Source organism: Peromyscus eremicus, chromosome 16_21, assembly GCF_949786415.1.
Source record: "Peromyscus eremicus chromosome 16_21, PerEre_H2_v1, whole genome shotgun sequence".
NCBI classification, from domain to species: domain Eukaryota; kingdom Metazoa; phylum Chordata; class Mammalia; order Rodentia; family Cricetidae; genus Peromyscus; species Peromyscus eremicus.
This window is the reverse complement of record NC_081432.1, coordinates 22,562,210-22,705,455: the sequence shown is the minus strand read 5'-3', so window position 1 is coordinate 22,705,455 and position 143,246 is coordinate 22,562,210. Positions and strand designations below refer to the sequence as shown.

At 45.9% G+C, this 143,246-nt stretch overlaps 4 protein-coding genes, 1 non-coding gene and 2 pseudogenes across 5 annotated transcripts in view; 4 read left to right on the top strand and 3 right to left on the bottom strand.

Annotated features, from left to right (window-relative positions):
• Window positions 1–1,985, top strand: part of LOC131926614 (phenazine biosynthesis-like domain-containing protein 2) — a 14,321-nt gene extending 12,336 nt beyond the window's left edge. The window contains exons 8-9 of the mRNA XM_059282153.1: window positions 222–284; window positions 1,158–1,985. Of these exons, the coding sequence (XP_059138136.1) occupies window positions 222–284; window positions 1,158–1,270 (176 nt within the window). The 3' untranslated portion in view covers window positions 1,271–1,985. The remainder of the gene's footprint in view (window positions 1–221; window positions 285–1,157) is intronic.
• A 5,243-nt stretch (window positions 1,986–7,228) lies between these two features.
• LOC131926772 (phenazine biosynthesis-like domain-containing protein 1) lies at window positions 7,229–22,859 on the top strand. The gene is made up of 9 exons (XM_059282366.1): window positions 7,229–7,363; window positions 11,047–11,146; window positions 11,834–11,932; window positions 12,706–12,815; window positions 12,921–12,950; window positions 17,073–17,161; window positions 17,524–17,702; window positions 20,960–21,022; window positions 22,601–22,859. The coding sequence occupies exons 1-9, from the start codon at window positions 7,280–7,282 to the stop codon at window positions 22,711–22,713; spliced, it is 867 nt and encodes a 288-aa protein (XP_059138349.1). The 5' UTR covers window positions 7,229–7,279; the 3' UTR covers window positions 22,714–22,859.
• A 20,784-nt stretch (window positions 22,860–43,643) lies between these two features.
• On the top strand, window positions 43,644–44,093 carry Atoh7 (atonal bHLH transcription factor 7). Its single transcript, XM_059281535.1, has one exon. It carries the CDS (start codon window positions 43,644–43,646, stop codon window positions 44,091–44,093), a length of 450 nt encoding a protein of 149 aa, XP_059137518.1.
• A 12,395-nt stretch (window positions 44,094–56,488) lies between these two features.
• On the bottom strand, window positions 56,489–130,915 carry Mypn (myopalladin). The gene is made up of 19 exons (XM_059282250.1): window positions 130,008–130,915; window positions 108,434–108,609; window positions 106,148–106,199; window positions 101,953–102,049; window positions 100,661–100,732; window positions 91,072–91,213; window positions 89,359–89,382; window positions 87,230–87,346; window positions 84,993–85,365; window positions 77,906–78,487; window positions 76,876–77,014; window positions 73,347–73,568; window positions 71,048–71,197; window positions 67,977–68,059; window positions 66,139–66,265; window positions 64,687–64,894; window positions 61,819–61,984; window positions 60,234–60,367; window positions 56,489–57,638 (listed from the first exon to the last, which is right to left on the bottom strand). The coding sequence occupies exons 1-19, from the start codon at window positions 130,913–130,915 to the stop codon at window positions 57,469–57,471; spliced, it is 3,942 nt and encodes a 1,313-aa protein (XP_059138233.1). The 3' UTR covers window positions 56,489–57,468.
• On the top strand, window positions 99,298–99,752 carry LOC131893724 (U1 small nuclear ribonucleoprotein C-like; annotated as a pseudogene).
• LOC131893991 (U1 spliceosomal RNA) lies at window positions 107,116–107,279 on the bottom strand. Its single transcript, XR_009374786.1, has one exon. It is a non-coding gene; the product is annotated as a U1 spliceosomal RNA (small nuclear RNA).
• LOC131893998 (small nucleolar RNA U3) lies at window positions 127,992–128,189 on the bottom strand (annotated as a pseudogene).
• Window positions 130,916–143,246: the final 12,331 nt, after the last annotated feature.

The window sequence follows — 143,246 nt, the reverse complement described above, 5'->3', positions numbered from 1 at the left end:
GAAAACAAACAGAAAAATGACCTCGAAGTTGAATGCAGCTTCAGAGGGAGTAAGATTTGACAGGTACTTGGGAAGCAATTACCCACAAATCTTCTCTCTCCCTTTCCTCTCTCCACACTCTGCCGGGGCCACCTTCACAAAGGACTGGATGACTGGTTGTAATTGTTGATACATTTAGAGGAACGTCACTCCTGATCTCATCGCCTGTCACTTCTTTCCAGGGTCCACCCACACTATACTTGGCCCCTACTGGTCTGAGGAGCTGGGCAAGAAAGAAATGCGAGGTAGGCTGGCTTTCCCCATCCCTTCCTCTCCCTCTCTTTGGGTGCTTGGGTATTGAACTCGGGTCCTTCAATGCTCAGCAAACGGGATACTGTGGAACCATGGCTCCAGCTCTTGGCTTTTTGAGATGGAGTCCTGCTGTCGAAATCAGGATGACCAAGTGTGTGCCCCCGCCTCCTGAAGGCCCAGTCCCCCAGGGGTGACTTGAAAACTCAAGCACATAGAAAAGGAACTTGGCTGAAGGAAGCCACATTAACTCATCATCAGAGCAGGGCTCTGACCCCCCAGGATGAGCTCTTTCTGAAAGGAGGACTCAGTCTCAGGGACTTGATGTGGAGAACGGTGTTTGGTCTCTGTCCTGGGTGAGTCTAATGACTTACTAAGTCGGGAGCTCCTAGAAGGCTGAGGCTGCGCCTCCCTTGTGCACTGGGCCTTGCAGTTACTTTAACTTCCAACAAGGAAACAAACTTCCATCTGACTCTTCTGAGCTGAGAAGGGCAGGGTGGGGGGAACCTCCTCAGGTGGGCCAGGACCCCCTCTCTACATCTTCTGAGACACCGTTCCCCGCCTCCATCTCTCCGCACATCCTTGAGCATCCTAGAGGAAGCGTTAGGTGGGGCACAGCTGGGCAATGCAGGAAGTGGCAGAAGAGACCCAGGAAGGGAAGGGCTAGGCAGTGTGTGCACATCCGTTGTGCGTGGACCTCTGGGTCTGCAGGAGGATGGGGAGGAGGTGGGAGGTGCTGTGCACACATGGAGGAATTTATTCTGGAAACTGACCTGGGAGGAGTCCTGGGTTGGTAACAATAAATCCTTCACGGTGTGGTCAATCACAGCGAAGTGCTCTGCACTGACCCCACTCTGTGTTCTGTTTAGCCTTCCAGTGTTCCCGCCGAGGAGGGGAACTGGACATTGCCCTGCGACCTGACGACCGAGTTGACCTGAAGGGTGGCGCTGCGATTGTCTTAGAGGGCACGCTCACAGTCTAGAGACACCTGTGCTGGGCTGTGGCCGCGGCTGAACACGGTGTTTTCTCTACACCCAAAAAGCAAACAAACAACAAACGTCCAGAGCTTGCTGAAGCGAGCTCACAGACCAGCGCCCTCAATCCTCTTGTGAAGAACAGAGAGGAAGCCAGTTGATGGAGATGAGATAGCGCCTCCAGACTCCTTAGCCGATGATGGGCTCAGGCCTCTGCCTGTGTGTGTCTTCAGTAGCCCACAGCAGAGTGATGCTGTCACTTCTTTTGATTATGACTGCCAATCAAAGTGAGAGACCCATTGATAAGGATCCATTGATAAGGATCCAGATAAAATTTAGATTTAGGTGTGTGTATACCCTATAGATTTTACAACTATATGTATAATTTTAATTTAAAGACAAAGTCGTACTGTATAACCCTGGCTTGGAAGAACTTTTTATGTAGACCAGGCTACCCTCCGACTCACAGACATTTGCCTACCTCTGACTCTCGAGTGGATTAATGGTGTGCTCTATCATGCCCAGACTCATAACCTTTTTAGTAGACCCAATTGCTCTGTGGAAATGCAGACCAAACACTAAAGAGAATAGATTGTAAACTGTTAAGGAGGCCAGGCTATGGCTGTGGGGAATTTGCAGTCACATGACTGTGAAAACAGCAAAGAGAAACAGTTCATGTGGGAAGATTCAGAGGACTCTTAGTGTCTGTAAGTAACACTCAGGACAAAATCAGTGTATCTGATTAGATTATATGATGATAAAAATAAACACTGAGAACGGCATGGTCTTACCTTTGTCTCCTCTGTGTCTTGAGAGTGGCAATGCTGAAGTCTTCTCTTGTTTAATAAAGCATGACTTCACACATATTTGAATTTGGTCACATCTACAGTACTGGCTCCCCATGAGAGGCTCTGGAGTAGGATTTCCTCCTCAGGTTGGCACGATAATCATAAGCCTGGTGTGGTGCTCCATGCCTGTAACCTCAGCACTTGGGAGGGAGAGGCAGGAGGATCAGGAGTTCAAGGCTAGCTTCACAGGGCAAATTGTCAGTTAAACTGGGCCACCTGAAACCCTGTCTCAACAAATAAGTGTTTTGTAAAGCTGAATTCACTGATGTTGATTCTCAAACATTTCAAAAATTGCAAGGTAGTTGTGGGGCGTTTACCCACCAACCCCACAGTTCCCCAGAGTTTTCTTGAGTGCGAGCAGCAGGAAATATTAGATAGAAGGATTTATATTGTGGAGATAAACAGATAGAAAATAAAGGATAGCCTTGAGAGGGCCTGGAACCTATTCCAACGAGCCCTGACTGTCTCTGCCCTAGGGTATTTATAGAGACGCCAAGGAGTGGAGCAAAAGACCTCCTCCCCCAGCACAGCCAAGTGCAGACCATCTCAGACACCTGCACTCAGGCCCGTGGTCCAATCATCCTCTATGCGGACCTGCTGGGTAAAGCCACGAGGAACCTGAAAACGGGCTCCCACAGGTAGCCTGGTTTGGTGCAGCACGTCCATAGACCCAGCACTTGTGTTGAGGCAGGAGGATTGTTACTTGAAGGACAGCCTGGCATGCATAGTTAGAAGGACTCACAAACGGAGCAAAACAGACACACACACACACACACACACACACACACAGACACACACACAGACACACAGACACACACACACACAGACACAGACACAGACACACACACACAGACACACACACACACACACAGACACACACACACACATACACACACACACAGACACAGACACACACACACATACACACACACACATACACACACACACAGACACAGACACACACACAGACACAGACACACACACAGACACACACACACACAGACACAGACACACACACACAGACACACACACACACACACACACAGACACACACACACATTTGCAGACCAGAGTTTCTAACCCCAACCTCCCACCCCCTGTTTATCGTTCCGTTGTCACTGTGTTTTAAGTGATGCTGGGGCTAGGAGCAGAGTCCTGTGCGTGCCAGGCAAACACTACAAATTGTGTCACACACCCCCAGTTCTAGCATGTAAATCCTCAGCTCTTACTGGGGACCTAAAACTCAGAGAATAGACGTCAGATGACAACTTGGGGGAGTCAGTCTCACTTCCCACCTTTGTGGGGATTGAACTCTGGTCCAGGCTTATATGATAGGTGCCCACAGTTGTTGAGACATCTCACTGTTCCCTGAATTAACTTTTGTAAGTATTCACAGCCAAAGCCAGTGACTGTCCTACAGGCTCAGTTAATGGAGAAGCTGAGGCAGAGGGATTACTTAATACCGCCAGCTGGGGGACCAGCCTCCAGGCAGCACAGGGCTCAAAAGGAATCCACAGCGTCAATGTAACTAAGACTTTTCTATCTGAGGGGATTAAGAAAAAACCACTCACACACTCTCTTGATGGTTTCTGTCTTTATTCTCTGTTGTTCTTCTGTCCTTTCTCTGTTCTCTCATGTCTTCCTACAGCTTATACACCCCCAACACACTCTTTCAGACAATATGGGACTCACAAAGAGGTTACATTCCATTATTAAGTGAATGATTATAGAACCCATGACTATGTAAACCTTTTGAACTAACACTGTGTAATCAAAAGTCCTAAATCCGGGTGCCTTTCCTATCTCAGATTCCTCAGGGGTACCAAGAGAGTGACAGCTGAAGTCTGGGAACATGGAGACACCTGGGATGTCATAAATCTTCTAGTTCAAGCTCTAGTCAACATTCCTGAGATGCTGTATATCTCTTAGCCTCAGCTTCAGTTGGCACTCCCACGGCACTGTGGCACCACGACACTTTAAATCTCAAAATATACTTTCTCCCCTGTGTGTAACCCCTGATAAAAAGAAACCTGTAGCCCTTTTGGGTGGCCTACAGAGTCAAATTATTCTCTGGAGGCCTGACTAGTTGGGATTTTCTTCCCCATGGTGTATTTCAATAAAAGCTGCTTCTGTTTCTAGACTTTCGTGTTCCACTCCCTATTATCTGTGCAATATCAGGACCCAACATTTTTTTTTTTTTTAAGATTTATTTATTACATATACAGTGTTCTGCCTGCATGTATCCCTGCAGGCCAGAGGAGGGCACCAGATGTCATTACAGATGGTTGTGAGCCACCATGTGGTTGCTGGGAATTGAACTCGGGACCTCTGGAAGAGCAGTCAATGCTCTTAACCCCTGAGCCATCTCTCCAGCCCATGGACCCAACATTTTTATGCATAAAAAACAGTCAGTCAGCTGAACTTTGAGTCTTCAGGGTGCATACCCATATCAGCAAATTGAGGTCGGGAATGGGTACAAGGATTACATTCATTAGCTAGCAATAATCGGGCTGTTTTGTATTTAGGACCCTATCCAAATGAATCAGACAGCTCAGCTTATGTCCTTGTGAACTTTAGAATGTTTTTCTGGGGTTGTTTATCTAAAAAAAAAAAAACATTAGCAAGTCATCTGGTTTAATCTAAAGTTATTTTGAAGCTTTGTTTCAGCTTAATAGCGCACACTGAAAATCCATGACTACATCTTTTCAGTATTAAGAGAATTGGAGCCAGTCTGGATCCTTTCAATCTGAGCTGTGATCTCAAGCAGCTCCTAGGTGGAACTCATAGGCCTTAGCTATGAAATATATCCTTGTATCTATTTTTATTCATCACAACTCTGTGTAGGCTACCATTATAATTATCAATCAGGCAATACAGCTTAGGGAGGAATCATCTTGACAATCCACAGATAAAACTGCCCATTGGATCTGGATGTTTTCATGAGATAAACACATGACATTACAGGCATTCGGGGTCTCCCCACACCCATTCACACTATACCACATAACAGAGAAAAGATTGTAGCATCGAACATGTAAAGGCACAGCAGAAGCAAAAGACATTCCGGGGTCTGTAGTCTTGTAGCCTTACTTAAACCAGATTGACCCATCAGAGAGTTTCCTCCTGGTTGGCTGACACCTCGAACTTCAGTTGCCATCTCTTGCTCCTATGACATGGCCACCAGCAACTTTAGCCCTCTCACCTCTTAAAAACACTAGGGATTCAGTTTTGGGGAGTGGATGTACCTGTGTTATAAAATATATGCTTAGCATACCTGAGTCCCTGAGATTAAACTGTCACACACACACACACACACACACACACACACACACACACACACACACACGCACAGACACACCACTTTTTGTAATTTCAGAAAACTATTTAACTGACATCTCAAAAACTTGCAGCTGTAACTCTTGGTTACTGGAGTTCGTGTATTTTCTCTCAGGGACCATTTAGTGAGAGCTGATGGATGGAACCAATGAGGCTGAAGATCAGTGAACACCCAGACATAATTTTGTTTTACTCTGTTTTTTTCCCTTTGAGATGGAGATATCCCAGTCTGGCCTTGAACTCAAGGCAGGCCTCCTGTTGAAGTCTCCCGACTCCTGGTATCACAGGCCTGTGCCACTGAACCTGGCTCACAAGCTTCCCTAGTAAATCTGTGAAAACTCAATGGCTAGGTCTAGAGACACAAGCCTGTAATCCCAGCTAATCAGGAAACTGAGGCAGGAGGATTGCAAGCTGAAGTCCTGCCTAGGCTCCACAGACAGTTCAAGGCCAACATGGACAACATTGGCAAGATCCTGGCCCCACATAACAGGTAAACAAGCTGCGTGGCAGAGCAGTGAGCTGTCATGTGTGAGCCTGGGCTCCATCCCAGCCATGTAGAAGGGAACCACGTATCATTATAGACGCTTTGATCCTGTCTGTGCTGACTCACGCTATCTGATATAATCTACCACGAAATCTTCAAACAATCCCACAAACAAGCTGAAAAGCAGCGGCAAGACAGTGATGCTAACAGAGACACATCCTGGAGGATGACACTCGTTGGCAAATCCTCCTGTTTGTCTTCCATACTCGAAAGTTCAGTTACGACATGCACTGAGTATATCGCCACTTAAATTGTTCAGTAGATATCTGTTGTGTACCAGACACTCTTCCAGCAGCTAAGTAAATTCAAAAGGTGAAAAGGGAAGTCAGGCATGGTAGCACAGGACTTCATTGCCAGAACTAAGGAAGCAGAGGCAGGCAGATCTCTGAGTTCAAGGTCAGACTTAAGATCCAGGCCATAAAGGCTGCATAGTAAGACCCTGCATTAAGAAAAAAACAAAACAAACAAAAAACCAAGAAGAGGGTGACTTGATGCCGTTTCCTGATGATGAAAACCCAAAGTTTTCCATTTGGTGATGGCACACGCCTTTAATCCCAACATTTGGGAGGCAGAGGCAGGTGAATATCTGAATTCAAGGCCAGCCTGATCTAGAGAGTTCCAGGAAAGCTAGGGCTACAAAGGAAAAACCCAGTCTCAAAAAACAAAAAGAAAACAATAACAAACCCAAAACAAACAAACAAAAAACCCAACGTTTACTTTTTAACCTATCAGACTAACTTTCTTATACTGTGTAAGTTGGTAAACTCTTTTATTGTTTTGAGGTAGGGTCTCATGTCTCCCAGGTTGGCCTGGAACTCCCTGTGTAGCTGAGGATGGCTTTGAACCTTTCTGTTCCTCCTGCCCCCATTTCCTAGGATTATAGATGTGTGCTACCATGTCCTGTTTAAGGGCCACTGGGGATTCGATCCAGGGTTTTGAGCATGCTAAGGAACACTAGCAACTGAGCTGGATCTGCAGACTTCTCTCCTTCAGTGCTGGGATAGAACCCACGGCCTTGTGCACACCAAGCAAGTGCTCACTAGCCCAGCGCTAAGATACTCTCTGCAAAGATAATTCAATGCAAAGGCTGAAAAAGTTAGAGGATTGGTGTCTTTAAAGGGAATTATGTTGGACTAATTGTTTGACTTTGTTATCTGGGAACCATTAACTGCATGCATGTGTGCACCAGTGAAATATTAACTTTCTGGCTTTTTTTTTTTTTTAAACAACAGGAAGTGAAGCAGGCTCCCAGCAAGGCAGGGACCTCCCAGACAGAGCTGGCGAGGAAAATGAAGCTCCCGATTTTCATAGCGGATGCATTCACGGCAACAGCTTTCCGGGGCAATCCTGCTGCCGTCTGCCTCGTGGAAAATGTAAGTCGTCGGTTCTCAAGGGCGGTGCCTGGAATCCTAGATGTGTGCAGAACCCATGACTTGTGTAGAAGTTTGTTCGCCACTTTGGCTTGTGTTCTTTGTCACAGCGGTGACGGTCGTGTCTTCAGGTTATACTATATATTATAACCTAGACTGAGTCGGAACCACAGACAGTCCCACGCACAGGAACTGGAGCCGATAAAAGAGGCAGCAGCAGGGAGTGGGGTCTCATATGCCTGTCACTCTGGTGTTCCAAAGGATAAGGCAGGAAGATTACGGTGACTCTGAGGCCAGCCTGGGTTCTAGAGGAGGTCCTAGACCAGCTGGGGGCTATATGAAGCGACCCATCTTACAAAATCAAAAATAAATAGATAAGCAAATAATAATAAAAAAGTAGGGGGAGGCTTCCTTAGCCATCAGAGTTTAGTTTTATGCTAAATATGGATCTTATTTTAGGGACTCTCTCATGGGGGTTGGGAGAGGGTTTAAGGCAAGTTCAAGATTTATAACCCGTGCTGACCTTAAACCCCCTATGTAGCCCAGCTATCCTCAGACTCCATCTATCCTGGACTCCTCCGCGCTGAGGGGTCGCAGGCGTGTGCCACCATGCCCATCTTTAATCTTCATGCCCGTCTTTAATCTTCCCTACGCCTGGCTTACAACGGCCTGTAACTCCAGCTCCAGGGGATCTGACACTCTCTTCTGACCTCCAGGAACACTGTACAAACCTAGACTGTCTGTCTGTCTGTCTCTCTCCAAAGGCTCTACATTCAAGTGTACTGACAGACAGACACAAACACAAACACACACACATATACTCTTTCTCTCCAAATAATCATCAAAATATTAAAAAAAATTCTTTAGGATCAAGAAAATAAGACACTTGCAAGGAATTAAACAGGAACTAGAAGGAGTTGATCTCTAGTTCCTGGAAAAATGAGTTTGTCGAAAGTCTCCGTTTTATAAACAGCTCTTTTTCATGGGACTGATGGCTCAGCAGGTAGAGTTCCTTGGCGCCAAGCCCGAAGACCAGAGTTCAATCCCTGGTTGTCACATAGTGGAAGCAGAAAAATCTCCTCCTGCACGTAGACCTCTGAGCTCACAGGCATGCCGTGACACACATGTGCCTCCGCCAAACAAATGAATTCGTTGAGTTTATATTATTGATTTTGATTAGGATAATTGCTAGTAGGATAGTTAAATATTCCTTGGCCTTCTGGGTGAATGCTGTATTGTTTCCTGGGTCGTAGGAAGCAGGGACCTTCCTGTGATGATTTGTATTGACGGTCAACTTGACAAGCTCTGGGAGTGGCCTTGGAGACACATTTCTTGACATGTCTGGGAGGGAGGCCTCAGATAAGTTACTTGTATTGGAAAGACCCACCCTCACTGTGGGTAACACTGTGGGCAGTGGATAAAGTCCTGGGTGTATATTGCTTGCTATGAGCATGGCCGGTCAAAGAGCCGAATGCTCAGAGGCATGGGAATTGGCAAAGAAGTCCCTGGGTGAGGCTCAGGAGAGTGGTAAAGTATTCCCGTGGTCTATGTGCAAATGCTGACAGAACATCTAGATGCTTGGGGCTTCAGCTCCCTCCTCCTAGGTTTGGTCACAACCTCAGACTGTTCCCTACAGAGACATGGCGCTGACAGTAGCTAGCCCCTCCTCCTGGTGCCTGACATAATAAACCTGCCAAGCTACAGTGTCCAGTAGCAGGTGCCCTCCCATGGAGCCAGCCCAGCCCACCCCATCCCAGCTTTTCTGCATGTCTGTCTGTCATTTCTTCATCCCCTCATCTCCCCAAGCAGATTTCCAGGGCCAAGCTGTGGCCTGGAAGGACAGCACAGTGTCATGGGTGAGAATCCTTGACTGCACAAAAGGAGAAAGCTGGGGTGGGTGACGGGGGGAGCCATGAGGGCCTGATGAGCAGAGTCCGGTTCACTAGGGTTCAAGTCCCAGCACCTATGCTGAAAACACCTGTAATCCCAGTATTCCTACCATGATAGGGGAGCTGGAGACCAGAGGGTCACCTGGAAGCTTGTAGGTCACCCAGGGCAGCGGCCGAAGCCAGAGTGCCCCGCTTCGTGTTCTGATCTTCACCAGAAAATTGTCCTCTGGCCTCCATAGCCCTGCCTGCCCTCCCCACCCCCCACTTCTCTCTCACTAAATACATTCAGTAATTGGAAATTTAATAATTATTTATTAATCAAATGTATTAATTTGAAAATTATTGCCCATGCTTCCTGGCTGTGGATGAAGTGTGTTTGGCTGCGCCACACTTCTGCTGCAGTGAGTATAGTTCCGTGACTCCAAGTCAGAAATGTATCTTGGGCCGCAGTGGGGCTGGGGTGGGTGATGATGACAGGTTCTCTCTATGTAGCCATGTAATAGCCTTGATCTGGAAAGGATTTAAATATCCAGCTTTCACCAGATAATAAGAATTTACACAGTTCTCTAAATTTTCTTCCTCACCAGAACGTAACGTCGGTACAATTTTAACTTAATCTTTCTGTTTCCGCTTCCCGAGTAGCAGGACTATAGACATGCACTGCTGTCCTCAGCTTTATTTATTTAATGGTTTGAAAGGTCAGCAACATGGCTCAGCCACTGAGGGGGCTTGCTGCACAATCCTGACGACCTGAGTTCAATCCCTGGAGCCCAGTTAGAGACGGGCGGTGAGGGCCGATTCCAAAAGGTTGTCTTCTGCCCTCTGTGTGCATACTGTGGCACGCACGCCCCAGAATATTAAATTAATTGGTTGGCATAGGAGAAAAGGCTTTTCTTATCAGACACTCGCATGGGTCTCATTTGAAGTACTGTCACGTGTTGGCGCCAGAGAAGCATTTTGTAGGTACTAGTGGGTTTAACTGTATAAAATAATAATAATAATAATAGTGCTGGGGCAGGTGAGATTGTTCCTTGGCCAAAAGCACATGCTGCCAAGTCTGATGACCAGAGTTTGATCCTCAGGACCCACATGATGGAAGGGAAAAAAAAAAATCAGCTTCCACACATTTTCCTCTGACCTTCACAAGGGCACCGTGGTATTCGAAAGCACACATACCCAGGCCACTCCCACAATTGTAGTATCTTTTTAAAAATGTAAATGTAGAGAAAAACTGTAGGTGGGGGTGGTCACTCACACCTGAAATCTCAGCACTTCGGAGACTGAGGAAGGGGATTGTGAGTTTATAAAGCAAACAGCCAGGCCTGGTGTCCAGCCCCTACTCCCGGCTGAGGTAGAGGAATCACAAGATGCCCACCCGGGCATCTTAGAACTTGTCTACAAAGAAAAAGTAATTCATTCATTAATTAAAATGGCTGCGGCCATGGCCCAGTGATAGAGCGCTTGCCCTGCATGCGTGGAGCCTTAGGGTTGATTCCCTGCACTTGGAAAAAGTGGACAGAAAAGTGCCCAAGATCTTTAGCTGGACAACAAACGGACACAGAGAGGAACCTGGCCCGATGCTCTGGGTTTGCACGCCTGTAGCATTCATTGCACATTTGTGGTTCCCCTAGGTGCTGTGGGCCTGGGTATCTGAAAAACTGTAGTAACATGCCTCCAGTTCCTCGGCCCCTAACTTGAATTTCATGTCCACCGCTATGTTAACTAATGGTAGCTGGCGGTGTGTGGAAGTCTGGATTGTGTTTCCAAAGTCTCGATGACCTTTTGTTTCTAATTCAGACACTGGCCGAAGACGCCCATCAACGCATCGCAGGGGAAATGAACCTCTCCGAAACGGCTTTCATCAGGAAACTGCAACCAAGCGGCAACTTCACACAGAGTAAACGCACATTTTCCATACATTCCTGGGCGGCCGTGGAAGCCAAGGCTGAGCAGGGAGGTTTAAGGAGATGTTTGTGTGTTATCTGCCTGCGGATAGCTCACGTGGGTTTTAGTTCATCTAGGAGAAGGTGTGTTGAAGTTAAGTCTACGTTTATAGTTTAGGGTTTCCCCACCTCCTAAGGTCATGTACTGGAAAGTGAGTCCCCAGGGTAGCTAGCATATTGGTAGGTGGATCCTAATAGGAGATAATGGAGTAATGTCATCTCTATGAGGGCGGGTTGGTATCGGGAGCGGGCTTCTCAGACACGGGTATTTGGCGCCCTCATGTGCCTGTGCCTTGCCCTGGGCTAATGCAGTGACAGGATGCTCAGCAGGTACCAGCCCCTAGACCTTGAATCTCCAAACCATCGGGTCTATGACAGATATTTTCTCAAACAGTTGTCCAATATGTGGAGTTCTGTTATAGCAACCCAAATGGATGAAGAGGGTGTTGGTGGACCTTCTGGTTCTGCTGCAGACCTAGCCGCGGGGAGCCTGTGGATGTCTGTCCGGTCTGTGTTCGTCCCTTGACAACCGTTTGCTGTTAACCACACCAGGGAGGGATGTAGGAAAGAAGATGCTGAAGAGCTGAAGGCTCGCCTGTGTGGGTCTGACATGTGTCTCTTTGGCTTTCCCCCCTCTGAAGGTGCCCGCTTTGGACTCAGGTGGTTTACACCAGTGAGTGAGGTTCCTCTGTGTGGCCACGCCACCCTGGCCTCTGCGGCTGTGCTGTTTCACAAATTAAGTAATGGGAATTTTACTTTGTATATGCTTGTATGTATGCATGTGTATACCCTGAGCCGGGTAGTCCTGGCTATCCTGGAACTCACTCTGTAGACCAGGCTGGTCTCAAACAGAGATCCTCCTGCCTCTACCTCCCCAGTGCTGGGACTAAGGATGTGTGCCATGACACCTGGCTCCCGTACATATGTTTTTCTGAGACAAGTATTTATGTATCCCAGGCTTGCCCTGGGTTCTCTAAGTAGCTGTGGAACATCCTGTGCTCTTGATCTTCCTGTCTCCATATTTCCAGTCCTAGGATTCCATGTATACACCACCAGCACTCTAGAGGTAGAAGCAGGTATCGCTTTGTGAGTTCAAAACCAGCCTGGCATACATAGCAAGTTCCAGGCTAGTAGGGGTTCCGTAGTTAAGATCTTGTCTTGAGGGCTGGAGAGATGGCTCAGTGGTTAAGAGCACTGACTGCACTTCCAGAGGTCCTGAGTTCAATTCCCAGCAACCACATGGTGGCTCACAACCATCTGTAATGAGATCTGGCACCCTCTTCTGTATACATAATAAATAAATAAATAAATTTAAAAAAAAGATCTGGTCTTGAAAAATAAATTAAAATAGAAAATATTTTTAAAAAACATTTAAAGTAGGCTGGGATTGTAGCGTAGTACAGTGTTAGGTCATTTGCCTTGAATCTGTGTGGTACTGGATTCAATCCCTAGTACTGGGGTTAGGGAAGTCCCCTGTACCAAGTTTATTTTCCTGATTCCTGATTCTGTCCAGAGAACACAAACAACACCCTAACCTTTGTCACTATGAGTGGGGAACTAAAGGCCAGAAGAGCAGAGGACGGGATTGTCTTGGACTTTCCTCTCTACCCAACCCTCCCCCAGGTTAGCTCTTTCTTACTATATTTACATCGAATTTTATTATATACAATTACTTCCCCCAGCTCTCCTGTTCAGCAATGACTGTATGTATCTGTTTTCCTCTTCTAGGACTTCCATGAAGTAGAAGACTTGATAAAGGTTGGTGGGAAGAATCCAGTTAGAGCCTTGTGGTGTGGTCCTTTGTTCATGTTTGAACAGAAAGCAAGCTCTGGTGTAATTGTTTACCGCTCTGACTGGTGGTGTGAACCTGGGTGAGCTGGGTCTAAAAATGAGGTAGACTAAAGTGTCATGCAGTAGCCAACTTTATTCAGAGCATCAGACAAATTCATCGTCCGAGGGTTAAGAAGAGTCACCTGGGTAAAGTGTTCAATCACAAGGACAAGCCACACTTGGCACAAACATGTTTTTCCATAAAGGCATATAAAGCAATGGCAATAGCCAATTGTACTGAATAATCTGAAGTAAACTCACTTCTATCCACTGCAGCTGGGAGAGGCACAAAAGCCCATTCCAAGAGCAATTCAGTGTATTTGAAGAAACTCTTGTCTTGTTGTCTTGGAATTTTCTCACAAACACTGAGAATTGCCCTTGCACGATTCTATTCTTGGACTGTATTCTAACATAATGTGATCCCCACAGATGGGCCTCCTACCCATTATAAGCACGGCAGTGGGGTTCAGATTAGGATGTTAGTATTGTGTCTATTTGGTAAGATTGATCACTTTCACTGAATTGTAACCACTGTGTAGCCCAGGCTAGCCTTGAACTTGCATTTCTCTGTTCTGTCAAGTGCTTGCTGGCTGGTTCATGCCATCACACCTAACTCACTTAACGGTGAGCAATATAACCTCCATCGAGGGACAGGAGTGAGTAGAATGTTTAGGGTGGGGAGAGAGAGAGAGAGAGAGAGAGAGAGAGAGAGAGAGAGAGAGAGAGAGAGAGAAGAGAACCCTATAAGAGGCAGTGAAAAAGATAGCCGCATCCTCAGCCCCCTTGAACAATGAAAGGTTGGATTTCTGTTCATTCCAGCAGGAAGGAGAAGTCAACATGGATGATGGTGAGCCCATGCAAGTTCAAGTAGGAGAGATGGGAATTTTCTTTCTTTAAAAATTCCTTAACAAGTTCATAGCTGTAGATAACAAATTTTGGTCTTTTTTTTTTCTAACCCCGCTACCATTCCTCTCCTCCCTCTCCCAATGAAACACTTCCTCCCAACAGTTTCCCCACTTTCCACACCTCTGTGTGTGTGTGTGTGTGTGTCTTTGTGTATGTCTGTGTGTATGTCTGTGTGTGTTTCTATGTCTGTGTGTCTGTATGTATCTGTGTCTCTGTGTGTGTCTCTGTGTGTGTCTCTGTGGGTCTGTGTGTCTGTGTCTGTGTGTGTGTGGATGTGTCTGTGTGTCTCTGTGTCTCTCTGTGTGTGTTTCTGTGTGTGTCTCTGTGTGTCCGTGTCTGTGTGTGTCTGTGTCTGTGTCTGTGTGTGTCTATGTCTGTGTGTGTGTGTGTCCCACTGAGTTTAGAGTTGCTTGCATGAGCCCTGGCTGGTGGTGGTGTTATCTACTGGAATCTGGACAGTTTATTGGTGGTCACACCACTGACAGAATGACACCCTTTCTTCAGTTACCATTAACTGACAACAGTCAGGGGAGCTGTGGACCTCATGAGTTCCTCCCTCACCGATGATGAACTATTGACCAGCCTGATGTTTGCAGACAGCCACACCTGCTGTGATGTTTATGAGCTCATGAGTGCAGTGGCCACATTGTGTCCAGAAGACCTGTCAGCAGCACTCTTCCCCATCCCTTGACTTTTATGCTCTTCCCACCTCCTCATCATGTTCTCCGAACCTTGCGAATAGATAATAATAGATGTCTCAGTTAGGGCCAAACACTCAAAGGCCACTTAATCTCAGCTTTTGACCAGTGATGAGTCTCTACATTAACTACCACTTACTGAAAAACTAAGTTTCTCTGACAGAGGCTGGAGATGACACTAACCTAGAGATATAAACAAAATATTTAGAAGGCTGTGTGACTCATGTCCATTTACCAAAATCACGGTAGGAGGTCCCCTCTTAGGGTCCATGACCTTCCCAGCCGTGGACACTTCACAAGGTGCACAGTATGAGTTCCAGCCTGTGAAGCAGCCTCTAGTCTACCGAGAAAGTGGTTGATTACCCCCATAACAGCCATGCCGCTATCGCACTGGTACTGGATTTTCTACAGGAAAGACCAGTCCATGAAACCTGTGCAAAGAAGGCGGAGAGAAAGGTTGGAAAATGCTGGCAGTTGTCACTGTCATCGTTTGAGGGGTGGACAATGAGAGTGAGGAGGAGGCAAACAGAAAGTCTACCCAGTGAAGACAAGAGATATAGCCTGGTCTCTTGTGGGTCTATAGGGTGTGAGCCATCACTACCTCCATCATTATTACGAAGAAGATGGCCTTGAGAGACAGCCTGCTCTGTGGGTGGGGCCACGCGCTGAGTGTTTTACCCACACTATCTCACTTTATTCTCAATGTCACCCAGTGAGGTAAGTACTGCAGTTGTCCTGTGGAGGTCCTAGGACCCCAGATGCATAGGAGAAGAAGGAAGGGACCGTATCAGAGCAAGGGAGGTCATGAGAAAAACATGTTTGGGACTCTGCTGAGACGCCCTCCATGGGTGTATGACTAATTCTTTTCTCTCCTGCTGTTGTGGATCTGACTTTAACTGGGAGATGTGAACACGTAACTGTTTACCCTAGAAGGGCACACAGAACAGACCAAAGAAACAATTCCATGGAGTCTGGTTTGATGAGCAGATGACTTTGCTGTGATCCCTTCCAGCAGCGTGGGTGACTCAAAAGGAACTGAGTGACTAAAAGACCCCTTCCAGCATGGGGGACAGTTCACTGAAGCTGTATTCCTGGAGCTCCCCATACCATCAGAGTTCCATCAGAGAGTCTTCACTCTAGAACAACTGCTATTGCTTTTATAGCCTTAGGGACGAGCCTTGTGAGTCCTGTAATTTTCTGGATTTCCTGGACTTTGTAGGTTTCCTTAGCTTCTTGAGTCTGAGGAGCCTTCCTCCTCTCTCCAGGAGGGAATATTTCAATTGGGAGGAAACAGCTACACAACTGCAGACAGCATCCAAGGCAGAGAGGCCTTAGCCATGGGAACTGGAGCATCTCAGGGCGTAGAGGTGAAGCCATGCAGTAGTATCACTAGTCCAACCTGAGGCTGGGCCTGGTACCAAAAGGAGAGAACTAACACCTGCAACTTATCCTCTGACCTCCACACTTGAGACCACTCACATTCACACACACAAATAAATAGATAAATTTAAAAAAAGAGTCCCAGAAAGTCTCCTGTGTCACCTCCCCCCATCACCAGGGTTTACAGGTATGTGCATGTGCATGTGGCCATACCTGGCTTTTTATGTAGATGCTGGGGATCCGAACTCAGGAACTCAGGTCCTCAGGCATGAGCAGCAAGCATTCTCACTTGTCTCTCCAGACCTAGCCTCCTTTTCAGTAGAGTCTTTCATTGTTCTGGAGCTCACCAAGCCCCAGGGAGCCTCCTGTCTCTGTCTCTCCAACAGAGAGATAACAACTGTTGGTCACCATGCCTGGCCCAGCGCGGGTAGTGGCACACTTCTTTTTTTTTTTTTTTTTTTTTTTTTCCCCCGAGACAGGGTTTCTCTGTGTAGCTTTGCGCCTTTCCTGGAACTCACTTTGTAGCCCAGGCTGGCCTCTAACTCACAGAGATCCGCCTGGCTCTGCCTTCCGAGTGCTGGGATTAAAGGTGTGCGCCACCATCGCCCGGCAGTGGCACACTTCTTTAATCCTAGCATTTGAGAGGCAAAGGCAAGTGGATCTCTGTGAGTTCAAGGCCAGCCTGGTTTACAGAGCGAGTTCCAGAACAGCTAGGGCTACACAGAGAAGAAACCTTGTCTTGAAAAACCAAAACAAGCAAACCAACCAACCCCAGGGATGATGGGAATTGAACTCAGGTCCTCACGATTGCAAAGCGGGCGCTTTACCAACCGAGCCATCTCTCCAGCTTGACCATGAATGTCTCATCCTTTTGCCTGGTTTATGGTTGCTATGGCTCCAGGCACGCTGGACAAGCCATGGTGTGAGGTTGGAGGTCATAACACAACTTGCAGGAGTGTGTTCTCTCCTGCCATTTGGGTCTGGGTGACTGAATTCAGGTTATGAAGCTTGGCAGCAAGTACCTTTGCTCATCCAACCTCTGAGGCACTTTTGATCTCTTCCACAGACAGCCATAGGTGATACCCTGGTGCAGGATATCCAGTACTCTCCAGATACCCGAAAACTTCTGGTCCGGCTCAGCGATTCTTACAACAGGTAAATGCCATGTTTAACCATTTGCACGCCAGCACCTAGATTTCCAGCTCTGCTTTGCACGACTTGCCTTTCTTTTCTTTTGAGACAAATGTAGCTCTGGCTGCCCTGGAACTCACTCTGTAGACCAGGCTGGCCTCAAACTCACAGAGATCCACCTGCCTCTGCCTCCTGAGTGCTGGGATTAGAGGCATCTGCCATCATGCCTGGCCCAGCCACTTGCTTCCCCAGAGGCAGATGTCAAAGACAGGCTCCTCCCCCCTTCCCTCTGCTGAGCCATCTGCGCCCAGCCCAGCCTCTTTCCCATTCTGCGTAGGGGGTGGTCTGAAAATACTTGTTCCTAATCCATCCTGTTTGTGCTCAAGGTCCTTTCTAGAGACCCTGAAGGTGAACACAGAGCCTCTGCCTCGAATTGAACAGACAGGGAAGGTGAAGGGACTCATTCTCACTCTCAAAGGAGAGCCTGGGGGGCGGACACCCCAATATGACTTCTACTCCCGATACTTTGCGCCATGGGTTGGTTTGCCTGAAGACCCGGTAACAGGTACTCTTTCCCTAAAATGAGGGGTGCATTAACCAGGGAAGAAGAGGAATACAAATATCTAACTATACACTGTGGTGCTTGGTGTTGTCAGTGTGACAGAAGCACCTGGGAGATGGGTCTCTGATCACAACTCTTGAGGGATTATCTTGACTATGTTAATTCAAGTGGGAAGACCTAGCTTAATCCCGGACTGGGATTCCAGCCAGACAGGCTAAGCAATATTCATTGCTCCCTCTTGACTGTGGGTGTGATGTGAGCAGCTACTGCAAGCTCCTGCCGCCTCCACCGGGAAGCCATGAAGGGCTGTGCCTTGAACTGCGAGCTAAAATGAACTCTTTCCTCCTTAAGTTGCTTCTGTCACAGTATTTTATCCCGGCAACAGGGAGAGAAACGAAAACCAACAGCCTTCATGTGACGCTCCAGATGCCTTGCTTTGATTTTGTTTTCTGAAGTAAGGTTTCAGGTAATGGGGCTGGTCTCCATGTAACCTGGGCTGGTCATGAACCGAGGATGACTTTGTCCCTCTGCTGTCCTTGCCTCTACCTTCCAAGTGCTGGATGACAGCCATGCGCCGGGATTACAACCATGTGCCCTCATGCCCCGCTGGGTGGTTCTTCCATCTTGGTTTCTCTCCCTCCACCCCTTCACTGAAATCTTCCATGAAAAGATGCTGTAGAAAGGAGCCATTGCATGGGCTGGAGAGATGGCTCAGTGGTTAAGAGCACTGGCTGTTCTTCCAGAGGTCATGAGTTCGATTCCCAGCAACCACATGGTGGCTCACAGCCGTCTGTAATGAGATCTGGCGCCCTCTTCTGGCATGCAGGCAGAACACTGTATACATAATAAATAAATAAATAAATCTTTGAAAGAAAGAAAGAAAGAAAGAAAGAAAGAAAGAAAGAAAGAAAGAAAGAAAGAAAGGAGGCGTTGCAGCCCTGCCTTCCTGGTTCTTACCACCCGGACAGGTGACAACCCGTAAAAGTCCCGTCCCTCCTCTATGTGATGTGATGAACACCTCAGAGGGTTAGGTCAGCCCAGCACATGCCCAGGGGGACATACAGTGCCTGGCACATGGCAAATGCCCAACAAACATCAGCTATGTTCAGTCTCTGCCTCTTTTCCTTCCTCCTCCTCTTCCTTCACCTCTCCTAATACTGGAGATTAGACGCAGGGCCACTTTGCCTGCTAGGCAAGTGCTCTATCACAAAGCTACATCCACAGAGCTACATATTTCACTAGCAATGCACCTAGATCCCTGAGCCAACACTTGCAGACCTTGCCCCAGCTGGAAGCAAAAGAATGACATCAAAGATGGGCAGGAATGTCACACCCTGCACTTGTACCCTCTTTGAGAATCGTGATCTCTGCAGCCAAGGGCAGGGGTGCTTGATGAAGGGGACTGCTGGGGAAAATGGAGTTCAGGGCTGAAAGGGGCTGGGCAAAGGCTCGAAATGCTAGGGGTCTTCACGGAGTTCCCTGAGAGAAACAAAAGGCACGAACACAAAACTCAGCAAAGTATTGCATAAGATTGGGGAAAATGCCCACAGCATCCAGGAAGCCCGCTGAGTCTCTCCCACATATCTTAGTTAGGGTTTCTATTGCTGTGATGAAACACCATGACCAAAAGCAAGTTGGGGAGGAAAGGGTTTATTGGGCTTACACTTCCACATTGTAGTCCATCACTGAAAGATGCCAGGACAGGAACTCAAACAGGACAGGAACCTGGAGGCAGGAACTGATGCAGAGATCATGAAGGGGTGCTGCTTACTGGCTTGCTCATCATGGCTTGCTCAGCCTGCTTTTTTATAGAACCCAGGACCACCAGCCCAGGTATGATACCACCCACAATAGACTGGGCCCTCTCCTGTCAATCACTAATTAAGACAATTCCTTACAGCCAGATCTTACGGAGGCATTTTCTCCATTGAGGTTCTCTCCTTTCCAGTGACTCTAGCTTATGTCAAGTTGACATAAAAGTCGCCAGCACACCATGGGAGCAGGCATACACATAGCTGCTTTCCCAAGACTGACAAGCAGCACAATTTTGTGTGTATTGTTTTCTAGACAGTGATGGTCTTTGAACCAGCTAGGGTAAAGTGGGATTGAGGGGCCTGGTACATGGAGCTTTTAATGGTCAGTCTTGGGCAAAGCAGAATGTAAATTACCATACTTAGACATCCTATAATGCTCAGTAAGCTTGTTTTGTGGGTGAGAAGAGAGAACTTTTTCCCCCTCCTCCCTAAAGACTGTAAGTTGTAAGTTATAGATTTTTAATTTTCTTCTCCCTGCTCCCCTCCACTTTTTTTCAAGACAAGTTTCATGGAGGCCAGCCTGGCCTGAGACTCCCTATGTAGCTCATAAATCTTCAAAATAGGCTTCAAAAATCCCTGTGTAGGACCACAGGTCTGCACCACCATGCCTGGCATGGCTTTATGTTTTGTTTGTTTTCATATGTAGTCTCTGATCCACTTCTAGGGTACAATCACACAACTAACCAAGGAGATAAGCTTGGTCTATAGAAAGCTTGCCCGGCACACTGAACAATCACAAAACCCTGACTGAAAGGCATGTTCTTTTATCCACAAAGCCTTACAAGGTTGACCCTGTGTCTGAGTTCCTTTGCTTGCATATGTGCTCTAGAAGGAAGGAGGTATGTTCCCTGGAAATTATTGAGAGATTTATGTGATGGCCTCGAATTTCCTGTCCAGAGCTGACCGTCCAGAGCTGGAGGGATGACTGAGTGGTTAAGAGTGGAGACTGCTCTCTCAGAGGACCCGAGTTCAGTTCCCAGAGTTCATGTTAGGTGGCTCTCACCTGCCTCTAACTCCAACTCCAGCGGAAAGAGCTGACAATGAATGATAGAGCCAAATTAAAGCCCAAAGCCAGGTGTGGTGGCACACCCCTGTGATCCCAGCACTCAGGAGGTAGAGGCAAGAGGATCAGGAGTTCAAAAGCAGCCTCGGCTACATAGAGAATTCCAGCCAGCCCGAGCTCCATGGGACCTTGTATCAAAAAACAAGTTAGGGAATCCCTGGAGTCTAATCCTTCAAAAAACAGACATAGTTGATGGACAGTTTGGGAGAGCCGATTCATCACACACACACACACACACACACACCCATCTCCCTTACTGCACACTCTGCTGTTGCTCGGTTGACATTAGGATTAGATCATCTAACATTCAGTCAACTTAAGTGACTTTATCACTTAACACGATCAGCGACACACACTTGCGTTTCCTTCGTCTTACTTTTCAGGATCCGCGCACACCGTTCTCAGTAGTTACTGGTCCCAGCAGCTTAGGAAGAAAGAGATGCGAGGTAGGACAAATACTTCCCGCTCTCTCCTCCTCTTTGGATGCTTGGGTGTTGAACTCAGGGCTTTGCAAATGCTTGACCATAGAGTCATGGCCCCATCCCTCAACTATTTGGGACAGGGTCTTGCTATGTAGACCAGGCTGGCCTCCGATTGGCATATACCTCCTAAAGGCTGGGATTGTGCAATACTATGACCAGCTCAAATTTCTTATTTGACCCATTTTAGGCTTGTGTCGATTCTTAAAAACGTAGTAAGATCTGAGCTGATCGGTGGTGGCACACTCCTTTAATCCCAGAGGCAGAGACAGTCAGGCCAGCTTGGTCTATGGAGCAAGTTTCAGTACAGCCAGGGCTACACAGGGAAACACTGTCTAAAAAAAAAAAAAAAAGTAGATCTTATCACTCATGTGAAATATCCCTGAAACATCTCCCCTCCAGTGATTCCCCCCACTTTCCACCCCTGCCTCCCCAACACAGGTTTTTTTTTTTTTTTTTTTTTTTTGGTTTTTTCGAGACAGGGTTTCTCTGTGTAGCTTTTCGTCTTTCCTGGAACTCACTTGGTAGCCCAGGCTGGCCTCGAACTCACAGAGATCTGCCTGGCTCTGCCTCCCGAGTGCTGGGATTAAAGGTGTGCGCCACCACCACCCAGCAAAGAATATCATCTCATTAAAGAGATAGTTGGGGCCTGGAGAGATGGCTCAGAGGTTAAGAGCACTGACTGCTCTTCCAGAGGTCCTGAGTTCAATTCCCAGCAACCACATGGTGGCTCACAACCATCTGTAATGAGATCTGGTGCCCTCTTCTGGCCTGCAGTCATATATGCTGTATATGTAATAAATAAATCTTTAAAAAAAAAATTATCTTTAAAAAAAAAAAAAAAAAAAAAAAAGAGATAGTTATTCCACCTATGTCTTTTTTTTTTCTCCTTTTTTTTTTGTTTTGTTTTGTTTTATTTTTCGAGACAGGGTTTCTCTGTGTAGTTTTGGTGCCTTTCCTGGATCTCGCGTTGTAGACCAGGCTGGCCTCGAACTCACAGAGATCCGCCTGGCTCTGCCTCCCGAGTGCTGGGATTAAAGGCGTGCGCCACCACTGTCCGGCCAACACAGGTATTTCTAATACAGTAAGTGCTTAATAAATGCTTGATGAGTATAATTAGCTTGCTATGTAACTTTTGAGATTGGTGATCCCTTTTCTCTGTCCTGGGTGAGTGTAATGACTTCCTGAGCGCCTAGGAATCTGAGACCATGCCTCTTTTGTGGGCCTGGCACACGTGGTTGCTTTAATGTGTTATGAGAAAACAAACTCCCTCTGTTTAATTCAGAGCTGAAGGTGGGGTCTTCTCAGATGCCCACTTAAAAGGTCCAGGAAGGGAAGGGCTGGGCAGTGTTTGCACATCAGCTGTGCGTGGACCTCTGGGTCTGCAGGAGGATGGGGAGGAGGTGGGAGGTGCTGTGCACACATGGAGGAATTTATTCTGGAACTGGCCTGGGAGGAGTCCTGGGTTGGTAACAATAAATCCTTCACGGTGTGGTCAATCACAGCGAAGTGCTCTGCACTGACCCCACTCTGTGTTCTGTTTAGCCTTCCAGTGTTCCCGCCGAGGAGGGGAACTGGACATTGCCCTGCGACCTGATGGCCGAGTTGACCTGAAGGGTGGCGCTGCTATTGTCTTAGAGGGCACGCTCACAGTCTAGAGACACCTGTGCTGGGCTGTGGCCGCGGCTGAACACGGTGTTTTCTCTACACCCAAAAAGCAAACAAACAACAACAAACGCCCAGAGCTTGCTGAAGCGAGCTCACAGACCAGCGCCCTCAACCCTCTTGTGAAGAACAGAAAGGAAGCCAGATGGAGACGAGATAGCGCCTGTGTGTCTTCAGTGGCCCACAGCAGAGAGTGATGCTGTCACTTCTTTTGATTATGACTGCCAATCAAAGTGAGAGATCCATTGAGAAAAGCCAGATGAGGCCATTTCAATTTAGGCATGGGTACCTGATAGAGTATTTCACAACCATTCAGGAGAATTAATAGCTCTGTGGAAATGCAGTGTTGCTAAAATCCTTTCCCCGTGGGCAACAGAAACATCTCCTCCCTATTCCCTGAGCTTCCAAAGACAAACTGAGGTACAATGCCACCAAAGTCCCCTCAGGGCACCTGTGAGCCATTGGCCTTACTTACAGAGCATAGGTGAGGGGTTACTTACAGAAGTGTGGGTGCGCTCCCCTGAAATGTGGCACTTGGAAAGGCTTTTATCCAGCAATGATGATAACTTTCCTATAGCCACACAGATGGAGCCCCACATCCTTAGTCTTCGCTGGCCTGTACCCCTAGCCTCTTGCTGGGGCCCCGTGTGATTAGGGCAGCATCGCATACCACAGGTGGAAGGGAGAGGCTGGATCCTCAGGTATGGGTCCTGTGACCTCCCCACCACTCTATGAGGAGATGTAAACAGTTAAGGAGCCCAGCTGCGATGATCTTTTGCAAGTGGGCACAGCCGCACTCCTGAATATCTCAGTCGCTTGGAGCAGAATATCATCTCGAGCAATATGCAAGAAAACATCTCACGATGTAATAATACCAAGAAAGAAAAGTCGAGTAGACTGAAAACTGTCAGGGAGGTTGTCCTGTGATGGTGGGGCATTTGGATTTGTGTGGGCTGTGAAGACATGAAACAGTTCATGTTGGGGGACAGTGTAATTTCAGTGTAGCTAAAAAAAAAAAAAGATTTGGGGGCTAGCAAGATGGCTGAGTGGCTGAAGTACTTGCCGTCAAGGCTGACATCCTGAGTTCGATTCCTGGGACCCACATAGTAGAAAGAGAGAACCAGCTCCTGCGTGTTGTCCCCTGACTTACACACACACAGGTGCTATAGCCCGCACACACCCACATGTATGCACGCACGTACAAAATAAACAAATAAATGTAATAAAAATCAGTCTCTTTACTTTTGCACTCATGTATAATAACTAAAACCTAGGACAAAACTCAGAAAATGAATAGAAGAAAAAATGTATTAGGTGGGCTGGGGGCTTGATGGGTAAGACTTATGACTTGAATTTGGGTCCCTATAATCCACATAAAAGATGGATGTGGTGTCGATGGCTGTAATCCCAGTATACCTTTGTCCTGCTGGGAGAATTCAGCCGGGTGGTGGTGGCGCATGGCTTTAATCCCAGCACTCGGGAGACAGAGCCAGGCGGATCTCTGTGAGTTCAAGGCTAGCCTGGTCTACAGAGCGAGATCCAGGACAAGCACCAAAACAACATGGAGAAACCCTGTCTCGAAAAAAAAAAAAAAAAAAAAAAAAAAAAAAACCCAAAAAAAGATGGGAGAATCTACCCCACACCCCTATCCTTCCTTCCCCACTCCCTACCCCCTTCCCACCTACCTAGAAACTCACATCCAACTAGCTTGGCACATACAACACAGTGGCCAACACTTAGACTCAGCCTCAAGGTAGACAGTGAGAGCTAGGACTATGGGAATTTGCCACCATGCTGCCAGGCACAATGGTCCATGCCTGTGAACCCAGCACCAGGGAGGGAAGGCAGCAGGACTAGAATTTCAAGGCCAGTGGTGGCAGCTGTCCCGCCAATGAATTTGAAGCCAGCACGAGCTCCCTGAGACCCTGCTTCAGAAGCCCCAAACTACAACAAACCTGTTAGAATCTATAGAAAGGACTTGGGAGTCACAGCAATTGTAAATCATCCCTAGCAGAAAAGGAAGGGGGGAGGGGTTCCCTGAGCACGATCCCTCCATCAGCATCAGCACCAGCACCATATGGGAACTTGCTAGAAAAGCAAAATCACCGGCCCTCTTCTGGACCACCCGGGTCTGGAGCTCTGAGGACTGAGGTCAGTACTTTGAGTTTTAACAATCAGTCCCTCTAGGCGACGGGGTAGTGTGAGGCTCTCCCTGCGCTCAGGCTTCCAGATGTAGCGGCCTTTTCCATCACCCTCTTGACAATCACCTCTGCGGCTCAGTGGCATTTAAACACAACAGCTCGGAAGGTCTCCGACGATGCCACCGACGGACTCGCTGCTGAAAAGTGCACTTTGGCACGGGCTGGTTTGGTGTCAGCTTCCTGCTCCGTCCAGCAGAGAAAAATTAGCTGTGCTCAGGTGGGAGCTGTTCTCTAATGTGTTAGCAACAAACAGATTATTCAATCAGCCATGATTTATTCATGAAGAATTAATTATACCTGGTTGTGCACTTCTGATAGCTAAATAGAGCTTTAAAGGAGTTATTTTAACAGTTGTCATGGTGCTAATTGGAGACAGAAGGATCACTAATTAAACATGCAAACTAGATGCAGGACAAGTTGAGTTGCTGAGGCCACAAAAAACAAAACAAAACAAAACAACAAAAAAACACCACTAATTTTTAAAGGGGAACTGCTGTGGGATGGTCTGTATGTCAAATGTGTTGCTGATTGGTCAATAAATAAATCACTGATTGGCCAGTGGCCAGGCAGGAAGTATAGGCGGGACTAACAGAGAGGAGAATTGAGAGAACAGGAAGCTGGGTGAGGAGACACTGCCAGCCGCCATCATGACAAGCCGCATGTGAAGATCCCGGTAAGCCATGAGCCATGTGGCAAGGTATAGATTTATAGAAATGGATTAATTTAAGCTGTAAGAACAGTTAGCAAGAAGCCTGCCACGGCCATACAGTTTGTAACCAATATAAGTCTCTGTGTTTATTTGGTTGGGTCTGAGTGGCTGTGGGACTGGCAGGTGTCAGAGATTTGTCCTGACTGTGGGCCAGGCAGGAAAACTCTAGCTACAGGGAACCAAAACAAACTTTATTTTATGCGACATTAAGGAGTTCCCTTGGCCGTGTTAATTAATCACAGTCAGGCCTTCCAGCAGGGATTGGATCATGCACCAATGTATGTACATACAGGTCTTTGGCTAGGCTCTGTGAAGGGGGACTGTGTGGTTTATAGTCTTATTTGTTTATGCTTTCTTCTGTTTGTGATGACTTCCCTGGTTTCCAATTTGGGGCTATACATAAAATTGGTATGAACAGGGGGCTGGAGAGATGGCTCGGTGGTTAAGAGCATTCCTGTGCAATCATGAGGGATGGCATTCGGACCCCAGCACTCCCAGTAACGGGCTGGGAATCCCACGAATAGCTGTAACTCTGAGGAATCCAACATGCTCTCCTGGCCTCGGCCCGCACAGGTATGTGCAACCACACATGTACACACACACTCACAGACTCATGACTAAATAAAAACAAATCTTGAAGAGGTTGTATGCTTGTATTTGTTTTTTTCTAGACTCCCGCACTTTTTACTCTGGCCACTACCCCTTAGAACGTAATTACTGAGCAATGGCTTTAGCGTGTTTGATGTAGACACTGCCAGTGGCAGTCTAATGTAGGTGAAAGGGCTGGAGATGTAGCTCAGTTGGTAGAGGACCCCCTCAGCACGCATGCAGCCCTGTGTTACTGCCCCCCCCCCGCCGGTACCACTTTAAAAACTGATTCGATAGTGCACACCTGTTATCCCAGCTGTACTGATGAACTGAAGCAATGATTTGATACAGTAGTAGTGCCAGTTTAAATAGAATTTTGATGACTGAGGGGTTTTAATAAACATAATAAGAGATTATGATAGAGGTTAGTTTCGTGGAAGAATTAACATAGGTAAAGGTAGGATAAAAGGTTGCCCCTGCCTCTGACAGAGCAGAGGCCGCAGAGGAGAAAAAATAAAACAAGGAAGCGTCACACAGCTAGAACACAGGAGTTTCTATGGAGGAGTCACGTAGATTTTGGCTTAAGAAAAACAATTGAGGGAGGAGGGTCTTGGTCCTGCCAAAACTGAGGCTTTGCTGACTCCTTATAGGAGGCCTTACCCTTTTGGAGAAGGGGATGGGGGCCGGGCGGCGTGGGGGAGAGGCTAGGGGAGTGGGAAGAGGGGTGAGAGGGGGATCTGTGTATGTAAAATGAATAAAAAAAATTTTTTTAACTAAAAAAAAAAAAGAAAGAAAGAAAGAAAAGAAAAACAATTGAGTCCCAGTAGCCCAGCTAGCTTAAACTCTTTTAATTATGTTGGGAGATGTGTTCACAGGTTTCAGAGTGCATCATAGCAGAAACAAAGCTTTAAAAATAACTTAAGGTAGCCGGGTGTGGTGGCACACACCTTTAATCCCAGCACTCTGGAGGCAGAGGCAGATGGATCTCTGTGAGTTTGAGGCCAGCCTGGTCTACAAAGTGAAATCCAGAACAGCCAGAGCTGTTACACAGAGAAACTCTGTCTCAAACAAACAAACAAAAACAAAACAAAACAAAACAAAAAAGCTTAAGGTTAGATTAAGATGTTTTTGTTAAATAGCTTTGAGGTGAAAAATCCAAGGAAACCATCTAAAGTTTTAAAAAGGCACATAGTTGTATGAGGGACTCGTTAGGGTCAGGGAACAAGAACAAAACAGCCTAATTATTATTAGCAGATGTACCTTTCTTGCTAGGATTGGTTGGTGATCAAAGGTGATGATTAATTCTTTGTACCCATTTCTGCCCTCAATGTCCTGATGTAAAAAACTGTTGATGAGTGGGTATGCACCCTGAGGAGTTAAAGTGGAACTAACTGATCATTTTTCATATATAAGAGCTTAAGTTTGTGATTCTTCTAAGATTTCTTATAAGATTGCCCTTTGAGATAAGTAATAAAGTGATTGGTCCTGGTGCTGGAGAGATGGCTCAGCGGTTAAGAGCACTGGCTGCTCTTCCAGAGGACCTGGGTTCGGTTCCCAGCAACCACATGGCAGCTCACAGCTGTTTGTAACTCCAGTTCCAGGGTACCCAACATTCTCATGCAGACAAAACACCAATGCACAAAAATAAAATAATAATAATAAAATTATAAAAAGAAGCGATTAGTCCTTTCTTTGTAACTGTAAAATGCAGCCTGCCAGCAAAAGAACTGACTGAGAAAAATACCTTGCTTGCTTACACTCTGTTAATCTATAGTAAGTTGCTTGGGTATGAATATGTGTGGGTTCTTGGGCTAACTTGTTTTTCGCCTGTAATATGTTTAATGTTTATGTAAATGTAAAATGTTTAATCATGTAAGGGATATGGAAACATGCTGTTTCTTACCTGTATTCATTATAATCATTCACTTGAAAAATAGAATGTAACCACATTGTAATTTTATATTGCTTGAAAGATGTTGCTGGAGTATATAAGTTGTAAGGGAAAGAACAAAGTTAGTTAGAAAGAAATCATCAAGAGAGACAGAAGGGATACATCTAGACAGAGGTAAGAAAAGAAATAAGGAACTGAGATGGAAGATGATAGAGACCCTGAGAGAGAGAGAGAGAGAGAGAGAGAGAGAGAGAGAGAGAGAGAGAGAGAGAGAGAGAGAGTGAGTTTTCTCTCGCTGGCCCCAGAGAGTTAAGTTTAGCTCCCCCTGGACAGCCTCAGAGAATTAGTCCAGGTCTGCCAGCTCCATAGGCTCCCCATCGAGTGTTTTATCACAGCAACAGAAAGTAACTAACCCCGTCCCCCAACATGCCAAACGTCACACTTAGGAACTCGGTGCACTGTAGTATGTCCATTGTCTAGTGAACGCCTATGACTGACTGGGCACTTCCATCGGTTACTGCTGCCACCTTCACGTGAGTGTGTTATGGAATATTATTTTAAGGTGTGTTACTTTTGTTTATGTTGCATTTGTTTAACTCTGTGAAGCTGTGTTACTGTGCCTGTCTAAAACACCTGATGGTCTATTAAAGAACTGAACGGTCAATAGCAAGGCAGGAGAGAGGAAATAGGTGGGTTTGGCAGGCAGAGAGAATATATAGAAGGAGAAACCTGGGAGGAAAAAAGAAGTAGCCAGAGAAGGAGAAGGACCCAGGGGCCAGCTACCCAGCTACACAGCTACACAGCATGCCACGGAGTAAGAGTAAGATTTACAGAAGTAAGAGAACGGAAAAAGCCCAGAGGCAAAAAGTAGACAGGATAATTTGTTAAGGAAAGTGAAAAGTTTTTGGACCCTGATAAGCCTCTCTGCTGACACAGCAATCCAAATCAGACCAAATCAGATCAAATTAGAAAAAGTCCCGGTTTAATGGGTAAAGCGTTCCTGGGTGATTCTTCACCCCCACCCCCAGAGAGGAAAAAGGGACAAGAGACCGAAAAACCACCTGTCTGTTTTCTGGGGGGCAGTTTAAATACCCTGTGGGAGTGGTCTTGAGCATCTCTAGGGAGCCATGTTTGGTGGGACTTTCTGAGGGGCAAGGTCTGGGCAGAGAGGTGGGGCTTCCACTAGAACATTAGGCTGGCAAGAAACAAGCCAAGCTAAGGCTGGGCATTCATAATTAAGAATAAGACTCTGTGTATGATTTATTTGGGAGCTGGGTGGCGCCCCCCCCACCTCCTCCCAAAGATCAAAAACAACCAACAACATGAGTGTAGAACTACACATTGCTATTCTGGGGGAAAATCCAAATTCAAGATCTGAAGTACATATTATACCAGATTTATATAACTTTCACACCACCATAAGTCAAGAAAGTATCAAGTGGAACCATAGTACATTGGGGCCATTGGTATAGAGATTCTGAAAAACTTCCCCACAGACAGGAAACAAAGCAAGACTGAAAGACAGCTAGCAAACATTAAATCCGGTGGTCCCATGGCCAGCATCTGGTCTATGTGGATACAGGGGCATGATGTGAGCTCGAACGGACTTGGGCTACTCCACTTCTATGGCTTTGCCGTGTGCAGACCATGTGGCCACTCTCCTGGGCTGCCCCACTCACTGGTGGCAGCTTTCCTGGGTAGTCCTCTCACATTACTGACATAGCCCATTTCTGGCTTCTTGTGACCCTCTGAGGGGCTGTCTGCAGGGACCCTGACCTGTCACATAAGAAGGCTTGCCAGGCTTTCGTTAGAAATCTTGGTAGGAGCCTCCATATCCCATAACTCTGGCATCCTCTGAACCTGCAAGACTAGCATCATGTGAACAGTGATGAGGTCTACTGCTACCTGAGCTCCTTATAGGAGAGTGTAGCAACCTCTAAGTGCTTATAGGAGAGTGTAGCAACCTCTAAGTGTTGGGGACTGAGCACAGTCAAATCCCAGGGAAGCAACTCCCTGGGCGGCCCTCCCTGTGTGAGCAGGGCTCTGGTGGGTCTCTCTTCTCAAGGGAAGTTCTTTAACTTGTTACATTTTATTTGTAAATGTGTGAGCCAGTGCCTCTGTGTGTATGTGTGTGTGTGTGTGCGCGCGCAGTACTTAGAATGATAATAGCTCCCATAGGCTCATATATTTGAATACTTGGGCCCTAGTTGGTAGAACTGTTTAGTGAAGCAATTTCAGAGTCTGTCTGATAATCAAAAGGGATTTATTCTGGGTTGACTCACAATAAGCACAAGGGAGTTGGTCGCAGGATCCAGGAGGGGCGGGGCGCAGTCCAACGCGCCATTCTCTGGAAAACTCTGCCTTGATCTGCAGCATCCAGCATCCAAGACCATGAAGTAGCCAAGAGAGCGATCATGTATGCATGCCAGGTCTTAAGGGGTCCCCCTCGGCCACATCCTGTCGAGGGGGCAGGTACCTAGCAGTTACCTGCTGCCTGCCAGGGACAGTGCTTCGGGGGTAAAGCACAGACAGCCACGCTTACAACTGTTTGGGGAAAGATTAGAAGGCTTTGCCTTGTTGGAGAAAGTATGTCCCTGGGGGTGGGTCTTGAGCCATCTTGATGGCCCCTTATTTTGTTTTTAAAGGAGCAAAGATGTCTTTGAACCATCGTCACCAAACACATGGATCATTATTAAAGAGAATTAAAAATATTCAGCCCACTGAGCCAGGAGAAACTTACAAGGGACATGTCAATGTCATCTTCCAAGGACTTTGTAGGCTCTCACCCATGCTATGCAGACGAGATGGGCCACACGCTTTATTTTGTAGCTGTGCATGGTTTGGAGGGCAACAGTGTTCCTTAACTTTCAGTCTTCTGGAACGGTGCCTAGGACTCGATGTGTCCTGATGCTGCTTAACACTCTGGGGAGGCCAGAGTGGCCGTGGCTAGAGATGTGTGGTCTGTGACTTTGGGCAGTAGCCAGCCGAGGTTATTGTAATCCCGTTGGGCCAGGTTATTTTAAGGTACAATAGACAGTTTGTGAATCTCACCAGCCAACTGGAGGCTCTTCCCAGCTAAAGTCATGATTTCAGCATAAAAGAAAAGAAGGGCTAAGTTAAAAGCCAGCACCTGCTCTTCTAAAATTGCTTTTCTGCAGGTACCAGCCCCAGAGAGTCGGCAGATGGTTTTGTGTTTCACAGCCTGACCTCAGTAGCCCTTCATCAATCTTGAGCTGGTTGACTCTCTCAGGCTTCCCAGGGTACCCAAGATATCTTTGATGTAGTTACTACCTGAAGACCAATTAATTAGCCCACACCGATGCTGTTCCATTTTCCTAACAAAGCTAGGAAGCATTGGCTCAGCCTGCCTGGGGTGGCTTCATACAAGTCCATTAATTACTGTCAAACCAGACTTGGGCACTCCTAGAAGATGGAGGAGAAAGCATCCTTCTGCACCATGGAGAACTGGTGATCTCGAAGGCCTGCAGCTAGCTCTCCTGTGCTGAATGCTAGGCCATAGAGCTCCCCATATTTAAAAACTTCCGTGCAAAGCATTGGACTTACCAGCCAGCCATGCTTCCCATCTCATCCCAACCATGGCTGCCAGGTTCTCATGAAGGAAACAGCTACCTATCGCTCTTTATATACATTTTTTCTTTTAGATTTATTTTATATGTATGAATGTGTACCACACGAGTGCCTGGGAGTTATAGATAGTTGTGAGCCATCATGTGGGTGCTCGGAACTGAACCCAGGTTCTCTGGGTGCAAGAGCAACGCGTACTCAACCACTAAGCCCTCTCTCCAGCCCCCAACTCTTTGTTTTTTTAAATGTGGGAGTTTCACTTTTGGAGTCAAAGGGATTCCACTGCATTTAAAAAAAAAAAAAAAAAACATTTATTTATTTATTTGTGTGTGTGTGTGTGTGTGTGTGTGTGTGTGTTCATGCACACGTGGAAAGAGGTTAGAGGGCATTGCAGGGGTTGGCTCTCTCTATCATGTGGGACCTGGGGATCCTCAAGTCTTTGCTTGGTGGCAGGGTGACGGGTACCTTTATCCACAGAGTCATCTTGTCAGCCTGTGCTACTCTTTTGTGACATGGAGTGATTGATTAGTTGACTTTTACCTCAGGTTACCCTCTGGAAGCTAGTGTGGGGAACTCACCTATCTCAAGAGAGTCTCCCTATGTGAGGCTCTTTTGCCCTTCCCTTGATTCCCTCTCTCTCCCCCTCTCTCCCTCCCTTTCTCTTTCTCTCCCCTCCTGTGTGTGTGTGTGTGTGTGTGTGTGTGTGTGTGTGTGTGTGTGTGTGTGAGACAAGGTTTCTCTGTGTAGCCCAGGCTGTCCTGAAACTTGCTCTGCAGATCTGCAGACCAGAGATCCTCCTGCCTCTGCCTCCCGAGTGCTGGGATTAAAGGCGTGCGCCGCCGCCTGGCTTCCTTCATGAAGTTGTTTACCAAGTTGGAATTTGAGATAAATAACCTGAATCTGTGTTTCTGGGCCATGTTCATTCAGATTTGACTCCAGAATAAACTATCCCTTATTACCGGTAAAGTTAAAGCTGTGCTCTTGTGCATGTTGGCATCTTTAAAAAATTGACCTTTTCAGGCTGGAAAGATGATGGCTCAGCAGTTAGGAGCATGGACTGTACTTCCAGAGGACCTGGGTTCAATTCCCAGTGCCCACATGGCAGCTTGGAACTGTCTGGAACTCCAGCTCCAGGGGACTTGACACCCTCACACAGACTTGCATGCAGGCAAAATATCAATGCATATAAAATAAAAATAAATCATTAAAAGTTGACTTTTGGTACCATGACAGATGCTCTCTTGGTAGTGTATGCTTCACTTTTTAGTTTTATTTCAAACATGCCCCCCTCCCAGCCACATGTCCATCATGCATTGTCAACAGTTATCAATCCACAAACCAACTTTGTTTCCTGTATGCCCAAAGAGAAACGTTCTGTCTCCTTGCAGGGCCTCACCCTGCCAACCCACTTCCCGAGGCCTGTGCGGTGGACTCTTCCTGGCTGTCCTCTCCCACTCCACTCTTGAGGACCGGAGCTTGAGAACACTTGAGTGTCACATTCTATTTTGCTTGATGGGAGAAATCCAAGGCGTCCTGGTGTCTAGCAGGACAAAAGCACAGCTGTGCCAGGCTGCCCACAAAGTAGGGCATCTCTGGAGACTACCTCCCAGTCCGCTCTCAAATTCTGGGAGAGTTTTAATCATGTCACCAGCCAGCGTCACTTGAACGTCTCAGGAACAATTGTAGGCGCTGGGCTGCGGTGGGGAAGGGTGACAGCCTTCATTTGCATAAGCATGTATCCTAATTAGAATGTCAAAAGTTGGTGGCACAGAGGTGTTGTGGCGCTCTGACTTCCGATCATTTTAATTTCATTCAATTTCCCCTCAGCACAACGGTCGCCCAAATTGGGCCCTCCTTCTTTCCAAAGACAAAACAGGCCACTGGTAACGGGAGAGGCTAAATTCTGAGGGCAGTTCCTTAGCAAAAATTGCAACTTTGTTTCTACGTAAACTGACAGTAGCTCAAATACTTAGATTCACAGCTGATATTAGAAGCAATCACCGGGCTCTGAATCCAGAAGCTTGCTCCGCACTGTGCAGGTGAGGGGTGGGGAGCATCTAATCCTCTTCAGGTTGTCCCATGTGGAAAAAAAAAAGCATCTTGGAATGGTCCCTGTGTTTTTACCATCTGAGCATAAGGATTGGTGGGAATAACTGTTCAGATAGACTCATCCATGTGTAGCGTTTTAAATTGTGTGTGGTGTCTATGGCTATAAGATTGGAAGTACAAAGGGGCTGAGAAGAAACAGAACTCTGGGTCTCAGGCATAGAACCGGCGTGACCCATTAGAGATGTCTTCGGCATGCATCAGTGATTTCTGAGTCTGCTTTCTGGGGTCCCAGTTTAATCAGGCATTCTCGGTTTTTCCGCTCTCATTCCCTTCCTGCAGCAGAAGGCCACCTTGTTAATTAGTTGAGGGTAGGAGCGTCTCTAATCTCCTGGGGATGGCTTCAGGCCCCAGAATTAGATAAGAGGGTGACTCCGGCACCGGGGGACATGGCTGGCCTCTCTCCTGCAACATATGGGAAACCTGCCAAGGCTCAAGTTCCAGCAGCTACCATTAGCGGAGAGGCCTTCCCTGCTGGGAACACACCCTGCAAAGCCAAGGACCGGACAGCGTTGCAGGAGAAGCCCCGGCAGTTCTTAGACTAGATAGCATCTGGCAAGCTGTGCCAATTGTAAATCAATGGCCCTCCCTGGGTGGGTTTAATTTTATGGTTATTTGCACAAACTTACTTCTCCTAATGGGCAGGGAGGACCTCAGAGCATCCTCTCATTGTTCTGGGTGGGGTGTGATGTCTTGGGAGTCCCTGGACTAGCTGAAGTTGAGTCTGTTTGTTAGGGATTAGTGTTGGAGCCTGGCTGCGAGGCTGGAGAGGATCGATGGGCTTGCTGGCCACCATCCAAGTCCCGGGTTCAGTCTGAGACCTTGTCTCAAAGGAATAGGGAGAGAGTGACAGAACAGGACACTCAAGTGTCTTCCTCTGGCCTCTGTAGTGTGCATACAGGCACACATAATTGCGTATACCACACGTATACTCTCACACACATACACACTAAAACAAAATCAAATAACATGGAAACAGTGATGGGGTGCCCACCTCCCTGAGCCACCGAGAAATAGGGTAATTTATTGAAAAGACTTAATATAGTGTCTGGATCATTCATCAACTTTTGTTTTGTGTTTTGTTTTGGTTTGTTTTTCAAGACAGAGTTTCTCTGTGTAGCTTTGTGCCTTTCCTGGAGCTCACTCTGTAGCCCAGGCTGGCCTTGAACTCACAGAGATCCTCCTGGCTCTGCCTCCCGAGTACTGGGATTAAAGGTGTGCACCACCACCACCGCCCCGGCCATTCATGAACTTTTAATAAATCTCAAGTATTAGAAATGACAAAATGCCGGGCGGTAATGGCACATGCCTTTAATCCCAGCACCTGAGGAGGCAGAGGCAGGTGGATCTCTGACTTCGAGGCCAGTTTGGTCTACAGTAAGAGTTCCAAGACAGCCAGGGCTACACAGAGAAACTCTGTTTCAAAAAACAAACAAACGAACAAAAAAAGATAATTAAAACAATCCAGCAAGGGCTGGGGTGATAGCTCTGCCACTAGGGTGCTTGCCCAGCGGTCTGAATAGTCTAGAGAACGGCCTGAGATTGCTGTACATTTGGTTTCAAATGAGTGAGTTTCTGTGCAACCAAACGTAAAAGAACAAATAGCAAGTAGCAAATAGGCAGAGATGGTTAGAGTGGCCTAATTGAGAGAGAGCAAGCACATAAAGGTGACATCATCCAATTGGGGGTTTACAACGTCCAGCAGAAACCCACATACCCACAGCACCCAGGGGGTGAAAGCAAGGAGGATCGGGAGTTCAAGGTCACCCTGGGCTCCAAGTGAGCTTGAGGCCAGCCTCAGATACATGAGCCCTAGTCTCAAAAAACTTTCCCCCCAGCTCTATATGAACAGGGCAGGCAAGTTTAAATACACACACACACACACACACACACACACACACACACACACACACACACACGGACGACTTGAATGAGCAGCAGTGGTTTTTAAAACATTAAATTTTAGCAGCCTTTGAGCTGGCTCAGTGAGTTAAGGCACTGGACATCAAGCCTGGCGACCCGAGTTTGATTCCCTGGTTCCACACGGCGGAAGGGAAGAATCACCCTTCTTCAAGGGAAGAGCTGTCTCTGACCTCACAGGCGCACCATGGCGTACACGCCCAGACACATACAAATAAATAAATGTAATTTTTTAAACTTGGATTTTGGGGATTGGGGAGACGGCTCAGCAGTTAACAGCACCTCCTGCTTCTGCAGAGTACCAGGCACCCACATGGCGGCTCACAACCTCCCCCAACTCCAGTTCCAGGGGATCCAGTGTCCTTATCTGGGCCAGGTCAGGTACCAGCCATGCATGGGGTACACATGCATACGAACACTCACGCATATAAACATAAAAGTAAAACCTTTTTAAAAAATTGTTCAAGCCGGGCAGTGGTGGCGCATGCCTTTAATCCCAGCACTCGGGAGGCAGAGCCAGGCGGATCTCTGTGAGTTCGAGGCCAGCCTGGGCTACCAAGTGAGTTCCAGGAAAAGGCACAAAGCTACACAGAGAAACCTTGTCTCGAAAAACCAAAAAAAAAAAAAAAAAAAAAAAAAAAAAAAAAAAAAAAAAAAAATTGTTCAAAAACAAATTAGAATCTAGCATTATTTTTAACATCCTCATTTACCTTTCTTGTTTCTTTGTTTTGTTTGTTTGAAATCAGAGCAGTGAAGCCGCCACTACCTTGCTACATTTTGATTCACCGTGACGTGAATCGACTAACGTTTTGAAAGCGCTTCATGCCAGCTGCTGGCTCTTTGAACTGGTTACAGTTATGGCAATGGCTCTGCCATGTGGAATACACACCCTGAAGGTGTCTATGGTGACGAGGTTGGTCTCCTTAGCTTAACATCCGATTCGAGTAAGAGCTTCAGCCAACCAAGCGGCGTATGTGGGTTTACTGAACACTCCAGCAAGACTATCATGTGTACACTTTGGCCCTTCCCCCAGAGAACTTACAATACAAAGGGAGGAAGGGAAAGACGGCAATGACGCCGATTTTAAATTATTCAGTTCTGGCCGGGCAGTGGTGGCGCACGCCTTTAATCCCAGCACTCAGGAGGCAGAGGCAGGCGGATCTCTGTGAGTTCGAGGCCAGCCTGGGCTACCAAGTGAGTCCCAGGAAAGGCGCAAAGCTACACAGAGAAACCCTGTCTCGAAAAAAAAAAAAAAAAAAAAAAAAAAAAAAAAAAAAAATTATTCAGTTCTGTTTCTTGTGCCTAGAACAATCCCTGACACACAGCAAGTCGATAAATCACAACTGAATGAACGAAAATCCATGTGAAACACTTAATCCGGTTGGTATGTCTGTGCCAGGGAATACAAGAGAGGAGACACTCGGACATCTCCTAACTTAGTTTTCACTTAGTCTTATGATACAGGATCGTATTGTTTTAATTTCTCCTTGCTGGAGGAGGCTGAGGCATAGCCAGGGGAAAGCCACACAGGATGGTGAGGACAAGCTTTTAGCAGGCCAGCTTCAGACTCCGGGGACCAGAGTGTCTAGACATTCAGAATAACTTCAGCCAAGGTGCTAACACTGCAGACGGAACAAAAGAAACAACACCAATAAGGTGACTAGACACCCCCTCCCACAGGCTGGGAGTGGACATCAGTGGCTGGCCTGGGCCAGTGAAGCCTGGGCTTTTAGTGTGAGGCGGCTGACTCAGGAGCCGCCTGAAACCTGGATGGTACCGAGAGCATCCTTTGGGGAAGGGAGCCACCTGCTCACTGGAAAACCGCGGATGTCATGTTTTCAGAGCAGGAACAAAGGCAGCAAGTTTGTGTCCGTGGCTTTTGGAGGACACAGTTCCCCCCCCCCCACACACAAAGTGGCTGTTAGCAGAAGGAAGAAGAATTGGGTCGCTATGGGAACGGGGACCACTCTCTGGGTCTCTTGTTTCTCGGCTTCTTTTTTGTTCATCCTTCTCCATTTAATATTTATTTCTTGTTTTTAATTATTTTAACGTTAATTTGTTTATTTGTGTATGTGTGTGAAGGTCACAGGACAGCTTTCAGGAGTTGGTTATTTCCTTCCACCATGTGGCTTCGACTCACGTCATCAAGCTTGGTGGCCAGTGTAGGACTTTCTCACTGGCCACATTTATTGTAGATGTTTTGTGAAACAGGGTCAACTAGGTAGCTCAGGCTATCCTCAAGCTCAGGGCTCTTCCTGTTTTGGCCACCCAAGTGCTGGGATTGCAGAATGGCACACTGTGTCCAGCTTCCAACAATATTTCTCGTGCATCTGCTTTGTCCTAGATGTAAGTCTAGGTGCTGAGGGTTTAGTTAGGAGGCATACAGAAGAAGCTCCTGATTGGCAGGGGTTTCCAAACACAAAAGGAGGGAAAGAAAACATCAGAGAGAGCCGAATGATACAGGGAGCCAGCGGGGGATCTGGGGACATTGCACTTGAAGCTGCAGGAGCGACAAGTATGAGGAGCACTCAAGCTGGAGGCCAGCTTTGGCAGGGCAGAGAGGTGACCAGCAGACCTTTGGGCCCTAAGTCAGATGGCAGAGAGCTGTTGGAGGTGATGCTGTTGTTTACGTCAGATAAGGATGATGAAGGCAGCAGGTGGGGCGGTTTGGGAAAGCAGAGGACACAAAATTTCCCTTCAGGAAATGAGCTGGGTTAGGAAAGATGTTCTCAAGATCATGGGAGCTATGATAGGCCTTACAGAGGTAAAGCATGAAAAACAAAAACAAAACCATACAATAGATCAGAGACAGAGAAGTTTCCCTTCAAAACCTGGAGTAGCCCCATGGGAGGCAGAGGCAGGTGGATCTCTGTGAGTTCGAGGCCAGTCTGATCTACAGAGTGAGTTCCAGGATAGCTGAGGTTATCCAGAGAAACCCTGTCTCATAAAACCAAACCAAACCAACAAACAAAAAAAACCACAAAACACACACACACACACACACACACACACACACACACACACACAAAACCATCAAAACACCACACACAAACAAAAGCCAAAACAAAAGCTGGCTTAACATGTCATTAAAAAAACAGCTTAAATAGTAAAAGAGTCAGGCATTGGTGGCGCACGCCTTTAATCCCAGCACTAGGGAAGTAGAGACAGGTGGATCTCTGTGAGTTCGAGGCCAGCCTGGTCTCCAAAGCGAGTTCCAGGACAGTCAGAGCTACACAGAGAAACCCTGTCTCAAAAACAAAACAAAACAAAAGAGTAAGAGAGACAGCTGTTACGGACAGGATGATGGCAGGGAGTCCATAGGAGAGTCAGACAAGCCCTCCAGACAAACTACCTGGCTTCTATATACTTTCAGGGTACACTGGAGGTTTTACACCGTGTAATTTAGTCTGGTAGAGAAGGAGCCTGGAGGGGCCAGGTACTGAGTAGGACAGAAAGTCAGCACAGCGTGGTATAACTCTCTGGGGAGATGGTTCGGTGCATAAGAACACATATAGTGCAAGCATTGTGGACCTGGGTTCAAATCCCCAGCACCCACATGGTGCGGCTGCATGTGTTTGCAGCCCCAGGGCTGTTGTGGGAAGAAACACTGTATGGGGTTTGCTGGCTGCCAGCCTAGCTCAAGGATCAGGGAGAGACCCACCCGCACAGGAGTAAGGAGGAGTGTGACAGAGCTGGTGGGGTTGAAATTCATTCCCAGGGAGATGCAAACACCGTCTACCCTCTCCTCCTCCTATGGCCCCAAAGACAGATCAAGGAACGATACCACCACAGTTCACCCTGGTGAACCAACGACTTCATGAGGCTCCCAGAGCAATGGGTGAGAGTGTACGGGCAGGAATGTGGGTGACCTTGGAGCAACCTCACTGGAAGGTCTGTGCATAGTAGGGATGATGACGCTCCAGGGCTGTGTAGATGGAGGCCCTCTCCTAGTCCTCTCCCAACTATACACTGTAGCCCCTCCCAGAGACCCTGTGGACTCGGACAATGAGGGCAGAATTGCATAGATAACTGGAGGGGTGGTTGGATACTCAGGGAAGGGTCCCAGGGCCCCCTCCCTCTGAGAGGAAACGTCAGCTGTCAATAAACCCAGGGGTGATGATCTTTATTGAGCAGGCCCAGCTGAACTCCTGAAGGTGGTGGCTCCTAGGATAGTCCTGTACAAGAGCAGGACACCAGCTGTCCTCCCCCAGCCTCTTCACGGGCATGGACACTTACACCTGCACACACACGTGCACATGGTATGCGCCAGTGCACATACTCATGCGCACGCACACACACACATACACACAAATAGTAATACAAAAATAACAAAATTTAAAAAAAATTAAGGGTAGGGCCTCACTATGTGGCCCTGGCTGGCCTGGAACACTCTATGTAGATCAGGCTGACCTCAAAAATCACAGAGGTCCACCTGCCTCTGCTTCCTTCCTAAGTGCTGGGGTCGAAGGTGTTCCATATAAAGATAATAAAGCAGCATTCTGAATCACAGCAGGTCCAAAGCACTCTGCCAGCAGCCTCATCGGGCAGTTTGTGTGGATAGAAAACAAAGCCATAGCCGGGTGTGGTGGTGCACCCTTTAATCCCAGCACCCAGGAGGCAGAGGCAGGCGGATCTGAGTTGAGGCCAGCCTGGGCTACAGAGCAAGTACCAGGACAGTCTCTCCTCTCCTCTCCTGTCCTCTCCTCCCCTCCCCTCCCCTCCCCTCCCCTCCCCTCCCCTCCTCTCCTCTCTTTATCTAATTTATTGGCCCAGTCTCTCCTTCTGGGCCATTTACTGAGTTCTTAGTATTTTCTGGGTCTTGTCCTAGACACTAGGGTTGCAATTTAAACTTTACTGACCTTTAAGAACCACAAGGCTAAACACATTCCTGAAACTTTTGTTTGTTTGTTGTTTTTGTTTGTTTGGTTGGTTTTTCATTTGTTTGTTTGTTTGTTTCTTTGAGACAGGGTTTCTCTATGTAGTTTTGGTGCCTGTCCTGGATCTCGCTCTGTAGACCAGGCTGGCCTCAAACTCACAGAGATCTGCCTGGCTCTGCCTCCTGAGTGCTGGGATTAAAGGCGTGCGCCACCACTGCCCGGCACATTCCTGAAACTTTTACGAGTGCTTTGCCTGACTTTGGAGTCACTGGTAGATCTCTCTTGTCCCAGTGTCAAGCGAGGGGCATAATTAAATGATCTCATAATTTTAAAGCCTCCAAGATGAAAGGATTCAGGGGACTTGACTTCCTCTCTTAATCCAGCCATGTACTTTCCCAGTTTCCAAGCAGAGTGCTCAGCCCTGCACTGAAGTCTTCTCCTCTACAAGACGAACGGAAGGTCAGGCTAGGGATATGACTGAGCCAGGGGATTGTTTGCCTAGAACGCCAGAATCTCTGGGTTTGATTCCCAGCATACACCTGTAACCCCAGCACTCGAGAGGTGGGGGTCATTTCAGCTGTGTATCAAGTTCATGGCCAGCCTGTAACCCAGAAGATCTTGTTAATAAATAAATAAATCACATAGAAGGTGCTAGAGCAGACATACCTTTGAAAAAGTATACAAAGGATGTTAATAACTATGTAGAAGAGAATTCTGTGTTCCAACCAGTCTGGGCAAGGCTGAAGCCAATGTCTCTTCTCGCCGGGGTCTCAGAAACTTTCCGATGCTGATTTTTCATCAGAACTGTTCAGGTGTGGGATAGCAGTACTCTCCGTGTCCTCCAAGACACATTTGGAAAGTGTATTACTAGATGCCCCTGGAGGCCCTTTCTTTTAACTAAATCCCACTAACTTTGGGACAATTTCATGTCACATGTGGCTTTGTGTCCCAGTGCTTCTTTTTTTTCTCTTTATAATGTGCTTTCGATTCTCTGGTGGGTGGGCCAAAATCTTACCTACCCTGGATACACAATTTGCAAAACCACACATCTTATTAATACTTTGGACAATAATGAGCAGAACGGGCAAAGGGGCTGTTTTGCAGGGAGATAATCCACAGTGCAGCACAGACTCTTCCAGGGAGAAGAGTGAGCTAAATGAATGTGAGGAACAATAGCACTAATAAAGCAGATTTCTGTGAAAACCTTAAAAGACATACTCTGACATTGTGTAGACTAACACAGTGGTTCCCATCACAGAACTGCTGTTCCCAACACGACTGTTAGGACTCAAGAGTGACGGAGCCGAGTGGCTCTGTGCAGAAGTCTGTGTCCAACATCTGTCGCTCTGAAGATTATTAATGTTCAATTGCATCCCATTGTCTTCAAGTTGGTCAACTTCATTTTGCGTCAGTGCCTTCAGCTGGGGATTAATAAACTATTTATGGGAGGGCAGGATTGAAGTCAGGGTGATGGGGTTGCAGTCTGAGGTGCTGGTGAGGAATCAAGTCCAGGTTAAAAGGCTCTTGGTTTGTAGGAGCTTGCAGATGATTTACTCAAACAAAAGTATCTGAGGATATTGCTGACATACCCATGTTTCAAAAGGAGAGATCTTGCCTGGCCCTTCCTGAAATATTCAGAAGGGATTGCTGGATTGAAGCTATTTGGACCCTATTTCTTTTCCTCTCGATTCCTTAGAAACACAAGAAACAAGCTGAGACGAGAGAAAGAAAATTAAGGGTTTCTCTGTGTGAATCTAATAATCGGCGGTGGAAATCATGTTTTGTTCCTGTTTCTGAGGAGAGATGACATACCAAAACATTGAAATTCATTTCAAAGAACTATTTTCGAAACTCCCAAATTATTTAGATGTTTCCATTTTGCACGTACACGTACATGAAGATATTGCATTTAAGTGCTAAATAATGAAGTGATCGGTTATCACTTCGGTGTGTGCCCCACAAACATTAATGAGCAAGGAAAGGAAATAGAGATGCTGAATTAATCTGCCAAGGCCTTGGAACCTGCGAAACTCAATCACATAATTACAGAACAGTATCAAGTTGAAAAAAGACACATTCATATCTTTGGCTACATTGTAAGTTGTTTCATGGAAATGATTTGCAGCGGAGTCCCATTCCAGGTCTGCAATAATATTAGGACTTCCTAATTTGTCTGGATTGGTTTAGTAAATTAAGTGAAAGTGTTGATATTTTAGAACGTAAAACTGCCACTTCTCAACAAAGCACAATCTTGCTAGACTTCAGATACACCTAACAATGTCAAAATCAGCATCTTCACTCAAGTGATTTCTACTTAATCGTTTAAAAACCCGGTCTTTGTTTTTGATATGTAAGCTGCCCGCTGGTATGGGAAAAGATGGACCGCGCTCTCCCTCCACCCCCACCTTGTTATTCTATTGGGGACAGCCAGGCCAGGCCACTCCAGATGGTGTGCTAGTGTCGGACATAGCTTTGGAGAAACTTCAACAGACGAAGGCAGTAATGTCAGGATTTTGCTGTGCGTCGCTCTCCCTCCCCCCTGCAGTTCCCAGGGTAGGAAGGTGCTGAGATGGAAGCGGAGGGACGCCCGCCCACCTGCCACCACCTGTTCCCTCCTTGAGCCCTGGGCTATAAATTCTCCTCCCTCCCGGCTTCATCCAGCGCTCTCCGACATCTACTGCGTGCGGTCCGAGCGGTCCTGACCTAGCTGAGCTTCTTCGAAGATTTCACCATCCTGAAAAGCAGCCTCAGGCTTTTCCAGAGAATTGGAAGGGACTTCTCCCCCCACCCTCGGAACCACCCGCAGCAAACTGCAAGGAAGTTTCCTCCTCTTTCAACTTCACGTGGTTGGTGTGAGGGGGGAAATGACTTTTCCCTGAGCATCACTTGCAACTGCATCTGGGCAAGGGAAGAGACATCAGCCTGGCTACCCAGCAGGACGGAAGCCAGGGTCCCACACTGCCCACTGTGCATTGACTGACTGCGCGTGAGTCACTCCGACTGTGACTTAATTCACTCCCGGGAGCCACGCGGAGCGGCAGCGTGGATGAAGTCGGCCTGCAAACCCCACGGCTCTCCGGCGGGAGCGCGCGGCGCGCCTCCGTGCGCGGGTGCAGCCGAGCGCGCGCTCCCGTGCACAGGGCCCGGGCGGCTGGAGAGCGCGGCGCGCAGGCGCCTGGCGGCCAACGCGCGCGAGCGGCGCCGCATGCAAGGGCTGAACACGGCGTTCGACCGGCTGCGCCGGGTGGTGCCGCAGTGGGGCCAGGACAAGAAGCTGTCCAAGTACGAGACGCTGCAGATGGCGCTCAGCTACATCGTCGCGCTCACGCGCATCCTGGCCGAGGCCGAACGGGACTGGGTCGGGCTGCGCTGTGAGCAGCGGGGTCGAGACCACCCCTACCTCCCGTTCCCGGGTGCCAGGCTGCAGGCGGAGTCCGAGCCCTACGGCCAGAGGCTCTTCGGCTTCCAGCCTGAGCCCTTCCCCATGGCCAGCTAAGCTGCAGGGTTTCTAGGGTGGCCTATGAGTCTTAGGGAGAAAAATCAGTCACCTTTAAGGTTAATGTCCTTCGCCTTTCAGACCCGTGGATGAAATAATTTCATTGCCCTCCTTCCTCCGCTTTTCTTGCGTTTTGTAGATTTCCTGAATGGACCTTGTGAATGACTTGGGGCTGCTGTGAAAATAATGCCCTACCGCTTTTTGTTTAAGACATGGGGCTGGGGTCTAGCTGAGTTGGTAGAGTGCTTGCCTAGCATGCACCAAGCTGTGGGTTCGAGCCCAGCACCTAACGGGCAGAAAGAGGTTGGTAATCACGCCTGTAATCCTAGCAGAGAGAGGGAGGTGATCACACCTGTAATCCTAGCATTATTCGGGAGGGGGAGGAATATATATGGGGCCCTGTCTCAAGGGGAAAACAATCCTTTATTGATTGGAATTGGGTTGCATTAGGCTGGTACTGAGTCATCGGACAAATGGCTTCTTAAGCTCTGCAAGTTTGTTCTGATCGGGTGGAGTTATGTTGGGTGCCTCGTGTGTGTTCAGAACAGCTACCTTGTCGTGTAAATGCATTTATGCTCCGTGTATTGTGTGTGCATGTAGTAGGTAGAGCCGGACTTTTATTTTTCAGGGGGGAGGGGCTTGGTAGAGTACGTGGACATGAGCGCTCTGTATTTTTTTAACTGTGTACACATTAAAATATAGATTTTTGTAAAATACAACTACTGTGAGTGTGTTTTAAAGTTACATGTTTACTAGTGTTCTAGAGACAAGGCCTATGGGGGTGGGGGGTGGGGGTGGTGCTGAGTGCTTCCGGGATATAGACAAGGAGTGTTTTATCCCACCATATCCGATGTGGTGGCTCACTTTATAATCCCAGCTCTCTCGGAAGCTGAGGCAGGGGAATCACCATGGGTGATATTAAACTAAATTAAAATGACGTGTAGCTTTTGGGTTCTGAGATATTTAATATTCAACATTTTAGTTTCCTTACTAAGCCAGTTACTAAATTTCCTTACAAATACCCAGATACATGCATTCCAACATGTGGGCAGGAACATCTATACACATAATTATTCACATTCATACACACTGATGCATATCCACACAGAAGAATATTCCCATTTCCATAACAGAACACTTAACATTGCTTGTGGAAGTTCTTTCCTTTTAATTGGACAATTGGAACAACGCGGGCTTCATTACCATCGTGACTAGTCAAAAGAGAGCAAGTGGGATTGATTTGAATTGCTTTCACAAGTTTGATTAACCAAGAACCAACCAATCCTCCATCTAGAGAGGCTGTGGTCAACAGGACTCACGAATTTGGGGCATAACCTGTGCATGGCTGGGAAAATCAGGGCACTGAAGTTTCCATGCATGAGGAACTTATCACAAGCCAACACAAGCAGCAAACCCTGCATCTTTTTCACCGTGGGTTCCAAAGCCCAACAACCAATGCAGCCTTGTGTGTTAGAGGAATCTATAGGACATCTCCTTGGAAATAATTTTCTTAGCTTAGCATGAGCTGGGGATATAGCTCTGTTGGTAGAGTGCCTGCCCGGCCTGGCCCTGGATTCTCTTCTCAGTGTGGTAGGCAGTGCTTACGAAGACAGCACTCAGGAGGTTGGGGCCAGGAGGGTTAGGAGTTCCTGGTCATCTCTGGCTACATGGTGAGTTTGAGACCAACCTGCACTACTTAAGACTCTGTCTTAAAAACAACAACAACAAAACCATTGAGGGAACATGTCTATCTTAAAAAACAAAAACAAAAACGTCTGGTATCATGAGCCCCCACTGGAAGACTGCTGGGGTCGGGGGCTGCTGGTCTCCCTTTCATCTGCTGCTCATTAATAAGACACCAATGATGGTTCAGGACTTGGATTCTTCAGTTCAGATTAAAGAGCAAAACGCTTAACCCCTTGACTCCACAACTCTCAGATGATGCTATGACAACACACACACAGACATAGACACAGACACAGACACAGATACAGACACACACACACACACACACACACACACACACACACAGACACCAAAGAAAAAACTGAGGTGGTTGAGAGAGGACTCCTGAGGATTAATTACCTCTGGCCTTTCATGTACACACACACCCCTTTGTGAAGTCAATATTCATATATTATCAGTCACCGGGTTTATCTTTAACTTCGCTCTTGGAAGACCTGACGATCAGCTACAGCACTTTTTCTACTATTCACGTTTGAAAATAATTTTCTTTCTTTTTAAAAAAAATCCATGCATTTCTTATATGACAACACAGCACAAAGCATCAGTATAGGGCTGGAGAGATGGCTCAGAGGTTAGGAGCACTAGCAGCTCTTCCAGAGGACCTGGGTTCAATTCCCAGCAACCACATGGCAGCTCACAACTGTCTGTATAATCCAGTTCCAGGGGACACAACACCTATGGTGAAAAAAGCATCAGTATAGTCAAGCGCCTGTTTCTACCCAGGCTTAGGAAACGCTAGCCTTTCCCTAACCTATACAGCTGGAAGAAGGATCATGCCTGTGCTGATCCCAGCAGGGCTGCAGGCTCCTGAACCCTTCTGCGGTGCAGGACCAGTGATGTGTGGTAAGAGAGCTCCTGAGGGGCCCTGGGAATAAAACATCAACTGGTGGTGGTATCTCTACAGCAACCCCCCCAATAAATAATACTTGCTTATTTTTATTGTGTCTCGGGAAAAGCTGAAGTATTTTGCTTATTGAGCAGTTAAAGATGGAAACTCCCAGCCCAGCACTCCAGAGGTAGAGGCACACAGATCTTTGTGAGTTCAAGGCCAGCCTGGTCTACAGAGTGAGTCCCCCCAGGACAGCCAGGACTACACAGAGAAACCCTGTCTCGAAAAACCAAAAACCAAACCAAACCAAACCAAACGAAACAAACAACAACAAATAATAACACACACACACACACACACACACACACACACACCAAGGGGGGAAAAAAACAACAAAAAACAAAAAACGTAGCCAGGCATGGTGGCCTATAATCCCAGCACTTGGAAGCCTAGGCTGAGGCATGAGGACTTGGAGTTGGAGGCCAGCCTGTACTACTTAATGAGAACTAAGTCAGCCTGGGCTACAGAGCGAGCCTGTCTCAAAAATAAAATAAAACAAAATGTACGCATATCTCAGCCTTAAATTGCTTATTGTCGAATGATGTTTAGCAGTTTTAATTTCTCTTTTCACTCGTGGTAAAAAAAATCTTCTAGCAAGCCGGGGTTTAAATGGCATGCAGTCGTTTCTTTATTCCTGCCCTCAGCATTTACTGCACAATCCTCAGAGATTTGGAGCGTCTGCTCTTTGCCTATTCCTTGCAGTTTTGAGGCTATTGCTCCTGAGAGTCTGAAGCGGCTATTGCTTCCACGTTAACAAAAGGCCGTGTGTGTGTGTGTGTGTGTGTGTGTGTGTGTGTGTGTGTGTGCGCAGCTCTCTGCGAACGTCAAGGATGCTAACTAGTATAATTAGGCAGAAATCAGAGGTGAACATATTTTTAACTAATATGCATTTTTTTTGCACGGTACAGATTTTTATATTGAAAAAAAAAATCCATGATATTAGCAACTTTTTAAGCATCCTGATGAGCACCGCATGGTCAAGTTTGTAAGGTGCTTTGGTTATTAACTCTCTGGAACATGGATATCCACTTCGAACAAGAAAAGACAACTTGTGGCAGAAAATGCTTCCACAAATACAGGTGGAGCCCAGGTGACTGGCCACCTTACTGGTAAGGGACACGCCTTTCAACTCAGTCACTAGGGGAAGAGTAGCTTCACATCCAGGTTACCCAAGGACTCGGGAAGGACTTGAGTCAATTATGAAGGAATTTGCCTATACTTTGGTTTCTCCAACAGCTTTGAGTTTTTTTTATTTTCTTATTTTTTATTTAAAATTTTTTTTTGTTTATTTTATATACCAACCACAGTTCCCCCTCTCTTCCCCTTCTCCGGCTCCCCCCCCCCCAGCTTTGAGTTTATAACCAACTTATAAATAGCCCATGGGCAGACAGGCTCAAGATTCCATCTTGTGGGGCTGGAGAGATGGCTCAGTGGTTAGGGGTGCTTGCTGCTCTTGCAGAGGACCCAGGTTTGATTCCCAGCACAGACATAAGGCAGCTCGCATCAACCTGTAACTTCAGTTCCTGGAGATCTGATGCCCTTTTATAGAAAGCACACATGCATGTACAGCCCGGTAGGTATGCAAATACACATAATTAACATTAAAGAGATCTCATCTTGGAAAGCATTTACTGTTGGGGTCCACAGAGGTTTCCTAGTGAGATCTGAACTTGCTTTACACAGCAGGGCTGCATAAGGGGATGGACTGACCACGGGCCGTGGTTACCAGGTGCCTGGAATGGTCTGCACTTGGCTGTGCTGGGGGGAGGTCTTTTGCTCCACCCCTTGGCATTCCTTTAAAAGCCCTTTAGCGAAGACAGAAAAGGCCTGGGTTTTGATCCAGGACCTCCTGAAGCTATCCTGTGTTTCTGTCTCTCTCTCTATTTCTATCTAAATATTTCTCACTTCTCCCTCCTCAAGAGTACCCTGGGAGAAAAAGTGGGGGCAGGTCTCCCACAATTTACTGAGTATGTTGGGGGAGAAGGAAGGTAGGAAAAGGCTACCATTAGGGAGAACAGGGTGCTGGACTCAATTTCCTGAGTCTCACCTCAGCCTTTTAATTTTTTTATTTTTAAAAGCTAGGTACAGAGACACATCCTAGCACTGGGGAGGAGCCCGGGGTCCCCGGGGCTTGCTCGCCAGCCAGTCTAGGCAATTCAGTGTGCCGCCGATTTAGAGAAAGATCCTGTCTCAAACGACTGAGAAGGATATCTGGCAATGGTCTGGCTTCTCACACGCTCAGGTACACAAGTCTCCACAGCCATTCTATTGAGCAGGAACAAACGGCATCACATTTCAAACTTGCTTTTGAAAATGAAGCTTTCTGGGACCTTAGAGGACTCTCAGGTGGGGCCAGTGACATGGCTCAATCCTAATGACCCGAGTCCAATCCCTGGGATGCACGTGGTGGGTGGAGAGAACTGATTCCTGCAAACTGTTCTGTCCTCTCGAGACCTGCATGTGCATGCTGTGAAACATGCATCCCTCTCCAATAAGTAGGTTTTAAAAATTTATTTGAAGGAAGGACTCTCAATCATTCGTTCTGCGGTGGTCGTTTGGAAGGGTTCATTGGAATACCAAGCCAGGAATCCCGGAGTCAGGCTTTGATTATTGTGGTGCATGAAGCTCAGGGACAGACTTTGGGAAAGGGCAAAATGAGACCAGTGAGAGCAGTGAGCATTACAGAGCATGGGGTGCAGGGACCTGGGAAGAAAAACGCAGAATGGAGCTGGGGAGCTGCAGAAGGACCCAGATACTCTAGCCCGGACAGGTTATAGACACAAAAACCGAGGAAATGGACCTTCTCATCTCTTTGGGTTGCTTGCCCTGGCTTTCAGTGCTTGATTCTAACTCAATCTAGAGCAGCAGTTCTTGACCTGTGGGTCGAGACCCCCTTGGCAATCCTCTATCTCCAAAAACTATTTACATTACAGTGCATAACAGCAGCAAAATTACAGATATGAAGTAGCAATGAAATAATTTTATGGCTGGGGGTCACCACAACACGACGAACTGTATTGAAGGATTGCGGTGTTAAGAAGGTTGAGAACCACAGCTCTAGAGAGATAGAGACATTCAGAATTCAGTTATGAATTTGATGAGCTGTTCTGGATTCTCTTGGGAATCTAGTATAAGGTGATAAGTATGCAAGACAATATAGTCTGTGGTTTATTTTTAAACTAAAAACAAACATTTTACTACGTGAATGTGTTTATACATGACAATTCCAAGCAGCTGGTTCTCCCCTTCCCCCCACGGAAGTCCCGGGAATTGAACTCAGTCTCGGCTTTTACTCACTGAACCATCTTGCCAGCCTTATTTATTGTGTGACAAGACGTTTCCTGGTGAGATGCCACATACACATCTATTCACCCCAGATAGGGAGCCCACGACAGACCAAAGTTACTTACAGGAGTACGGCTGAGGGGTCACTTACAGGAGCAGATTCAGAGACAGCTGCATCGCCAAGGCCCACCCCAGCATGGTGACAGCTCACAGAGCTGGGGACCTGGAGCCCACTGCACAGCCTGCAGGCAGCTCAACAGGTTGGAGAGTGTCCTTTCTGGGTGCCTCAGTTGGTCTAAGCCTCTTCCGGGCAGCTGGTCTAGCCTCAGAGTCTTGGCAGCTTAGCTTGTCGGGGGTGACTCAGTTGTCTGTGTTGTTTTACTCTTGGGAAGGAGGGACCGAATGAATCTGGTCCATTTCAGTGCTTTATCACTGAGCTGGGGCCCTAACCTTCTTCTGCGGTTAGAACAAAGATATGTAAAGTAAACATTTGCAAAGCAAACATGAATCGTTTGAGGAGTCCTCTGAGAACCTGTCCCTGTAAAAGCCAGCTTTACCCCTAGGGGAAGAATTCTCCGTGGCAGGTGTCACCCAGAGCCCCGCCTCTCCCCACTGCTTGCCTCGGGGCCACTCCCTGTGAACGCTGAGAAAGAGGAGGCTGTGTCTAAGCCAGCTCATATACTGAGAAATTCTGATTACTTCTGTCTCCCTCTTGTTATAGTTGGCTTCCTATTGTAGTAATAAACACCTCGACCTAAAACAACTTGGGGAGGAGAGTGTTTATTTCCTGGTAGCTGGTCGTCCATCACAAAGGGGGAAGATGTGGCTGGAACTTGGAGGCAGGAACTGAAGCAGAAGCCATGAAGGAATGCTGGTTACTAATTTGCCCTTAATGCATGCTCAGCCTGCTTGCTTTTTTTTTTTTTGCTGGCCCCCGAACTCACAGAGATCTGCTACTTCTGCCTTCCAGTTCTGGGATTAAAGGTGTGCACCACCACCGCCCAGTTCAGCCTGCTTTCTTAAACCATCCAGGACCACCTGCTTCGAGGTGGCACCACTTCCAGTGGGCTGAGCCCTCCCATATCAGTTATTAATCAAGAACACACACCCCCTCCCAGACTTGCCTACAGGCCAAGCTGATGGAGGCGTTTTCTTAGTTGAGGTTCCCTCCTCCCAAATGACTCTGGCAGGTGTCAAGTTGACAAAAACACCAACCAGCACACGTCTGCTGCCCATTCCCAGATTAACCAGGCTATGGGGAGCCCATGCATCCTTTGGAGGGACGGGTGCTGGTGGGGCGATGTGGATTTTTTTCAATGAAGACTTCCTCTTGCTCATTTTCATAGATCTCTGAGCTTCCTCTAGGGGCTCCACGATGCTGCTTGTCTGAAGAACAGACTACAGACAGTAGACAAGCGAATGCACCCCTTTCCTTCTTTCCAGGTACATACCACATGTGTGATCAGGGTGCTTTCTGCACGGATGCCCAATCCTTCAGGTGTGAGCTACCTGTACCCTTTGGATGTCTTGCAGTAAGTCTGGGGATCAAATCATGGCAAGAAAACATTTTTTTTTTCTCACTCTTAGCTGCTCATTGGAATCACCTGAGAAACTTTAAAAACTATGGCTTCCCAATGGAGAATGAGAGGCAGGACAGGATGATCATCTTAGGGATTTACCCAAGACTCTGTCTTAAACAAGCAAATGAAAAATAAAACCCAAACCCAAACCCTGGACACCTGTCTCACAACCAGTTACTTAATTGATCTGGAGTGTGGACTGGGTGTTGGCAATTTTATCTATATATTTAAGACAAGATTCTACTGTATAGCATTGGCTGATCTGGAGCTCAATATGTACACCAGCTGGCCTTGAACTGACGAGTGATCCATCTGCATCTGCTCCTGGATGCTGGGGTTAAAGACTGGATAGGTGCTGGAATTTTAAAGAGCTTTCGAGCAGGTTCTAATGTGTAGCCAAGAGTAAGACTGTCTGCTTAGACTCAATTTGCTTCCCACACTTACATTGAATTTTAAATTAATCTTAAGTCAGTAAATATTTGTTGATGCCTACTTTATATAAGGCACAAAAGTAAATGCCTACTATTGTCCATATCACATAGTCCACATCAGCAAGTGGGTAACCTCGGCCAAGAGTGGGCTCACTGAGGGCAGGCAAGCCAGGGCACAGAGTCTGCGCGCTGTATAACTCTGTGTACGAAGCTGTCTTCTGTTCCTCCAGACTCAAGACAGTCGCCGTGAGGTTTCAAAAAAAGTGTTTTATTTGCTTGTTGTGGGGTTAGGGGGTGAGGTATGATCTGGAAGAAGCAGTGGCGTTTGATGTGCTTAGAGGAACACCAAGTTGCCATAGGTGGAGACTGGTAGTTGCTGTGGATATTGCTCTGTATGCTCTGAATGCGTTGCTCTGATTGGTTAATAAAGTGCTGATTGGCCAGTAGCCAGGCAGGAAGTATAGGCAGGACAAAGAGAGAGGAGAATTCTGGGAAGTGGAAGGCTGAGTCAGAGAGACGCTGCCAGCCTCCGCCATGAGAAGATGTTAAGATACTGGTAAGCCACAAGCCATGTGGCAACTTATAGATTAATAGAAATGGGTTAATTTAAGATGTAAGATCTAGATAGCAAGAAGCCTGGGCCATTAGGCCAAACAGTTTAAATAATATAAGCATCTGTGTGTTTATTTGAGTCTGAGTGGCTGCCTGCCCTGGCGGGACTGGAGATAACTCCAGCTACAGGTAGTGGCAGAGGAGAGGCCCACAGCTGGAGGGCAGGGCCTATGTGGGCCACACACAATGTTTTCTGAGTCCCGGGCACAAAGGTTTGGGTCATACTGAGGTGAGCTTGAAGACTCCGGGACAGCACAGCTGGTAAAGCTGATTCAGGTGGCCTTTGGGCGTTTGGAAGGGAGTAATATGAGCATGACTCTGGGATGAGTGATCTGATGGTGAGATCTGGATCAGCGGGAGGCAGCAGCCAGACCAGAGACAGGAAGACCAGACAGAAGGCTACTAGAGCCGAAGTCAGAAGTATCTCGGGGAAGGAAGAAAGGAAGTCCGAACCCAGGACCTCAGGGGAATGGAAAAGAAGGCTTGAGTAAAAGAATCAGAATAAATAGAACTCCAGCCAGGCCTGACAACTCATGGCTGTGATTCCCATCCCAGGATTCAGGAGGCCATCGCAAGAGAATTAATTGTCTTATAGGACAGCCTAGTCTACAGAGTGAGATTTTGTCTAAAAAACAAAACTAAACAGAGCTGGGCATAGTGGCACACACCTTTAATCCTAGCACTCAGGAGGCAGAGGCAAGCAGATCTCTGTGAGTTCAAGGCCAGCTTGGTCTATATAGTGAATTCCAGGACAGCTAGAGCTACATAGTGAGACCCTGTCTTGAAAACAAAAACAAAAACAAGGGAAGGGGCTGGAGAGATGGCTCAGCAGTTAAGAGCCCTTGCTGTTCTTTCAGAGGACCTGAGTTTGGTCCCAGCTCCCACACCAGGCTGCTTACAATGGCCCATGGCGCCAGCTGCAGGTGATCCAACATCTTCCACCTCCCTTGGCGCTCCCACACAATTGTCTATACTCACAGATACACATAAAAAACAAAAAACAGAAAAGGACTTGCAAACTGTATAGAAGAGGAAGAAATGGCTTGGCTGTTTCTTACTGAGTGATGAGGACTACATATCCTTAAACCAGGTTGAGCAACGGCTTATAAAACGGAAGATGGTCGATTTGATTGTGGGTGTGCTGAAAACAAATACAAATACAAGCACAGGACCTGAGATCTTTTACTCAAATATCCTCCATTACAATAGGATTCGAATACACTTTTTTTTTTTTTTTTTTTTTTTTTTTTTTTGCATAGAAGTTCTCAACAAAGGGAAATTCTGCCTCTCAGGGAACAACAGTCTGGAGATTGGGGCCACCACAGCTTGGGGTAGGGAAACAGGCCAGGGTTGTTGCCAAATATCACATAGTGCACAGGACAACCCCTACAACGAATGATTACCAAGCCCCTAAATGTCAGCCGTACGGAGACTCAGAAACCCTCTTTTAAAACACAACCCTGTAGCACAAACTGGAGAGTTGAGGATTGTTCTATTTTGAGTAAGACAGCACCACCTAGTGTCAAAATATAATATTTCTCTTAGTTCTTGAACAAAGGACCAGTTTTTAAAAAATACTCAGTGAGCCGGTATCAGAGATGAAGGATATTCACGAGGTAACTGGCCACACTTTACATAAGTGGACAGAATGGTGGTATCATACATATTACACATATTAATACAAGAGTTAGAATAAATATGCATAATGGCACAATGATGGTTATATATACATATATATGTATACACATTCAGTTCAATATACATATATATGTGTGTGTGTGTGTATATATATATATATATATATATATACACACACAATATTCCAGAGGCAGTCTCAGAATTTAGAAAGTGATTCTCGGTTAAAAGATATTTCGTAGGGTTGGGGATTTAGCTCAGTGGTAGAGCGCTTGCCTAACAAGCACAAGGCCCTGAGTTCGATCCTCAGCTCAAAAAAAAAAAAAAAAAAAAAAAGATATTTCGTAACAAATGCCACGGTGGAAACATTTGACTATATTCTGTGTGAGACTGAAGTTGCCCCCTGAGGCTGGTCAGAGCACTTGCTACCAAGCCTGACAGCCTGGGTTAGATCTCGGGGTCTGTGTGGTGGACGGTGTGAACCGATTCCCTCAAATTGTCATCTGATGTCTCCATGCATGCTGTGGCATGTCTCACCCTCTACAAAAATACAATTTCCTGTCACTGCCTACAGGACAAAGGAAAGAAGACCTAACCACTCAGCTGAGTCGTTGACCGGGCTGGCCTCAGACCGAGCGCCGGGATTAAAGGCCTGGGCCACCACTGCCCAGTGGATGTAACCTTTTATAGAACAGAACAACTCAAAACTGAAAACAGAGTGAGAAGATTTTTCTGTGAGTGTGCTTGAATGTGTTTCATGTTGGGGTGTGTGTGTGTGTGTGTGTGTGTGTGTGTGTATGTATGTGTGTCTGTGTGTGTATGTATGTGTGTCTGTGTGTGTGTGTCTGTGTGTGTGTCTGTGTATGTGTGTGTTGTGTGTGTGTATGTATGTGTGTGTGTGTGTGTGTGTGTGTGTGTGCGCGTGCATCTGTGTGGGGAGGCCAGAGGTCAACACTGGTGACATCTTCAATTGCTTTCCACCTTATTCTCCTTCCTTTTTTTTTTTTTTTTTTTCCTTGAGATAGGGTTTTTCTCCTGGTTGTCCTTGAACTCGCTCTGTAGCCCAGGCTGGCCTCGAACTCACAGAGATCCTCCTGGCTCTGCCTCCGGAGTGCTGGGATTAAAGGTGTGCTCCACTACCGCCTGGCTTCTTGTTTTCTTTTTGAGACAGGGTCTCCCACCAAACCCAGAGTTCTGATAACTGGGCTAGACTGGCTGGCTAGCAGGCTGCAGGGACTCTCCTGTCTGTCTGTCTGTCTATCCTGCCCCCCCCCTCCGAGCTGGGGTTATAGGTCCATACTACCTCAATCTGCTCTTTTCATGGATTCTGGAGGATGGAACTCAAATCCTCATGTATACATAGCAAGTACTCCAACTGAGCATCTCTCCAATCTGTCTTTGTTTCTAGGCTTTCTTTCTTTCTTTCTTTCTTTCTTTCTTTCTTTCTTTCTTTCTTTCTTTCTTTCTTTCTTTCTTTCTTTCTTTCTGTCTTTCTTTTCTTTTTCCCTGAGTAATAGCCCTGGATATCCTTGAACTTGCTCTACAGACCAGGCTGGCTTCGAACTTAAAGAAATCCTTCAGCCTCTGCCTCCCCTTCCCCCAAGTGCTGGGATTAAAGGCACGTGCCACCACTGCCCGGCCGACTTTGCACTCTTGATCCTACTGCCTCAGCTTCCCAAGTGCCAGAACCATGGGCATGTAACACAATTTGGGCTTGAAAAGACTTTGTTAGTTATGAAAAACAGGAAGAAGAATACTGAAATTTTCCATTGCCCCAAGACCAGATCTTTGACTCAAGAAGCAGGATTACAGATGTCTTAAGTATTATCTCCCTGCTAATTACATCGGGAGCTCTGAGGGGCAGAGCCTGTGTCTTTTTCAGTTGGTTTTTTGTTTGTTTGTTTGTTTGTTTTTTACATTTCCTTATTTAGAGTGGGGGGGGTAGCATGTGGGTGTCATAGTGTGTGTGTGTGTGTGCAGGCCAGAGGACAACTTGTAGAAGTGAGTCCTCCTCGCCTTTCACCACGTGGGTTTCAGGAATTGAACTTAGGCTGTCAAGCTTGGCAGCAAGCACCTCTATTTGCCAAACCGACGTTCCAGCCCCCCAATCATATTTTTCTGTCTCCCACGGCACCTAGCACAGCATTTTACACAGAGTAGACACACAGATGGTTTTTTGAGTAAATGAATTTATTTTTTATACTGGAAATCCTTGCCTTGAAGCAAAGAAAGTTTCAAGCCTCTCTAAGCCATTCCTATCTCCAGCTAAAAATCACCAGCTGAGGGGACCGGGCATGGAGAACCCGGAGATTCAAGCAAAGGGAATTGATAACAGACTCTTCCAGTTCATACCCCTGGCTTGCCTGAAGCAAGCTGCTGTGACAAACATCCCCAGGGCCATGTTTGGACTGGCCTAAGGATGGTAGACGCCTGAGTAAGAGTCATTCCCCAGCAGATGTATATTCCAGGCCTCCATTGTGCTCGGCACCCATCTAGGCACTAGGGGTGGATGTGGGTGTGACTCTCTGCCTAAAATGGTGATGATAGGCTGGTGGGAGCCTTGTTTTGACCACATAACAAATGCACTGGGAAATCTTGAGTGTCCTGGTTGGTTTTGTTGTTTGGTTTTTAAATCTCAGGCACATTTTGGCTTCTTACGTGATCCCACAGGCAGGATATGCAAACCAAGTGTTTCACCACTTTGGAGGAGGGGTGTATGGCAAGATCCTCTAATGCTAAATGGGAGCTCACTTAATGAATTCACCAAGATGACTGCTATGGATGTAACCCATGAAAGGTGATGATGGGCTCCCCATCTTTCTGCTCCGTATCTATTCTAAAGTTGCTAACTTCTCTCAGCCCTGGCTATGGCTCCTAGTTGCTCCTAGTTGGGCCTAACACCCCTAACACACAGGGTGGGGGAGCACGCTAGCTCCCCACCTCAAGCCGTGGTGGCAGTGGCATGATATCTTTGGTTCGTGTGTATTGCCTACTTGCATCTTTAGGACGCACAGCCCTAGACCTCTTCCTCAGCCAAGGCTCAAAAAGCCCCAGCCAACTTACTTAAAGCCCTTCTTGCCCCGGGTCCAGCAGGATGGGAACTCACTCAAACCCAGTTGTTTGGAAACCACCGCATCTGACCAGTCTTCCTTCCCCTCCACAGTCCACCCTCTCACACGGCAGGCCCCGAGACACCCTTAAAGTTCATCGCTCTCCACTACACTCCGAGAAGTGCAGGAATACACCATCGTGCTTTCCACGGAGGAGAAGGCAGAGAAGATGTCAAGTCCTTTGCTGGTGAGGGATCCGTAGCGGTTGCCACTGGGCCGGATGGACATGGGTGGTGGGATCTGCTGGTGCCACTGAGCTGGGAAACGAACCAAAGAAAATGTTATGGTCAAAGGAATCAGTGGGAGGGACACTGATACCCCATCTCTAAGAGGAACATTAAAGCCTTCCTGCTGCCAGGTTGGCGGTGTACTCCCATAATCCCAGCACTTGGGAAATAGATACAGGAGGATCAGAAGCTTTTATAGGGCAAAAGACACGGTCAATAAGACAAAAACACAGCCTGCAGAATGGGAAAAGACCTTCACCAACCCCACATCTGACAGAGGACTGATCTCCACAGTATGTAAAGAACTCAAGAAACTAGACATCAAAATACTGAACAATCCAATTAAAAAATGGGCTAAAGAGCTAAACAGAGAATTAACAAAAGAAACATCTCAAATGGCTGAAAGACATTTAAGGAAATGCTCAACATCCTTAATCATCAGAGAAATGCAAATCGAAACGACTCTGAGATACTACCTTACACCTGTCAGAATGGCTATGACCAAAAACACTAATGGCATTCTATGTTGGAGAGGATGCGGAGCAAAGGAAACACTCTTCCACTGTTGGTGGGAATGCAAACTTGTACAACCACTGTGGAAATCAGTATGGCGGTTTCTCAGAAAATTGGGAATCGATCTACCTCAAGACCCAGCCATACCACTCGGGTATATACCCAAGGAATGCTCAATCATACCATAAAGATACATGCTCAACTATGTTCATAGCAGCACTATTTGTAATAGCCAGAACCTGGAAACAACCTAGATGCCCGTCAACTGAAGAATGGATTAAGAAAGTGTGGTACATGTACACAATGGAGTACTACTCAGCAGAGAAAAACAATGACAGCATGAAATTTGCAGGCAAATGGATGGAACTAGAAAATATCATCCTGAGTGAGGTAACCCAAACCCAGAAGGGCAAACATGGTATGTACTCACTCATAAGTGGATTCTAGATATAAAGTAAAGAACAATCAAACTGCAACCCACAGAACCAGGGAAGCTACCTAGCAGGGGGAACCCTAGGATGACTGTGGCTTGTAGTAAGTTTTGGTTTTACTCAATCACTGGACAAGCTTCAGTGAAACATTTCACTATTTAAGAATTTGTACTGTATTAAGCTAATGATAGGAAAAATAAAATAAAATAAAAAGCTATTTAAAAAATATGGTCAAAGGAATCAGTGGGAGGAACATTGATACCCCATCTCTAAAAGGAACATTAAAACCCTCCTGCTGCCAGGATGGTGGTGTACTCCCATAATCCCAGCACTTGGGAAGTAGATACAGGAGGATCAGGAGTTCAAATCCAGCCTTGGCTACATAGCGAGTTTGAGGTCAGTCTGGGCTTTGTGAGACCCTGTCTAAAATGGAGGTCATACAGAGAGACAGGGAGAATTATGGAGGCATTAGAAGAGAAAGGAGCCCCTTATCCAGGAACGAAACCTCTCACCAGCTGGGAAGCAAAATGGTCAGCAAAAGGCCAGGCATGGTAGAGCACACCTTTTATCCCAGCACTCGGAAGGCAGAGGCAGGTGGATCTATGTGAGGTCAAGGTCAGCCTGGTCTATATAGAGTTGCAGGCCAGCTAGGGTTGTATAGGTGAGACCTTGTCTCAGAACAAACAACAACAACAAAAAAATCCAGCATAATTAATAAAATTAATAACTACTTATTTCGTTTTCACCTTCCCAGCTGGAAGTCTTTAATTTTCAGATCCAGGGATTGGACTCCCTCTTCTGGCCTCCACAGGCCTGTGCATTTACTTGGCATACACAGAGACACATAAATAAAAATAATCTCCAAAAAAAAAAAAAGACTCTCTAACCCTATCTTTTCCCTCTTCTTTTTTTTTTTTTTTTTTTTTTTTGGTTTTTCGAGACAGGGTTTCTCTGTGTAGCTTTGTGCCTTTCCTGGAACTCACTTGGTAGTCCAGGCTGGCCTCAAACTCACAGAGATCCACCTGGCTCTGCCTCCCAGTGCTGGGATTAAAGGCGTGTGCCACCACCGCCCGGCTTCTCCCTCTTCTTGATAAGTGAGATTATAGAAGGGCTCTGGAGATGGCTTCAGAATTGTAATGTGATAAGGTAAATTTGTGAGCCACTAAGGTTGAACATGGAATTTAATACATGTCCTTTTCTTTTTTCTTTCTTTTTTTTTTTTTTTCCTTTGTTTTTGGTTTTTCAAGACGGGGCTTCTCTGTGTAGTCCTGGCTGTCCTGGAATTTACTTTTGTAGCCCAGGCTGGCCTCAAACTCAGAGATCCACCTGCCTCTACCTCCCAAGTGCTGGGATTAAAGACATGCACCACCACCGCTCCGGTTATATGTCCCTTTCTTGTAAATGGAGTTTCTGCTGGAATTCCTAGAAAAAAAGAAAGAGTAGCAAGATGGCGGAGCTGGTAAAGGCATTTAATGCCAAGTCTGACCACTTGATTCTCAAAAACAAAACAAAACAAAACAAACCAATAACAAAAGCAAATGGCAGGGAGAAGCCGTCTTCCAAGCATGACAGATAATGTAATCTATCTAATTTACGCATGGAACATTGTACAATCATCTTTAAAAATCATTTTTAAGCTGTTGTCCATGCACAGATGTTCCTTGACTGACGTCATACTTACCATATATATCCAACCTAGCTGTGCAGGACACAATGCCAGCTTCGTTCTTGGCTGACAGGGTATACCACCCGGCATCAGATTTCTTGGCTGGCTGAATGAGGAGGCAGACATAGCCTGTGGTGTCCTGGTGCATGCTGGAGAAGAGAAAGAGCACATTCACCTTTAACTCCGCGGCGGCAGAAACATCTTGGTCAACCTTAGGCCTGGAGATACTCTCAGAGGAGGGAACGGGGGACATTAGCTTCTTAACCAAAGCCTGGAAAAGCCTTCACCTTGCCCCCTCACTTTCTTCTTCTCCCTTGCTCCCTCAGCCCCCTCCCTCTCTTTGAGACAGAGCCTCCTGGCTGGGTCTGGAACTTGCTAGATAGATCAAGCTAACCTCAACTCAGAGATCCTCCTGCCTCTTCTTGCTACTGAATCCAGCCCTCTACTCCTCCCCCTCCTAAAGATTTATTAGAGTATGTATATGTATGTATATATGTATGTATGCACACCGCATATACACTGATAGCCAGAAGAGGCATCAGATCCTCTGGAACTAGAGTTTCAGAGGGCTGTGAGTCCTCAACTGTTGAGCTGTCTCTCTACTACCACGCCTTTTTGAGACGGTCTCATGGAGCCCAGAGTGACCTTGAGCTCACCAGGTATCGAAGAACTTGAACTCCTGATCCTCCAGCCTCTACCTCCCAAATGCTGGAATACGCCATCCTACCCAGCCCCTAACACAGCTTTGTGCTTATTAAAAAAAAAAAAATACAACTTTTCCAGGTCCTAATACGATTGGGAATATGACAAAAATATGCCAGATCTTACATGTTCCTCGTATAGTTTTTAAGATGTATTATTTCCATGCATGTGAGTGTGTGTATGCTTCTGTATGTTTATGTTCTCCATGTACACGCAGGAGCTTGTGGAGGCCTTAAGTGGGTGTTGGGCCCCTTAGAACTAGAGTTATAGGCAGCTGTGATTCACCCAATGTGGATGCTGGGAATTGAACTCGGGTCCTCTTAACTGCTGAGCCATCTTTCCAGCCCCTGCCCTCACCCCGTATATTTTTAAAAACTTCTTTTCATTCTGGAGGCGGTGTCTCATAGAGCCCAGAATAGCTTCAAACTTGCTATGTAGCCAAATTGATAACTTCGGACTCCTGATCCTACCTCCGTATTTTCCCTTCGTAGGGGGAGTGTGGGTATGTTACCACACCTTGGACACTCGTAGTCAGTATTACACTTTCTCTCTGGTAAACGTACTTTTATTAAGGCAAAGTGAGAAGGGGGAAAAAAAAAAAAAAAACAGACTTCTGAGTGTGGGAGGGGCCCCAAGGGAAGAATACCACTGCCTCCCCATCCCCCACCCCGCTTTGAGACCGAGTCTCACTCTGATCTAGGCTGACTTGGAACGCACTCTGTAGCCCAGGCAGGCTTGGAACATGTGCAACTGACTGATACTCGGGAGCACGGTACGAAATGAAAGAAACCAACTGTAGAAGGCTGCAGGGTTATTCGGATGGCCCCCCAGGCCTCTCGGAGCGTGGATGTCTCCACGGAGGTGGAGGTCTCCATGGAGGCGGCGCCCGCCCTTGTACCTGATCCTCTCTCTAGTGAAAGGGATGGTTTCGTTGTCCTTCTTCCAGTAGAACACGGGCGGGGGCATGCCTATGACGCGGCACTCCAGTCTCACCGGGTGACCCTCGGGAACGCCGCTGTTTTGGAGTTTCTCCAGGATCATGGGGGCTTTCTTCACCTCTTTGGCTACACAAGAGAAATCAGTTTTCTATTTGAATAGCAGTAGCAAGTGCCTTGAGGTTTCTGCCTCAGACTCATCGCGTTCTTTATTATAGTTTTTGAGACAGGGTCCCACTGTATCGGCTGTCCTGGAACTTGCTTTGTAGACCAGGCTGGTTTTGAACTTTGCCTCTGCCTTCCAGATGCTGGGAAGAAAGGCATGCGCCACCATACTCATCCAGAAATAGTGACTTAAAACAAAACAAAACAAACTCAATGATTTTTAATCCTAGCACTCAGGAGGCAGAAGCAGGCGGATCTCTGTGAGTTTGAGGCCAGTATGGTCTACAGAGCTAGTTTTAGGACACTCAGGGCTACACAGAGAAACACTGTCTCAAAAAATAAAAAACAAAAAACAACCAAAAAAAAGTTTTTCAAAATTACATCTAATTAATTCATTTGCAAGTGTGTGTGTGTGTGTGTGTGTGTGTGTGTGTGTGTGTGTGTGTCTGCTTTTGTGTGCACGGGTGTATATTTGTGTGTATGTTTTTGGGTGCCTGTGCACGTGTTCCTGTTCATGGGTTTGTGTGTCTATGTGTGTGTGTGAGTGTATGTGTGAGTGTTTGCAAGCCTCCAACTGCCATCAGAGTCTGAAGACAGCTTCGGTCAGGAGCTACTTCTCCTCTTGCATCATGTGGGTCCCAGGGATTGAACTCAGGTTAGAACACTTGGCAGCAGGCGCCTTTACCCACTAAGCCATCTCCATAGCCAAATAATGACTCTTGAGAACATAATCCACGTACTGAAACTGATTTTTATCTTTTTGAGGACTTTATTTCATAAGAAGTAAATTTTCCCCCAACTTAAAATTCTTTGTTTACTTCTTATGTATATGAATGTGAGTCTGGGTGAGTTTATATGCACCATGTGCATTCAGGAACCCTTGCAGGCTAGGCAGGACTTCACAACCCCTGGAAGAGGAGCGATAGGCTATCGGAAGCTGCCATGTGGGTGCTAGGAGCCAAACCCAGGTCCTCGGCATGAGCAACACGTGTTCTAACCACTGAGCCACCTCTCCAGCTCCCAACCAAGGACGTTTTCCATCTGGTCACATTGTCATTTTTCTATTTTTGCGTGTTCCCTCCCATAAATGTATTTGGAATAAAAACCTTTATGAAATCATGCATCCCAAGAACATAGCCTCGTCCTATCAAAGTCACTGTTTTAGAAACATGGAAAAAAGGGAGAAACCCACAGCAGAACGAGGGCTTCCTAGTCTGTCGGTGAGACTAAATTAAGAGCGAAGGGAAAGCGTTTACAGGAGAGCAGCCACTGGCTGAGAAGGGGAACAGCAGTGCTGACTCGGTTGGTTTTCTTCCTTCTTTTCTTTCTTTCTTTTCCTAAGTCAAGGTTTCTCTGTGTAGCCCTGGCTGTCCTGGAACTCACTCTGTAGACCAGGCTGGCCTCGAACTCAGAGATCTGCCTGCCTCTGCCTCCCGAGTGCTGGGACTGCCTACTTTGGGTTGGTTTACTTAATGGTTTCCCTTCCCTGGTGGGAGGAAGCCTAGCACTCGGATTCCCAGTGGCCCACGGCCCTGCAGCTGATGATGTCTTCCCGCCCTTTTCTGTAGGCGTTGCTGGGTTCTATTCACATCGTCTTATCAGGTGAAGGCTCACTGGTTTTGCGATTCAACATTTGATGAGCACCTTCCACTGAGGCACACATCTGAGAAACACAACAAGCAGGGTCCTGGGAAACGGCTCCATGGGTAAGGGTACTTGCCATTAAGCCCGAAGACTTGAGTTTAACCCCCCCCAGGCCTGCATGCCGGAAAGAGCCAGCCTACTTCTGCAAGCTGTACTCTGACCACCACATGCAGGCTATGGTGCGCCCACCCCCTTCTGCATAAGTAAAAACACAACACAGCAGAGCAGAGCCTCTGGCCTCAGAAGCTCAGGGTCTGCAGGGAGGCAGCACAGCACACAATCAACATTGTTGTCCGTGGGTCCTCTGTGAATATTGACCGTTCTTGTGCCATGGAAACCCAGAGGAGGTGGCAAGGGGCTGCCTAGAGAACCCACTGTGCCCAGGTGGTGACACTAGATGTCGGCCTTTACGTTTTATTCATTCCTATTTTTATTTTTGAGAGGAGGCTTCAGGTAGCCAGGCTGGTTTCCGCTTCACCCTGTAGGATGACCGCCTAGCCCACCTCCCTAGTGCTGGGTGTCAGGTGTATGCCACCACACCTGGTCTAAGCAGGCTCTGTGTGCTCTCGGGCACTCTCTCAACTGAGCTGATAAATCCTTGGTCCTGAAGCTAGGCTTTACGGAATAGAGGAGTGCTGGGTAAAGAATATTCCAGTTCGCAGGACCACTGGTATAATGCAAAGGTTTGTAACTCAGGGGACAATAGAGCCTAGTGTGTTCCAGGAATCTGAAGGGCAAAGGACTGGAATTCAGTGACAGCTAATTAAATAACTCGTTGATTGCTTAGTCAATTATTGAAATTGCTCCCGTTGGTCGTATGATTAAAATGAAGAAGCAACCGAATTGCATTTCTAGATTACGATGTATCTCAGAAAACAGTGTAGAAAATAGGGTCTACTACAGTGAAGGGGAAACAGATCGGTGGGACGAGGGAGTCTGGAATTCTGTCAGAGAATCTGAGTGTTTGGACAATCAGTTCCAAGGGAGTTCTGCCTAGGAGTCAGGCCCACAGCGAACCTTACCTACTACAGTGAGCTCCAAACTAAAGGAATTCTGCCCGGTTTTGTTGGTTGCCACGCATGTATAGGTCCCTGCGTCTCGTTGGGTGAGCGGGTCGATGAGCAGAGAGTGGACTCCCGTCTCTCGGACCAGCATCTTGTGGGAGGCGTCTGGTAGCACAGGTTGCCCATTGAGCAGCCACGTCAGCTCCGGGGGCGGCAAGCCACTCACCTAACAACCAAGAGAACAGCTGACGCAGGTTGATTTGGTGAGTGAATTCTTTATCCTTATTGGCACCAATTACATAGTAAAGAAAAACACAGAGGGCTGGGGACTCTGCAGCGGCCTTGGAGGAGGGAATCTGAGTAAATGGTGCTGTGAGTTTGAACTGTGTGGAATCCTGGCCCCATTTTAGCCACGATTAATCCATGTGATTATGTCCCAGAGCAGAACAATGACAGTAGATAAAACAGGCCTGTGGCATCAGTAGGAGAGCTGACGTCAGCTTAGACACCGGAGTTAGAGAAAAGTCAGATATTAAATCAAAGTTCTCAAGTTTTATTCACGGATTATCTAAAAAAGAATCCTGACGCCAGACTCTCGGAAAAAAAATCTTGATGCCTAATTACAATATTAAACCAGAATTTCTGGAGATGGGAGCCAGACACTGGTAGTTTTTGAAGTTTAGAGGCAGGAGAGCGTACAACCTGAGTGTTATTTAGACAGCAACTGGGGGGATGAGAGCCGTGCACAGAACGGGGTTCTCTGCACATGCTTAACCTCCAGCCTTCACTGACTTGCACCTACTTTTCCCACAGCACCCTTCATGGTTGCCTGGGGTTGAGTGGTGACGTCAGTGTCTTGTTGTACGGAGAGGGCGCTACCCTGCCCACATGGAGCCTCATTTCAGGTTGGGAACTTAGAATGCAGAGTCACAAAAGGTGACCGAGGCGGCTTAGTGTGAGAAGATGACCTCTGTTCGCTCCAAGTGCTTTGGGTCTGTCTTCTCACACCTATGATTTTTCAAAGTTTCTCCCCTCCCTACGACCAAAGATAAAAAAAAAAAAAAAAAAAAAAAAAAAAATTCAAACTTCCGGATTCACAGTACTAGAGGATTCCAGGGACCATATGGAAAAGTTCACAATTTATTCCTCTCTGGTTATCATCTCACGATGAAAAATTGACTTATATGGTGCTCACACAAAACTGTTTTTTTCTTTAAAATGTATATGCTTACACAATTTTTTATTAAGATACGGTGATTTAAGATTTTAGTGACATATTTGTGTGTGGAATTAAAAAGATCAAATGCTCTAAAAGAGCCTATGGAGGGGACAATTTCCCTCCCTTCCCTAGGACCTTTTCATCTGGGAGAAAACCCCCACAAAACTAATACAAACAAAAATGAGTGTAAACAAATAACTAGACAAAAACTCTGGACAGGCCTGGAGCTAAGGACAGGTGTTGGGAAATACCTTACAGTCCAGCCGACAGAGGCGGCCCTCATGAGCCACCATGTCCCCTGGGGCCTGCAGGAAATGTGGTCGGAAAAAGCGTTCCTGTAGAGGTTCTTTGTCTCTTTCCTGCATTCTGGATCTTCCCCTACAAGAAGCATTTACAAACGTGTAACAATAACCACATGCATTTAGAAATGGCCATAATGAGACAGAGTTTCCTGTAGCTCCGGCTGGCCTTGAGCTCAATAAGTAATCCAGGCTGACCTTGAACTAGCCCTCCTGTCTCTACCTCCTGAGTGCTACATTACAGGTATGCATTGTTAGGCCCAGTTTATGTGGTGCTGGGGATGGAACCCAGGACGTGGTGCATGCTAGGTAAGCACCAAATGAGCCACAGCCTAGAATAGAAAGGATGTGCTGGACAGTCAATCAATCATCAGTCAATCAATCAACACAGCTTAGAACTGATATAAATACACACACACACCCACACACACCCACACACACCCACCCCCTCCTCCCCCCCACACAAGCCAAACAAAACCAAAACCTAATAAAACCAAAACTCCTTGTGGCAAGTATCCTATACACTGTAGTATCATCTCTGAACTCTGAAATTAAGGAAATAGGCTCAGGGCTGGTGCCTCTAGAGGACCCAAGTTCATTCCCAGCACCTATGCTGGATGGCTCACAACCACCTGTGACTTCGGCTTCCGAGCATCCAATGTCCCTGCACTCACGTGCACATAACCCACATACCCCGCCATACACACAATTAAAAATAATGGAAATAACGTAAACAGGCTTTAGTTCCTTTCTCTCTGAAGTCATTCAGCATTAATCGGCTTAGCTCCCTACGCTGTGGGCTCTGGCACTTGCTGAAAAGTCATCACAGTAAACAAATAAATCAGTAATCCATCTGAGAGCCCAAAGAGAGGGCCTGTCTATCTCCCAGAACAGGATGGCTATGACCACAATAAAATGCAGCCTGGCAATAAATTATGGCTGATAATTAAAGATGACCATGAACTTGAACTCAGTCACAGTGACCAACAGTAACAGCTGTTCTTGAAAACAAAACAAGATAAAGGAGGGGGCAGAGAAGTAGTGAAGCATTGTGTGTGAACCATGAGTCTCTATTTTCGCTCCTTTGGTAAGTCATTTAATTCATCAGTCTCAGCAACTATCTGCTGAGACTTTGTGGCACCCTAAGACTCAAGGGGAAAGAAAGCCAGGCTCTTTCTCGTTAGTAGCTCATAAAATCTGAGAAGAAAACCAGGTGTCAGGAAATATTCAGCCCCCCAAGTTTCTGCCTGGTGATAGAAAAGCTGGTAGTTTCCAAGGGTCTCATGGCGCATTATGTGCGTGAGTGTTACTAATGGTTACAATGTTTTAAACCGTTACAATTGTACCAAAGGGTCTGGGAATGTAGTTCAAATGGGCTAGTGCCTGCTTAGCATGCATGAAGCTCTGGGTTCCTTCCCCAGCGTCACAAGTACTGGGTGTGGTGGTGCACACCTATAATCCCAACACTTAGAAGGTGAAGGCAGAAGTATCAATTTTAAGTCATCCTCTGCTATATTTGAGGTCAGTCTGGGCTACATGGGAGCCTGTCTTACGGGGAAAAAAAAAAAAAAAAGAGGGAAAGTGCCAAAGCCTGGAGCGTCTCAAATGTAAGCATGCCCGTGCATTTCCTGGGGATTCTGACTTGGATGCTCTGGGCCAGGCTGGATGGCTGTATTCCAAAGAGCCCCCTGGTGGTGACGCTGTGGTGTGTGCGGTATACTTCAGCAGTGATTCACTGTGGTGAGTGGAGGTCTGGGAGGAGTCCAGAAAAGGGGGATCTCCCGCTTTACCTGTGAGACTGACCCGCAGGGCTGAGTCTATTTCGAATGGGCAAACTCTGTACCATCAAGTGGCCAGAACAGCTGATTCTCCCCTGAGAAGCAGAAAACAAACAAGATTTAAATAAGGAGAAATACACATTTTTTTTCCCAATTTATATAAATGATTTCTTCACCAAAGCATTATACATTTTTTTTCTAACAATGAAGAGATTTTCTTTGCTCAAGAGCAATGAAAATAATATTCTTTTTGTTTTGTTTTGTTTTTGAGACAGGGTTTCTCTGTGTAACCATGGCTGTCCTGGAACTCACTTTGTAGACCAGGCTAGCCTTGAACTCAGAGATCTGCCTGCCTCTACTTCCTGAGTGCTGGGATTAAAGGCACATGATAACACCACCCAGATAAAAACAATGCAACTTTTAGTGTGTGTGTGTGTGTGTGTGTGTGTGTGTGTGTGTGTGTATGGTGTGTGTATATGTATGTGTGATATGTATGTGGTGTGTGTGTGTGTGTGTATGGTGTGTGTGTGTGTATATGTGTGATATGTATGTGGTGTGGTGGTGGTGTGTGTGTGTGTGTGTGTATGTGTAGGTGTGATATGTATGTGGTGTGTGTGTGTGTGTATGGTGTGTGTGTGTGTATATGTGTGATATGTATGTGGTGTGGTGGTGGTGTGTGTGTGTGTGTATGTGTAGGTGTGATATGTATGTGGTGTGGTGGGGTGTGTGTGTGTGTATGGTGTGTGTGTGTATATGTGTGATATGTATGTGGTGTGGTGTGTGTGTGTGTGTGTGTGTGTGTGTGTGTGTGTTGAGGTGCATTTACCTGTGTGTGCTGAGGCCTTGATGCTGGGAATCTTCCTAGACGGCCCTCCACCTTGGCCACTGAGGTAGGATCTCTCAGTTGATCCCAGAGCTTGCAGATATGACCAGTGTGGCTAGTAGCTTGCACTGGGGGGTCCCCTATCTCTGCCTTTCTAGGCTTGAATTCCAGGTGGGCCACTACACCCACCCAGCATTCACAGGAGCTCTGATCCCACACTGGTACAATGAGTGCTTCAAAAATCTGGCTTCCAGATGTTGGAGAGATGGCTCAGAGGTTAAGAGCACTGGATGCTCTTGCCGAGGTCCTGAGTTCAATTCCCAGCAACTACATGGTAGCTAACACCATCTGTAATGAGATCTGATGCCCTCTTCTGGCCTGCAGGCAGAACACTACATGCATAATAAAGAAAAAAAAAATCTGGTTTCTGGGGCTGGAGAGATGGCTCAGACGTTGAGAGCTTACTGTTCTTTCAGATGACCAGAGCTGTTCCCAGCACCCACATGATCACCTGGAACTCCAGTTCTAGGGGACCTGACACCCTCTTCTGGTCCCTGAGGGCATATGCATCACTCACACACAATCCTTAAAATATATAGATACATGACTTCTATTGTTTATTATTATCAGGGGTGTGTGTGTGTGTGTGTGTGTGTGTGTGTGTGTGTGTGTGTGCGTGCACATGCCATGCAACATTCTTGGTGAAGGTCAGAGGCCAACTTCGTGGAGTCACTTCTCTCCTACAGCTTTTACATGGGCTCTGGGGTTCAAACTCAGGTCACTGGGCTCATGTGACAAATGCCTTTACCCACTGACCCATCTTTCCAGGCCCAAAAGGATTTGTTTCTTTCTTTTTTTTCTTTTCTTTTTTTTTTTTTTTTTTTTTTTTTTTTTTGGTTTTTTGAGACAGGGTTTTTCTGTGTAGCTTTGGGGTTGGCCTTGAACTCACAGAGATCCACCTGTCTCTGCTTCCCAAGTGCTAGAATTAAAGGCGTGCACCACCACCACCCAGCCAAAAATGACTTCTTAAGCTACTGTTACTATTTCAAGGGGAGAGTTCTTAGGAGTGTTTTGATATTTCCACTTTAACCCCAGAAGTGACAAGACACACATATTTTAAAAATGACCATTTCTCCCCGAATTTGACATCATGTGCAGCAATAATTCAAAGAGCATGGTCAAGTATTCTTCTGCTTTCCTCAACAGAGACCCACCAAAACTGACACTTTAGCATGAAAACAGAAATTATGGCTTTATATTTTCCATCTGAATGGTAATTGAAAACATTCTGTCCTATATTTCAGGGGAACTTTGAAAGCTGGCCTCATTCAGAAAAGAAAAGTGCAAGATTACAGTTCTCCAACTTTTATCCACAAAGACAAAAAGTAAAAGAAAAATTTGATCTAAGTTTGAGAGATATTTAAAGCCTTTTTGAAGTAATTTGTTCTCTATGTTTACTTATTGTAATTTTTTTAAAGATTTGTTTATGTGCATGAGTAGTTCGCTGGAATATGTATCTGTGCACCATGTATGTGTCTGATTACTGGAAGTCAGAAGAGGCAGCCAGAACTCCTGGTTGGACGGTTGTGAGCTGCCATGTGGGTGCTGGGAATTGAGCCCTGCTCCTCTGCAAGAACATCGAGTGCTCTTAACCACGGATCAACCTCTCAGGCCCTCGTTTATTTATTTAATTTGTATAAATGTATATGTATCTGTGCTTGCCAGGGGTGTAGGTATCTTCAAAGGCCAGAAGAGGGCACTGGAGTCCATGGAGCTGGAGTTACAGATGGTTGTGGGCCGTCTGATGTGGGTGCTGGGAACTGAACACGGGTCCTCTGGAAGAGCAGCAAATGCTCTTAACTACTGAGCCATCTCTCCAGCCCCTTTTTCATTTTGATTTGTTTTCTGTCTTCAAATTCAATGTACTGTGCCCTTGAACCGATCCTCCTTGGCCTTTGCTTCCTGAGCTCCCCCCACCCCCCAATTATGCTTGCTTGTTTTTATGTGGTGTTGAGGATCAAACCCAGGGCCTCATGCATGCTAGACAAGCACACTAAAAACCGAACTACGTCCCCCCGGATATAGTTCTGACAGTGCCCTCTGACAAGGGCAGCCAGTAGCAGGCTAGTCTCAATTCGACCCTGTGTTCTAGTTAGGCACAATCACAACACTTCTCGTTCCCTCTCCTCGGCACTTGTCAAGGTCTCGTTCACAGTGACATCAGTCGCTCCTGCTGATATCCAAGAGCCTTGCAACCAACCTGGGGGTTGGCCGCCATGATGGTGTAGTTGCCGTCATCATCGCCGTTGGTGGATTCAATGTGCAGAGAGCAGGTCCCGTCCCCTTCCCGCCTCATTTTACAGTGCTCATCTCTCTTAGAAATCTGCTTCCCATCTTTGAACCAATAAACCTGGAGCGAAAAGTATTCAAGGAACTCTTGGTGAGGACATACTGTTCCGGATCTCCAGAAAGGTGAGACAAAGGTCAAACACCATCCCTGTTACGACGAGTGTCTTTTGCAAACACTTAGAAAAATCATAAAACATATTCAAAACGACAGTATACTGTGTGCTTCCACCTGCACCTATACAATACTTAAGTAAAAAAAATATGATACTGTTTAGCATTGTGGTAAAGCTTTTGACCATCTTTATGGCACTTCCTAATTAGCTTAAGGATGCTCTGAGGACTAAATACGTCTTCACAGGCAAAACAATGAACACAAGAAAACTGGATCATCCCCCAATGCTCTATGTCAGTCGCAGAGCAGATGTAGGTCTGAGCACCTGGGACGGCTTACCGTGCTTGAAAGGCTAGCACGGTTTATTGGACCAAGAAGAATAAGGCTGGATCAACTTGCTAAATTTACCCCCATGGCCCAAAACCAAACTCTAAGATTGAAATATACAGATTTGCTGTGCAAGTATTTCGGTGGTGAGCTCTGCACATGTGAGGGTGAGCTCTTCAAGGCAGAAGGGATAAAGCGCTGGTTGGAGGTATCCTCTTCACCTCTTCCTGGGTTACCTAACCATGTGGGGCACCATCCCACTCATGTTTGTGAAAGCAGATCCCCTGCCACAGCCACACCGGGTGCAAATCCTTCCCTGACTGCCAAGGAATGTGGTGACTCAGAGGCTTGGTCAGCAGCCAGTGACAAGCACGGGAACATTCTTGGCATTTACTAACCTAACGGTAAGGACACCAATATAGCTCTCTCTGTGCAGCGAAAGGCACCCTGTGGGTGTCCAGTGGAAACTAAACACAATGAAAAATATTAACTGGATGAGTTTGATGGCCAAGAGAGCCAATAATCCAAAATAAGACAGCATGACTAGGAAATTTCTCCTAAACTTTTGTTTTGTTTTGTTTTGTTTTTCGAGACAGAGTTTCTGTGTAGCTTTGGAGCCTGTCCTGGAACTCACTCTGTAAACCAGGCTGGCCTCGAACTCACAGAGATCCGCCTGGCTCTGCCTCCTGAGTGCTGGGTTAAAGGCCTACACCACCACTGCCTGGCTCTTCTAAACTTTTTAAAAAAATTCTAACAAGGTTTGATGTGGTGGTGCACATCTTTAAATCCCAGCACTCCAGAGACAGATGCAAGTGGATCTCTGTGACTTTGAGGCCAGCCTGGTCTATAGAGTGAGTCCCAGGCCAGTCAGGACTACATAATGAGAACCTGTCCAAAAACCAAACAAGTTTCCTTTTGCCCTAATGATCCTGTTCCTGGGCTCTGCTAATTTTTGAGTATTGTTTTTCACTTTCTTTCCGTAGATGTTTCACTCTAGTACGATAAGTTGTTTTTTGTTTGGTTTGTTTTGTTTTTCTGAGACAGGCTATCATGTAGCCTAGGCTGGCCTCAAACACACTATGTAGCCAAGTGTGGTCTTGAATTTCTGAGTCTCCCAAGTGTTGAGATTACAGGCATCACAAGCATGCATCACCATGTCCAGGTTTTGTTGTTTTTTGCTTTTGTTTGTTGGTTTGGTTTTTTGTTTTGTTTTCCAGACAAGGTTTCTCTGTGTAGTCCGGGCTGTTCTAGAACTTGCTTTGTAATAAAGGCTGGCCTTAAACACAGAGATCTGCTTGCCTCTGTCTCCCAAGTGCTGGGATTAAAGTTGTGTACCGCCACTACCACCCAGCCAAGTTTCTGTTTTGTTTTTTGTTTTTTAAAATATGGTTTTGGGGATTAAACCCAGGGTTTCATGCATGCTGCATTCCAAGCCTGATGTGTGTCTGGTGGACGGAGGGTGCAGGAGGAGGCCAGAAGAGGGCATCTGATGCCCTGGAGCTGGAGTTACAGGTGCTTGTGAGCCACCCAAAGTGGGTGCCAGGCACTGAACTCCCATCCTGTAAAAGCTGCAAGTGCTGCCCTTGACTGAGAAGCCATCTCTCTAGCCCCCTGAGATCCCCCCCCCCCCCCCCCGGTGCAGAAGACACATATAAGAGCCATGAGAGGCAAGAACTCTGCCACTGAACTACATCCCAGCCCCATGAGACTTTCCTGAAGGCCTTGTGTACAATTCCATGCTGTTGATCAACTGGGAGGCCATCTTCCCTACCTTTGGAACAGGTATCCCGACAATTTTGCAGGTGAAGGTGACTGGAGAGCCTTCTGTCACCCGGAAGTGCTTGAGTCTTTTGTCAAAGATGGGTGCGATGCACTTGCCCGTGGGGATTTCATCATGCTGGATCTCATCATCTGATTCGTCCACAGGGGTACGCTCCAGGCGGAACTCTATCTCATTCATCAGCCTCTGCTCAAAGCTTGAAATTTTATATTCCTGCCAAATGGAAGGGTGTGTTGCAATGTCTATGTAGAAAAACTTTATTAGCAGTAGTATGTAGGGGGGGCCGTGCATGCATGCCAGGACACCATGCCAATGTCTCAGACAGCTGTCTGGAGTTGGTTCTTGTCTTAGTTAGGGTTTCTTTTTTAAAAAATATATTTATTTTTACTTTATGTGTCTGGATGTTTTGCTTACACATATGTCTGTGCAACATGTACACACCTTGAGCCGTCATGTGGGTGCTTGACATTGAACCCAGGTCTTCTGAAAAGACATACAGTACTCTTTACCACTGAGCCATCTCTCTGGCCCCTTAGTTGGGGCTTTACTACTATGGTGAAGACTATGACCAAAAGCCACTCTGGGAGGATAGGGTTTATTTCATCTTACAGCTTCCATTATCCAGGGAAGTCAGGGCAGGAACTCAAGGCAGGAACCCGAAGGCAGGAACTGAAGCAGAGGCCACAGAGTAATACTACTTACTGGCTTGCTCCTTGTAAGGTTGCTCAGTTTATTTTCTTATACAAACCAGGACCACCTGCCCAGGGTGGCATTGCCCACAGTGGGCTGGGCCCTCTCACATCAATCAAGACAATACCACGCAGACTTGCCTGCAGCCCAATCTGATGGGAGGCAGCTGGGTGGTGGTGGTGTATGCCTTTGATCCCAGTACTCAGGAGGCAGAGGCAGAGGCAGGTGGAGCTCTGTGAGTTCGAGGCAAGCCTGGTCTACAGAGTGAGTTCCAGACAGTCAGGGCTACACAGAGAAACCCTGTCTCAAAAAAAAACAAAAACAAAAACAAAACAAAACCACCAAAAAACAAAAACAACAACAACAATAAAAAGATAGATTCCCTCCTCCCAGATATGTCTGGGTTTGTGCCACGTTGAAGAAAACCAACCAGCACACCTCTGCTTCTCCCTTGCCATGGGTTCTGGGGATAAACTCTGGCCGTTAAACTTGTGGAGGATAAATACATAAAAATATATCTGATAGCGAAAGTGTCAAATCCTGCTTCAGAAAGTCTGTTCAAACTGTAGAGAACTTCACTGACATGTGTAGTTTGGGTCTGGTTCACTGTGGTGTGTGATTGGTTTATCTGCAAGCTTTTTACAGCAAAGTTCATAAAATTAAAAATATAAAATACACCGATATACCTGATCAATGTTCCAATCATGTAAATACAATGTATGAACTGAAGACGAACTAAAATAAGAACATAAAGGCTGAGTTGCTTCCGTGACAGATTAAACATTTGGCAGGTTGAGCTTTAGGAACAAGGACACTGGCAGAGAATGCTGCACAGCCCGTTACTAAATCCCTGGGCTGCCGGGCAGTTTGGGCAGCACTTTGCTTGAAATCAAGGTCGACTGTCTCTGCCACACACAGATCCAACTGTAAAGTTCCAACCTATGTCAGAATTCCTAATGCACTGTGCAAATGCAAGCAGTGTGTTTACATTGAACCCACAAGGTCTTTCTGTACTGTCACTCCTGAAAATGCCACTACAGATCTGCCGCTGGGGGATGCACATTTCCAAGTCCCCTTCTCACTGGACTTAGGCCACTTCTCACTTTCTGCTGCCTTATCTACTTTGAGAATAAAAAGGGAAGTTTCTTTATCAGCTGCCTTCAGTGATATCTTTAATCCAAGGAGAGCACTCACACGTGTACACACACACACACATCTGAATACAATTTAAGAGTGGAGTTGTGCTAAGAGAATTCTGAGTGCTTGTGAGAAAATAAGAGTCTTGTGATCTTAGTTTCTTCAAAAACACGGAATTGTTCTTGGAATGTGTTTTCGTGCCCCTCCCAGGTATATCAGATAGCAGTAAGCTTATTTTAGATTATTATTACAGTTGGTTATTGTTATTTGTTTATAGGTCTCTGTGGATAAAACATGTTTTTGCCATGTGCAGCTTGTCCTTGTGATTATACACTTTACTCATGTGATTCTTCCTAACCCTGAGTATAAATTGTCTTATGCTCTGCTGGGCAGTAGTGGCATATGCCTCTAATCTCAGGATTTGGGAGGCAGAGGCAGGTGGATTTCTGTGAATTCGAGACCAGCCTGGTCTACAGAGTGAGTTTCAGGACAGCCAGGGCTACACAGAGAAACCCTGTCTAAAAAAAAAAAAAAAAAAAAAAAAATCACACACCTACACACACAAAAAATATCTGATGCTCTAAATAAAGTTGACTATTGCATGAGACTTTAGTCTGTCTCGTTTTTTAGGCTCCACTCTCCCAAGTTTACTGCCAACTAGAGTGGTAAACACACACACAGACACACACACAGATAGGCACACACAGACACATACATAGACACAGACACACACAGACACACACAGACACACACACACACACACACACACACACGCCCTTCTGTGTAATATGGCCAGTAGAGAACTCAAATCAATGATAAATGACTTGTCCTTTCTAGATTTCTGGTCCCATAGAATTACAGCTGTTGTGCACAAAAGAAAAGGAAAATCTAAAAGTAAAAATTTCAGGAGAAGATGCTACTTGAACCTATAACTTCTTTTTTTTAAAGTGTAATCCTCTGAAGGGAGATGTGGTACTTTGGGTGAGAATGGCCCCATAGGCTCATGTATTTGAATGCTTGGACCCCAGTTAGTGGAACTGTTTGGGAAGGATTAGGAGGTGTGGCCTTGTTGGAGGAGGTGTGGCACTGGGTGTGGGCTTTGGGGTTTCAAATGCTCAAGCCAGGCCCATATTCTCTCTCTCTCCCTCTCCCTCTCCCCCTCTCCCCCTCTCCCCCTCCCCCCTCTCCCCCTCTCCCCCTCTCCCCCTCTCCCTCTCTCCCTGCTGCCTGTGTGTCAGGATTTAAAGCTCTCAGCTACTTCTCCAATACCCTGCTTGTCTGTTTCCCAACTTGATCATGACTAACCCTGCATTCTACCACTGAACTACAGTCTCAGCCCTTATCATGTCTTCCTTTTAAGTTAAGCTTTAGTATATTCATATATCTGTATAGCGATACCACCTGTGGAACGCAGGCATATATTGAGAGTCTTGGAACATGTCCCCCATGGGTAGCAGAGGACCACCCAATAGTCTATCACAGGTAAACACCTATAAATAAGTAACTGAGTTACTGGATTGGGGGTGGTTCAGAGCTACCTACCTTCTCCATTAACAAGCTCCCCAGCTGACTCAGTGTGTGCTCTACCACGGAAGCTGTGATCAACCTCCTGAGAGCAGACGACCTCAGCACTCAAAGACTGTATCAAACAGAGTGATATCCTTAAAGCAACGTTTGAGTCCAACAATCTTACCTGCTGGTGTGATCTGACATCACCGAAATTCACTTTCTTCCCCAAGTCTAGAATCACCGAGTTCTTAGTCTCTCGGATGTAATCGTCACTCACTGCTTGAGGAGCCTTCGTGGTTTTCTTCATCAGACCCTGGGGCGGTCTGTAAAAGAAATCCCCACCCCTATGAAATGACTAGCCAGTGTCTAAGGGTCCACAGGTCAGAGAGGGTGAAAGGACAACCTGACCTCAGCGCTCAGGGGATTAAATACTGTATGTAGAGGCATTTTATTTTATTGCGTAATTTTATTATTTTGAGACAAGAATTCATGTAGCCCAGGCTAGCCTTGAACTAGCTATGTAGTCAAGGGTGAACTTCAACTTCTGATCCTCTCACCTTTGCCTCTCAGTGTTAGAATTACAGGTGTGCAAAGCACACCCAGTTTATAAGATGCCGGACATGGAACCTAGGGCTTCATTCAAGCTAGGCAAGTGCTCTACTAAATCAACTGCAAACTTTCAATTGTCAGGCATGGTGGCACACACCTTTAATCCCAGCACTCCAGAGGCAGGTGGATCTCTGCGTTCCAGGCTAGCCTGGTCTACAGAGTGAGTTCCAGGATAGCCAGTGCTACGCAGAGAAACTCTATCTCAAAAAAAAAAAAAAGAAAGAAAGAAAGAAAGAAAAGAAAGAAAGGAAAGAATGCCCCTTGTCTTGAGGCATTCAATACCCGTTTTGTATCTATTTGATAAGACTTTTTCAGAGGGCTGGAGAGATGGCTCAGCGATTAAGAGCACTGGCTGGCTGTTCTTGCAGAGGACCTGAGTTCAATTCCCAGCAACCACATGGTGGCTCACAACCATCTGTAATGAGATCTGGCGCCCTCTTCTGGCGTGTAGGTAGAACACTATATACGTAATAAATAAACCTTTTTAAAAAAAGGATTTTTTTTTTTTTTTTCAGAATCCATTCACTAAGAGTCCTGACTCAAACCAAGCTATTCCGTGCTTGTGCCCCTGTTAACTGGCATCTCCAAACCTTCAAGACACTTACCCGGACGGTGCACTTTTAGGCAGCCCCATGGCATTGGTGGGTGGAATGGATGGGAGAGAAGGCAGAACCGAGCTGAGGAAAGCCACCGGGTTCTGAATCCGGCCGGTAGGAGAGACAGGAGTTGGGGACACACAGTGAGGTTGAAACTGGTGTCCACTGGGGATGGGATACGGGAGCGCGGCTGGCTCTGTTGGCCCTGGAGGAGCTGGCTCATTTTGGATGGAGAGCCCTCCTGGAGATCTGCCTTGCGTAGAGGGGTGAGACAGTAACAGGCTTTCTCTGCTGACTGTCCTCTGAATTGTTTGAGGGGCATTACTCAAGGTGAACACTGGGGGGCTGGGTGGGGACGCAGAGGCCGTGGCAGTGCTTGCAGTGGGGAGGAAATGCTTCGGCCGGGCCACGTTGAACGTCTGTGGTGCAGGACCCTTGACCTGCTTGCTGGAAATGGTCACTGCCGGGGGAGCCGAGTTCAGGACACTGAAGTTGAAGGGAGACTCCTTGGGTGACGAAGGAGATGCGGTTTTCAGCTGCTGCTGTTCCAGCAACACTTGGTTGTGAAGCTGTTGTAACTGAGAGGAGTCGCTGTGTGAAAAAGAGCAGAGAGAGAGGAGAGACACGTTACCATCAGCCTCACCCTTCAGAAAGCCTACGGCCTGTCCTGGGGACGGAGCTCAGTTGGGAGAGCACTTACCTAGCGTGTGCAGAACTCTGGGTTCAATTCCCAGCACTGAATAAACCAGGCATCATGGTACCCACACACCTATAATCCCAGCACTCAAGAGGTAGAGACATAGGGGTGAGAAGTTCAGGGCCATCCTCAGCTACACAGTGAGTCTGTGGCCAGCCTGGGCTACAGCTGGCTATTTTAGATTGGGGGGGGCACAGAGGGAGTAAGAAAGAGACAATAACAAAGAGAGACAGAGAGGGCCAAAGTGGCAAGACATCACCTAGTAAGGAGCTGTTGGTTTGTCTTTCCCTCTTGCTAAGGGAATCTCAAATATTCTGGTCTTTGTGCCGCCACACTACAGCCCTGCAACAGCAAGTGTTTATGAATTGAAAAAGAAAAGAAACCGAGACAGTGTTACTCGTGTGGCTACTGTTTAAAGTTACAATGGCCTTGGCTCCCAGCTTGGCCCGAAGGCATCTAGCTGGGCACCGCGGTGATGATGTTTTGTTTGTGCTCTAGCAAATAAAGCTTGCCTGGAGATCAGAGTGCGGAGCTAAGCTGCTAGAGGCCAGGCAGTGGTGGCTCACACCTTTAATCCCAGCACTTGGGATCTCATGCCTTTGATCCCAGTACTTGAGAGGCACATGCCTTTAATCCCAGCACTTGGGAGGAGGAAACAGGAAATGATATGGCTGGGCGGAGAGAGGAAGTGATAAGGTGGGGTGAAGAAAGGAGCTGGGCCCTTTCGGTCTGATGATTCGGCAGAGGTAAGAAGTATCTCTAGTGGCTGCTCCTTTAGTTCTCTGATCTTTCGGCTTTCACCCTGATATCTGACTCCAGGTTTTTATTATTGAGACCAATTAGAATGCAATTGTAAGCACTGAATTCTCCAAAAGAATATCTCCCGCTCCACCTGTGATGGGGGTGGAATCTAGGCCTTGGCGCATGCTAAGCAAGTGCTCTACCACTGGGTTATACTCTCAGCCCTCCTTCAAAGCCAGTCTTAAGGAAGGATCCAAGTGTGTCTGAATGCTTCCCATCCTCTCCAGGCAAGACTTTGGGTTTTTGGTATTTTTGTTTGTTTGTTTATCTATCTATCTATCTATCTATTTATTTATTTATTTGAGACAGGGTTTCTCTGTGTAGCCCTGGATGTGCTGGAACTCACTCTGTAGACCAGGCTGGCCTTGAACTCACCAAGATCTGGCAGGCAAGGCTTTGTGCATAGGATGGTCCTATGTTCCTATTCAGTCAAAGCAGTCTTTCTCTAAACCTTTTTCAGCATTATAATTATTACGGAGGTTAATTTTCACTCTCCCAAGTGTCCTACTGTGATGCTGTGTGTGGTGGGGCATGCCTTAATCCTAGCACTTGAGTGTCTGATGAAGGAGGATCAGGAGTTGAAGGCCAGCCTCAGCTATGTGGCAAGTTTCCTGCCAGTCCAGGCCACGTGACATTGCTTAAAAAACAAAAAAACTGTTGGGGAATATTATTTTAAGGTGTTACTTTTGTTTATGTTGCATTTGTTTACCTCTGTGAAGTTGTGTTACTGTGCCTGTCTAAAACACCGGATGGTCTAATAAAGAACTGGATAGCCAATATCGAGGCAGGAGAAAGGATGGGCGGGCTAGTAGCAGGCAGAAAGAATTAATAGAAGGAGAAATCTGGGAGGAGAGATCTAGGAGCGAGAGAAGGAGGAGGACATCAGGGCCAGCCACCCAGCTACACAACCAGCAACAGAGTAAGAAAGAAAGGTATACAGGAATAGAGAAAGGGAAAAGCCCAGAGGCAAAAGGTAAATGGGTTAATTTAAAGTTAAGGAAAGCTGGCTAGAAATAAGCCAGGCATTCATAATTAAGAATAAGCCTCTAGCCGGGCTGTGGTACCACACACCCTTAATCACAGCACTCGGGAGGCAGAGGCAGGTGGATCTCTTTGAGTTCGGGGCCAACCTGGTCTACAGAGCGAGTTCAGGACAGCCAGGACTATGCAGAGAAACCCTGTCTCGAAAAGCAAACAAACATTAAACATTTTGATTTCTCTTTTGTTCATTTTGTTCTTTTGAGGACAGCCTCTCCCTTATATAGTTCCTGGCTGGCCTGGAACTCATTTATGTAGACCAAGCTAGCCTCGAACATGTAGAGATCCACTTCTCTGCCTCCCAAGGCACTGGGGTTAAAGACAGGTGCCTCTATGCTCAGATTTTTTTTTCTTCATTTCTTCATCATTGAAAGATTAAACAATTAAGAAACAAGAGAAATGGTTCCGTAGGTAAAGGCACATGTTGCCAGACCTGATGACCTGCATTTTATACCTGGGATCCATGTGTCTGAAGGAGAGACCAGACTACCAAAGCTGTCCCCTGATGTCCACAGGCATGCCATGGCACATGCATGCTCACACTTACGTACACAAATACACATATACAAATAATAAATAATTGTATTAAAATTAAGAAGCAGAAACATCTTTGCTGCGTTTTCCTCAGCAAAGAATAAACAGTTTTTACTGCTGCTGGCTTTCTCGTGATGCGAAAATGCAAAATACTAACTTTAATCTTTTGAGACAGGGTCTCCTATGCGCCCCCAGCTAACCTGGAGCTCTCAATCCCCCTGCCTCAGTCCCCTGAGTGCCGAAATTACAAGTGTACTGGCATCATAGCCTGTGGATTTTGAATTTTTGAGATTAAAGTATTAGTCAAATTATAAGCCCGGGTATCAAGCTTGAAGGTGGTTTTAGCAACAGTTTTGGATACTGTGTGCCAGTGATAACTCTTCCCTGGCCCTGAAGGACGTCTGCGATGGACCCAGTCCCAACAACCCACTCAGTGGCCTTCTCTTGGTGGCCTAAATTCATGTGGGAGAAGTTGGCAACTCTAACTATTAGGGTTCTCTCACCCAGTCAGTTGTTAAGTGTTTCCCCAGCTGATCAGGACAACTAATTCTGAGCAGATGGACACCGCTTGACCAGTCCTCCCAGCTGGGGACTGTAAAACAACCTGGCTGACTGAGGCACCAATGCTCAGGGAGCCAAATGGAGCAGGAAGGAGTCTATACACTATGATAGTTACATAAAGGTCAGCTGTTCTTCAATTTTAGCCAGCCTCAGAACCTGGTTAAAACACAGACTTCCAAGTTACCCAGAGTTTCTGACTCCACGGATCAGGGCGGGACCTGAGAGCAAAGCTGGGTGACTCTCACATGGAGTCTGGAGATAGGAAATGCTTGTCTAGCACTCAGGAAGTCCTAGGTTCAATTCCCGGCACCCCATAAAAACTGGGTGTCGTTGTGCACACCTGCAATCCCAGCAGGAAGGAAGAAGTAGAGGGAGAAGACTCAGAAGAAGGCCATCCTGGGCTCCATCGTAAATATAAAGCCAGCCTTGGCTACATGAGACCCTCTCTCAAAATAATAGCAACAAAAAGACACATTTGTCTCCAAAGCATGGGCTTTCTAGTTTTTCCTGACTTTTTGTCTGACAGTTTGCTCCTTTTTAAATGTTTATTATTATTATTTTTTTTTCCTGGACATGGAGGGATGAAGGGCAGGAAGAACGGCAACTCAGTTTCTGTCTCTAAGTCTGGGTCAGTGGCTTCCAAACCTCTGTATATTAAAATCATCTGTGGAGACTGCCTCAATCAAGCTGGAAGGCATTGACAGATTTTTTTTTTTTTTTTTTTTTTTTAAATTCAGAAGCACTGGGGCTGGAGAGATGGTTCAGCGATTAAGAGCACTGACTTCTCTTCAGAGGACCTGAGTTCAATTCCCAGCAGCCACATGGCGGCTCACAACTGTCTGTAACTCCAGTTCCAGGGGCTCTGACACCCTCACACAGAATATATAGAGGCAAAACACCAGTGTACATTAAATAAATAAATAAATCTTAAAAAAAATTCATACACAGAAACACTGCTTCAGACCACTTGATAGTCAAGCTGCAAATTTCAAAAGGAGAATCATCTTGGCTCTGGGTAGACAGTGTTGAAAAATGCCAGCCCCCTTTTCCGTAGTAATTTAAAGATGAACGTTATCTCTGTTTTCCACATGAATGACTAACTGATGGAATAAGAAAGGAACAGAAACACCTGCATCAGCTAACTGATGGAATAAGAAAGAAACAGAAACACCTGCATTGGTCAAATGAGCCTGTATTTTAATGCCTAGCCTATGCAGTGAAAACCAAGCAGGTTAAAACTAGTATGAGAAATCCCAATAGAGAAATGATAGCTGAGCTCTGACCTTGGGATTTATATGGATTGACAATTACACAGTGCATATACTGTATCAAAATGCCACACAATACCCAGTAACTGTACAATTACTATGTGTCAAAAAAAAAAAAAAAAAAGAACACTAGGGGCTTGGAGAGTTGGCTCAGCAGTTAAGAGCACTGGCTGTTCTTCTGGAGGTTTAATTCCCAGCACCCACATGGTAGCTCACAACTGTCTGTAACTCCAGTTCCAGGATATTCCACACCCTTTTCCAGCTTCTGTGGGCACTGCACACACACACACACACACACACACACATACATATATACATGCAGGCAAAATTCCTATACACATTAAGTAAAATCTTTTCTTAATCTAGTAAGGAAAGGTTGTAGGCTTGTGAGTTCACGGAGGGTGTGTATGTGTGTGCATATGCATGTATATTAATACCTATACTAATACGAACATAAATACAATTAAGAGGAAACTTAAAAAGGCAAAGAATACTAAATGAATATATAGTGAGGAGGATTAGATTTTTAGAGGGTGTCACACATTGCAAAAATACTTTTCTTAATTGGAAGTCTCTTATGACGGACATCACTGTCTACTTAATTCTTTGCTTAGTAAAGAAGCTGATTTTTTTTTTTTTTTTTTTTTTTTGTCATTAGGTTGAATTTCTTTGAGACAGGGTCTCATAGAGCCCAGCCTGGCCCTGAACTTGCTATATAGCTGAGGACAACCAGACCTGCTGATCCTCCTGCCTCTCTCTCTCTCTCTCTCTCTCTCTCTCTCTCTCTCTCTCAAACTGAGAACCAAACCCAGGGCCTTGCGCTTGCTAGGCAAGCACTCTACCACTGAGCTAAATCCCCAACCCCATACTTCTCCCTCTACCTCTCATGTGGTAAGATCAGAGGTGTCTGCTACTATCCCTGGCTAAGAACATGCTTTTTGTTTGGGTTGGGTTGGGTTTTTTTCACTGTTGCAATGTGTGTAACTAAAGACTACATTTCCCAGTCTCCTTTGCAGCTCGCACCCAGGTGACTCAATCCTAGCCAAAGAGATAAAATCAGAAGAAATTTGGGTGAGACCTCTAACAAGGCCCCTAAAAGAGGCTTCTAACACCAAGACTGTGACTCTTGCCCATGTGCTCTTTCTGCTCTTGAAATGACCACGCAATGGCTAGACCATGAGACATCTTGACCATGAGAGGTCCCAGCAAGGAAGCACATGCTGGTGATGGCAGAGCAGATGAAGGAGACTAGATCCTAACGTCAGAACAGCCCCACAGGCTTCCTTTTATGTGAGAAAAAATAAATTCTTAGGTGTTTCACCTCTGTTACTTCAGGTTTTTCAGTAACAATAGGCTCCTTGTAATCTTAAATGACCCACCCTGACACAGTCCCTGGAGGAGAAAACCCCCTACAGAGAGAAGGCGGGTCCTAAGGGAGTTGTTTGGTTGACCCATCTCCAAATTCCCTTCTCTGAGAAGCATACCCAACCAAAAAACAAAAGACAGAGTGGAAAACCAGAGTTCCAAGTGAGATCTCCATATGGGTGCCAGGGCATAGGCCCCTCCCTCCCCACAAATAAAAAAATGTAATTTTTTTGTTGTTTTTGCTTTTTTGTTTGTTTGTTTCCAGACAGGGTTCCTCTGTGTAGCAACACTAGCTGTCCTGGATCTATCTTTTGTCTGGTTTGGTCTGAGGCAAGGTCTCATGTAGCCCAAGCTGGTCTTAGACTCCTTGTGAAGTTGACCTTGAATTTTAGATCCTCTTGGCTCCACCCACCAAGTGTTCACAGGGGTGCCCTACTTCACCTGCTGTAGTGTTGGGGCTCAAACTCTGGACCTCCTGCGTCCTTGGCAAACACTCTAACAACCAAGCTACATCCCCAGCCCAACTCTACTATTAACATTCTTAAATTTAATTTTGTGTGTATGTGTACGTGTGTGTGCATGTGTGTGTGTGTGTGTGTGTGTGTGTGTGTGTGTGTGTGTGTGTGTGTATGTGAAGGCCAGAGGATGCTCATGAGTGTTGCTTTTCTTCTACCACACGGGTCCCAGGGATTGAACCTGGGTTTTCAGGCTCGTGAGGCAAGCGCCTTTCTCCAACTGAGCCATCCTGCCAGCCCCAACCTCTATAATTTTTAAGGTCAGGCTCACAGGAGGCTCACAAGCACTCCCACTTATCCATTCTATCTTTACTTACAGTTTGGGTTTGGCCAGGACAGGAGGGGGTTCTCTGACAGGCGAGGACGGTTCTGGGATTCTGGCTTCCTGTCCGTTGAACCGCTCGGGGAAGGAATCAGGTCTGGCCTGGCTGGTGTTGGCGACTCCACTCCCGGAGGAAGCTTCATTCTCCACGTCATCTTCGGGCAGGTTGAAGTGCACCCGTAGCCCAATCCTGGAGCTGGAACGGGGCTCATTATGGTTCACCAGGACCCCTTCCAGTTTGGGTTTAGGGGGTGGTTCCTCAGAACGAGGCTCTGGGTTGGGTGGGGAGGGCTGTTGCTCAGTCCCAGCCAGGCTAGTGGTTGAGTTGGCTGGGGGAAGAGCCCCATTATCGCTGATGTCTTCATTTCCTGAAAGGACAATTAGAGACCTTGAGCTGGAGACCACCAACAGGACTGAGCTGGAACTGTTGTCACCTTGAGCTGGGGTGTGCATACAGGTAGGGAAACATCCATGCATGGAAAGGAGCATACAGGAAGATGCTTACCAAAAACAGGCCAAGTCTGGAGCATTCAAGGGTGGAGAGGATGTGGGGGAAACTGAATTGAACGTTGGAGTACACAACCGTGCATGTAGCAGTGTGGAATACATGCTTAGTTTATTTGAGGATGTGGGCTTGATTCCCTGAATCCCCTACCTCTGGAATCTAAGAGTTCTGTGTTTTGTTTTGCTTCAAGACAGGGTTTTCCTGTGTAGTCCTGGAACTCACTCTGTAGACCAGGCTGACCTCAAACTCAGAGATTTGTCTGCCTCCTGAGTGCTGGGATAAAAGGCATATGCTACCACACCTGGCTACGTTCTGTGTGTTTTACGTGTGTGTGTGTGTGTGTGTGTGTGTGTGTGTGTGTGTGTGTGTGTGTGTATTCATGTGGAAGCCAAAGGACAACTCCAGGTATGTGTGGTCATTGAGTTGCAGAGATCCGCCCTTTTGCTCCAGCCCAGGGATTACAAACCTAGGCAACCATGCCTGACTTTTATATGTCGATTCAGGGCACTGAACTCAGGTACTCAAGTTTATGAAGCAAGCACTTATGCTGAATTATCTTCCAGCCCCTTGAAGTACTCTTAAGAACTTGAGAAGTTTATATAAGGCCAGGGAGCCGCTTTCTCAGGAAGTGTGGAATGACAGCAGGCCCCTGAGGAGGCTGTCTGTGGCTGTAAGTGGCATAAGAACTGGAAAACTAGACATTGTCCATAAACTTTTTTTGGAGATGGGGTCTCACGTATCCTAGGCTGGCCTTGAACTCACTCTGTTGCCAAAGACCTTGGACTCCTGGTCCTCCTGTCTTCATGTCCCCAGTGCTGGGATTACAGGTGTGCACCATTAGGCCTGGTTTAGGTGGGGCTGGAGAAGGAACCCAGGGCATCATGCATGCTAGGCAAGAGCTTTACCAGCTGAACTATAATCTCCAGCCACAGGAACATTTTTCTCTTTACTGTTGTTATTATTTTATTTTTGTGCATGTGTGTGTACCGTCATACAGGCATGCCAAGGCAGGAGTGTGGAGGTCAGAGGACAACTTGCTGGAATCGGCGTTCTTCTTCCCCTGTGTGGGTCTCAGGGACTGAACTGAGTCAGTCAGGCTTGGTGGGAGGTACCTTTAGCTGCTGAGCCATCTTCCCACCAGCCCCCTCCCCCCAGAACAATTTTCTTAATAATTAAAAATTTTCAAAGATACTTTATTTTATGTGCAAATACTTTGCTTGTATGTATGTATATGCACCACATGTATGCAGTGCCCTTAGAGGCCAGAAGAGGGTGGTGGATAGCCTGGAACTGGAGTTACAGATGGTTGTGAGGCCATCTTGTGAGTGTTGGATATTGAACCCAGGTCCTCTGGAAGACTAGGCCAGTGCTCTTAACTGCTGAGTCATTTCTCCAGGCCCCAGTTTAAATCTTTTTTTTTTTTTTTTAGCCAGTCTTACACATATTGCCTTTCCACATCAGGCCTTGACTGCATACTTGCCACTGTGAGTAATTTAAATCTTTATGATTCATATGTGAATCTGGAAGAAAAGATGACTCTGGGCCGGGCCGTGGTGGTGTACACCGTTAATCTCAGTACTGGGGGGGCAGAGGGGCCAGCCTGGACTACAGACTACAGAGCAAGTTCCAGGAGAGTCAAGGCTTCACAAAGAAATCCTGTCTCAAAACAAACAAACAAAAAGACTCTGAAGTTCACACTCACAGTCTGACTGCTAGGGAGCACTCACCTCTCACATCCAGCTGGGCAATGCTGGACACTGTGCCGTATTTGTTGCTGGCGGTGCAGGTGAAGCATCCAGAATCTTCCGAAAACACCTCAGCGATGACTAAAGTGCAGATTTCCTCTGTATGCCGGTAAGACAGAAATGTGAATGACTTAACCACGGGGACAGAACGCTGAGACTAAATGACACCAAATGACGATTCTATAAACGTTGATGTAAGGAGTTAATTAATTCTTTGAAAACAGCTGCACCCAATAACTATTGGATCAGATTGACCCGTTAGGAGGCTGAAAATGTCCAAAGACGTAAAACCAACAGCTCATGAAGGTTTTGTGATAATGTGTTGCACATAACACCAGGGGAACCCTCTAACCACTGAGCTACATTCTCCAAAGGTGCAGCGCAGGTGTGCCTCAAACTCCCGATTCCTTATTCTCTTCAGCAGTTGCCTACTAGGGGGAGCCAAGACCAGTGGTTACACATAATGCACATTCTGTTTCTACTGTCCATCCAGATGACAATTAGACTAACAATAAACTTGTCAAAAGTCACAAACACAAATTAGCGGGGTCAAAGGAAGTGTGTGTGAAACAGAAAAACTAATGAAATAGTTTTCCAAACCCCAGTCCCTCATTATTTTCATGGGGAAATTTCCCAGTGAGATAATTTTAAACAAAGGCCACAGTTTAAAATTGGGCAGAAGGGCTTGGGGCGGTGTATGTCTCAGCGGGAAAGCTCATGCCTAACATGCATGAGGTCCTGGGTTTGATCCCCAGCAGCACAAAAAATTGGACCGTGTATGAATGCTTTGTTGAAGCAGCAGCAATTAGCTGATAGAGAAATAGAAACTCCAAGCGAGAGGAGATCGAAGTGAGTCTCCCTTTGTAACACCATAGCCATTCCCATGGATTAGCCTGATACACGACATGAAGTCTTGAGAGTGACTTAAGGTAATTCTCAGACATGACTAGAACCTAAAATTAATACAGTTAAATACTCTTTGAAAACCAGAGAAGAGCAGGGTCATTAAAATGAAATTACTAAAGCAGTAGTATTAGGGGAAGCTTGGCATCTCAGTACTTCGTGATGACTGAGTTAGGTCAACTAGAACCTTGTAGAACAGTGGTTTTAACCTACAGGTTGCAATTTGGGGGGGTCAAATGACCCTTTTCCAGGGGTCACCTAAGACCATCGGAAAACACAAATATTTACATTATGATTCATAATGTAAATACAGTAGCAGAATTACAGTTATGAAGTAGCAAGGAAAATACTTTTATGGTTGGTGGGGGTCCCCACAACATGGGGAACTGTATTAAAGGGTCACAACATTAGGAAGGACGAGAACCACTGTTGTAGAAGGAATTCCCAGGAGGCCATGGCAAACAGTACTGGTTAGTCCTTACAAGAAAGAACCCTTGTCTTTATTATATGCCCTATGGTCTAGTGTAGGTGTGCAATACGGATGTTCTGTGCTTACTTCTGGAATATCTGTGCTCTCCGAAGAGAATTGCAATAAAATTTTGAACAATCTCCTCACCCAGTTACAAATACAGCCTGAGGCCTCTGGTGTGTACATGACTCACAAATGCTTCATGACTCTCGCTTCTATTTTGGTATTCCCCAAAACCAAGTCAAGAAACAGCACACACATTTTATTCAATCTCTATAAATTTCTTTCTTTCTTTACTTTATTTTGATTGGTTCTGGGGATCAAACCCATGGCTTTGAGTAAGCCAGACAAGTGTTCTCAATTATTGATATTCCCAGCCTCTCATCCATTAAGTTTGAGACACAAAGGCTGTGGGATTGGAATTGGCGTCAAAGAAATTCCAAGCCCAGTTTTGAGGAGGGCATGAAATGAGTGGGAGCAATGGTCAAAGGGAAAATATCCCCAGGAAAATGCAAAAGATTTAACTATATTCTTATCAGATGTTAAATTGATATGCAAATTTGAACATGCTCCCTCCTCCCCCCTTCAACAATAACAGCTTGAGTTCATTTGGATCTTTCTAGAATTTTTAATTTTCACCTTTCCTTGACTATTTTAACAATTTTAGAACAATTACAACATATGTGTATCTCAAACCAGTCATCACACATCAATAAGTTATAGTTGGGACGATCTTTACCTGGCTCTGCCATGGATCGGGGTTCTAAAGGGAGAAAAAAAACAAAAGGTTGTGAGCATCTACTTTACTGAAAAGCTGTATTTCCATCCAAAGCTCCCTGGAGAGTCTCAGGGTCTTGTTTACTTGGGGGTGATGTGATAAGGACAATCTGTCAAGGTTAAGTAGTGACCCAAGTACCAGTGACCTCAATAAGGTCACAGAGGGGCAGCTGGAGAACTGCTAAATGCTGCTTCATTTTGCAGCACACCTGGATTCACACAGAGAACAGAAGCTTCAGGCCCCCAGACAAGGAAGAATGCCAAAGGGAACTGGGATTCAGAAGGACTAGCATCTATGTATCTATGTATCTATCTATGCATCTACGTATGTATGTATGTATCTATCTATAGTATAAGCCACAACACTCAGGCGGAGGTCAGAGGACAATGTGCAGGAATGTGCTCTTTCCTTCCATCCTGTGGATCCCAGGATCAAACTCAGGTCTTAAGGCTTAAAGGCAGGAGACTTTACCTGCTGACCATCTCACTGGCCCATGACTTATACTAGTTTTAAAGGTAACAAAACTTGTATATAGCTTAGTGGTAGGGCTCTTGCCTGGCACGCAAGACGTCCTGGGTTCAATCCTTACTACTGCAAGAAAGAAAAAAACTATAATTATGGGTGTCAAAATGGCTCAGTGGGTAAAAGCACTTGTCACCAAGGCTGGTCACCCGAGTTCAGTCCATAGGACACACACGGTGAAAGTGGAGAACTACTCCTGCAAATTGTCCCCTGACCTCACAGGTGTGCTGTAGTATGTATATCCACACACACAGATGCACATATAATAAATAAGTGCAACTAAGATTTAAAATAATAAAAGTAAGAAAACTTTATTAATATGGAAAGATATCTATGAACTTTTGTGTAAAAAAAATCAATTATAGACGGGCATGGTGGAACATGCTTTTAGTCTCAACACTTGGGAGGCAGAGGCAGGAGAATCTCTAAGTTCAAGCCCAGCCTGGTCTACATAATTCCAGGTCAGCCAGAGCTACACAGTGAGACCCTGTCTCAAAAAGCAAAATCAATTACAAAAAATATATGTATTTGACTCATTTTTTTTTAATTAAAAATATGTATGGAGAAACCTTGGAGAATATATACCAATATATTAATACAATTTATTCTTACGAGATTAATTCTTTTTTTTTTTTTTTTTTTTTTTTTTGGTTTTTCGAGACAGGGTTTCCCTGTGTAGCTTTGTGCCTTTCCTGGAACTCACTTGGTAGCCCAGGCTGGCCTCGAACTCACAGAGATCCACCTGCTTCTGCCTCCTGAGTGCTGAGATTAAAGGCGTGCGCCACCACCGCCCAGCAGGAGATTAATTCTTAAAGTGATTTTTATGTTTAAAGAATTTAAAAAGATGTTTTTTGTGTGGGTGTTTTGCCTGTAGGTATGTTTGTGTACATTGTGTTTGTAGTACCCACAGAGGCCAGAAGAAGGCGTAAGATGCCCTGGAACTGGAGTTACAGACAGTTGTAAGCCTTCTCATGGAATTGAACCCGGGTCCTCTGGAGGAGCAGCCAGTGCTCTTAATTGCTGAGGCATGTCTCCAGCCCCTTTATGTTAGCTTTCTACTATCTATTTAATTTGTTGTTTAAAAACAGAAAAACAAACCCATATGAAACACTTGTTTAAAAATGTAAGACCATCAGAAAAGCATCCACTCACTCTTCTGTAAGATCCTGAAGTCCGGAGAGTCCTCTATTAAGGTCCCTTCTCGGTACCACTCGACTTTCGGGGACGGGGCTCCTTTTACTCTGCACTCGAAGACAACCAGCTGCCCCTCAGAGGCTGACAGGTTCTGTAGCATCTGGGACAAGAGGAGTACGTTATCACCTATGTGCTTGGGGACTGTATCCTACTGCTGGATTTTAGGGACACTGTCTCCACCCCTGGATTCTTTCCACATCTCCGACAGACAGCTTCAACTCAGTGAGTATACTCCGAGTCTAGTTTGAAAGACAGCAGCATCCAACCCCTCCAGGACTCTTTCTTCATTACTTCTTGCATTTACCTCCATTTAAGTGCTAATCAAATTTATTAAGTGTAGGTCAAACATTGAGTAAAGATATTTTTTTTAGTAATTTCTATTTTCATTTGTTAGTTTTCTTTCTTTTTCTTTTGTCGTTCACTCCTTTAAATTTTTCTTCAGTTCTTGTCTAAACAAAACTTATAATATTCTGTGCCTTGCCCTGACACATTTATAACCCTTTTCTAGTGATGCATAGACGCACACATCCCTGCAAACAGTTATGAGTAATGCCTAACACACACACACACACAAAAAAAAAGATTAATCTACTTAAAAATATTACAAAGTGGGGTGATTTTGGTCAACTGCACAGTTTTGTAGATGACAAGGTCTTGTCCCAAAGTCCAAAGGTAGAACTCTGGCCTGACCGAGCCCAGCAGTGACTGCCAGGGGGCGCTGTAGTTCAACTTCAGTATTTGGTTCTTTATGTGGTGCCAAATTTGCTGAAATCATTCGTGACCTGAATAACACCGAGTGGTTTATGAATTAGTAAAAGTGCTACTGGATTGAAAAAAAATCTAATTATTCCTCATTTCCCCAGTCCATCTTATAAGGACAAGATAGAAGGCATGCGACATCCATGTGCTGAATGCAATGTCCTCTCCCTGACCTCTGGAGAAAATTCTGTGCTAAAATGTCAACTTTGGTGCCTATTGAAAACCAGAGTGGCAGTTCAACATCTTTCTGGAATTAATATGTAAGGGAGTTTTCATTACTTCTGAGGTAAACAAGTCAGAAAATCAAGTCAACAGCCCCCCCCCAATAAAAATAGTGGTGGGAAAAAAACAAAAAACAAACAAACAAAAACCACAGGCATGGCAGCGCACACCTTTAGTCCCCAGCACTCAGGAGACAGAGGCGGGCAGATCTCTGTGAGTTCCAGGACAGCCAGGACTGTTACACAAAGAAATCCTGTTGTCTTGAAAAACAAAAAACAAACAAACAAATGGTGGTGGCAGAGGGATTGTGAAAACGATATTTGGCAGTTTCATGAAATGGATATATGGAGAATGAAGTCAATCTACACGTTCTAACACGGTGTGTGGCCCAGTTCATTTGCTAAACTACTTCTCAGCGGGGGTCTTCGAAGCACTCTCGCAGAAGGACCGTCTAGAGAGGCTATTCAGCCAAGACTCCCACAATGCCACAGTGTAGAGCAGGCCTGCTAATGTCTAGGATGGGAAAGAGAAGTGTCAACACTCAGGAGGAAGATAACCAAGGGTGATCTTACAAGCCACTTAGAAAAAAGTGGTTGAAAGTCCATCATTATCCTGCAAATGGTGGAGTTTTTGTTTTTTCTTCTTCTTAAAGTTTATTGCATTTTATGTGTGTTTAGAGGCTCATGAGTAGCATGGCACACAGGTGGTTATCAGAAGACCGTTTGCAGGGGTTGGCCCTTTTCCTCCACCATGTAGGTCAAACATAGGTCATCAGGCTTGGAGACAAGCGCCTTTGCCTACGGAGCATCTTTTTCTTCTCTTTTTTTGAGAATATATTTTTAATTACATGTATGGGGGGGGGGTGGAGCGGCCTCTGAGGCCCCTGGAGCTGTAGTCACGAGCTGTTGGGAGTTGCCTGATGCAGTCCTCTGAATCTGGGTCCTCTGAATCCAGACCCTGACTGCTGAGGCATTTCTTCAGCCCCCACAGCTGAAGACAGCTTGCTGGTGTTGCTTTTGTTTTTCAGATAAAGTGGCCTGAAGCTTGTTAGGTAGCTGAGGATGACCTTGAACTCTTGATCCTCCTGCCTCCATCTCCTGAGGGCTGGGGTTAGAGGCATGAACCATTATGCCTGGAAAATCTGTGATCTTCTATAAGGAGATGGCCCGTGTGGCTCCGCATACATTCGGATTAGTTAAGCCGTTAGGACGCAGTGCAGAGGACGCTTCATTTACCACAGTTGTAGACCTTAGGTGTCTTCTTATGGTGTGGTACTGATTTTGGATTAAAATGTGTCTCCCCCTGCCCTTTCCTGGATGGAGATGGAAGAGGAGGGGATTGGGGGCTGGGAGCAGGGAAGGGGATAGGGGAAGGGACTGGGAGGAGAGAATGGGGGGTTGGGGAGGCTGAGGCCAGGATGTAAAATAAATAGATAAATTTTAAAAAATGTGTCTTCCCAAACGTTCACACGCTGGAAGCTTGTTCCCCAGTTTAACAGTGTTAAGAGGCAATGGGACCTGCATTACCAGCTCCTTTTCTCTTTATTTCTTTTTCAAAAAGGTTGTTATGTATGGTGTTGGCCTAAATATATGTCTGCCTGGTGCTCAGGGAGGCCAGAGGATGCTATTGGATCTCCTGGAAATGGAGTTTCCATGAAATTATGGAATGATTATGAACTGCCATGTGGGTGCTGGGAAGAGAACATAGGTCCTCTGGAAGAACAGCAAGGGCTCTTCACCACTGAGCCATCTCTCCGGCCCTCTCCTTTCTCCTTTTAAAATCCCGCCTCCTGTCTGGATGCATGATTCTCTCCCCTCTCTCTCTTTCCCACCATTGTCTTACCATCCTCCTCAACATCTTCACCAGAGCTAAGCCTATGCCGTTGTTATATCCCTGGAACCCCCAAACTGTAAGATAAACACACCTCTCTCCTGTGTAAAGGACCCAGCCTTTGGTAGTTTGTTATAGTAACGAAATACAGGCAATACACAGACGGTGCCCATGCTAATATTCGGATCCCGCCCCTTGGTGCTGTCCTGTGTCCTGAAATAAAAGTCTCTTTTTAAGGAAAAACTCTACCCATTTCTCCTCTCCCTCCGCTCCCACAAGGTGTGTGCCGCTCGACCCCCCTCCCTCCCTCCCTCCCTCCCTCCCTCTCCCTCCCTCCCTCTCTCTCTCTCTCTCTCTCTCTCTCTCTCTCTCTCTCTCTCTCTCTCTCCCTCCCTCTCTCCTTTCTGTCTCCCTCTTCCAGTCTCTCTACCTCTTTATCTCTCTATTATAATAAACTTTCCACACGGATGTAGTAGCGTCTGGGTTGTGCATGTCCACCCGCCGCCCCGCTGCCATGCTCGCCAGCCCATCTGCCCAGCACGCTTCCCTGCACTCGCGGGATACCCACGGGGTCCCCTGGCGTAGTAATATATCCTAACAGCCCAGACTCGGATCATGTTCATCTCAGTTCACTAAAGGTGAGGAGGATGAATCAGTCAGTCCTCAGCTGAGGAAGGCTGAGTTAATCTTTACTGGAAATTATGGATCTGAACTGAAGTCACCACAGTCAAAAGTCCACAGCCTCCTGAGGTAAAAACAGTGTCCAAAGTACAAATCTGCCACATTTGCCACCATACAGATCATCTTGGAGTTTATTCACTACAGACCCGACCGTCTGGAGGGGCTCCGTGGCCAGCCTGCACAGGGCCATTGTTTCTGTTCTTCCAGAAGCTTCCAGAAATAGAAGTATTTACCACAGAATAAATCTGACCACATGCCTGCTTTGCCCTGCCCTGTGTCAGGGGTTACAAACGTGGGTTCCCCTGCTCAGAGGTTCTTGGCTGGCAGACAGAATGCAATGATACCTTCAGAAAAAGCATGCCTCTTGTTGGTTAAAATACATGATCAGTTAGGAGAACTTGTTCTTACAGAGGACCTGGGTTTGATTCCCAGCATCCACATAATGGCTCACAACTGTCTGTAACTCCAGTTCTGGGGGATCTGATGCCCTCTTCAGGCCTTCTTGGACACCAGGCATGCATGGGATACATATACATATTTGCGGACAAAACACTCATACACATAAAATACATAAATATTTTAAGAATAGCTCCAAGGTTCATTTTGTTATTATTATTTTTTTTAATCCACATGTTCCTGCACCTTTGGGCATGACGTAAGTGTGTGTGTACAGTGCCTTAGGCTGGAGTTGGCCCAGAAAGGTTTACTGATATAGACCAATGGGAGATGGTGATATGGGTCAGCAGGTAAAGGGTCTTGCTACCAAGCTTGAGGATCTGAGTTCAATCCCAGGACTTTCATGATAGAAGGAAAAAACTGATTCCCACAAGTTCACAAGTTGTCCTATGACCTCCGCACTTGGGCTGTGACGTGTACAACACACACACACACACACACACACACACACACACACACACACTGAAAAAAAAAGTAACAAAAAACTAGACAGAAGACCCTTTGTCACTTGGTTGTCACAGGTACCCCAGCAAAGGTAAGTTTCTGGGTTTGGTGGGTTGGGAAGAGAGACCCTGAAGTCCTCAGAAATCTGGATCTGGCCACTGGCCCAGTTATTTCGGGGTTTCCTGCCTCTGCTGTTATATAATGTGGTGCTCTTCAAATTCTCACTTCCCCTGCCCCCTTACACTCTTCAAATTACTGCTGAAGCAGCCAGAGCCGGGGCTGCCACAGCCTTGAAAACTCGCCAGGGCAGCTGCCATTGAGTGGGAGGCGACAGGAGCAAGATTCTAATTTGGTCACCTCCCCCCCTCCACACTCCAGAAGTGTGAGTGCTGTTCTCTTGGTAAGCTGTGTGAAGTGTTTTTGATGTTGTCAACAGGAGGAAGGGTGGTCTCACACCACACACAGAGTGTTTCAAAACATAGGAGGGCGGGCGGGACGCTCAGTGGGGAAGGGCGCTCGCCCTCAACACCGACAACCTCAGTCCCATCCCTGGAACATAACATGGTCGAGGGACAGAACCGATGCCTGTAACGTGCCTCTAACCTCATGCATGTATTGTACACACCCCAACCCCCAATAAATGAATAAATCTAAAAAAAAAAAAAAAGAAAGAAACCAAACATAGGTGGCCTAAGGATGTAACTCAGTTGCTTGAGAGGTTGCCTAGCAGGCACAAAGCCCTGGGTTTGATTGACTGAATAAACCAAGTGTGGTCACGAATGCCTGTGGCCCTGGCATCCAGGAGGCCCAAGAGTTCAAAGTCAAACACTGCTACTTACAGAGTTCGAGGTCAACCTGGGCTACAGGGGGCTCTGTCTAAAACAACAACAACAAAAAGGGGGCCAGGGATGTAGGTCAGGGGCAGAGCACTTGCCTAGCATTCTCAAGCACCTACTCAATATAAGAAAAGGAAGGGCACAGGCACCCTCTGTGAGTAAACCCGTACAGAACCCCACAGTCCGCTCTTAACCCTGTCACCGTGGCCGGGCAAGTCTCCTTTTCACTCAAACCTTCAGAAGTCCCTGAAGAGACAAACAGAGACAGAATAACCTGGACAGACGTATGCAAATCACCTGCTCTCATTGCTCGGTGGCGAAATACCATCCTTGGTAACTGTGACTCAGAAATTCGCTAATGACCCTGGCAGTGACTGTGACCTCAATCCTGCCCTCACTGACGGGGACTAACGCAAGCACGCTGCAGCTGATAAATCCCTCTGGAATCTGAACCCCGGCCTATCCTGGTGCCCCATGTCCCTGGACAATCCCATTTATGGAGGCAAGAGCTCACATTCAGAGGGCAGAGAAAGGCTTCTCTGTGTTTGTGTCTGTGTACCAAGAGCTGGTTTCCCACCAGCAGGCTAATATTTTTATAGATTTCACTGTATCTGATGATCAATTCATTTTCTCATTTTTATTTGTCAAAAGCATATGTATCTGCCAACCAGAATATCTAATCAGAGAGAGGCACTCACAGTCACCTCAGTAAAGCAGTTAAAATGGATGCTTTGAATTAAATATAAAGAATATTAAAGGGTCCTATCTGACTGATTCTCTCTCTCCTCCTCCTCTTTCTCCTCTTGTGTTGAGGGCCAAAGCTAGGGCTTTGTGCTTTCTAGATAAATACCTAACCACTGAACTACACTCTGAAACCAGACTTGAGAGAGAGAGAGAGAGAGAGAGAGAGAGAGAGAGAGAGAGAGAGAGAGAGAGAGAGAGAAAGCTTTTAAACTTAGTTTTTGAGAGAGGGTCTTTCTATGTAGCCCAGGCTGGCCTTGAACAGACTCTTTCTGTCTCAGCCTCCTGATTGTTAGGATTATAGGCAAGCATCAATGTGCCAGACTTCACCTTTTAAACTTCTATCTGCACATTACACATAGCTTTCAGGGTGATTGGGAAAAACCTAACATACAAACAGCTTTACCAGTGAGGAATGTACAAGGCATGTTGCTCTGGGTCATAAGAATCTTTGCATACTTAAGATGTGGAACTTAGTGGTGGTGGGTGCTGAGAATGGGCAGAAAGGAGACTATGGGGACCACCAGGGTATTTGGTGGTTCCGCTACCTTTTGAGTCGGCACTGTCTCTAACCTGTGATGAATGGACATAACAAATGCTTTACTTCTGTGTCACTTTTATGCTGTCTCTTAAGGCTAGGTGGCTTAGCAGTGTCAATAAGAGATGACAAAGACAGGTCTGTTAACTGTAACACACACACACACACACACACACACACACACACACACACAGTGCATCCACAACTTCTCTTCATAGTCTTGAATCTACTAAATCAGAACATGGGGTTTTCCTACTTTCAGTCATTTATGACAGTAAGGCTGAAACACCAGAGGCAGATTATTAAATGAAACTAAAAAATAAAGAGGTATCTTATTCACATAAGGAAATGTGCCTAATCGACGGGGAAATGGGTAGACAGGGATTACTCTAGACTCCGTGGTGGATTTTGGGAAGCCATCTTGGATGATCTCATCCAAGATGGCTGAACTCCCCTTCTAGGACAGTTGTGGATCTAGCAAGAGTATCAGTACTGCTAGAAAAGACCACATTTGCCATTTTTTCTTGAAATCCTTATCTTGGGCAGTCTGGAGATTTGGGGTTAGACGATTCTTTGGGGTGTGGGGAGGGTGGCAGGGAGGCTATTACCCTGAGTACTGTACTGTGCTCAACCACGTTTCCAAATGCCATTAGCACAACCCTCTCATGTGACAACCAAAAGTGTTTCCAGACATTACCAATGACCCTCAGAGAACAAAATCAACCACAATTAATATCCATGGCTCAAGCTATATTTTTTATGGAATAAAAAATCTTTTGGGGCTTACATTTGCTATTCATACGAAGAAAAATATCATGAAGACAAATTATAATATAAAAAAATCGAGTGTGACTTATTTTTTCACCTTTGAGCTCACTGTCTTGGGCAACAGTGTGTGTTGCACATAGAAAGAATCATAGTCTTAGATGTGGGAGAACTTGTTTCTACTCCTAATTCCACCATTAACCAGTCCTGCGACACTGCCTGAATTTTGGTTTAATCTCTCTGGCCCTCCCTTGGTTTCTATCCTTTGTAAATGAGAATCTCTAACTGAATTTTCCAGTTCAAAATCCAAAGGCTGGGTGATTTAGAATTTGGTGACTCTGCAGTCACTAATACCTCGGAACAGAAGAGCGAGCTCTTCATCCTAATCCAGGCTTCATGTTAAATCTCCTAAGATCACTTAGCTCTGTTTCCTTGAGCACCAGAGGCAAGTCCCACAACCAGATCCTCATGAAAGTCAGGGCACATCTCTAGAAGAACAAGTAGTCAGAATCTTGTCAGCTGATTTCCAGGAGTGACTGTTTAACAACCTTTAGAATGGCCATAAAGGTCAGTGTGGTTAGCAGTGAGTACATTTTCCTGATGATAAGAACTTTCTTTAGGAACCTGAGACTTGGGGCAATGAAGAATCAGGTAGCCAATGGCCTGAGGAACAACATGCCTAAGTTTTCTTGTGACTACCGTGATATGTATCTTACCCATGAGGAACAACATCCCTAAGTTTTTTGTTTGTTTGTTTGTTTTTTTTTGTTTTTTTTTTTTGGTTTTTCGAGACAAGGTTTCCCTGTGTAGCTTTGTGCCTTTCCTGGAACTCACTTGGTAGCCCAGGCTGGCCTCGAACTCACAGAGATCCACCTGCCTCTGCCTCCCAAGTGCTGGGATTAAAGGTGTGCGCCACCACCGCCCGGCAACATCCCTAAGTTTTATTATGACTACTGGGATATGTATCTTACCCATGATTCTCCATCCGTGAGAAAGCCACACTGCAGTGGTAGGAAATGCAAAGGGAATGTGAAAGACTTCTTCTACTGGAAAGGGATGGAAGAGCAGGCGCAGGCCTAGAGCCCGATTGACAAAATGACCGCTGCATTTCAACAAAGCAGTTCCATGTTCTGCTTCTCCGCTGGGGCTGTGACCCAGCCTCTCCCCAGTCTCCTGGGTCCTCCTTGCCCTGGCAAGATGCCTGCACCCTAAATGTGAGGCCCACTTACGATGCCAATGTGCGGCCTTCCTGCTCCTGGTCTGAGGCCACCACATGCCCATGATGCCCGGGCCTCCAATGAGGAGACCTCCTGCTCGCCCTGTGACGGTTGCCCACTCGGCCTGGCATGACTCGGCCAGACAGATAAGAGCGGGAGGGCTCTATCAGTTTTGTGTTTCTTGTTCTGTTTCACCAGGCGATCACGGTGCTGAGCCTGAGTGTTTTCTAGCTGCATGACAAGGAAGACTTTCCCCTTCCTAACGGAGAGAACAGTTCTGGAGGGGAGAAGTCGGGTAAAAGGTGCAGTTTGCAGCTGGGCAGCGGCAAAAGCACACACTTTTGATCCCAGCACCCAGGAGGCAAAGGCAGGCAGCTCCACATGAGTTCCAGGCCAGCCTGGTCTACAGAGTGAGTTCCAGGACAGCCAGGGATACACAGAGAAACCCTGTCTTGAAAAAAAAAAAAGGGGGGGGGGGTTTACAGTTTTCACTTGTACTGTGAAATATAAAAATAAAATTGTCAACTGTTTTAGTTAAAAAAAAAAAAAAAGCAGAGGCAGAACCAGGTGGATCTATGTGAGTTTGAGGCCAGCCTGGGCTACAGAGTGAGTTCCAGGAAAGGCACAAAGAAGAAAAGAAATCTGAAACTTGGAGAAGGGTTGGAGATGTAGTTTAACTGACAGAGTGCTTGCCTAGTACATACAAGGCTCTGAGTTCAGTTCCTAGCAATGAATAAATTGGGTATAGCAGTACACACCTGTAATCTCAGCACTCAAGTGGTTGAGGTAAAGAAGATCAGAAGTTCAAGGTTATCTTAAATTACATAGCAAGTTCAAGGCCAGCCTAGGATATGTGAGATCCCATCTCAAAAAGTAAAATAAAATAAACCTGGGACCAGACATGAAACCATAGAAACTACCCAAACACAGAAACCCTTAAGCCCTCCACTGTACTTCCAAAAGACAAATCCTGAGATAAAATCAGAGGCTCTTAGGTCCTTTGTCTGGGTTCCCTGGGGTTTAAAGCCCCGACAGAAAGAGAAGTCTTATTTGATTACCTTGGTAAACACTGGAGCTGCGATGATTGGCTTGCCATCCAGTCCTTGCAAATAGTTGGTGGGACTCTGACACTGTAAGAAGGGAACCAACAATACATTCATTGTCACCAAGGTTGCTGCGTGGACAGACTGAGATAACAAATCTACAGATTTCGCTATAGAAAATTAATCTCAAATCAAAAGACCAGTCTTTTCTAAACTCATGAATCTTAGACTTGAGATTGCTGACTGAGCCGACTGCATTTCTTCTGAGGTCAGGCTGGCTGTAAAGTTACACTTCCCCCACACCGTATGGGTCCAGGTAACCAGCCCTAATCTGAAGAGGGCTCATCAAGTCCCTAGGGGCTACACAAATCACTGTTTAAAGACCAATGGATTTGGACTCAAAGTTGACCCGCTGCATTACTGAAGAGGTTAGATAAGTAATCCTCAATATTTTTAAGGTGTAGATCAATACATCAAAATATATTTATGTAGATTATCATTGACATGCAGCAAATACATTTAGAAAGTATAATTTCATGTTTTAAAGTACATGCATACATGGATATTTTTATATATGAATAGAAAACGCCTGGAAGTCTCTCCTAGCAATGATTACTATTGACAGGAGATTCACCTGAGGGTAGGGGTGTAGAGACACAAGCTTGACTAAAGTCGGTGGGTTCTTTAAAGATTTTATTTTAGTTTCAATTATATATGTATAGGTATGTATCTCTGTGCACACACCTGTAGGTGCCCATGGATGCCACAAGAGGCAGCTGGATCCCCAGGAACTAGAATTATGGTTGGTTGTGAGCTGCCCAAAGTAGGCGCTGGAAATTGAATTTGGGTCCTGAGCAAAAGCAATACTCCATCTTCACCACTGAGCCACCTCTCCAGCTCTGATTAAAGATTTACTTTATATGCTTCTATACATTGTTTTACAATAAACATTATCATCAACTTGAAAGGGGTGAGTCTTGTTTATTTTTTGAAAAAAAAAAAAAACAACTTCCTGCTTGCCTTAGGAAGTAGAATTATTCCAAGTTCCATGGAGTAAAGTTAAGATGTACACACCCATTGGTTCACACAGGATTGGCACTTTTTACGAAATGGGGGCGCCAGAGACTAACTTGTCAAGGATCCCTTTGCCTATGATGTTTTCCCCAGGAGCAGACTAGGTTCCCAAGGCCACCGGAAGCAATGAGCTCGTGCAGCAGAAGGACAAAGCAGTTATCTCAACGACAGATTACAACAGAGGATTACACAAGGTGGTCATGGTCACTGGGGTTCGACCTAGCTTCATGTACCTGCTGGACGGTGGACACTCTGGGCTGGCCTTGGGCTGCTGGAGGGATGGCCGCAGAGGTAGCAGGAGGAGATAACAACTCCTTGGGCTTCTGGATGCTGAGGAATTATTAAAACATAGGTTATAAAACAGAACGATAACTGCTGGCGAAAGGCAGCAAAACCAGTGACGTCAGCACCGCTCGCTGATGGATCCATCAAGTCTTTGACAGTATTCTACAAGCATTCAACAACGTTCCGTGGCTACACATCCTCTTGGGCAATACACACACGAAGACTACACTCTTAGCCTTGGATTCTTTGCCTGGGGTACGGCCAGTGAGTCAGACGTGCCAACAGTGACCTGAGATTCACGAGGCACCGCACGGGCTGGAGATCATTTTTCAAGCTCCATTTTGCTGCCGGTCTCTCTACTGTGCTTCTCATTTCTTTTTCTTTTCTTCTTTCCCTTCCTTCCCCTCTCTTTTCTTTATTATTTTTTCCCTTTCTTTTTGGAGACAGGGTTTCACTCTGTAGGTCAGGCTGGCCTTGAAGCCACACCCGTCCACTCACCTCTGCTTCTCAAGTGCTGAGATTAAAGGTCTGCACCACTCAATTTGGCTCTCTCTCTCTCTCTCTCTCTCTCTCTCTCTTTCTCTCTCTCTCTCTCTTTCTCTCTCTCTCTCTGTTTCTTTTCTTCTGTCTTTCCGCTGGCCTTGAACTGGCTATGTAGCTGAGGGGGACTTTGAACTTCTGATCCTTTTGCCTTTGCCTTCTGAGTGCTCAGATTGCAGGCGGCCACCATGCCTCTTTTATGTGGTACTGGAGAATCAAATCCAGGGCTTTGCGCACAGGGGGCACAAGTACTCTATCACCTGAGCTACGTCCCCAGCTCCTCCTCTTTCCATTTGGAGCAAGGAAAAAAAAATAAAGAGTCCAGGCTTTATACATCTTTATTTCTGCCATTTTGCACTGGCGTAAAGTAGAAATATCCTGAAGTCGACAAGCTCTTCCAATTTATACAATTTAACTTAAAGAGAGTTGAACCAGGAAGTACTCTTGAGAAGGATGCACAAGGAAAATTAGTTTTGTGAGCGAGGAAGATAGAGGTCTGAGGATCTGGCCAAAGAGCCTGGCAGGAGAGAGAGCCTAAGGCAGAGGGAAAGGCAGCCCTTTGGGTAGAAGATTCTGGTCGGCAGTGGAAAGAACACTGGGAAACAGGAAGTGCTAGGCTTAAAGGGCCCTCAGGATCTTGAACATGGGCCTTTCACCTATGGCCCTTGGGGACACATGACCACTCACAGTAGGCTACCCTTTCTTTGGTCTGGATGCTGCCTCTCAGTTTCTTCATCTCTAAAATGGGTAAATAATCATTTATAGCCTGTGAGTCTTTTGGGAGGGTTAAAGAGATAACTCCCATCAGATGCCTAGCATGTCCTTGTTTTCTCCGTGCTCAGGACAGATGCCTGTGGGGTCTCTACACAACTGAGGACTTAAGGACACAGAAGGAATTTCCCCCAGACAGGCAGCATGTGCTCTAAGAAGTGAAATTACATGGCCTCTTGTTGTCTCCAAAGCATGTCCTACTCTCTACAGTAGGAGAGTCACTTATTTTTATCATACGGCTACTCCATATAAAGAGCATTTCCTAACCTTCACTGTGGCTAGGTGTGTCCTTATGATGACTTTCTGGACATGGGCCACGAGGGAGAGTGATGTGTGTAGCTTAAGAGAGATGACTCAGAAGGTTTGCGTGTTCCTCACTTCCTCCTTTCCTGCTGAGGAGTTGGGGCCCTGTGTTAGCGTGAGGTGAAGCAGAAAGCAGGATCTGGCCACTGGAGACCTACGATGTCCCATACTGGTACCTAGTAGACTGAGAAGTTCATGTGCCAGACAAATCCTGATCTGTGTGTACATGAGAAGTAAATATCTGTGTTGTTTAAGTCACAGTTAATTTGGTCTCTGTTATGTACAACCGAAGCTAAAAATCTTTGCGGGTACCAAGTAAATTTAAAGCAAATGAATGAATGAGATCTCTTTCACTTATTGGAACTTGTAGATAAAAACTCATACCCATTAGCCTTTGGAGCAGGACCCAAGACACCCCCCTACCTCCGCCGCCCCCAGAGAGGAGCGATGAGCATGTGCCTGAGCAGGAGTTTATTATGGAATCCAGAGAGGGACCATTCGGACTGGGTGTGCCGATGAGTAGGAATTTCACAACAGGAAATCCCACAAGGTGCACAGTTTGAGGAACAGAAGAAAATGAATGAATGCTGTGCTGTTTGAATGAGGTGCCAGCCACTTGGAGAGCCTGACGCAGCGGGGACAGAGGGGAGCCTGGTTGACATTCTCCTGAGTGCAGCTTTGGATGGAGGCCACTGAAGATTTTTTAAAAAATGTTATTTGTTTCCTGTTTGGTTTGGTTTTTCTACAGATAAGCTTTTATTTTCCTTTGTTTTTTGTTTTTTCAAGACAGGTTTCTTTGTATAGCCTTGGCTGTCCTAGAACTCGCTCTATAGACCAGGCTGGCCTTGAACTCACAGAGATCCGCCTGCCTCTGCCTCCCGAGTGCTGGGATTAAAGGCAAGCGCCACCATCACCTGGCTTCAGATAATCTTTTCTAAGCCTGGAACATGAAGAGACCAGAATGATCTGTTTGAGAACAATTGGTACTACTTGGTCTACAAAAGAGAGAGACTGGGGCAGAGAGGAAGACCTTTAAGGAGGTGATGGCGTACAGGCACAAGGAAGAGGATGGGACGAAGGCCTTGTGAATGATGGTAGAAAGAGGTGAACGGTGAGAGAGAAATGCTGGGGGGTGTTCTGTATGGCAAATGTGTTGCTCTGATTGGTTAGTAAATAAAACACTGATTGGCCAGTAGTCAGGCAGGAGGAAGTATAGGTGGGACAAGGAGGAGAATAAAGCTGGGAAGTGGAAGGCTGAGTCAGAGACACTGCCAGCTGCCACCATGACAAGCAGCATGTGAAGATGCCAGTAAGCCACAAGCCACATGGTAAGGTATAGATTTATAGAAATGGATTAATTTAAGCTGTAAGAACAGTTAGCAAGAAGCCTGGTACGGCCATACAGTTTGTAAGCAATATAAGTCTCTGTGTTTACTTGGTTGGGTCTGAGCGGCTGTGGGACTGGCAGGTGAGAGAGATTTGTCCTGACTGTGTGCTAGGCAGGAAAATTCTAGCTACAGAGAATCTTTTTTTTTTTTTTTTTTTTTTTTTTTTTTGAGACAGGGTTTCTCTCTGTAGCTTTGGAGCCTGTCCTGGAACTCGCTCTGTAGACCAGGCTGGCCTCGAACTCACAGAGATCCACCTGCCTCTGCCTCTCAAGTGCTGGGATCAAAGGCGTGCGCCACCACCACCCGGCTAAGAGAAATCCTTTACTTACTGATGTTCATAAGCATAAAAGAGCTAAAAGCAAACTATTGCAAGGGAAGACGCACAGAACGTTTGAGGAATAAAACGTGATTTCTTCCCTCCCGGAGCGTCCCTTCCGTGGGGAGAGCTCTGCGAAGCCTTTCTCGCTCTCTCTCCTCCCTTGACCGATGGTGTACTCATCCGAGTCCTGCGTATTCCACTGCACCTTATCACTCTTGTCCACTTCCTGCCGGACTTCCTGTGCATTTCCCTCTGCCAGACCCTAAATCTTGAACAGGCAGGAAGCCTGTGATTTTTCTTGGTGTCCGCTGCACCTCGCACAGTACTTGGGCCACAGTAGGGGCTCAACCAAGGTTGTAAAAAGTAATAACTCGATGGATAAAACTTTATTCAGTACCACTGTTTAGCAAAAACCTACGATGCGCCAAGGCATTTGTATTGTCTGAAACTCACGGCAATCCTCCGGTCTCAGCCTCCCAAGTGTTGCGATTACAGGTGTGTGCCATCACACCTAGTTTTATAAGTGCTATTTGAAAATGTATTTTAAAAGTCATTGGCTTACATTTTTTTAATCCTATAGATAAAAGTATGATAATATTTCCTAAGTGGCGTTTCGTTTTTTAAATAGCAGGAAGATTCAAATTAATCGGCTGGACAGGAATTAAGCAAAAACAAATGAGTCTTGCCCAGATCTTCCCATGTACACGTACATACATGTTTTCTTATAGTGTTAGGATCTACCGCGGAACCACCTCCTTCAAGTTCTAGACATTAGTTAGGGGTTCTCTTGGGGTCTGAGGATGTGTAGGCCGTTGGAATTACCGGTTCATCTCTTCTCTGTTAGGGTCCCCTTCTGAGTCAGAGGAAGAAGCTCCTAGAGAAAGAAAGACAAGAGATGGTTTTTTAATTAATTAATTAATTAATTAATTAATTAATTAATTTTGGAGCTGAGGATCGAACCCAAGGCCTTGCGCTTGCTAGGCAAGCGCTCTCTACCACTGATGTGTAAAAACCAAGAGATGGGGTTTTTAAGGCGACAATTTACTAAACAAATTCCTAGGCATTTTGAAGACCTGAAAAAGAGTCTCGGGCTCAGGAAGAAACCTTGTGGATCCTCACATGAACATCCAGTCTGGCAAAGGGGACAGTGACTCTAAGAAGCCTAAGGAGTCAGTCGTTCAAGGACATGTGCCCAGTGAGCGATACAGCTCAAAAGAACAAGGCCGCGTTCTGCATTCCAGTGTGTAAAACACCTGCTGAGATCTTTGGACTCACAGGGCAGTCTTTGCAGGCATTCCCTGGCCTCATAAATCCTCACCGAGTGGGTGAGAGGGGGGATTATTCCGGATTCCAAACATTGGAGGTGTAGGTGGGTGCTCTTCCGTCCTGCCCTAATATTAACAAGTCATCCTCCATCTTGGGAGTAGGAGCATTTGATGTCCAGATGCCAGAAAGGAAAAGCAAACAAACAGTGTGATCCAATCTCAGTTCTCCTCCCAGATCCTAGATTTATTTCTCAAGATAGGAAATTCCAGGAATATCCTGGAGAGCTAAACCTGGAGCTGTTTATGGCACTCCAAAAACTTGAGGCTGAAAACATGGAACACATTCCTATCCATGTATTTACTCATTAAATGTCTGTCGAATATTCAATATGTGCCTAGATCTGTGGAAATTATCAGAGATAAAGAGGAATGAGACCGTTTGGGCCTCGCGATCTTCTCGGCAAAGGAGCGTTCAGTCCATGATCATACGATTTGGTTTTTTTTTTTTTTTTTTTTTTTTTTTAGAAGGGGAGAGCGCGAACGCAGTCCCCCACTACCACAAATTATGCAGTCGAGTTTCCCGCATTTGGGGAAATCGCAGGGGTCAGCACATCCGGAGTGCAATGGATAAGCCTCGCCCTGGGAAAACCATCTTCGTGATCATGGTATCTCCCCTGCCAGGTAAGTATGATCATACGATTTGTAAGTGCTGGAGGCAAGGCATACCTAAGGTATTATAGAGGCAAGAAAAAGTACTAGAGAGTGGTCCTCCAGATAAAACTCAGAGGATGAAGCAAACAGGAACGAAAGCTTAATAGATAACTGAGGGCTAGAGATTGATTTCTTGTCTAAAATTACTCTTCTTGGGTACTGCTGCTCAGGGGGTCACCAGACTTCCATCCCTGACTCCCCACAATGTATATTCTCAACCAGCAGTGAGGGGAAGGCAGATTATGCACGTCTCTGCTCAGAACCTTCCAGAATTTCCTGTGTTACTCAGAAGCAAAGCCCTTGCAATGACAGATAAGGACTTAGGACCTGCTCACCCACCTCCCTCCACCTTAACCTCATCTTGGACTTCAGGCTTCGTTTCCTATTGCTTTCGGGCTTGCCTGCTCTGCTCTGGCCACGGTAGCTCCAATCTTCCTGTTTTATCTAAGTTGTTTTTGTTTCTCATTATTACTATTATTTGTGTGTGTGTGTGTGTGTGTGTGTGTGTGTGTGTGTGTGTGTGTGTGTGTAGGCATGCATGAGGGTCAAATGACAACTTTTGGGAATTGGTTCTGTCCCTCCACTGTGGGTACCAGTGACCAAACTCTGGTTCCAGGCTTTTATATTTAGTGTGAAGCATCTCGCTGGCCCAATGCACTGGCTTATTTCTACCTCAAGACTGATGCTCTCTCACCTCGGGGCCACTGCATGTGCTGAGCTCTCTGGCCAGAGTGATTCTTCCTTGAGTTTCCCATGACCACCACTTAGCCTCCTCCAGGTCTTCCTTCAAATGTCACCTGGTTAGTAAGGTCTTTTTTGGCCACCTAATAAAAAATGACAACCAACCCCCGCCCCCACATTCCTATTCATTTTTTCTATTTCTTTTGTGATGTTGTGATTTATCACCATTTATCTCATCCGTCTGCAGTTTCTCTCTCTCTCTCTCATTATGATGTAAATTCATCGGCACATCACATCATCATCATCCATCTAAAGAGTTTTGTCTACTTGATTCATGCCTATTATCCCCAGTGTCTAGGTGGGTAGAACAGGCCCTCAGCAAATGCCTATTTAATTACACATAATTATACTTTGAGAGTGTAGGTCATGCTCCAGAAGCGGTCAGCTTTACCTTCTATGTAAATCTCAGCAGAAGTTGAGTCCGTCCCATAGATGTTGGACGCAAAGCACGAGTATCGTCCTGTGTCCTCTTCAAAGGCCTCCGCGATGGTCAGGGAGTGCAGGTTGCCCGTCTGCACGATGTGGATATCTGGAGAATTTTCAAGCTCCTTGCCTTCACAGTACCACCTGCAGGGAGGAGGATACGGCCATCAGACACAAGTAAAGCAGGAAAGCTGTTAGGCAGGGTGGGATTTACCTGTGTAATCCCAGCACTCAGGAGCTGGAGGTTGCAGAGTCAGGAGTTCAAGGTCATCCTAGGCTACTCAGTGACTCGGAGGGCAGCCTGAGCTCCAGCAGACCCTGCCTCTAAACTAGAACAAACACCACAGCAAACCAAACAAACAAAACTAAATAACATCAAAAACTCAGTAGCAGAGATGGCTCCCGGAGATTTTCTGAGAAGGAAACTGACAATAAGTCAGAATATTAAACAATCCTTCGTTTTGGTATTGTTCGATTTGCAACAGGGAGAAGCGTTGGCAGTATTCAAACCACACTGATATTTTACTCCGGAAACTGGAAAGTGATTCCTGTTGAAAATTATACAGGCGAGCTGGCTCAGAGAAGAGTTTCTACTGAGTATGCAGAGGAGCCCAGTTTGGTTCCGAGCTCACAACCACCTGGGGTCCCAGCTCCAGGGGATCTGAGGCTCTTCTGCCCTCCAGGGGCACTACGCTTCTGCATATAAACCCACACATATACACATTAAAAAAAAAAGAATTACACAGCTGAGAGATGTTGAGAAAGCAGACACTATGGATCACAAAGCTAGGACTGTGATACAGGTGTTCATTTCTTCCCAAAGTTTTGTAGCATGCACCAAGTGCTACTTCATCTTATCCAGAAGGCACCAAAAAGATAGTATTTACGATGTCAGATGCGTTTACATTGTGTCTGACACTATAAGAAAATTAATTCATTTTGATAAAATTCTCCCAGGACTGGCCTCGCCATAGTGAACAGCCCAAGTTAAATGTTTCTATGGGTGATGCATGGTTTGTTTGTTTGTTTGTTTGTTTGTTTGTTTGTTTGTTTGTTTGAGACAGGGTCTCGCTATGTAGCCCTGGATGGCTTGGAACTCACTAAGACCAATCTGGCCTCAAACTCAAAGATCCACCTGCCTCTGCCTCCTGAGTGCTAGGATTAAAAGTGTGGGCCACACAACCGGCTGGTCTTTTAGTTTAATTCTATATACTTAAAATTAGAACCTTTGGCCAAGCGGTAGTGGTGCATGCCTTTAATCCCAGCACTCGGGAGGCAGAGCCAGGTGGATCACTGTGAGTTCGAGGCCAGCCTGGGCTACAGAGTGAGTTCCAGGACAGTCACCAAAACTACAGAGACAGAGAAACCCTGTCTCGAAAATCAAAAAAAAAAAAAAAAAAAGAAAGAAAGAAAGAAAGAAAGAAAGAAAGAAAGAAAGAAAAGATCTATCTTATGTCACAAAGGCTTTGATAATATAGGATCTTCACTGAGTCTCTTTTATGAAATTCTGTTTGTCTCACTAATTTCACTGGAAACATTGTAAAATCTTAGAATTCTGAGCGGTCTGCCTCATCAAGGACAGTGCCTTATGCACTCCTGAAGCAGCCACAGAGCCCAGGGCAGCTCCGTCTGCTTTCTCAGTGTCCCATCTCACTCCCCAGTGTCAAGCACACCTCCATCCCCACATCTGCTTCTTCAGCCCTGACTCTCTTTTCTCATCTCTCTCTTTCTTTCCTTCTGTTCCAGCCTCATTGGCCTTTCTATTCTGTGAGCACACTGAGCCCTTCTCTACCATGGATCATTATTTGTTTGTTTTTTTAATTGATGGGGGGGTCTTATGACATTTAGAAAAGTGATTTACATGGGGGAGCATTCCTGCCACAGCATGCTTGTGGGGGTTGGAGGACAACCTGTGGGAGTCAGTTCTCTCCTTCCATTAGGTAGGCCCCAGGGGTTAAACTCAGGTCATCAGGCTTGGTGGCAGGTGCCTATACCTGCAGGTCCTTGAGATAGGTAGGATCTTTTTTTTTTTTTTTTTTTTTTTAAAGATTTATTTATTTATGTATACAGTGTTCTATCTGCATGCATGCCTGCATGCCAGAAGAGGGCACCAGATCACATTATAGATGGTTGTGAGCCACCATGTGGTTGCTGGGAATTGAACTCAGGACCTCTGGAAGAACAGGCAGTGCTCTTAACCTCTGAGCCATCTCTCCAGCCCGATAGGTAGGATCTTACTAGGTATCCCAGGTTGGCCTGAAACTGGTTCTGTAGCCCAGGCTGACCCTGGACTTCTGGTCCTACCTCCACCTCCTGAGTGTTGGGATTACAAATATGCACTCCCACACCTGACTTCTGTGATCCCTAAAATCATCCGCCCCAGATCTTCACAAAAATAAGTCTTGCTAAGCAAGACAACTGCTCAAATGTCACTTTCTGGGAGAGGATTCCCAGACCCTTTTCCCAGTGTGGCCTCTTTATAGCCACTCTATCATGCTAACCCAGGCACTCGTGACTTTTGCGTAGCTGTGACCAAAATACCTTAGATAACACCATAAAGGAAGAAGGGTTATCTTGGCTCACGGTTTCAGGGGGCTCAGTCCTCCGTTACTTGACCCCATGCACTTGGGCAGAGCATTATGGCAGGCGGAACGTGAGTTAGAAGGGGCCTTTTGTTTCACGGCAGACAGGAAGCAGGGACAACAAGGTTGTGAGTTAGCATCAGGCGTCACCTTCAAAACCACTCCCAACAACCTACTTTCCTCCAACTGGGCCTACTTCCTAAAGTTTCTAATCTTCCAACATGGCATCAGGAGCTGGATGACCATGCAATACGGAAGCCTTCAGGGGACATTTTGTATCCAAACCATGGTACCTTCATTTACCATCCCCTTGGTACTCCCTACCATCTGAAATGTTATAAACTTACTTTGTCACTGTTTGCCCCCTCCCAGCACACTTTAAGGCCCACGAGCAGACTTCATCAGTCCCATTTACCGCTACAGTCCTACAGCCGTGCTCTGGTACATGGTAGGTACTCAGAAAATTAATTAATTGTTAAAAATTAAGTGTGGATGGACTTCTTGAACCACCAAATGATGGGAAGCAGTCACAGTTAATGTTTTGTTGAGTATTTAGTTGCCTCATCAGATTCACTGCCTGTCTTTGAGCTGCAGGACCTGCCGCCGCCAAGACAGGCTTGCAAATCTCCCAGAGCACACAGCTAACCCTGACTGAGGGGCGTGGTTGTGAACGAACCCGAAACACGTCTCAACACCGGGCTTCCAATTAAACACTGTACGTTGAGCACATTTGTTGCCATTATTCTCCACTTGAAATGCCCATAAAAAGATCCCTCTCTCCTCTCTCTCTCTCTCTCCCCCCCCCCCCCCCCGCCCCTGCTGTGGGGGGTGTCAGAACCAAGTCTCTTGTAGCCAAGGCAGGTTTTAAAACTTGATAGAGGACAACGGCGACCTTGAATCTCCCAGTCTTCTGACCCCACCTCCTGAATGCCGAGATTACAGAATAAGAGAACTTCTAAAGGCACAAAGCCACAAAAACTAAGAGAATGAGAAGGACCAGGAGAGCAGACACCAGTCCTCGGGCTCGGTGGGCAGACAGAGAGTGCACACCGGACACTGGAGCAGGCAGTTGAGAGGGGCAAACCAAGCACTTCCTTGGGGATGTCAGTGACATGAGTTGACACAGCCGAACCCCAGAAATCTGGGACATGGAGACATGAGATGGCTGACAACAGAGGAGAGGACACGGGGTGTAAAACAGGGGGAAAGGTTACACGTTTGGAGGAGGAGCCTGCACCCCAGGTCATTGCCCCTCAGCTGAGCAGTGGGCCGTCCTCCCAGAGAGGCCAAACTGCAGGGTGAGGGAGCCGCGGTCCCAGAAGAGAGCACGAGAAAGCAGGGAAAAATGAGGGGAAGGGCTTAACCCCACAGACTTGAAATTTCACAGACTGATGGTAGACTTCAGACAAATTTGTTTTGAATTCAAACAAGAAAGGGCAAAATCACCACCACCAAGAGCAAGGTCAAGAAAAAATTATGTTAAACGAACAGTACGTCTCGTCCTTCTGGAGCTGCGGGCTAGGAATCCATGAATGCAGGGGTGGGAATCATATTTGCATTGAGATGCACAGACTTTGTGGGTTAGTGTTTTCCCAACAGTATACAGTAGCAACCATTAGTATAGCATTTACTATGTCAGGTTATCCTCTTACTTATGTATTTAACTTTTTATTACATTTATTTATTTTTGGGTGTGTACCATAGCATGTGTGGAGGCCAGAGAACAACTTGTGGGATTTGGTTCTTTTCTTCCATCATGTGGGGCCCATCCCGGGATAAATTTTGTAGCAAGGACCCTTATCCCAGCTAAGCCCTCTTGCTGGCCACACACACACACACACACACACACACACACACACACACACACAGAGCTTCCTTTTTTTTTTAAACACAGGGCCTCACTGTGTATTCCCAGCTAGCCTCGAATTCACTGTGTAGACCGGGCTGGGTTCAGACTCACAGAGATCCACCTGACTCTGCCTCCCAAGATTTAGGATTAAAATATGTGCCACCATGCCTAGCCTTTGAATTTTTATTTATTTATTTAGTGTTTTCAAGACAGGATTTTTCTCTGGTAATAGTCTTGGCTGTCTTGGAACTCACTCTTGTAGACCAGGCTGACCTCGAACTTATAGACATCCACCTGGCTCTGCCTCCCAAGTGCTGGGATCAAAGGCGTGCGCCACCGCCGCTTGGCTAAGCTAACAACCAGAGTCACTGGTTTCACTGTGGCCTCGTCACACCCATGTGACATCGTCCTTTGTCTGATGTGTTCTTCCGCCATGCCACCCCTCCTCTCCCTCTGCAGCTCTCTCTTTCTTCTCCCAGACAGCTGTCCCCACATCTACTGTCATGTCACGCCTGTTCTGTTAGCCTCTCTTTCCCCTCCAGCCCTAAAGATGCAACCCTCCCCTCTCACGTCATCTAGATGTAATTTAAAGCACACAGGAAGGTCTGGGGTCATAGCTCCATGGCCAGGTGACTGCCCACCACACATGAGACCTTGGGTTTAGCCCCAAACACCACGACCCTAAAGAGAAAAAGGTATATAGGACAATATGCATCAATCACATGCCAACAATAAATAAAACACATAGTTCTATATAGGGGACTTGAGCATCATAGATGTTGATTTCCACAGGGGACTTCCCTGATAACAGTGGGGTGCTGGGTAAACAAAGAAAAACTCTTCTCCCTACAAGGTGGAGTGAAGGACAATTTCCCAGTAACAAGCAAAGAAGCACTAAATATTTTTTGATAGAACAACGTGACAATACATTGAGAAACATAACAAGTAACATTAGGAGTGCTGGTTTAATGTAGGGGTGCTAAGTTACCGTCAACAGACAAGGAAGTCAGTAGAGAACAGCTTACACCAGAGTCCTAAGTAAAGTACTGAGTAGAGTACTAAGTGAGCGATGGCATGGTCAGCACATCGACGAACCAGCGTCTCCCACTTTCTGTGAGAACAAAAGTGAGATTATTTGCCCTTTGTGTTCGCGTTTCCACTGACGAGGCGAAAGTAAAGAGAACTCTGAGTGGTACAGCCACGTGAGCGGAAGCATGTCGCAGAGCTGACTGGTACCGCGCCCCCCACACCCACAAAGAGCAAGCTCCGTCAAAGCAACAAAAAGCCTGACTTTTTATCAGCTCTTTTGCCCCCCCTTTGAAGGCGGGTCTCACTATAGTCTGGGCTGGCCTAGAACTCACTATGTGGACCAGCTTAGCCTCTGCCTTCTGGCTGTTGGAATGAAAGTTGTGTGCCAGCAACTTTTTATTAACCTCGAGTCTATGTTTTTTAATATTCCGGGTGGTGGAATGGGATGTGGTATAGGGCATTTCTGCTGCCTGTGGGAAGGTCCTTGTGCTGTGCTTGAATTGAAGGTTAAACTGTTTGATGCATGAAGAGGTATTTTAACTTGGAAGGAAGACTGATGACAGGTTATGGAGGCTCAGACGTGGGTATTCACAGACATTATTCTTACAAATCAAAGGAAGCAAGCTTGTCATCTCAAGTAAAAATAACGGACGGCATTTGTTGCTAATGGGTGAAAAAAAAATGTGTTTTCCAGGAGAAATTAGAAAACTTTTGTGTCTCCCACAGTGACTTTAGGTTTCTTAACTATCTTAAAGATTTTTTAGTTTTTGTTTTTACTGAAATTAATGATTTAACAAAAGAGTGTTGCTTTTTTTGTTTTTATTTTTTCGAGACAGGGTTTCTCTGTGTAGCTTTGGAGCCTGTCCTGGAATTCACTCTGTAGAGCAGGCTGGCCTCGAACTCACAGACATCCACCTGCCTCTGCCTCCCGAGAGCTGGGATTAACAGCTTGTGCCACCCCTGCCTGCCTGAGTTTTGCTTTTTTTTTGTTATTTTGTCTCACCCCCCCCACACCTCCCCCCGTCCCGCCCCATGCCCCCCAAGCTGAGGACCAAACCCAGGGCCTTGTGATTGCTAGGCGAGCACTCTACCACTGAGCTAAATCCCCAACCCTGAGTTTTGCTTTTTTTTAATGACCGATGAGAAATATGTTACTTTTTTGGAAGATCTGTATTCATTTTCCAAAGGACAGATGGAAAATATTGTCCCTGCGGAGTTCAAAATGGTCCACTGGGTTTTTGTTGTTGTTGTTGTTTTTGGTTTTTCGAGACAGGGTTTCTCTGTATAGTTTTGCACCTTTCCTGGAACTCACTTTGTAGCCCAGGCTGGCCTCGAACTCACAGAGATCCGCCTGCCTCTGCCTCCCGAGTGCTGGGATTAAAGGCGTGCACCACCACTGCCCAGCGGTCCACTGGGTTTTAACACCTCGCAGGACAAAAGTTCTTTGGTAGGGTTCGGGTTTCCCACTGCGGCTAACCTTTAGGAAGCTGAAATTGGAAAAGGCTGTGGAACACTTCAGCTTCCAACTCCTTATCAGTCAGAGACTCGCTGACTTCAGCCCAAACAGTGCATTACATTACAGTAAGGTGAGTGCGAAAGCAAATTCGAGAACTGTAAAAATATGTCCAACAGGGCTGGGTAGCACATGTGTGTCACGCATACATATCATACAAACACAAACTAAAGCAATGGCACTCTTCTAGCTAACCTTTTTTTTTTTAATTTGGAAAATAGTTATTTTTCATCAAATTGTTTAGAGTGACATATTTATTATCGTTGTTGTTTTAAAATGAATGAATATTTGAAACATTCTGCAGTTTTAATTTCTAACATGAGATGTAATTATCACTCACAAAAACAAAACTTCCAGACTGGAGACCATAGCTCGGCGACAGAGTGCTTGTTTGGTGTGTTTGATAACCCAAGTTCAATTCCTGCACAGGAAGGGGAAAGGGAGGGGGAGGAGAAGGGGAGGGGTATGTGGAGGGGGGAAAGGAGGGAGGAGGAGGAAGAGGAGGAAGGAGGGGGAAGAGACAACAAAATCCCTCCTTCTAGACCTCAGCGATCTTTAAGATTATAAAGGGCAATATAACAATAAGATTGAGAAGCCCTGGTATAGTGTGAGAAATAAACAGGAAACTCCAAGGAGAATTGAAAGTAGTCTGTGCTATAACATTTGCATTTTTTCTTTTTTCAGGTAGTTTCTCACTGTATGGTCCTGGCTAGCATGGAACTCAATTTGTAAACCAGGGTGGCCTCAGACTCACAACCAGCTGCCTCTGGGGTCATGCCACCACACCCTGACCAGTACTTCAATTTTCACGTTTACATTTTATGTGTATTGGTGTTTTGGTTGCGTGTATATCTTGTTAGTATTCTGACTTTTTTTTTCCCATGAGACAGGGTTTCTCTGTGTAGCTTTGCGCCTTTTCCTGGAACTCACTCTATAGACCAGGCTGGCCTTGAACTCACAGAGATCCACCTGCCTCTACCTCTCCAGTGCTGAGATTAAAGGCGTGCGCCACCATCGCCCAGCTAGTATTCTGACTTCTGATCAGCCCCTTGGAGACTTGCTCAGCGTCCTGATGTAAAGTCCAATTTAAAAGGAAAACCGCCCCTCCCCCTCTCCATTCCCATGAGGTGTGCACCCCCCTCCCCCTCCCTCTCTTCCTCTCTCTTCTTTCTGTGTTTCCCTCTTTCCCTCTCTTTCTCTTCATCTATTATAATAAACTCATTTTCATGTGGGTTGTGAATGAATGTCCACCCGCTGCCACCCCCACCGCCAGCACCACCACCATGCCCACATACCATGCCTCACCTGTACAGCATGTTTTCCCCCAAGCGTGGGACACTCTGGCCCTGGGGTCCCCCCCCCAGCACAATATATCATATCTGTGTACCATGTGTATACCTGGTACTCATGGAGGGTGATGGATCTCCTGAGACTGGAGTTACAGAGGCCTGTAAGCTGCTATGTGAGTGTTGGAAATTTAGCTCAGGTCTTCTGGAAGAGCACACAGTGCTCCTAGCCACTTTACTATCTCTCTAGTGTCTGCATTTGAATTTTTAAGCAATGCATCAGGGTTTCTGGGTTTGTTTTTTGTTGTTGTTGTTGTTGTTTTCTTTTTTCTTTTTTTTTTTTTTTGGTTTTTTTTGAGACAGGGTTTCTCTGTGTAGCTTTGTGCCTTTCCTGGAACTCGCTTTGGAGACCAGGCTGGCCTCGAACTCACAGAGATCCACCTGCCTCTGCCTCCCGAGTGCTGGGATTAAAGGCGTGCGCCACCACTGCCCGGCGTTGTTGTTGTTTTCTAAAACAAAGTAGTTGTTTTCAAACAAGTAAATGCCTTCCATTATATAAACATTACAGGATTGTCTCAATTCTTTAGGTAAGATTTCTCCTTACCAAAGGAGAGTGGAATCATGTCCAATAATTCGATAGCCAGAGGGAGTTAAACGGGGTGGGATCGAATGCCTGAGCCCTTTGTCAGAGATTGTCATCCTTACTCAGACGTCTGGGTGGCTTTAGCCAGGGCCAAAGACCAGTCCCTTTATCTCTGACTTTAACATTGAGATCCACCCAGAAACCTTCCGAAAGGCTGCTGATAACCTACCCAGCTACCCTGCAGACATCGGAGGGTGGGAGAGAGATGTCTGACCTGGGAACTGCCTATGTTAGTGAATGCTTTGGTAGAGACGCTCTCACTCACTCCGGGTTTCCAGAATGCCAATTCTAATACAGCCACAGAAGGGCAGGAGGTGCCCAGCGTGATTCATGACTCAGAAGAAATGAGTCACTGGGTTGGGGAAACAGGGCAGATCTAAACCTACCTTCTACATAATGCAGTCACCTGCCAAGCCTCCTGATTCGGCCAGCTACCAAGCTAGGGAAGGAAGACACTCAAGAAATGCGTTTTCCAGATTTAACTCTCTTTCTGTCTCTCTGTCTCTCTCTGTCTCTTGGCTGCCTATCATTACCAATTACCATTCTACTGTTAGATCACTAGTGCAGCTAAAGCATGCCTTGGGTAAATATTGTGACTTGTCATTTTAGCACGTTAACAAGTTCTAAGTATAATTTGAATGTGCTGGTCTGACTCACCAGTAATAGCGCTCGTTATGGGAGCGATTGCTCAGAGTCCTCTTTTAACCTTGCCCCAGTCCTTCCAAAGTCCCCATCTCACCTTCTATTATTTTGTTAGCCTGCTCCTTTTCCATCCTAGAACCTACAGATGATGTGTAGTTCCATATTTATTTGAAGGTTTGTGTGTTTAACATCTCTTTCCTTAGTTGGATGTGAAAACCACAAGAGCTATCAAGGACTAGAAGCTATGTTATATTTTCAAACAGTTTATGTTCTCCACCACCACCACCTCCTTTCTTTTTAGGTTTTTCAAGACAGGGTTTCTCTGTAGCTTTGGAGCCTGTCCTGGAATTCACTCTGTAGAGCAGGCTGGCCTCGAACTCACAGAGATCTGCCTGCCTCTGCCTCGCAAGTGCTGGGATGAAAGGTGTGCGCTAAGTTCTCTCTTGAAAACTCTGGCTGGTCAGTGAGTCTCGGGGATACCATGTCTCCCCACCATCTCAGCACTGGGGTTACAAAGCCTCACCAGCATTTTTAATGTAGACTCTAGAAGAGGCTCTCAGGCTCTCAGGCTTGTGTGGTGAGCACCTTGCTGACTAAGCCATCTTCCCAGCCTTGTACTGGATTTGTGACATAACTTGTTTTCTTTTTCTTTTTTTTTTTTTGTTTTTTCGAGACAGGGTTTCTCTGTGTAGTTTTGCGCCTTTCCTGGAACTCACTTGGTAGCCCAGGCTGGCCTCGAACTTACAGAGATCCGCCTGGCTCTGCCTCCCAAGTGCTGGGATTAAAGGCGTGCGCCACCACCGCCCGGCCATAACTTGTTTTCAACCTTTACTGTTTACTCCTAAATTAACAAGTTTCAGTCTCCCTTGTCCACTGACTTCGGGGCTTCCACTCATAGGAAGGCAGCGTGTCTGTGGGAGGAAAGACCAAGCTTTAAGGTTATTGAAAATGTGTCAGTTTAGCTGCGTGTGGGGTCATGCATCTTTAATCCCAGCAGTTCAAGGGGCAGAGACAGTCAGAGCTCTAAGTTTGAGGAGGGACTGGTCTACATAGTGAGTTCCAGGAAAGCCAGAGCTACACAGAGAAACATTGTCTTGAAAAAAGAAGCAAGAAAGAAAAGAAAAGAATTCTGTGTGAATTCTTCCAGGGGGGAGCTAGTTGGTAACACAAGAGAAGCACAATGTATCACATTAAGCTGATGTATCCTTTGAAGACACTGAGCCCACCCCTTCCCACTTAGCCACATTTACGTAGAACAAAGTAGACTGAACAAAGAGGAGGAACGCGCAATTCCTGAGCCTGGGCTGACGTTGGATTCTCCATCTCCTCCCCAGTGCTGGGATTATGATCGTGCTCACCATAGCTGGCTCCCAGTATTTTTTATTTTTTTGAGACAGGGTTTCGTATATCCCAGGCTGGCCTCTAACTCCCTACGGAGCTGAGGATGACCTTGTGTTTCTGACCCTCCTGCCTCCCCCTTTTTGAGTTTATCTACTGCTGGGGATCAGAGCCAGGGCTTTGTGCCTAGCAGGCAAAGCTCTACCAGCTGAATTCCATCCCCTAAATTAATATGTTTTAAAGACTAAATTACTGTAGTGAGGGCTCACCTGCCCAAAACTTTAATTGCTTCTCTCTAGAATCTTTTCTTCAATCCCTTGCTTTTATGTCTAAATTACTACACAATTTTTGCTTATTTATTAACGTTATCATTTATTTTCTGTTCTCCTTCACAGAATGTGGTATTTCAGAGAACTGTCCCTTTTCTTAAAAGATTCCCGTGTCCCTGCAACATTTCCTGATACATAGTAATTGTTATTGAAAGAGCAAACAGACAGATTTTCGGGTTTTACTGTCATCAGTTTGGTGTACTGGAATCTTTCTGCGTCGCATGTTTAAAAATAGAATTTATCCCTTTGTTTGTCCACTCTGATTTTTTGGGGATGGGGTGGGGTGAGGAGAGAGTGTATGCGTGCTTCTGTGCTCGCGCAGGTGGAGGCCAGAGGTCAAATAGTAGGTGTCTTCCTCAGTTCCTCTCTGCCTACATAGTTGTTTGTTTGTTTGTTTATTTGTTTGTTTGTTTGTTTGTTTATTCAGGACAGAGTTTCCCATTGGCCTGGAACTCACAGACTTGATACGGGGTTGATACGGGTGGTGTGGCTGGCTAGCACCCACCAGAGGTCACTTTGTTCCATCTTCCCAGCCCTGGGACCACAGCATACTACCATGCCTAGGTTAGTACCGAGGAGCCAAACTCAATCCCTCAGGTTTACGACACATTTTTACCAAATGAGCTGTCCCTGGACCCTGCTAGGTCACATCTTCTAGAATGGACTCTCTTCTGTTTGCTCCCGGGGGAGCCGTCTCCAACTTGATTTTCCTGAGCTGTTTGAAACCCTGGCCTGTTCAGGACTCTCCAGCTCTGATTACAGGAGACAATGGTTTCTGGTGATTGCTGGGGAAAGGCCGTGGAGATTTCAGCTAGGCAGACACTGTGTACCAGAAGTGCCTCAATCCTCCTGGCTATTGTTAGCTATCTGGGCCACTGCCCGGTCCCTCCAGAACACGCTTGCTGCCTTGGCCCCTGTATGCAGGGCTACGCTTGGTGCTCAGCCCAAGCAGAGAAAGTGGGAAGCCCTGACCCACACAGCTGCACCAAATGTAGTCCCAGGTTAATCACGCTGACTGCCTGAGTCCTCTCCTAGTCGCTGGGTCTTTCCCCTGAGTCTGGAGCATGCCCGGAAGAGACCCTAGTACCTAGGCCATCTTTCCTATGATTTGGATATGTTGTTTCCTTGCCAGTCAGGGTTCTGCCTAATATGTCAGTGAAGCTTCAGGTTTCCTTGACCTTCTAAGGCTTCATTACTGTATATTCAGGAGGTTGTGTTATTTATCTTTAAACTCACAAAACTGGCATCTGTCTTCTACATGGGATTTCTACATAACGGTCACCATTCTGATCAACAGGTAAGCAAGGGACGACAGGACAGAGGCAAAAAGAAAGACCATGTGAACAAAACTGTAGCTAAACTTTCGTCAATCAGCAGTTGGGGAACGAGGGAAGTCTCCCGAATGAGAACATTTTGTGAATTCAGCAAGGCTGTGAAAGTCAATTGTATTTCTACACACGACAAATACAACATGCCATTTTTTAAATGATACCATTTATAGTTGTTGCATAAAAAAAAATGAAACTCAGTCAGGCGGCGGGGGCTTTCATCCCAGCACTTGGGAGGCAGAGGCAGGAGGATCTCAGTGAGTTCAAGGTCAGCCTGGTCTACAGAGTGAGTTCCAGGACAGCCAGGACTGTTACACAGAAAAACCCTATGTCAAAAAACCAAACAAGAAAAGAAAAAAAAAAAGGAAAAGAAAAGAAAAAGAAAGAGGAAGAAAAAAAAGAAATACCTGTGAATAAAGGTTACCAAAGATTTGGTAAGACCGACAGAAATGATTTGAAATCTTTACTAAGATAACGTCACAGGCCTGAGAGGCCGCTCAGTGGGGTGACTGCCTTGCACACGGCTTAGGTTCCATTCTCAGTAACACATTCTCTCCTGTAATCCTTGTACTCAAGAGACATGGGGAGGAGGGGAGGAGGGGAGGAGGGGAGGAGGGGAGGAGGGGAGGAGGGGAGGAACTCCAGAGGTCAGCCTGGGAGTTCCGGGACAGTGGGAACTGCAAAACCCTGTTCCAAAAAATCTAAAGTCCAAACCAAACAAAACAAATTCGTTAAAGGATACCTAAGGAAATGGAAAAATACACTGTGTCTTCGACATTAAAGCCTTCTTTTCTGAGACAGGGTTTAACCACATAGCCCAGACTGACCTGAAGCTACTCTGTAGCTCAGGGGGATCTGGAATTCGGGGGTCCTTCCTGGTCCTTCGGCTTCACCCTCCCACGTAGCTGGGATGACAGGCCTGCTCTGCCAAGCTCAGCTAATGTCCAGACTACTTTAAACATCTTACAAAAAAGAAAAGACTAAGCAATTCCATAGACTAATAAGAACACCTAGGGCCAGCAAGATGGCTCCGGGCTAAAAGCGTTTGCTGACAAGCCTGAAGGCCTGAACTCTGTCCCAGGAACCCGCATGGTGGAAGGAGAGAACTGACTCCTGCAAGTTAATCCTCTGACCTCCATATTCACACCATGGCGTAGGAATACACAAAGTAAATAAATAAATACAGCTAAAAAATGAAACAACTAAATAATATGAGACAGCACTTCATACCCATTATAATGGTTAAACTGGTAGCGTCGATACCGGCAACGATGCAGAATATCCAAAATCCTTACATTATTTTGGTGAGAACATAAGTCAGGACAATTCTTTGGGAAAACAATTTGCTGCTATTATGGAGTTGTAGTTACACATCCACTGCCTACAGTTCCATCCCTACCCACACTAACCTAACAGGCAAAACTCATCCGTGGGATATATTGGAAGTATATACCATTATTCGTGTGGGAAAAAACACTGAACAAACCAGATGTACACGGGTAACACAACAATCTAGCCACATGATAACATACTGCACAGCAATGGAAATGAGTGAATAGTTATAGATACTTAAGGAAGCAAAGTCACGGAGCAAAAGAATATCGACAGTCTCATTGAATTCATCTAGTTTCGGTGCCTGTCCTGGATCTTGCTCTGTAGCCCAGGCTGGCCTCAAACTCACAGAGATCCTCCTGGCTCTGTGTCCCGAGTGCTTGGATTAAAGACGTGTGCCACCACCGCCTGGCACATTCATCTAAAATTTTTACAAGACAGACTTGCTATACACTTAATTTTTTAAAAAGTTAATACTTACACATTGTGTGTGTGTGTGTGTGTGTGTGTGTGTGTGTGTGCGTGCGCGTGCGCGGGGGGTGGGGGTGGGGTGGGGTGGGGTGGTATGCACGTGCTATAGTGTGTGTATGGAGGTTGGAGGATAACCTGCAGGAGTCAGTTCTCTCCCTCCACCCTGCGGGCTCTGCAGATCAAATTCTGGTTGTCAGCCTTGGTGGCAAGCACCTTCACCTGCCCAGCCATCTCGCTGACCCCTAACTTTTTTTTTTTTTTCAGTTTTTAATTATAGACAGAGTAGACATGCACGCATTGCTAGACGTCATCAATTATCAACAAGTTACCAGCAGCTTGTTAAAATACAGTCGCTGGCCTCATTTGAAGACCCTGACTCAGGGGCTCCTGGGTATATATAGCCTATGAAGTTGCCTGTCTGTTTAGTCCTGGGTGATGCTCGTGCTGCTGGTCCAGTGAGCCACTCTGCCTGCTGTAGAAGCTACCTGAAGCTGTCCTCTTTTGCTTCAAAACCATCTTACTCTCACTCCTCATGGTTCGGCTCGGTCAGTTTGTCTAGTTTTTTTGTTTTGTTTTGTTTTCCGAGACAGGGTTTCTCTGTGTAGCCCTAACTGTCCTGGAACTTGCTCTGTAGACCAGGCTGACCTCAAACTCAGAGATCTGCCTGCCTCTGCCTCCTGAGTGCTGGGATTGAAGGAGTGCGACACCGCCGCCTGGGGGCATTCTACTTTTAAGCAATGTCCAGGAGTAGCAATAAGGAAACCTAACAACCATAGCAGGTACTGATAGCTATAAAGAAGTACACACGTGTGGCCTTAGAAGTCTGTGTACAGGCAGACACGGAGGGACTCAGCTGTACATTCCAGGGCAAAGACTCTGGAGTCGGGACACAGGAAGGCATCAGGGCCACCTGCCATGAATTCCTGCAGACTTGTCCATCCGCAGCTACTGCCCCAGTGATGCCATTTTCTAAGACTCCAAATGAGACTCTGCCCAAGCTTAACAGGCTTTCCAGAAATGCTAGTTTCAGCGAGATAGGATCTCGCTTCTGCTGAGAGATCTCAGCACCATTAACTTGGAAACCAAGAATATAAGCACAGATGTGTTTTCAGCTTGCTAAGCTGAAGTTACATGAACGTGGGTAAAATACTGATAACACACAGCCACCCGGAGACAGCCGCCCAGCACACTGTTTTCTTTCTGACCATAATACTCCTATTTTACAAGCTGAAATGACTTATTATTTTACCTTTTTTTTTTTTTTTTGAGACAAAGTCTTAGGCTGCCCTGGAACTCATTATTTTGACCAGAAAGATGAACATTTAATCATTCTTGCCTCTACCTCCCAAGTTCTAGGATTACAGGTCTGCACCACCCATGCCTGGTTTATGCTCTGTTATGGATTGAACCTGGGGCCTGACATCTGTTAGACAAGCACTCTGTCAGCCGAGGTACATCCCCAGCTCAACTGTGATGTGTTGTTAGAAGACCCCTATGGATGAGAAATCTGTGTTGCTGGGCCCTTTGAGATGTTCCAGGGACTTTAGTGCTGCAACAAGCAGGTTTCAGGAGCTCTCTGCTCAACTCTTTTAAGCCTGACCATACTGATTTTATCTTTTTTTTTTCAGAGCTGAGGACCAAACCCAGGGCCTTGTGCTTGCTAGGCAAGTGCTCTACCACTGAGCTAAATCCCCAGCCCCCTGATTTTATCTTAAAAGTGCGTGTGTATGTGTGTGTGAGAGAGAGGGAGAGACAGAGACAGAGAGAGACACAGAGAGAGGGGAGTGGATTTGGGGGAATTTTTTTCTGGGGGAGTTGCTGTTGGGGAAAGTTGGAGACCGTTTTCCATTGTAGCCCTGGATTCCGTCACTGTGTGACCAGTCCCTTTATAACACTAGGGAAAGACATCACTCCCTCCATCCTTTTAGGTTAGATCGACTTGGTCTATATAAGGCACAGGGGTTCTGCAGCAGACTTTTCCCAGTGTCCAGGCTAACTCTTTGGATGTTCTAATTCCTTTGAGACAGGGTCTCAATACACGTGTAGCTAAGGATGACCCATGAATTCCCCATCCTCCTGCCTCCACCTCTGGAGTGCTGGGACAAGGGGTTCAACACCACGGGCCTGACTCTGTCTGCATTTCTGACTGAGGACTGTGCCCTTTCCAGCCCCTCAGACTCAAAGCTCATCGACATCCTCTACAAACCCGCTGTTTCTTCCACTTGGCCAGTCCTGGTCCATGATGACTTTTGTTTTGTTTTCCAGGCACTCAGCTTCAAACTTGTGGAAGAATTTAGTCAGTGTGTGTGTGTGTGTGTGTGTGTGTGTGTGTGTGTGTGTGTGTAGGTATATATATACACGCTTGTGGAAGCCAGAGGTTAACATCAGGTGTCATTCCTTAGTTTCTCTCTCTCTCTCTCTCTCTCTCTCTCTCTCTCTCTCTCTCTCTCTCTTCCAGTTTATTTTTTTTATATTTTCATTCAATGTGTTTTGGTCATATAAAGCCTCCCATTTCCCTTCAGACTCCGTCCAGACCACCTTCTCTGCCTTACCTCTCTCCTGACTTCATGATCTCTTTTCACCTCTCCCCAAGTCCACCTGTGCTGCCTTTCTGCGCACAGGTGGACTATGCCGGTTACTGGAGCGTAAGCACCCTACTATGCACCAGGGAGCCCCCAGGAGCACCTTGCTGCCTCCCCAGCACAATATTACCCAGGCTTTTCAAATGGAGTAGTTTCTGAAATCATCCCTCCCATCTCGTCAGTCATGGGGTTCAGCTTCCTCTCAACACTAGTCTCTGGCACCCTCTCTTCTCCTTCTCCTGGCATGCACCCACCCCTCAGGAGTATCTGGTGCCTGGGACACCCTCCACGGCTTCTCCAGAAGACTCAGCACTCCACCCTTTCCTGATCTAACCCAGCCTTCTGGAATCATCCTCCCGAAATGGCCCCTTTCACCTTGCACACACAACCTTAGACGGTTTCCAGTTGGTTCTAGACTTTCCTTTCCAGGCCCTTCAGAATCATCTGGCTCCATTCTCCTTTCTGGGTAGGTCAGTCTCCTCCCCGTCAGATAAAAATATTACAATGCCCACATCTGTAGCCTGTGAACAGGTCTCCTTGGTGGGAAAGGATTCATCCTTTGCAGTTGCCTCTGGGCTTTTTCACTTGCTTTTTCTACCCCCCTCCACCCCCCCCATCCCCCCACCCCCGCTCCCACTCCAGGGTCCAAAGCTTGCTTTGTCCTGCACTCCAGGCAGGCATGCTGATGTCTCTTTTGAACTACGACTGAATCCTGTACTTCTTTTTCTTTTTTTAAAGGTAGTCTCATGGAGCCTAGTCTAGCCTCAAACTTACTATGTAGCTAAGGCTGACCTTGAACTTCTGACCCTTCTACCTTCCAAGTACTGATTATAGGCGTGTGTCACTATGTCTGGTTTCATGTGGGGCTGGGGACCAAACTCAAGCGTCCCCAGCCCTACTCCTTGTACAGCCCTTATTATATGATATACTGCAGCGTTCTGATTACACGTCTGATTTCTGTACTCGATTATGAGTTGCCCTCTCACAATGGTTTAGATGTGGTTTTAAAACAGGGTCACTAACCTCCTATAGCTCACTGCTTTGAACTCCTGGGGAACAGCTTTAGTGACTCACTAGGTGTTTGTCGAATAATGAGTAAGTCCATTTCAAACTAGCTCCTGTTTGGTCTTCAAAGTTCAACAACTACAATGCCTCTACCACAGCTTTCTTCAGCTTTCCTGGTTCTCAGCCTGAGAACATATGGGTCATTACTATAGAAATTAGGATGACTGCTTTAATTGGATTTCAACCTCCCAGAAGGCATAGCGTGTGTGTGTGTGTGTGTGTGTGTGTGTGTGTGTGTGTGTGTGTGTGTATATAGTTTTTTTGAGACAGGGTTTCTCTGTGTAACTTTGCGCCTTTCCTGGAACTCGCTCTGTAGCCCAGGCTGGCCTCGAACTCACAGAGATCCACCTGGCTCTGCCTCCCGAGTGCTGGGATTAAAGGCGTGCGCCACCACCGCCTGGCGGCATTTATATTATTTGTATATTTGTGTTGACAATGGTGTGAGCAAATTAAAAACTAAACAAATATTGCTTTCTGAGTAGACTTGTATAAACTCTGTATGAATGAAACAGCGATAGCTGATAGCTGACCAGGAAAATTATAGTTTTCTTCACACAATTGCAGTCTGGGAATTCAGTACAAGTTCATTCAGAAATGAGTGTAATGAATTCCCACAGGTCTCCCGGCCTCAGAACAGTTGTTGGTATAGACATGAACTCTACCAGTAGAGGAATTCTTCCCTGGTAAATTTAGTATTGTTTCACAGAAGCCACATACACGACTCTCACTTGGTGTGCGCATACACGTTTTGTGTGTGAGCACGAGTGTACGCGTGTTCACATGTGTGTGAGTTCATGCTCATGCATGGGGTCAGGGGGAGGTTGAAGTCACATCAGATGTCTTCCTCTATTGCGCTCCACTTTATTTACTGAGGCGAGGTCTGTTCTGAACATGGAGCTCGCCCATTCCATCTAGGCTAGCTAATTAGTATACCTGCGAATCCTGCATTCACGTGGGTCCTGGAGAGCTGAACTCTGACCCTCAGGTCTTCACTGTAGTCCACTGAGCTACCTCTCTGGCTTGGAAAAGTATAGATCTGTACATTTTTGCCTGGCTGATTAACCAGTTTTGGGTGGCTACTGGATTACATTGATTGGGGAAGGGATACTTTATAATCCTGATTGATTTTTTGGGGGTGGTGTACTGAATTCGTTCTTATAGCAGAGGCTGTCACCACTGAGCAAAGGGAAGAATGACTCCTTGAGGGATTTGGTCTTTTTCTTAAGAAACCAGTCTGTGTCCAGAAACCAGTGAGTTGGACTGGACCTCTCTGAGTGTGTATCTTCTGTAATCTAAGGTCTCACCGCTTACTTAGACTGACCAGAAGCCATGGAGGGATGTGTGTCATGCTGCTGGAATGACACCTCACAAGCTTTACTGACCAGAGGCCCAGGCTGTGTCATTAGTCATAGTTAAAGGAGAAGGTTGAACACCACTGTTCCCACTCTCTCCAGTATCTTTGGCCAACTGTCTAACTCATGATTTAAATGTAAGGCAAATCTCTTGCTTTTCTGGTTTTGTTTGTTTGTTTGTTTGTAACACTCAGATGGTGTCCTCTGCCTTCTCCTCTCCCAAATGAGGAGAACCAAGATCAATCGCTCATGCCAAGTGCAAGGAAGCCACACTAGGAACCAGCTTCACTCTGCGCCCTCTCCTCAGGGTTCTCAATACTCTTCACACTCCAAGGGACTTCTCCAGTCATTAACTAGGAGAACGTCCCTGAAAGTATAGTCTTCCCCACCCACTATTTATTCATTGATTCACTCAACATTCCTTAGGGACCAGCATGGGTGAGAAGTAATGCTGGATGCTCAAGACTCAAAACCATCCAAACCCTGCTTTGAAGGTCAGTTGGGTAACCTGATAGTAAACTGTCTACATCACTGTGAAAATAATATTGGATATGCTTTATGTTGCCCTTGAAAGCAAAATTTTATATATGAGTACGTCTTTGGGCCAGAATACCTTCAATTAGTATGTGTATATAAAATACAATTGTTCATATTAATACGATTGCTTTATAGTCTGAATATTATGAAAGAAAAAGATGAAATGCTATTGACTTACAGAGAATAAAGGTCACGTGGTCATGATATCATATTCTAGCAGTGATTAGGTGATTAGGGAAGCATAGTAACTCTTTTTTTTTTTTTTTTGGTTTTTCAAGACAGGGTTTCTCTATGTAGCTTGGTGCCTTTCCTGGAACTCGCTTTGGAGACCAGGCTGGCCTCGAACTCACAGAGATCCACCTGCCTCTGCCTCCCGAGTGCTGGGATTAAAGGTGTGTGCCACCACCGCCCCGGCTCATAGTAACTCTTACAGGACTCTGAATACTAGTAATTCTCCACAAAACCAATCTATTTTAGTGGCATTATTCACATGTTACCATATGGTAATAAGAGAGGGAATACATGTCACCTGGGAAGCTAAGGTTGGTTCCGGGTTCCATGGGACCACAAACAGAGAAGGGAATATTTAAAAGTATAGACTAACGTTCGGACATGCAGTTAGGTATGGCGTATGTAAGCCCTGAAGCTTTTGCCTGTGTGCCTCAAACGGTGGACTGTGGTAGGCACAGCAAAGGTGAGTGTCTTCCGGGCTGGGGAGACGGCACCGTGGTCATAGCTTGACTAGCGAGCATGAGAGTCTAAATGTGTAAAAGCCAGACGTGGTAGTGTCTGTCTGTTCTTCCAGGGCTCCGTGGGTGAGATGGGAGGTGAAGGCAGAGAGCTTCACACACACACACACACACACACACACACACACACACACACACGCACACACGCACACGACGAACATCCCCTCTGCTCATTAGACATATTAGGGAAAGACTTGGAAGTTAGGGAGAATAGTGTTTTATATACATGGAATGAATTTTTAAAAACTGACCTTACCCACCGTGTTATTCTGTCTTAAAAGCTATGTTACTGCTTGCCTCTCCATTTGTTGTCATTATTTGAGACAAGGTCACACGTGGTCCAACCTGGCCCTGAACTCACCATGTAACTGAGATTGGCCTAGAACTCCATCAGCATCCACACACATATGCATATACATATACTTTTTAAAATCTTAAAAATACGTGGCTTTTAGAAGAAAAAAAAAATTGAGACAGGGTCTTATGTAGCCCAGATGGTCTTGAACTCTATATGTAGTCAAAGATGCCCTTAAACTCCTGATCCTCTGCCAGTCCCTGACTGGGGGACTACAGGCTTTTGCCACTACACTTGGTTTTCTGTGGTGTTGAGGGAATCTGGGACTTCCAGCATGCTAGCTAGACAAGCATTGTACTAGCCCAAGAAGTTTTATGTATTGCAGTGCTGGGGTGAGGGGTTGATCTCAGGCCCTCACACAGACTGAGCAAGTCCTCTTCCAGCACCAAGCCAACTACAGCCACAGCCGTAGAACAATCTGAATCACTTACGGAGCTAATGTTAGCTTCCTCCCTTTCATCCTAGCTCCTTTGCGCAAAGGAAGCATGGAATTTTCCGGAACAACAATCACGCAGGCAGACAGATAGCATTGCTAAACGCCCCTCCCCGGCTGTTTTTACCTTACTTGGGGCGGTGGAATTCCTACCACTATGCAATCCAACTGGACTCGGCTTCCTTCCGGGACTTCTCGGCTCCGTAGCTTCTGTGTGAAGCGGGGAGGCTGCCCCAGAGGTTCTTCGTAGTACAGGGACGAAGGCGAAGACCCCGGGGTGCTGTCGCCAGCAGCAGCCTCGCCCGCAGCAGCCAGCTCGGCTTCCCGCCTCTTGGCTTCCCGCTGTTCGATCGCGTGGTTCAGCTCGTTGTCCCTGCTATCTGCGGGGATGGGGATGGGTACCGAGGCTCTTTCTCGCCTCTCTGTCAGATCTGAGAAGGCGGGGCTGTTTTCCTGCAGGACTTTGTTTTGGGATTCCGTTTTGCTCCTGTGGTTTTTGCAGGCCCGAGGTCTGATCCTCTTGGAGCTGTGAGCCTTGAAGAGGGAGGAGAGCTCCTCGATGAAATCGGCGGCCTTGTTCAGGAAGACTTTCTTGGACTGGGTTTCAGAACTGTACTGTGGCCTCTTTGTCTCCGGGGGACTGTCCGTAGAGCGGGCAGGACCTCGAGGGCTGTCCTGGCAGAAGGCAGGCTCGAAGCTTGGTTTGGGCGAAAGCTTCTTCGTCTGGTCGGAAGACAGACGTTTCCGAGCTTGCGCTTCATCCACTCTCTCCAGAGGGTCGTGGTTGATGGCCAGCCTCGCCAGGTTGACACTCTCGTCTAACTCTTCTTGGCTCAGGAAGGCGGAAAGATCCGGAAGGTCCTCTGGGCCCCCTCCTTCTGCAGCCCCAGAAGGACTGCCGAAGTGGAAAGGGTTGGCGGAGGAAGGCTCCGCTCGACTTCGCTCATTGTCCCCACGATGTCTGGTTTCAGCCAGATAGCTTTCTCTCAGAAGCTGAGAGATGGAAGTGGATGCTTCTATGCTGTCGTCTTGCATGCTGTAATAAAGTGATGGGCATAGAGAAAAAAAAAATTCAGATCACTGCCACGGAATAACAAGCCTGTATTTACTATAGCACAGACGTCAATTATGTAAGAAATGCTTGAATCACCTAATGTTGGCACTTTCATAAAAGCGAAAGGCTTAACAATGACTCTTCATTATAAAAAGGAAATGAAACTCAATTAAGTTTCTCTGAAATTAAAAATAAAATCCTGCCGGGTATGGTGCCAAATGCCCTTAATCCCAGCATTTAGGAGGCAGAGGCAGGTGGATCTCTGTGAGTTCTGGGCCAGCCTAGTCAGTTCCAGAACAACCAGGGCTATATAGAGATATCCTGTCTCAAAAATCCAAAAACAAACAAACAAAAAACACCTGGGAATTACTATTTCAGTACTTTCTTTACATTAAATTCAATTGTACAAGCTATGAGATAACCATATCGATTTTATACAGTGTCAGGGCTGAGGGTGGAACTCCGTGGGAGAACACTTCCCTAAAATGTGAAAAATGTCTAAGCCTAATTTATAAAATTGTTTGTTTGTTTGTTCGTTCGTCCATTCATTCATTCATTCATTCATTCATTGTTGTGTAAGGCACACATGGGTCATGGAGGTTCTTTCTTCCGCCATGTAGGTCTAGGGATCACACTCGAGCGTGGCTGCAAGTACCTTTACCCACCGAGTCATCTCAACCCATCAACGCCTGATTTTGTTAACAATTGCAATGGTCTTTTCGGTTATGATGTGTTTTCATATTCAAAACAGATCCGTTCTGCATCCTTTCCTCATTCTTGCCAATTTTGTTAACTTGATGATAATAGAATTATAGAAAAATAAAAGACATTGACAGCATGTTGTCCTTTAATTTACTGAAAAATGTAGTCTTGATGTATATGGCTCGTGAAAAAGAAAGGATGTTTATGTTGGTGGACTAGCGTCAAGCTGTTTAAATTTAGTGTTGGTGCTGGGCTCAGTCTGTTCTTGAAAGCTAAGATAATCTGGCCTTCGTGCTGAGTCTAAGTTGTGGGGCTTTGTGTTTTGTTTGTTTGTTTGTTTGTTTAGATTTAAAATAAAAAAAAATCTGTATGTCTGTGTAAAGTATATACACAAGTGCCAGGGATCAAGGAGACCAGAGGCGTCAACTCCCAATGTGGGTGCTGAGAATAAACCTGGGTCCTCTGCAAGAGCAGCGTGTGCTCTTAATGGCTGAACCACCTCTCCAGCCCCAAGTCTAGGTTTTTAAGAAGACCTTAAATTAACGTTGGTTAAGAGAAGACATGAGAGGTAGCTGAATGCAGCACTTGGCAGGGGACTTCACATACCTGAGTGCCAGTCTTAGTTTGTAAATTGTGAATATATGAATATATTACCTTTTGAAAATAAATATTTTGTTTCGTTTTTGGAGACAGGGTTTCTATGTGTAACCGCCCTGGCTGTCCTGGAACTCACTCTGTAGACCAGGCTGGCCTCGAACTCACAGAGATCTGCCTGGTATGTCTCCTGAGTGCTGGGATTAAAGGTGTGTGCCACCACTGCCTGGCAAAAAATGAATATTTTTTAAAACCGTAAGAAAATAGTATGGGGCTGGAGAGTTGGCTCAATGGTTAAGAGAGCACTTGTTCTTTCAAAGGACCCGGGTTTGATCCCTAGCACCCACATGGATGCTCACCACTTCCACAGGCACCAGGTATACATGTGGGCACACACATACATGCAGGCAAAGCACTCATATGAATAAAATTTAAAGATCTAAAAAAAAAAATTAAAAAGAAAGAAAGACAGACAGACAGAAAGAAAGGAAGGAAAACAGCATAATGTGATTTGTACTTGGTGATGTCACCCATGTGTTGATTCAGCCACTTACTAGAGGAGGAGCAAACTTGTAACTCCCAGGCTGTTAATTCTCTCCTCTCCTGAACAGGTGCTCAGGGATGGCTAGAACCTTCCCATTGACCTTGACTTACTCAGCACCCCACCCTTCAGCTCCGCCCACCCTCAGACATGGTGACTGAATGAAGACGATTTGCCGTTCTTTGCTACTAGGTATTGGCCTTGTCCTGGGAAGATAGGAAAGGAAATAATACCCTAACTCTCCGCTGTCCTTAAGATTCATGGCAAAGCCTGTTTCAGTCTGTCCGTCCCTTCTGTCTGACCCGGCAGCCCCTCCCTTACATCACACCGAAGGCTTCCTGGGAACTTCCCTGGCTCCCAAACTTCCACAGTGCTATCCCAAACTAACCTCTCAGTTGGCAAAGTCGGCAGTCACCTTGAGAGGGCAGTTCGAGATAGCTGGGAAAGGATGGCTAGCAGTGAGATGTTTTTCACACCCTTGCCAGCAGAGCCTGGGATGGTTCTCACTGGAGTTGTTTATTTCAGTGAAGTCTATTGTGCCTTCAAAGGTGATGAATTTAAAATTCAGGGGTGTTGGATGAAACCACCACTTTAATCTAGAAAGATGGCCATTACGGCATGGACGATAATATGAAAACTGGAACTACGTCCAGTAAGATTTAGTTAAGCAAATTATGATATGCTCATTTACTAGGATAGTTTCAAATTTTGTAGAATGATAACATACAGAGTAGCACGTGAAAGCAAAACTAATATCTCAGCTGAAAATTTTCATTTGTGTGTGAACTCTGTGGAAGACAGATGTATGAAATAAGGCTCAAAAATGCTATTTGAAAGCTTATTTAATATACTGACTATCACCAGGAATTCATAAACCAATTGTTATCATAAACCCATTTGTTATCAACTACTTCTTTAGCTTAGTTGGAGTTTCTGAATCACTGAAGTGTGAGGGTGAAAAGTTAACGCTGCCTCAGAAAGCAAGATGCTTTTCCGTCTGAGGGCTGCTAATGTTTACTACGTCAGGATGTGACTTTATCTTTAACTTTGTGTGTTGCATTGGCTTAGATCTTGAGCTAACCCAGAAGTGAGCAGTGACCTTAGAATTAGAGAGAGCTGAGTTCAAAGTATGGCTTCCTCTCTCAGCAGGTGACTGAGACATTGAGTGACTTCTCTGGGTTTGTTTTCCTTATCTTTAATTCCACGCCATCTCTTTCTCTGGGAGGTAGGAGCGACAACTCCAAGAAGATGAAGCCCTTCACATGTGGCCTGTGGCTGTGAGGATACCATTGGCATTATTATTTTAAAAAGAAATGGACATTTCTTTTTCTTTCTAAAACAGCACAAATATTAATGTTGACATTCCAGAAAGTTTATACATAGGGTGGAAGTGGAAAAAAAGTCAGTGATTTCTCTATCTAGTTTTTTGGGTTTTTTTTTTTTTTTTGTGTGTGTGTGTGTGTGTGTGTGTGTGTGTGTGTGTGAAGAAGCCAACTGAGATATGTGTGCTTGTTTTTATGTCTATGGTTATAAAAACTATTCTGGCCGGGCGGTGGTGGTGCACGCCTGTAATCCCAGCACTTGGGAGGCAGAGGCAGGTGGATCTCTGTGAGTTCGAGGCCAGCCTGGTCTACAGAGCTAGTCCAGGACAGGCTCCAAAGCTACAGAGAAACCCTGTCTAGAAAAAACCCTAAATAAATAAATAAATAAAAATAAAAACTATTCTGATAATAAAACTTCCAAGTATTCAAAAATGTAGGATTTACATAGCAGCTTAACGTTTTATGCTCCAAGATGAGTGCTTGGCACTCAACAGCTGATGCTTCCTGGATGTATTGAGGTGAGAAAGTCTAACTTCTGGAAGCCTTCCTCTCAAGCTGTGGAAGAGGGAAGACAACAGTAGCCGTCTCTAGGCTGACGTGATGGTTAAACGATCTGGGCACTTGGTATTTAGTACACAGTCAATAGATGGTAGTTACTCCTGTCACGTAACATCTACGGCCATTCATGATGGGGAAAGAGTAGCACTGGTGAAATAACTTCCTTGGGAAGACCTTGACGAGACATTGACCTCTAGCCTCGTCCTGACCCAGGATGTCTGCGTTCTGTTGAGACAGAAGCTCAGGAGCGGGCTGTCCTTTCTTCAAAGACCTGTGTTCTCTCTGATTGCACCGCTCACTGTTCCCACCTCTCCTCACTTCCCAGACAAAATTCTGCGTCGTTTGCAACTCTTAGCCAAACCTTCACCACCCGGGGACCCCTTCCCTCTCTCCAACATGCCTGAAAACCTCACGCACTTATCACCAAACGCAGCACTTAATGGAATACATTGAATTTGCCTCTTTATCTTTTTTCATCGTCTCTTACATTGTTCCGTGTTCTCTCCACAGACGGAGAGCAGAAGGTAGTCGACAAATATCTACTGCATTATTTTGTTCACCAGAACTTCCTATTCGCTCTATGACTTTTTTTTTTTTATTTCAGGGTTAGGTAAAAAAGATAAAATGACAAAAGAAAACTTATAGTCAAAATAAAAACTATATGGTATTGCAAGAAAGAAGGAAAAAAAGGGGGGCTTCATATACATTAGGCAAGTGTTCTATCACTGGTCACAACCCTGCCGTCTCATCTAATAAGTATTAATTGAGCATCTTCTATGTGCCAGATGCTATTCCAGGTACTGAGGATTCAGTGGCCAATAAAAGACAGAGCTTCCGGTTTTATGGAACTGATTTCCTGGGGGTGATGATACCAACGCTAAGAACAAAAAATAAAGCAGGGCGTTGTGGTCCACCCTAAAGCAGGGAGGGTGGTCAAGAAGGGTGAGTTACTTTAGCTGGGAAGGACAAGAAAATCTGTTCTGGAGACATCAGCAATCTGATCAACTGGGGAGACTGTTCTTTACCAAAGAAGAAATGTCAAGGTCAGAAAGGATGTGTGTCGGGTCAAACCCTATGCACCCAGCGAGTGAAAAAGGAGACTGGAAGACAAGGTTGGAAATGTACAAGGCCATAGACTGGGTGTGGTGGCTCATGCCTGTAATCCCAGCGCTTGGAAGGCTGAGGCAGGTGCATCGCCATGGGTCACGGGTCAGTCTGGACTACTTAGTGAGTTCCAGGACAGCCTGAACTACAGAGTAAGACCCTGTCTCAAAAATAAATAAATAAATAATAAAAAATAAAAACAAGAAAAAGAAAGGAAGGAAGGAGGAAGAAAAAGGTAGAAGGTCGGATCATATTAGGCCTTGCAGAACATGGGAAGGACTTCAATTTTTTTTTGACCTTATGAATGGAGAAGATTAATAGGAATCAGTTGTGATGTGTTATGCAAGTGACGGGGGTGTGGGTCAGTGAGGGATAGCAGCAGGAGGTGGTAAGGAATGGTTGGATTTGAGCTCTCTTTTGAAAGCGGAGGCCAATGATTTGCTCATAGGTTGAGAATGAGAGACAAGAGAAAGACAAGGGTATTTATGACCTGAGCAACTGGGTGGCTGGCAGAATCAGGTTTGGGGAAAGGAGACCATGAGTGTTCTCTTAGACATTTCATCTGGGGTGTTCTTGGACATTTGGTCATATTCTCATGTCTGTCCCTTGTAAATTGAAATGTAGCTTTATGCCACTTTCAAAATAAGAGGAGTAATTGCTCTTGAGAGGATATTATGGTATTTGTGAACTGGACCGTGCTGGAAATGGAGCATCCCCATCAGTCCTCTGGATAGACTTGGCTATCGTCCTAAGTCAGAGTGGCCACACAGAGAACTTACTCAACTCAACTGAATTTCTTTGTGTTTCCTTTCCTCTGACTTTTCCTGAGGAGAATTTGCCCTGAGAACTTGTTTGCTTCAAAAAAAAAAAAAGAAAAAGAAAACAAAACAAACAAACAAACAAAAAAACCTAGATGCTAATGCCTTGAGTTCTCTCTCTCTCTCTCTCTCTCTCTCTCTCTCTCTCTCTCTCTCTCTCTCTCTCTCTGCTTTTCTCTGTCTCTGTCTCTCTTTCTCCATTGGCACAGGGTCTCACTGTGTAATCCTAGCTGACCTGGAATTCACTATGCAGACCAGGGTGGACTCAAACTCATAAAGACCCACCTTCGTCCTGGAGTGCTGGGATTAAAGGTGTATGCTACTCTGCTTGCTTCCTTCCTCCCTCTGGTGCTTGGGGTTGAACCCTGAACTTCTGGCATACTGGGCAAGTGTCTATTACTAAGCTCTATCCTCAGCCAATGGGACATCTTTCTTGACTCATTATAACTTGGTGCTATCCTTCTTCGGGCTCTAAAAAGACTGTTGTTGGAAAGGTCATGCACTATAAGTTGATCTCTCATTTGTAAGGTGACTATTTATGTTGAGACTTTGGGGGTTTAGTTCAGTGGTAGGACATTTGCCTCCTATACAGAAGGCCCTGGGTTGGATCTCCTGCATCACATAAACAAAAAAACAAACTGTGGTATTGCCCAGAGAACTGGCAAAGCCCAACATTAAATGACTCAAATTTAAACATAAGTGTTAGAATTTTCTGGCTATGAAATATCAATAATTGTTTATTACTTTATTATTATTTTTGGTGCTAGGGACTGAACTTAGAGCCTTGCACATGCTAAATATGTCAAGTATCATTATAATATATTTAATTGAAAAAAAAAAACAACCACAGAGGTTGGAGGTGAGGAGAGGTTGTTCAAGAGACCAGAATCTCAATTAGACAGAAGAGATATGTTCTGAAGATTCTCTGTGCAGTATGGTAACTACAACCAATACAACAGCGTATATCAAAGTATAAGTATGTGAGGCATATTAATTAGCGTGACTTAATCACTGTACTATATATATATATATATATAAAAAGCAAAACATTATGTTATTACCATAAACAAGCACAGCTTTAGTCAATTAACCTTAGTAAAGCTGTAAAACAGGAAACATCTTTTATACACAGCTCTTTAAACACTGCTGGCCACTCACTGCAGTGTGGGGAACACATTCATAAAACCACAACAAAAACAAAGCAAACTCATAAAACCCAAACCTAGTTTCTAGGACGACACAAAACAGCCTAATATTTAGTAGCTATTGATGAAGGACGCTGGGACAAGAAAAGTTAGTCATGCTTAAGCAACTTACTTTCAACTGCAGCCCCCCCCACACACACACACATCCCATGCTTACTGCCTAGGCTTTAAAAATAGAGTGTTGTGCACATTTAAGATAGTTATTTTCTGCCAATATGTAATGAGTACGCCTAGTCATTACGTTTTCGTTAGGGAACGATAAGATAGTGTTCTCTTTGGGATTTTGTTTGTGTCTTTGTGACAGGTTCTTTTGTGGCTCACGCTACTCTCAAATTTGACTTGTAGTTGAGAGTGACCTTGAAATCGTGATCCTCCTGCCTCTACCTCTTGAGTGCCACTTTTTAAAAAAATTACATTTTCACAGGGCGCCGGGTGGCACACGCCTTTGATCCCAGCACTCGGGAGGCAGAGCCAGGTGGATCTCTGTGAGTTCGAGGCCAGCCTGGGCTATAGAGTGAGTTCCCAAGGAAAGGCTCCAAAGCTGCACAGTGAAACCCTGTCTCAAAAAGCCAATAAATAAAATGACATTTTCTTCACTGAGAGAGAGAGAGAAAGGGAGAGAGAACATGAGGTCATGCACATGTGTACCATTGTTTATATGTGGAGGTCAGAGGGCAACCTGTGGGAGTTGGCACTCTCCTACCATGTAGGTCTCAGGAATTGAACTCAGGTCATTAGGCTTGGCAGCAGACACATTTACCTATTAAACCGTCTCACTGGCCCCACATTTTTTTTTTCCCTTAAGACAGAATTTCCCTATGTAGCTCAGTCTAGCCTCTCTCAATCCTCCTGCCTTAGCTTTCTGAGTGTTGAGATTACAGATAGAATTTCCCAGCATAAATGAATTCTTTGGGAGAAATTCTTGCTTGGAGAACTGTGTATGGAACATCTTTTAAACATTGAGCTGCAAGTGAGATGTACTTTGTGCACCATTACAATGCCTATGCCTTGATTCATACTACATTGATCATCTTGACCTTTGTGTTATTTCTAGTCTATTTGTAATGTAAATGGCATTGGTAATTTAACGCATTAGTATAGACAGACATGGGGATGAGAAATGGGAAAAGGCCAAAGGTCCAGAAATAATATGACTCATTCTCTTAAAGAACTTCTAGTCTGGAGGAAGAAAAACAATAGACAAAGATAAATCCAGACAACAGATGCAGTAAGAAAATATGTTGAGGGTGAACCCCGAGGCACACACATGTAATCCCAGCACCTAGAAGGCTGAGGGAGGAGGGTTGTGAGTTTGAGAGCAGCCTGGGCTACACAGCAAGATCCTGGGTTTTAAAAAGTTGTTCGTTGGCCGGGCGGTGGTGGCGCACGCCTTTAATCCCAGCACTCGGGAGGCAGAGCCAGGCGGATCTCTGTGAGTTCGAGGCCAGCCTGGGCTACCAAGTGAGTTCCAGGAGAGGCGCAAAGCTACACAGAGAAACCCTGTCTCGAAAAACCAAAAAAAAAAAAAAAGTTGTTCGTTTGTTTAAAGATGAAAAAGAATGTGTTGGAACAGAGGCAAAGCTGAGACCACACACAGGAGAATTAGTGAGAGTCTCTTACTTAGACCACTCCCCGAAGGCCAGAGTCTGACAGTGAAGGGACTTTGAGAACATAGGGCAAGGCCAGGCTGGCCATTCTTTCGGTGCTTTCATAAAATTGATAAAGGCCAGTAAGTAGGAAAGAAAGATTTCACTGATGTTCAAGGAAGGGAGATTGGCTTTACAATACAGCATGTGTGTTTTGTACACAGAAGAGGACCAATGAGAGACTGTAAGAGATCATGTAAGAGATACTGGTGCCAGAGCCCAGTTACTACTGAATCTGAAACACAGCAAATAATTGATAATCAGAAAGTCCCAGGGCCTGTCAAAAGGCCAATGGAAGGGATCTACGGTTAGAAAGGTATTTGCAGGCTGAAGTAGTTTCATGGTACACCATCTAACTAGTATATACAGGTGCTGAGTTTTAGCCTCAGCATGAGGGACAGAGGGAGAGGGAGAGGGAGAGGGAGAGGGAGAGGGAGAGGGAGAGGGAGAGGGAGAGGGAGAGGGAGAGGGAGAGAGAGAGAGAGAGAGAGAGAGAGAGAATATGTAGAGTATGGAGAGGTTGATGGTAGTCCCAATGACAGGTATGGAAACACAGAGCTAGTATATAGAGCAGTGGTTCTCAACCCTCCTAATGCTGCAACCCTTTAGTACAGTTCCTCATGTTGTAGCAACCCCAAACATAAAATTATTCTCATTTCTACTTCATAACTGTCACTTTGCTAGTGTTTTGAATCATAATGTAAATACATGTGTTTTCTGATGGTCTTAGGCGACCCCTGTGAAGGGGTTGTTGGACTCCCAAAAGAGCCATAACCAACAGGTTAAGAACCACTGATACAGGGAATCATAAATGTAAAATTTCTGTCAATCCTTATAAACTGAAACGTTCTTTTTTTTTTTAAACTAAGAAAAGTAAGGAGAGCCAGGCGGTGGTGGCGCACGCCTTTAATCCCAGCACTCGGGAGGCAAAGCCAGGCGGATCTCTGTGAGTTCGAGACCAGCCTGGGCTACCAAGTGAGTTCCAGGAGAGGCGCAAAGCTACACAGAGAAACCCTGTTTCAAAAAACAAAAAAACAAAAAAACAAAAAAACAAAAAAAAAAGAAAAGTAAGGAGAAAAAGGACCCCCTTACGTTCTTCAGCCTCTATTTCTATTAGTTCTTTGTAGCTCAGATAATTAAGACTTTGAAAAAAGGTAAGTTCCCTAATTAAAGTGGCACAACATGTTTACAAGGTTGGGAGGTAAGTGCCCCAGGTAAGTTTGCAGTCTCAAGATCTCATCCTGGATGAAGTGGGATCTGGAGGCTCTGTTGAGGAGGGGGTGCAGTGAGGTTCCAGGGGAAGGCGATGAGCCAGGCCGCCTGTGCAGAGCTTGCCGAGGTGACTCGTTCTGTGTGAGCTCTGGGAACGTTCTAGTGTCCACAGGTATAGTCACACTAACATTCACTGGCACCAAAAATATTTATCTATCCAAAATATGCCCTTGAACCGAAAAGCTGGCCTAGCGGCTCAGAGCGTGGTGGCACACACCTTTAATCCCAGCACTCGGGAGGCAGAAGCAGGTGGATCTCTGTGAGTTCGAGGCCAGCCTGGTCTACAGAGTGAGTTCTAGGACAGGTGCAAAGCTACACAGAGAAACCCTGTGTCGAGAAAAAAACAAAAACCAAAAATCAAGAGCTCTTGTTGCTCCTGCAGTGGACCCAGGTTTAACCCTGAGTGCTCCAGTTCCAGGGGATCTAACGCTGTCTGTCTTCTGACCTTCTGACCATGTGACACACACACACACAGCTTGTTCCCTTGAAGCAAATGTGTGACATTCTAGAAATCTTTAAAAGCGTTCTGTGGGCAATCGTAGAAACTCATGAAAACATGCCTGTAGTGCCTCGTTAGTTTTTCATCTCCAAGCAAAGGGAAAAAGGCTATGTTTAAAACCAAACCAAACAAAACAAAAAAACCTTTCTGGGTCATTTCTTTTCAAAACTTAATTTGTAAAAGCTATCTCAATGAATTCCAAAACTGGCTTGTATAATAATCCTCTAAATTTATTGTGTTCATAAATTGTAGTTCTGATGGGTACCTTTTAAAAACATTGTTATTGTTGTTGTTGTTGTTGTATTGTGCGTGTGTGCCACCACATGGTGTGGAGATCAGAGGAAAGCGTTTGGGAGTCTGTTCTCTCTTTACATGAGATGGGTCTTGGGGATCGGCCTCAGGTCAGACAGTTGGCAGCATGTACCTTACCCATGGCACCATCTTGCTGTCCCAGTGTGTGTGTGTGTATTGTTACTGCTGTTGTGACAGAAACAGGTGAGGAGCATTTGCAGTAAATTATAGGGAATGAAGGAGGTGGTGGTCCACAGAGTTGTAATTATCATTAGCTACAGAGTATCAGCGGGGAGAAAGACAACATTCCAGAATTTGGAGAGTGTCCAACTGTTTGTTTCGTAGTCTGCCTACTCTTTCAATTTCTGACAGTGTAATCTCCACGCATCTCAGATTTCCTGTGGTGGCCCTGGTTTTAAATATTTTGCTTGTTACCAAATAGAATGTCAGAGATAGTATCTATAAGCATAGACGTTCTTGACTTCCTAGAAAAAATACTTTAGATTTTTAAATGAATCTGAGGGTGTTATTAAGGAGAAATTGTGAAGTTATGACAAATTTTAATTCATAGCCTATAAAATTCATTTTCTCATTATTAAATTATTACTAACATGAAAGTGATCAAATTACCTTAATGATTTGAGAGAGAGAAAAATCTACACAGCTATTCCATCTCTCTCAAATTGAGTGATGGGAGTAACTTTACTAAGTCCATGAAAATTTGTTGGTAAGGTGATACCATTTCTTCACAGCATTCACTCCTTTTGACTGGAGACACTGAGTAATCTACCTTTTCTCTTTGCTTGTATAGCTTTAAAAATATTCAAGATGTGCATCTAATTGCTGCTAAGAGCTAAGAGTACAGTGTGCTGGGCCAAACATTTGCCAGTGACTGTCAAGTATCTGAGAGAGAGAGAGAGAGAGAGAGAGAGAGAGAGAGAGAGAGAGAGAGAGAGGAAGAAAGGAGAGAGAGGAGAGAGAGAGGAAAAGAGAAGATAAGTAAAAAGAGGAGAAAGAGGAGAGGGGGAGAGAGAGAGAGGGAAAGAGAGAGAGAGAGAGAGAGAGAGAGAGAGAGAGAGAGAGAGAGAGAGAGAGAAGGAGAGGGAGAGAGAGGTGTTCCTGAGCAGGCTTTCTGCAGCTGTTGTGTACATTAATCCAGAGAGCAGATCTCCCAACACTAAATATAGCAAGCAGATCCTTTTACAGGATAAAAAAAAAAAAAAAAGTTTTAAATGAAAATCTTCAACCATGGAGTCACATTATTTTAGATTTGATTTCCTTTAAGAGGGAAATAGGCATTGCACACATATTCGCCATAGAAACAACATTAGTAGAACTGATGAGTATGCAGATGTCAGTAATATTTGTCACGGCTTCCTCTGTCAAAGTACTTTTCCTTAGAACTCAGACGGACTCAAGTAGGATACCATCTCCGCGAGTCTCATCCCCCATTCCAAAAGCTTTGGAGTAGACAGCCTTATTTTCCATTTAATTGTGTACCTCATCATACGTAATTAGAAAGTTACCCTAGCTTTCACTCTAAGGAACGGTAATTAGCTCCCTGAAATACCCCTTTCCCCACCGTCAGCAACCCACCGTCAGAACACACTTTCCGAGCCTCAATCTGAATATTACCTTTCTTTTTTTAGGTGACCCAGATGAGGATGTCCGACCCAGGCAGGCTTCTTCTGAGATGTCAATTATCCAAGGAGAAGTGTTCGACGAAAACACGGGAGGAAGGGGAAATTCTTCACGCCCTT

Bases quoted from the DNA above. Each gene is read 5' to 3' on its own strand.
- Mypn (XM_059282250.1), bottom strand. From the start codon at position 130,915: ATGCAAGACGACAGCATAGAAGCATCCACTTCCATCTCTCAGCTTCTG. The intron at 108,610-130,007 runs GTAAAAACAGCC...TCCTCCCTGCAG, and splicing joins ATTCCACCGCCCCAAGTAAG to GTGGTACTGTGAAGGCAAGG. The intron at 73,569-76,875 runs GTAAGATTGTTG...TCCATTTGGCAG, and splicing joins ATGTCAGATCACACCAGCAG to GAATATAAAATTTCAAGCTT.
- LOC131926772 (XM_059282366.1), top strand. From the start codon at position 7,280: ATGAAGCTCCCGATTTTCATAGCGGATGCATTCACGGCAACAGCTTTC. The intron at 11,933-12,705 runs GTAATGGGAATT...GATTCTGTCCAG, and splicing joins TGTGCTGTTTCACAAATTAA to AGAACACAAACAACACCCTA. The intron at 17,703-20,959 runs GTACTCTTTCCC...CTTACTTTTCAG, and splicing joins GCCTGAAGACCCGGTAACAG to GATCCGCGCACACCGTTCTC.
- Atoh7 (XM_059281535.1), top strand. From the start codon at position 43,644: ATGAAGTCGGCCTGCAAACCCCACGGCTCTCCGGCGGGAGCGCGCGGC.